The 144,179-nt window shown below is 42.8% G+C and overlaps 4 protein-coding genes, 1 long non-coding RNA gene and 2 pseudogenes across 21 annotated transcripts in view; 5 read left to right on the forward strand and 2 right to left on the reverse strand.

Annotated features, from left to right (window-relative positions):
* Nucleotides 1–17,883: 17,883 nt before the first annotated feature.
* LOC145429631 (uncharacterized) lies at nt 17,884–24,063 on the reverse strand (annotated as a pseudogene).
* A 6,295-nt stretch (nt 24,064–30,358) lies between these two features.
* LOC113027177 (cytochrome P450 2D3-like) lies at nt 30,359–40,934 on the forward strand. Of its 10 annotated transcripts, none has more exons than XM_026176769.2 (11): nt 30,359–30,555; nt 31,295–31,457; nt 34,091–34,243; nt 34,313–34,473; nt 34,662–34,730; nt 34,807–34,911; nt 37,324–37,462; nt 37,953–38,038; nt 40,093–40,194; nt 40,288–40,429; nt 40,516–40,934. In XM_026176769.2, exons 1-11 carry the CDS (start codon nt 30,388–30,390, stop codon nt 40,701–40,703), a joined length of 1,476 nt encoding a protein of 491 aa, XP_026032554.2. In that variant the 5' UTR covers nt 30,359–30,387; the 3' UTR covers nt 40,704–40,934. The 10 variants fall into 10 exon arrangements, with proteins under 10 accessions (XP_026032554.2, XP_080160109.1, XP_080160110.1 ...); XM_080303983.1 differs by having other exon boundaries at nt 30,360–30,555; nt 40,498–40,934; XM_080303985.1 differs by having other exon boundaries at nt 30,415–30,555; nt 31,184–31,457; nt 40,498–40,934.
* Nucleotides 40,935–41,633: 699 nt separating this feature from the next.
* Nucleotides 41,634–42,815, reverse strand: LOC145429840 (uncharacterized). The gene is made up of 3 exons (XR_013910169.1): nt 42,745–42,815; nt 42,581–42,649; nt 41,634–41,775 (listed from the first exon to the last, which is right to left on the reverse strand). It is a non-coding gene; the product is annotated as an uncharacterized LOC145429840 (long non-coding RNA).
* An 11,800-nt stretch (nt 42,816–54,615) lies between these two features.
* On the forward strand, nt 54,616–67,420 carry LOC113027181 (cytochrome P450 2F2-like). The gene is made up of 15 exons (XM_026176777.2): nt 54,616–54,921; nt 55,031–55,191; nt 55,508–55,576; nt 55,685–55,787; nt 59,550–59,659; nt 60,400–60,562; nt 61,312–61,464; nt 61,562–61,722; nt 61,958–62,026; nt 62,104–62,208; nt 62,423–62,561; nt 63,098–63,183; nt 65,187–65,288; nt 65,384–65,525; nt 65,890–67,420. The coding sequence occupies exons 1-15, from the start codon at nt 54,777–54,779 to the stop codon at nt 66,075–66,077; spliced, it is 1,896 nt and encodes a 631-aa protein (XP_026032562.2). The 5' UTR covers nt 54,616–54,776; the 3' UTR covers nt 66,078–67,420.
* Nucleotides 67,421–68,761: 1,341 nt separating this feature from the next.
* LOC113027183 (cytochrome P450 2D26-like) lies at nt 68,762–80,190 on the forward strand (annotated as a pseudogene). Its single transcript, XR_013909891.1, has 8 exons — nt 68,762–72,646; nt 75,461–75,616; nt 75,967–76,119; nt 76,229–76,359; nt 76,473–76,625; nt 78,491–78,592; nt 78,680–78,821; nt 78,930–80,190. The product of XR_013909891.1 is annotated as a cytochrome P450 2D26-like (transcript).
* Nucleotides 80,191–83,054: 2,864 nt separating this feature from the next.
* Nucleotides 83,055–109,745, forward strand: hsf4 (heat shock transcription factor 4). Of its 6 annotated transcripts, none has more exons than XM_080303993.1 (20): nt 83,055–83,263; nt 83,936–84,091; nt 85,555–85,727; nt 86,101–86,261; nt 86,359–86,504; nt 86,645–87,363; nt 87,532–89,368; nt 91,063–91,492; nt 93,623–93,731; nt 93,818–93,945; nt 94,687–94,811; nt 96,818–96,893; nt 97,995–98,062; nt 99,156–99,255; nt 101,342–101,460; nt 101,539–101,769; nt 101,872–101,989; nt 103,130–103,195; nt 105,827–105,921; nt 107,385–109,745. In XM_080303993.1, the coding sequence occupies exons 8-19, from the start codon at nt 91,367–91,369 to the stop codon at nt 105,884–105,886; spliced, it is 1,326 nt and encodes a 441-aa protein (XP_080160119.1). In that variant the 5' UTR covers nt 83,055–83,263; nt 83,936–84,091; nt 85,555–85,727; nt 86,101–86,261; nt 86,359–86,504; nt 86,645–87,363; nt 87,532–89,368; nt 91,063–91,366; the 3' UTR covers nt 105,887–105,921; nt 107,385–109,745. The 6 variants fall into 6 exon arrangements, with proteins under 6 accessions (XP_080160119.1, XP_080160120.1, XP_080160118.1 ...); XM_080303994.1 differs by having other exon boundaries at nt 86,645–87,156; nt 87,253–89,368; XM_080303992.1 differs by having other exon boundaries at nt 86,645–89,368.
* A 33,092-nt stretch (nt 109,746–142,837) lies between these two features.
* Nucleotides 142,838–144,179, forward strand: part of LOC113027186 (guanine nucleotide-binding protein G(o) subunit alpha) — a 105,929-nt gene continuing 104,587 nt past the window's right edge. For both annotated transcript variants that reach the window (XM_026176786.2, XM_026176787.2), the window contains exon 1: nt 142,838–143,527. In XM_026176786.2, coding sequence (XP_026032571.1) covers nt 143,410–143,527 — 118 coding nt within the window. In that variant the 5' untranslated portion in view covers nt 142,838–143,409. The remainder of the gene's footprint in view (nt 143,528–144,179) is intronic.

Genomic DNA, 144,179 nt, shown 5'->3' on the forward strand with positions numbered 1-144,179 from the left:
AATCAGTCAAGACCGGCGGCGGAAAGAGAAGGAACCCCCAGCGGAGCTCGGACATATTTTAGAAGAAAAAAAAAAAAGTCTCTCTTACACAAGAAATCTACCGAATGCACCCTGGCCGAACTGGATCTATTTTCGGCTCCCATGACCCAGCTATCTATAGAGGATAAAAAATATCAAGAATGTCAGCCCCTCTCTGCGTTGAACGACAACTCACCCATTGAATTTTTCATCCCCGGAGACGGGGAAAAGTATCTCGATCTGAACGATCAATTACCCCCTCAATACAATTTTCAGTCAGTGCGACGTTATTCTGGGGGATCATTTGATTTCGCAGTCCAGCGCCACCCATCCTTACAGGGCCATGATCGAGACGCTGCTCAACTTTTCAGAAGACACTCTAAAGAGTCAATTCAGCGCCAGTCTGTTTTACAAAGACACGGCCGGAGACATGGATTCTATAGTTATAAGCAACGGGCCGAACAAAGGGTTAAAACAGAGAGCCGTTTTCACGGCCGAGTCGCGAGAAGTGGACCTGCTGGGTCCCCTCCACGCAGATATTTTCTTTTGCGAGAGGCTCCTGCTGAACTCTGTGGATTTGAGAATTAAATTGATACGCAACAGCGACGCCTTCAGTCTGATGGGAACTCGGGATTCGCAGTTTGCCCTGAAAATAACTTCGGCCTCTCTGTTCGTTAAAAAGGTCACGGTCTCGCCGGCCGTCAGGCTGGGGCACGCCGCGGCCCTGATGAAAGGAAACGCCCTCTATCCTCTTTCGCGCGTTTCTGTGAAAACCTACTCCATCCCTGAAAATTCCAGGATCTGCAACCAAGAGAATCTCTTTCTGGGAGCCATGCCCAAATACGTGGTCCTGGGCATGGTTCATCACGACGCCTTCACCGGGAGGAGGGACATGTCGCCACTTTAGACACAACGACGTGGAGTATCTGGCGTTGTGTCAGGACGGCAGGCAGGTGCCCGCCAAAGCTTTCCAGCCACAGTTTGACCGCGGAAATTCGGTCAGGGAGTTTTACCACGTTTTCCGCCACGGGGAGACACCTCAAAGATTTGCCTCTGAGCATCGACCGCCGGGAATTTAACGAGGGGTACGCCCTGTTTGCCTTTAATCTGGAGCCCTGCGAGGATGCGGACGCCCTGTCTCCTGTCTCCAACGGGAATTTGAGGCTGGAGATGAGATTCAGAGTTCCTTTGCCTCAGACCACCACTCTCATAGTATACGCCTGCTACGACTCCATTTTGGAGATTGACTCTAAAAGGGAGGTGCTGGTGGATTATTACTAAAAAAAAAAAATACATGGATAACCTTCAGCTGGAGCACATTCTACATCGCGCCTTGGGAGACGTTTTCTGCGGGGTTTGGGCCTCGGACCAGCTGGCCTTTTTGAGGCGCGACTTTAAACCCCCCGCCTACTTTATAGTAAACACTCACCCCTCGCACTTGAGGGGAGAACACTGGCTGGCTCTGACTCTGGAAAGGGACGGTTCCTCCACTTTTTTTGACTCTTACGGATTCCCTCCCGACTTTGCTCACTATCCCTCGGTCATCTCAGAGTTTCTGGAAGGCCGCTCTGACAAAATACTCTATCATGATCGTCAGCTTCAGCACCCTATGTCTGTCGTTTGCGGGCAACATTGCATTTTTTATCTATGTCACAAGGCTCAGGGGTTATACGTCGGCAAAATACTTTCTCTGTACTATAACGATGTGTTTAAAAATGATGACATGGTGTCTGACTTTCTGAAAGGACGCTGCCCCGCTCGCTCTCGCAGAGGTCATCACGGGGCGTGCTCCTTACAAAAGTTTAAAGATGCGTGTATCGAATAAAGAAACGTAAACAAAAAAAAAGTTTGTTGCAGCGTTTTTTATTTCATTTGTAAAAAAAAACAAAACGTTTGTTTTACATAGAGGTCCAGGTCGGGGAAAGCATCTTTTTGACCCGAGAGGGTTTTCTCCCCCTTCGCGCAGGTGTCTGTACTCCCTCCTCCTCCTCCTCCACAGATTTAAGACGCGCATACTGATCGCGAGCTCTACGGTTATGTATGGAGGATGAGGGGATGTTTGATTCGACCAAAGTAGTTAAAAACGCGTTCCATCCTTTCGGTCGCGTTTGGTTTTTACTTTTAAAAGAGAGGGAGAGGTTTTTAAATAGATCGATCATGTGCGAACCCCGCACCGCATCCCCCTTGTAAACAAATTCTCCCCTCTTTGTCCATCCTCCTCCCCCCTCCGCTAATTTCTGCATAATGTAGCGGGCATTTTTGCGGTCTCGAGGGGGTAAGGATTTTAATACTTCTTCCACCATTTCATCCTCCTCCTCCTCCCTGGGCTGCTGCACCTGCTCCTGCACTTGTTGCTGCTGCTGCTGCTGCGCCTCCTCGGGCGGGAGGTGGAAAGTCACCTGACTCTCCTCGTCCCGACCCTGTTTAGAGAGTGTGAGATATCTCCGCAGCAGAGACTCGTATCTTTTGACTTTTTCGTACGAATTTAGCCGCGGATCCTCCAGTATGGCTTTCATCTTTTCGTCCAAATCATCTTTGGCAGTTTCTCTGACGGTAGGCTCGGTGGGTCGGGTCAGTTTTTTCAACTCGTGAGAGGGAACGAGAATCATTTTTTTAAACATCTCAACGTTTCTGAAATATTCCTCCCAGCAGGTTCCCCAGAATGGGTACGGCTGCAGACAGCAGAGGGAAAAGAAACCCACCCGTTTGTTTCTTTAAAACTTGACGCTTACGGTTTAAGCTCGTTTTCTTGTCGGCCAGCAGCCTGATGATCTTTTGCTGGCGTTTCAGTTTTTGGTATTGAGAAGCGGAAAGAGGTATGTTCCCCTTTAAAAGATTTAAAGCTATCTCGCACAGCGCCTGGAGGAAATCCGGGGAGCTGTGAGCGAGAATGTCTTTGCGTTTCTGCGGCGACGCGTGGTACAGAGCTTGCAGTAAGACTGCGTTTCTTTTTATACGCTGAGACATGGCTACTTGGGTTTGGGCAGGTAAATGACGGGGTACTGCCCCGGAAGCAGACCGGCGCGCACTCTGTAGCGTTCTGGGCACGAGGGAGTGAGATCGAGGATTAAATACCCGTGGGGCTCCTCGGTGGCGTCTTTGAAACTGTCTGAGAAAAATGTTTTTTGCGAAGGGAAAATCTGACGGGCCAAAATCTCATTCTGCAGCTTGTCTCTGGGGTTTTTAAACAACACCATATAATTGGAGTTTAAGCTGATGGTGCGGCTGTATTTACCCTGATGGAAAACGTTCTGGGTCAGCATCATGACCGAGACGTTTTTATGGTGGCGGTATTGAGTGAAAATTTTAACCACTTCCTGGTGATCCGAGGCCTGAAAGATGACGTCATCCCGCACCACCAGAACGTCTCGGAAATCTTTGAAAGAATCAGGCAGCCCCTCGACAAATTTAATGTTTTTATTGGTCTTTGAAAGCTCCTCGTACATGGGTTGAAAAGAAGTATAAATCCACACAATATTCGCGGGCACAGTATCCATGACGCGTTCGCAGTTTTCCAAAACACACTTTACAAAATGAGTTTTCCCACACCCGCTAGGCCCCACAACGAGACAGGAAAAAGGCACTTTCAGTCTGTGATCAAAATCAGTTTCCTCCATTTTTTAGAAAAAAACAAAAAACAAAAACAAAACAAAACAAAAAACAAAAATAAAAAAAACACCCTAGTACCCGAAAGGCAGAGTTGTGCCGTCTGGAAAGAGACGTCTCTTGTCGTAAACCACGCGAAACTTTTTCTGAAATGATCTGTTTTTGAGCACAAAGCCTCTCTTATCCCTCTGAATCCCGTGCTGAGGGGTCTCGAGCTCCGCCTCCTTCATACCAGAAAGGTAACTTTCCACCAACCCGCTCATACTGTCAAAATTGACCCGGTCGCAACATTCTCTCATCTGCGTTATACCTTTCATCTTTACCACCAGTTTCTTTTTGTTTCTGGTCCAGTAGGCGTAACTCTTTGGACCCGCAGAGACAAATTCCTGGATGGTGTCCCCGTCTAATTCGTCCGTGAGATCCCCTAGATAGTTGCCCAGCTCTAAAGGTTCCTCCCCCTCTTTCACTACGTAGATCAGAGAGTCGGTGTCGGTGTACAGAACGCTGCGCTGCAATTTTTCTAAATACTTGTAGAGTTTTAGACGGGCGTAGGCTGTGGTGAAAGCGGCGATGAAAACGTTATTGGGTCTGTATGCTGAAAAAAGCAGCAGGAGAAGCAACAACACCAACAACAATATCAGAGCAACAGATGCAAACATGGTGATGCTGTGATTCAATGTATTCTGTTTCATCGGGCCTTTGTACACCCTAACCTTAACCCTTTACTGTACAAACACAGACAACCTTTGCACAGTCGTGGGGCCTGCAGAGGCACTGAATCGGGTTAGTCATTTGTTCGACACCGACTTGATCTACGCATGTCTGTGCCATCATAGGCAAGCAAATGTCTGCTATCACTGTTGCCACAGAACATAATGGTACCTATGATGCCTACTTCACTTTTAATTTAATATATAGAAATGCAAATATTTAAAATTGTACTTTTTGTTTTAATGTTTAACTGACAAAAGTTTAAAAAAAGAAAAACAATGGATGCCTGTATTAGGACTGTTTTTACAACTTCAGATATTTATTCTTGGATTTGCATGATTCACAATATTGGAAAAATACTGCATTTCAAACCATCTTTTTAAAAATGTTGTACTGGTACTTGGAGCAGCTCCACCCACTTTCCTTTGATTGGCTGCTCCTCGGAAATCAAAGGTTTGAATATTATGTGGGTGGGCGTGATGTACTCCTGAGACGGTCGCATCAATGGGATCCATTTTTTCCCCAAGCTATTTGTAATCAGTTAGACCTGGTAAAACTGTAAATGTCTCATTATACAGGCAGAGGATGTCTGGGCTTCTTTGTGCCGCTCTCCACAGACTCCGCCCCCACAACCTGAACCTGGATGAGCTGTAGAAAACGGATGGATGGATACCATCACATAAAAATATATAAGCTTTCTGTAATTAATATTTAGAATATTTCTGTATTTTTAAGAGACAGTAAATTAAAATACATGTTGTAGATTTAACATAATTTTCATTTTTAAGGACAAACATGTTGAATAAATAGTATTTAAACATGAAAAGATAATGAAATACATATGTACTACAATAAAAATCTTTAATCCATGTTTAAGGTAAGAAGATGAAATATGAGCCCATAAAACTGTCAAAATACAAAACAAGAAACTACAAATCAAATCAAATCAAATCACTTTTTATTGTCACATCACATGTGCAGGCACACTGGCACAGCACATGCGAGTGAAATTCTTGTGTGCGAGCCCCACAAGCAACAGAGATGTGCAAACACAACAACACAAACGAGCGAAATACAAGAATGGCCAACCTGAAACTAATAAATATATGTACAATATATAATAGTGTATGCATTTCTGGATGTGTATACTAAGTATTTTCCTACGTGTGTGTGTGTGTGTGTGTGTGTGTATACACATTTTTACAAATTAAATAGTAAAAAAATAAAATAAAATAATAATAATAATAATAAAATATATAAAATATACAGAGTTGAATATGTGCAAAACAAGTGGCATTTATATACAGTGTGGAGTGCATAATGTTGAAGTTCCAGTAGTGAAGCTGAGGTGTCTATGACGTGTTCAGCAGTCTGATGGCCTGATGGAAGAAGCTGTCTCTCAGTCTGCTGGTACGGGACCGGATGCTGCAGAACCTCCTTCCTGATGGAAGCAGTCTGAACAGTTTATGGCTGGGGTGACTGGAGTCCTTGATGATCCTCCCCGCTTTCCTCAGGCACCGCTTCCTGTAGATGTCTTGGAGGGAGGGAAGCTCACCTCCAATTATCCGTTCAGAGCACCGCACTACTCGCTGGAGAGCTTTGCGGTTGTAGGCGGTGCTGTTGCCATACCAGGTGGTGATGCATCCAGTGAGGATGCTCTCAATGGCACAGTGATAGAAGGTCCTGAGGATGCGGGGGCTCATGCCGAATCTTTTCAGTCTCCTGAGAAAGAAGAGGCGCTGCTGGGCCTTCTTCACTGTTTTGTTTGTGTGTACTGACCACGTAAGATCCTCAGCCAGATGTACACCAAGGAACCGGAAGCTGCTCACTCTCTCCACAGCAGCGCCGTTGATGGTGATGGGGGTGTGTACTTCTCTGCACCTCCGGAAGTCCACTATCAACTCCTTTGTCTTTGCGACGTTGAGGGTGAGATGGTTGTCTTGACACCAGTGGGTCAGGGCGCTGACCTCCTCCCTGTAAGCCGTCTCATCACCGTTGGTGATAAGACCCACCACTGTAGTGTCGTCCGCAAACTTCACAATGATGTTGGAGCTGTTAGTGGCTGTGTATCACGCACCGCTCGTTATAGCTCCACTGAATTAACGCCACTTCCTGTTTTTTGGTCTTTAAAAAAGAGACGTGTTTAAAGTCGTACTGGCCTGAAAAGACGTAGTTAAAAAACTGACTGGGCTTTCTGACCAGAGTGGTCTGAGTCAGGTTGGTTCTCTGAGCAAACTTTCCCCAGAAACTGTTGAGACACAATTTCGATACCTGCCTTTTGGCCGGATTCACCTCTATTTTTGACGGGTCTAAACGTATGCCCTGATGCCTGTGGTACTCTTCCACGTATTTGCTCCTCTCATCCTCGTCGCGAGCTTCCGGAGGATAGCCGGAGGCTTCCTGTTTGCCTTTGAGAAAAGTGTTAATATAACCGGCAAAAATGTCGCTGCTGCGGCTATCAAAGTGCCAGACCTCTGTGATTTTTGCCACTCTGTAACCCAATTCTAAGGCTTTGTTAAACTCGACGGTGACCCAGACCCCTGTGAGAGCTCTGGTCTCGTCGTCGTGAAGGCACGGGCCGCTTTGATGATTAGTCTCGGCGCAGGTGCGACAGAGGGAGAATATTAATTTACCTCCGGGGGTTTTGTACGGTAGAACGGGGAAATAGAGCCCGCGCGGCGGGTAAACGGTGGCTCTGATCAGCCCGAAATAACTGCGAGGGTCTGCAAAATTCTCTCTGATGATTTGGGGGTGATGCAGAGGGTAAGCGCGCTTGGCGTTGACGTAAGGGTACAGGGATGTGACGTCTACGTAATACACATTTTCTCCTGGCGAGGCGCTGTAACGCAGCCTCAAGGCCGAAGTGCGGCCTCCGTAAAGTCCCGAGTGAGGAGACAGAGGTTCCGGGGCTTCGTAGCTCCGCATAAAATTTTTAACCTCCTCGTTCGATTTTTTCATCTCGTTCCATTCGTGCTCCCACAGCGTGACCGTGCGGACTCTGTAAACGTTTCTCAGCTCCCGGAGCCTCGCCTCGGCGGAGGCGTGCAGGTCCCCGTAAGGAGCGCGGGTCAAAGGGCAGATTTCCTCGGGCCTGTAGCATTTTGGACAGCCGTGATAAAAGCATCCCAGAAATTCCCACACCCACTTTTCCCCGTTAATCAGCGCGTATCCGTCGACAAAGTACGGGCCTATTTTTTTCTCCCCTCCGGTTGTGAGAGCGTGTTGAATGGGAATTTTCTGAGAGCGAGCTACCCACTCCAGCCACTGAATGGACGCGTGCGAATAGGCTTTGAACCTGCGGCCATAGTTGTCGGGTGAGGGGATGGCCAGAGTGTTTTCGGGTAGGAAATTGGTGAGAAACACTTTCATGCAGGCTGAAGCTATAGTGACGCAGCTGAAAGGGTCGACTTTAGTTTCGCCTATAAACCCGTCTCTGAACTCCCTGAACTCAGGATATTAACGTCGTTTCGGCAGTAATACAGGGATTCTTTTTCAAAGTTAAACACCCCACGGGAGGCCTCGCCGTGCCAACGCAAAAACTCCTCCCGTTCGGAGAGGGACATGCGTTCTACCCCGTAATCCGAAGGAGGCGGGTACGGACCCACGTATTTTAAACGGTCCCGCGAGCTGAATTTGTGAGGAAAAAATCCCTTGGATTTGTCCTCGAAGCCTAAAGCTTTGGGCATAGCGCTGAGACGCATGGTGAGAAAAGAAAGCGAGTCTATGAATTTGAGAAGGAAATCGGATTCTGTGAAACATATAATTTTACTGCCTTGCATGATGAGAGAGGGAGTCATCCCCTCTCCCACCAGGTGACTTAGAATTAAATAGCTGTCAAACCCTTTCGCGTTGTGCGCAACGAACGTGGTCTCTCTATATCTTTTCCTTCTGTATCTTTGGAGAAACTTTTCAACGCAGTCTACACCGTAAGCGTGCCACTCTTCTCCTTCTAGAGATTTTGTGCACACTAGGTAAGGGACGTGCGCCCCCTCCCTGTCTGGGAAGGTTTCAAAGTCATAAAAGATTATGGAAGCGGTGTCGAAGCTTTCGTGTTTCAGAGGTTGAATGTAACACAGGTGCTGATTTTTGTCGGGAGGAAGCTCCACGCGGCAGATTTTACATCTGGCGGCTGTGCACCTGTGCTTTTCGCGACGGGAGAGGAGTTTGCAGTCTGGACATTTATACAATTGTTGACAAACGCTGAGGCCGGAACTGGAGTGAATTCTGGGTTGTTTGTGTTTCAAATAACACATGCGTGTGCGACATGATCTGTTACAATCCGTACAGATTACAGAGTCCAGAAAGTGAGTGGGGCACGCGGGGTCAAAACAGAGGTTGCAGCGGTTTTGACAAAAGTGTTCCTCTCTTTTATAATATATGACACTCCTCGCAAATGTACTGGATTCCTAAAAATGTTTTTAGATTTTTTATCCCGTAATAGTGATGTCGGAATAAGAATAAGTACAGCGGGTGAGACGTGTTTGGGTAGTCTGTTTCGATTAGCGAAAGAGTTCTGTCCTCGGGCGGGCGGTAAAACACGACGATTTTGCGATTTAGTATTTGCTCGAATTTACCTATGTCGGTGAGGGTTACCTGGGTGCGATCGCTCAGCCCCGCTAAACGTTGCAGCTCTCTGCCGCGTTCCAGGGCCTGTTTATCTGTGAAATGAGGTTGAGTGAGGTGAATCAGGTTAATGGCGAAACACAGATTATCGTTTTTGTTTTTTACCACGTACAGACAGCGACGCTTTTTGACTAGAATTTCATCATCTAACGTTTTGCGAATCTTTTTACGCGGGTCATTGCCGCCTCTAGGATTTCTAATTACTTGCACAACAATTTCTAGGGGAGAGCCCGCCACGATCGCGCCGTTTGATTGTATCAGCCTGGCCAACAGGTCCTCAAAAACCGGTACAATGTTTTCAACGCTTTCGTCGACGTTAAAAACAGCGTGATTTCGCGCGTGCTCGCTGATGATCTCCAGTTGAACCCGGTCGTTACGACTAACTTCCGGTCTCACCCTATCCGCTAGATCTACAAAATTATCCCTGACGTCGAGGTAAAATTGAGCGAGGTCGGTCGCTTCATCCGGAGAGGGAATGTTAAATACTCGCCTTATTTCAAAATTATTAAATTGTTCGCGGCAAGTCACCGCATCGTTCTGTACCCGAGATCCTCCTTGTTGATGCTCCGCGGGCCGCTCCTCCTCCGCGGGCTCCTGCTCCTGCACTTGTTGCTGCACCTGCTCCTCCTGCTGCTGCTGCTGCTGCGCCTCCCTCTGCCGGTCGTAGAGCTGAAGAGCATTTTCTAACGGTTGCAGAGGATCAAAGTTCAGTAGACCGGCACGCCGTTCGTTTTCAATGTTTTGAAGGAGGGCTTGCAAAGCGTTTTCTAAAGGCTGTAGGGGGTCGATCGGTGGTGGGGCTATATTGTTTTCTATCGGTGGGGCTATATGATCAACGTCTCTGTTCATTTCTGCCACGGCTTCCAACAAAGCGTCAGGAATGCTGCGTTCTTCTGACATGATTTTCTTTATTTCTTAATTCACAGACTTTTACATGTGTATGCTTTTACTTTGCATCCCTTTACAGGTCCTTGTGTCGATATATTGATGCATATGCGCGGACTGTTATGTGTGAATGAAAGCGAGGTCTCCGAGGATTCTCTTCTTATGAAGTAGCCGTCGACCTGTAAGAAAAGACGGACAGAATGTAATTTTTAAAACTTACATTTTTTATAGAGCGGAGAAGTTTATTAGGATCGATTCATCCCTCGTCAATTACCTCTCAGTCTCCTGAGAGGAGGAGGAGGAGGAGGAGGAGGAGCTCTGGACGGTTCCTCCTCCGCCTGATTTTCTGTATCGGTCTCTGTTGAGAAATAAAAACAGAAGAGAGAAAAGTTTTAAGAAAACAATCTCCTCCTTCCTATTTTTGAGAATGAAAAAAACTTTTATTTACCTCGCTCCTCCGTCCGATTGTCTGTAGCGGGGGTTTGAATAGGTATATCCACAATCTCGGCTGTCGAGAAATAAAACAAACTTTTAAAAATCCGCTCCGGGTCGGGAGGGGCGGTATAGCACACTCGGATTACTCCGTCACATCCTGTTATTCAACAAAATGGCGGATAATGCAACATATTGTTTACCTTCGGATTTAAAACTTTTTTCTCCGCAGTTCTCCTGGTTTGCGGAGACGAAAATATCGTCGTTTTCTCGCCGCGGTCTTTCGCCGATCGGCAGCGGAGGTTCTGCGGGGAGGATGGCATCTAAATCGCCTCGGAAAACGGCCGGATTTATGCTGGTATTCACCGCACTATCAATAGCGTCTGTAAGTAAGTAACAGAGTTTCATTGAAAAAAGTCTATCTAAACTTATTTAAAAAATGATATATACTTATTTAATCGCACCGTAGTCCACTTGCGTGAAATCATTGATGTAGAAATCTAAAAGAAAGTAATCAAATTATTAACATCTCTGTTGATATATAATTTAAAGTCGTAAAGAAAAAAAGGCTTACCGGGGTGAGGTACGAACAGTTCTGGCGAGATGGCCCTGGCGCTCTGATCGGCGGCGTTGTTTGAACGGAATGCTGACATAATATTCACGGATTCTTCCTCGCGATTGGTAGAACTTTCACAGTAGGGGCTGAGCAGATATCGGCTCTTTTGACTCCCCTCCCGTTTCTTCTCTCATTTTATCCTCGTCTAGCGAGGCATCTGTTTTTTCGCATCTTTCTCCTGACAATATTGTCAGTTAGAGAGGGTTTTTTTTTTCTCATCCTTCGGGTGTGTGTGTGTGTGTGTGTGTGTGTGTGTGTGTGTGTGTGTGTGTGTGTGTGTGTGTGCAGTCGGGAGAGTCGGGGTATCCAATTTCCTTTTTTTGAATGCCTTCTTGTGAACGCTGTCTGTTTTCCACATTCTGCAACGGTAAAATACGACTAAGAGGCGGATATTTGTTTTACCTTATGGGCAACAGTTGTTCTTGCTCGCCTCCTGTTGACAAAACTCGCCTCATGGTTGACTCTGAGAAAAAACCTCTTTCCCACAGAGAGGAATAAACTTATTCGAATATGAGCTTTTTTCCACTAAGGCTTATTTTATGGGGAGATGTACGAAATTATTTACCGGGTTACAAGCAATGATAATATCGGCTGTTGACTCCTCATTTTCATTTTCTGTCTATTGAGAAAACCCATTGTAAAAGTATTGAAAAAAAAAAAAACTCTACCAAGGAGCAGGCTGCGCAAAAGCTACCTCATATAGATGTTTTAATAATAATAATAATTTTTTGGAGGACGCGTTATAGGTTATAAGCATTGAGAAAAAACTGATATCTGCTGTCTCATTCCTCCTTGACCCGCGGTGTGTGTGTGTGTGTGTGTGTGTGTGTGTGTGTGTGTGTGTGTGTGTGTGTGTGTGTGTGTGTGTGTGTGTGTGTGTGTGTGAAACAAGAGCTCCTGTCACGGCTATTATGGTTTGTTTTTCAGTCTCTTGTAAAAAGGACTCTCAAAGGGAAAAGTAGTATTCACTAAGGGATATTTATTCATTTTTACACATACGGGGTATGCAGCCTGTAGGTTACAAGCGGATAGAAAGTTCTTCTTTTCATCACAAGCTATGGTGTATCTTAAAGGTTTTTTTACTGCGTCTGTATTATAGGAAAATAAAATACTATTGAAAGAAACGGTTCTCTACAGGAAGTCACTCTTTTTTCCCATTACAAATGCCGGTGCAGCTTAAGAAAGTAAAATTACATCCGCTATTGTAAAAAAAAAGAAATACAGAGAAAATTGTCATAATATCGAAACAGAATTCAAACTATGAGTTTGCGGAAAACTAACTGCCGCTCTGTCTCTCTATACATCACAGAATCATCTGCTGCATCACCGCTGTGCTTCAGGAACCCTCTCTGATCTCCCCCCAGCAACCATACCCCTCCCCTCATGCTTAGGGAACATGACGCATCAGGTCTGAAAATGACTAGACACTTCCGGAGTATTTCCGGTAGGGTCATAAGGTCCGGATCGAGGCCTTCCATAGTAAATATGCTGTATTTGAATATGTCATATTCAAAGCCTTCTTCGGGAGAGCAGATTTCTTCGCCGTCCAAGTACACAGGAGCGCTGCTGGGCTGCAGAAGGAAATCCATCTTGCGTCTGTGCCTTAGAAATTGTGACGGACTCCTCCTCTCTGCTTTTATTCTCCTCCCATACCGCAGACCCTCCCTCCCTCTAAAAACTTTTTTCTTTTTTTCCCAACAACAGGTGCCGCGCTTCCGGAGGTTTCCCCCCTCCCCTCTCCGGATGCACCGGGGGGTTCCCCCTCCCTTCTCAGGATGCAATTCGTCACGCTTAGGGGATCAAATTACACACTTTCGGGGGGGAGGGGGGAGGTCAAAAGGTCATGATTAGGGCCATCAATCAAATCGGATCAAATTTTGTCATAAACCGTATGGGAGTATCTCTCTACCATGTTTTCCGACTCCTGTCCACAGGGAAGAGTGAGTTGAGTACCTTTTGTCCGGTTGTCCAGAGTTGAATTCTTCAGGTACGTCGGTTCCCCAGATTGAGTCATGTGGTCTGACTGTTGAAGTTGAGCGTTTCTTCCTGGATGAGGATGTTGATGTTGATGTGCACTTTACAAAAGTCATTCTGAAGGTGTGGTCGGAGATCAGAATTAGTGCACTTGTTCCAGGGTGTTTCCCATAAATGGTTGTGTTAATATGCTCGACATGTGCGAGCAGACGTAGCAGTCTTTCTCTGTGGTCCTCTTAAGCACGTATCTGTATCAGGCATTTTTCATCCAAGGATAGATGTGGTCTTGTGTCATGTCCATTAGGTGGAAGTTGTCATGCGTTCATCTTTTCAGTCTGCCTCGTGGCTCAGCTGCTGTTGGCATCAGCTGGGGTCCTGTAAGGGTGAGCTTTGCAGTTAAGGTAACTGTGAGGGTTCCCCTTCCCATGGTTGCACATAGGTCCATCACACCCACACCTGGCTGCCCTAAAGTTGATCGGATGGAAGGTGGAAGTGCGGGCTTACCCTACGGGGGCCCAATCTTCACTCATCCCCGAAGCAACCAAAACGTGGGTGAGACTTCCCTAATGTGCTTCCTCCTTGGTGTCGGGTCTTCCCGGGACCTCAACCTTTTTGCAGTGGCTCTGATGTATCCAGGAGGGTCTCTCTGCAATTTTACAGGCTGTGGGTGTGGTCAATAACACTTGATAGGGACCCTCCCAGCGAGGCAAGCGCCAATTTCTCCTCTGGAGCACTCGTATTAGGACCCAATCGCCTGGTTTCAACCTGCAAGAGACTAGAGAAGCGTCGCACGGCAGTTTATTGTTCAAAACAATATCCTTATTTTCTAGTAGTTTTGCCATCCATTCTGCCAGAGTTGTTTCTCTGACAGATTTGTCTAGAGGTTCACTTGTCACTGGTAGTGGAAAAGGTCTGCCATGACTATGACTCTGTTGTGGCTTCTGCTATCTTTTATGGCGTGGTCTGCTGGGGCGGCAGCATCTCTGCTGGGGACAGGAAGAGACTGAACAGGGTGATCCGAAGGGCCAGCTCTGTTCTAGGATGCCCTCTGGACCCAGTGGAGGTGGTGAGTGACAGGAGAACGGCGGCTAAGCTGTCATCCCTGTTGGACAACATCTCCCACCCCATGCAGCAGACTGTGACAGCACTGAGCAGCTCCTTCAGTGGGAGACTGCGGCACCCACGGTGTGGGACGGAGAGATTTCGCAGGTCTTTCCTCCCCACTGCTGTCAGACTCCATAATAAAGACTTTAACTGATCAAGCACACACATCCATACATATGCAATAATACTAAGTGCAATAATCCTTTCTGTCATCGTTGTATTTTTACTCAGTTGTATATAGTATTTGTATTTGTATTCTATTTTTATCTTATTGTATATTTATTTTATTTTATTCTACTGTATATAGTATTTTATTTTATTCTATTCTGTACAGTTGTGTACTGTATTTATTCTTATTGTATTCTAATTTTTGCCTCATAACTTTTGCACTGTCCACTTCCTGCTGTGACAAAACAAATTTCCCACGTGTGGGACTAATAAAGGTTATCTTATCTTATCTTATCTTATCTTATGAACAACCTCAAATGGTGTAAGTTTTTGAGAGCCTTGTGTTAATCTCATCCACATCTTTACTAGACCTATGCATTCAGGCCATGGTCTTCCTATTTCTTCCATGCATTTTCTGAGTCTCTGTTTTATGGTGCAGTTAGTTCTCTCCACTAAGCCTGCACTTTGTGGGTGATAAGCACAATGGTTTCTCATGCTGAATCCTAGTGCTTCAGAGACTTTGCTGATCACATCATTGACAAAATGTGTCCCATTATCTGATCTTATCAGAGTAGGGATGCCATATGTTGGGATGAAATGATTACATAGACATTTTGCCACTGAGATTACATCTGCTTTTTTCACTGGATAAATCTCTGGCCATTTTGAGAATACGTCTATAATCACTAGAGCGTATTTTGAGCCTTGACCTTCACTTAATTCAATGAAGTCCATATGAATGGTGTGAAATGGATGAGGTGGTGTGGGGAAATGTCCTCTTTTTGGCCTTAGATTTCCCTGTGAGTTGTGTTTCTGGCAAATCATGCATGTTCTCACAAATTCTTTTACTGAAGTTTCAAAATTCAGAGTGTAAAAGTGTGTATTAATGATCTGAATCATCCCCACCGATGACACATGAGTAACTCCATGTGTCACTAATGCTGCTGTTTTGTGTAGGGATTTGGGAAGTATTGGTTGTCCTTCACAAGTCATCAGATCATCTTTTAGTTGTGCTCCACACTTTAACCATTTCTTCTGTTCTGTGGTTGGTGCTGCTTTTTGTTCATCCTTAAGTACGTCAAGTGGTATTTGCATGGTGAATGCAGACATTAATGTGTCTACAGTTTTTTGTGCGGCTAACTTAGCTGCTTGACCTGCAAAGTTATTGCCTTTAGTTATTTCTGATTTATCTTTCTAATGTGCAGCACATTTGCATAATGCTAACTGTTTTGGCAATATTATTACATCTAATAGTGTTTTCAGAAGACTTCCATGTTGTACCGGGTTTCCAGTAGATGTAATCATTCCTCTGTTCTGCCAGATTTTTGCAAAGTGGTGCACTGCTGAAAAAACATACTGGCTGTCAGTGTATATATTTATATCTTGGCCTGCGTGCAATTCACATGCACGTATGACTGCTTTGAGTTCTGCACTCTGAGCGGAGTGTGAGGATGTTAGCAGTTTTGCTTCTATCACTCTGTCTGCTGTCGTTACTGCATAGCCTACACAGTTTTGTCCTAGGCTATTCTTAGACACTGAGCCATCTACAAAAATGTCACTGAAACCGGGTTGTGGTGTGCTGTGAATGTCAGCACGTGGCTTTGTCTCCTCATCTAATTTTTGCATACAGCAGTGTGGATGACCTTCTTCGGGTGAGGCCAAAAGTGCTCGGGTTCAGCTAACAACATTTCTTGATTCTAATGTGTGATTGCGACAATAAGATTCCAACATATGAGAGCTGTCTCGCATGTGTGAGGTAGATCAAATTGGCTTGGAGTAGAATTGAAGTCACTGCGTGGGGTACTCTGATTATGTGCTCTAATAGGGTGATATGGTACTACAAGGTCATTCAGATAAGATGGGGCCTGATTATTTAAGACCTTGTATGTGAGGAGCAGGATTTTGAATTCTGGATTTAACAGGAAGCCAAAACAGGAGAAATCTGCTCTCTCTTTCTAGTCCCTGTCAGGACTCTTGCTGCAGCATTTTGGATTAGCTGAAGGCTTTTCAGGGAGTTTTTAGGACATCCTGATAATAATGAATTACAGTCGTCCAGCCTGGAAGTAATGAACTAGTTTTTCAGCGTCACTCTGAGACAGGATATTTCTAACTTTAGAGATGTTGCACAAATGGAAGAACGCAGTCTTACATATTTGTTTAATATGTGTGTTGAAGGACATGTCCTGGTCAAAAATGACTCCAAGGTTCCTCACAGTGTTACTGGAGGCCAAGGTAATGCCATCCAGAGTAAGAATCTGCTTAGATACCATATTTCTAAGATTTTCAGGGCCGAGTACAATAACCTCAGTTTGATCTGAATGAAGAAGCAGAAAGTTAGCGGCCATCCAGGTCTTTATGTCTTTAAGACATTCCTGCAGTTTAACTCATTGGTGTGTGTTATCTGGCTTCATGGACAGATAGAGCTGGGTGTCATCTGCATAGCAATGTAAATGTATGCTATGTCTTCTAATGATGCTGCCTAAGGGAAGCATGTATAATGTAAACAGAATTGGTCCTAGCACTGAACCCTGTGGAACTCCATAATTAACCTCAGTGTGTGAAGAGGACTCTCCATTTACATGCACAAACTGGAGTCTATTAGATAGATATGATACAAACCACTGCAGTGCAGTACCTGTAATACCTACAGCATGTTCTAATCGCTCTAATAGGATATTATGGTCGACAGTATCGAACGCTGCACTGAGGTCTAGCAGGACAAGCACAGAGATGAGTCCACTGTCAGAGGCCATAAGAAGATCATTTGTAACCTTCACTAAAGCTGTTTCTGTGCTGTGATGAGCTCTGAAACCTGACTGAAACTCTTCAAATAAACCATTCCTCTGCAGATGATCTGTTAGCTGTTTGACAACTACTCTTTCAAGGATGTTTGATATGAAACGAAGGTTGGAGATTGGCCTATAATTAGCTACACGCCATTTCCTCTCCAGCTTACGAGTCATCTGCTTTAAGCTACGTGTTTGAGAATTATACCACGGAGTCAGGTACTTCTGATTTGAGGCCTTAGTTTTCACAGGAGCTACAGTATCCAGAGTTGTAAGTAGTGAGGAGGTAAAATTATTAACAAGATAATCGACCTCTGTTGGAGCCGCGTTCAGATAGCTGCTCTGCTCTATGTTAGTACAGGGCATTGAAGATGATAACAGTGGGTGGATTATATTCTTAAACTTAGTTACAGCGCTTTCAGAAAGACATCTACTGTGATAAAGTCTACTCTCCACTGCTGTGTAATCAATTATTGTAAATGTAAATGTTATCAGGAAATGATCAGACAGGAGAGGGTTTTCAGGAAACACTGTTAAATGTTCAGTTTCTATGCATATGTTAAAACAAGATCTAGAGTGTGATTAAAGTGGTGGGTGGGTTCTTTTACATTGTGAGAGAAGCCAATTGAGTCTAATAACAGATTAAATGCCATGTTGAGGCTGTCATTTTTAGCGTCTACATGGATGTTAAAATCACCCACAATAATTATTTTATCTGAGCTCAGAACTAAATTAGATATAAAGTCTGAGAAATCAGACAGAAACTCTGTGTAAGGCCCAGGTGGACGATAGATGATAACAAGTAAGACTGGTTTCTGAGTTTCACAGCTGGGGTGGACTCGGCTAAGCATCAGGCTTCCAAATGAATTAAAAGTCTGTCTGGGTCTTTGGTTGATTAATAGGCTGGTGTGAAAAATTGCTGCCACACCTCCCCCTCGGCCTGTGCTTCGAGGTTTCTGGTAGTTAGAATGACTCGGGGGGTGTTGATTCATTTAAACTAACATAATCATCCTGCTGCAACCAGGTTTCTGTAAGGCAGAGTAAATCAATTTGTTGATCAATTATTAAGTCATGTACTAACAGAGACTTGGAGGAGAGAGACCTAATATTTAATAATCCACATTTCACTGTTTTACTCTTTGGTTCAGATGTGGATACTGTATTGTTCTTTCTTTGTAATTGTTTATGTTTAAGTTGTTTGTTGCTGGTTTTTAGTTTGTTTTTTGTCTGTTTGGGAGCTGACACAGTCTCTATGGAGATGGGTTTTTGGGGGGGTAGCAGGAGGAGAGAAGCTGCAGAGAGGCGTGTAAGACTGCAAGTCTGCTTCCTGGTCCCAACTCTGGTTAGTCATATTTTGGGGGGTTTAATAAATTTGTCCATATTTCTAGAAATGAGAGCTGCTCCATCCAAAGTGGGATGGATGCCGTCTCTCCTAACAAGACCAGGTTTCCTCCAGAAGGTTTGCCAATTATCTATGAAGCCCACATCGTTTCTGGGACACCACTCAGACAGCCAGCAATTTAAGGAGAACATGCGTCTAAACATGTCACTCCTGGTCTGATTGGGGAGGGGACCAGAGAAAACTACAGAGTCCGACATTGTTTTGGCAAATTTACACACCGATTCAATATTGATTTTAGTGACCTCCGATTGTTGTAACCGGGTGTCATTACTGCCGACGTGAATTATGATTTTACTGTATTTACGATTACCCTTAGCCAGCAGTTTTCAATTTCCTTCAATGTCGCCTGCTCTGGCCCCTGGAAGACAATTGACTATGGTTGCCGGTGTCTCTAGCTTCACATGTCTGAGAACAGAATTACCAATTACCAGAGTTTGACCCCCGGCGGGTGTGTCACCGAGTGGGGAAGAACGGTTAGACACAAAAAGCGGTTCACAGGGGAAAGCCAGTTCAAGATAACCTTGGAAAGCAGATCTTTAGTTAACAATGGAGGATAATAAGCTGTCACGATCATTTGAAAAGAAGCTTTTTCTTTGCATATGAATTCGTCAAGGATCGATCTGACAGTTGGGTGGGCCCTCTCCCATTTCAGTCACCGAAACAGCGTCAGCTATTACAACAGGAAGTAAGACCTCAAACGTCTCATGTCTCTGTGGTGTAGGAAGGAAGCCAGAGATGAAAGGCCACTATGTACAGTTCATGGAAAAGATGTCCTGCAACCCATATGGAAAAGATATATATAAAACTTATAAGGTTTGTATCTGTCTTGTGTGAAACTTGTATGAAAAGCATACAAGAGTAAAAACAGATATAAGATCCCTTGAAGAATTATATAATGAAACTTGTATGTTTTGGATACTTACTAAAACAATATATGAAAGTAATGTGAAAGTGGCCACTTTCATGAGTAAATCAGGTAAGCCTTATATGATTTACTCATGAAAGTGGCCACTTTCATGAGTTAAGTCATATAAGTTTTTACTATTTCTTTTCCATATGGGAATGGTCAACCAGATTCTTCTTACATGGTAAAGAATGCTGGTACTTATCAAGGTTTGGTGTCTGTCATCCGCAGTAGTCATGGCAAATCAAGGGAGTGTTTGACTTCAGCGCTCAGTACAATAATATGTCCCTTTTTCATGTGCTACGCCAGGCTCAGGTCTAAATAACAGCCTGTTCGCTTTGCTTATCTGTTTCAAGTGCGAACCTTTTGCAGTTTAACTGACATTCAGCAAATGTTCCACAGCTTCTTGAATCCCAAAGAAAAACTTTGGTATTATTTCTGTCTTGTGGTTTTGTGACCTCAACCTTGAGTTTCAGATTGTTACGTCTGGTTCGGTTTGGGTAAGACGGAAAAACAGCCGAGTCCGTGTAGGTGACAAACATAGTGATTTTATTGCACACTTCTAAGACAGAAGCATGGGAAGACAAGCGTACAGCCACAGATCTCCAAAGAGTGGACCGCTCCCCCTCCTTATATAAGCTATGATGACGTCACACAGTCAGACCTTACTGGAAATGATAACAGTTTGGGCCTGTTCAGAGAGTTTACCTAATATGGACATCAACTGCTAGTTGTTAGAGAAAAACAAGTGTGTATTACATTGTGCATTTTGTGAAAGTGTATCTATCAGAAAACTGTCCTCAGATGACCCTCCTATTATTACTAAGTGTGTGTGTACACATTCATGTGTTGTATAAGAGCGTGCATGTACTTTCCAGGCCTGTGTACGTGCAGAACGGAACATAGAACCAAGGCAGGGTCCAGCAGGCCCCACAGGCTTCTGAGTGATTACAGAACTGTGAAACAGCTTTAAGCAAATAACATGAATAGTACAGAACAACAATAGACTGATTAGAGTACTGATAATCTGTGTAGATTAATGTTAACCTAGATATGGTTCAAAGATTATTCTGTCAACTGGTTCAACAATGGTAACTGATTAATGATTGATACTTCTGATTATAACTGTGATCATAAGAATACAAAATAAAATATCTCCTGGTCACATTCCTCCTCTTTGGGCTGGCTTGCCAGCCCAACTCACACCAGGATTTATTTCCAAACCAAACAAACACGTTATGACACTTATCAATCCCAACGCCTCCGTTGTTTTCCAATTTTCCCACAACCCAGCTGTTCTTTAAGCTTCGGACTCGAGTTTCAGGCTGACACGCTTCAGGCCCCTTTACCACCTCCTCTTGGAGTGACGAAACGCCCTCGGATTCTTCTTTCTTCGACTTCCGGGGTTAGACCACCCCTCAGTCGCTACACAGATCTGTGTGTTTGGTGTCCGTTGTGACCGCCGTGTCCCCCTTTTTGCCAAAAGCCTCTCGAACCTCGTTGGTCTCTGGTATTCCTAGATTTCGCCAACCCCTTCCTGGTTATCGCTGTGATTATGGGATCCATCTTCTCAAGGAGCCCCAAGGCCATGACACTTGACCCCAGTTGCTGTGAAGGGTCCCCATATCTCCGTGTCCCCGTCTGGTGTCTGCTCCCTTGTCTGCAAGAGACAGAAAACCAACACCTCTCCTGCGCTGGCTCACCTAACCTAATGTTGTTGACTTTGTTTATTCCAATCCTATGCCATGCTTATGTGTGTAAGCGTGCATGCTTTCAACCCTCTGCACGTGAAGTCAATAGCACCAATATATCAATCCGATCCGTTGTCGGATGAAGCTTTTGACCTTCACAGACTAAGTGCCAGCTCCTTATAAGCACATTTGCAAGGTGTGTATAAAAATGAACAACAGACCTCAAACAAATTGGGCATTCTTAATTCTAACTTGAGTGTAATACTCAGTTTCTGATCATCTAATTATGCTTCTCACTCGTTCCCTAAATTGTCTAGAAACCTTTAATTTTGCCATACCTAAATTATTAAAACACAGACCAAATGATATACCCCCTATATAGCTTTTACCTTTATGAGCACACTTCAATAATGAGCAACAACTTGCAATCTGTACCAAAAAATCTTCATGGTCCCACCTGCAATTAAAGATCAGATGCATTTTATACCTGTTTTAATTCCTCCTTATATAGAACCTCCTCAGTTTCAGGTTAGTAGCGATTAGTCTCAATCAATCGTTCTAGTTGTATTTTGCAATTCAGCTAAAAAGCAAACCTGTTAAAGTAAACAGCTTATTTACAACCACCTGCAAATCATAAGAGTAATAAACGGTTCAGCACAACAGACAAGTATCATGTTCAGGTTTCTCCAATCATTAAATCACTATTATTGCCGGAATTTGCTTTATTCACCCTTTGGGCAATGTTATTCCAAGAGAGAGAGCCCCTAATGGCCAGCTAGTGGGCTCTAGGTCAAACTGTCCCCAAATTTGTTATTTGTTATTATTACTTGTTTTCATGTCACTTGTCTGTTTTCTACTGCACCCTTCTCACCAAAGCAAAGCAAACATTAGCAGCACATTGACCGTAGTCAGGCATCCTCATTCCATAGGTGCTATAAAACATTTCCTGTAAAAGAATCACAGTTTTCAAGACAGGGTGTGTCTCCCCCAACACTCTCACCAGAATACAGTGTAATAGCATCCCCCACTCCTAACCCATAAACACCGTTTCTTCACACATCCGCCCAGAAATCCTGTAATAGAAAAACATTAAAACTGTAACCCTGTAGGGAAGAAAATGTAAATGGTTACGCTGCGCAGTTACCTCTGTAAACAACACAAGACACAAAAATGGCATTTACAGGTTCACTCATCCTCGAATATTTTGTCATCCTTCTACTCCTGTAAAAAGAAACACACATAAATTCATCCACCCTTTTATCCTATCTAGGTGGAGGTGGTTAACCTTGAGTCATGGTCAAGTCTGGTCATCTTTTACCAGTCAGTCCGTTTGTTTTTATTTCCAGTCTTTCATCCATTCATCCATTCTTTCTTTCTTTCTTTGCTGATAGTGAAACCTGTCGTCGCATTTAGTTTCCACACTCAGCAAAATGACGTCATCTCAAAAAGAAAACAAGAACTTGAATTTGGATTACCTCGCTGAATCCTTTTTTCAAACAGGGACTCTCGTTTCTAATTGTCCCCACAAGTGTTTCCTCCAGAACCCATTTCAATGCGGAGAAACTCACTTACAACAATTTTCTCGCCGACGTGTAATGCTTGTAATTTCCGTTGTGCAGATCTGCTTAAAGAAAAGATTCACAAACAAAAATCAGTGCACTGTTCAAAATATAAAACAAAATAAAATGAAAAATAACAAAAACAAAATGCAGACGCCCGGGTCTTAGGACTTGTCACTGAATATTCCTCCCATCAATAAAAATACCAAACCTAAACCTACACAGAGTCAAATCAACACCACTGCAACCTTTTCATATTCATAAACCTATATGTTTTGCGTTCGTGAAACAAAATTGAACCATTAAGTAATTTGAGCTCTTGAAATGTTTTAATTCTCTTAATTCTGCCAGTTTATTTCAACACTTATTCAATGACTTTTATTCAACTACTACTTGGTCACTCGAATTTTACCTGTTCAAATTGCCTAGGGTTCAACAAAGTCTAGATCCCCGTTATCATGAACCTGGAACGGGTGTACGATGATTTCCTTACAGTAATTTAGAATCATCACTCAACCTAGCTCTACTACTGGCACTGCGTGACTTTTCTCCCACTGGAAACCCGAATTTAGTACAGAACTTTAATGCCTCAGGCAATCGTGCTCAAAGGCTGTCCCCCCTTCTCTTCTTCTTTGTCCGTGTGTTCCTCCTTTATTAAATCTCCATCACAATGACGTGGCGCTCTGAAATAAAACTCACACTGTTAATTCCTCGTTTTCACTCTGCACCACTGCTCAGAGGGTTTTCTTTTCTTTTTAGTGTACAGTAAACAATTAAGTCGAGGCCTTAAGCCCCAGATATCTCGCACGGGCATCGTTTTCATAACCAAACCGCTCCGGACTCTGCTCCCCAGACCACACAAATGCCCTCTGGGCTTATTATTATAGCAAATTCTGTATTTTACGTTGTCGTGTGCAGCATTGAGCCTTTGTCAGTAAAGCATTCTTCATTGCAGCAGCTGGAGCATTGTGTGTCACTTCTTAGTAAATTAAATCAACATTTTGATTTTAGTGCATGGGTATGTATCAGTTTTTACTCCCTCAACAAGTGCATAAGTGTTCATGTGTGTGTTTCCCTTCATTCTAAGTAGGCGCATGCAGAAGTGTGTATTCGTGTGTTGGTGTATGTTTGTGTTCATCACCTTCCTGTTCTGTAGTTTAGGTAAACCAGCGGCCTGACGCATGGCCTAGGGTCCTCCCCTCCTCTTTGGGTCTGTTTTCATCCGCTGTTGCAGCTGCCTGCATCTTCTCCTTGTAACTTGACCCTTTTGCTTCTGTATGGTCTTTCATGGTTTACTCCTGCTGTTGGAGCTTTGCGTCAAGTCTGACGACCTCCTGCTCCAGCAAGCTTCCGCCTGATTACAAGTCCTGTACGTGAAACTCCAAGTCTGACTGATGAGTTCAACTAGCAGCCAGCTCCTCCGGAGCCATGCTCAATTTCTGTTCTGATGCCTTGAGCTCTTACTGAGGGCAAACACCTCAGAGTCTTTCCTTCCACGTCAGATTGGAGTCTGTTTATGTTGTCCTTACTCTGCTCCACGGCCTTCTGCAGCTCTTCCGTTCGGCTCTTCTCAGAGGTCAGCATTCTTTTGCTCACCCTCCCTTTTCCTCCGGGCTTAATGCGCGTCTCGTCACAGCTCTGTCAGCTGACGCAGCCTGGGAATTTCCCCCGTGTAGTGAAACGGGCTTTAGGTTTAGTGTTCTCCGTCTCTGCTGCATGAGATCGCTCTTTTGCAGCACTGTTGACATCCTCAAATTGTTGTTGTGAGTCCAGCTGCTGTGGCCTTCAGGGGTCAAAGGGTCAAAGATGGTCGATGGTAGAGGGGAGGGTAGGAGTCCAGGTCAGCTTCGGCTTTCAGAAAAAACAAAAACAAAACAAAACCGGCGAACAGGAAAATGATGTTGTGTTGTTTGCTGTGATGCTGTGCTGTGTTGGCTGAGATCTCGTCTCCCCCCTTTTTTTTTTTTTTTTTCACCATCTAATCAACTCATAACCCCTCAAGTTGACAGGACAACACAGGTACGTGTTAAAATTCTTAAGATCCTGTTTAGAAACCTAAAAAAGGGATTTCCTATCATTCAGTAGTCATTTGTCTTAAACAATCAACAAAAACATGTCCCAATTCGACCCTTTTAACCACTAAATTTGTCGTGTCCTCACTTAATCATCAGACCAGTGTCTTTGTCTTTTGACGTTACGTTGTTGTCCTGCAACCCAAAGGGTTTATTTGTCAGTAGTGGATAAACTATATCATTTAAAAACAGGTGTATGTTAAGTGTCGCGACTTTAACCTTGCATGTACGTGCACATGTATGTAAGCTGTTTCTTCATTGCATGTATGGGTGCGTCTGTATATGGGTTAATTTAACTTTTTCTCAAACGAGGCATTTCTCTAACACGCACATGTGTCTGTTCCACACACTTCTCATACCTTTCTCTTGTTGTGTGTGGTTTTATTTGTTTCAGTGATTTACCAGGAACATCTTTTCCTTTTCTCCATGTCTTCCGCCAGAGGTTAACACTGGTGAGATTCAGGGAGACAGCACCCAGAGCAGTTCAGCGAGAAAAACCTGCCTCAAACTACATTCTCTCTTTTTTGTTTTTCCGGGAGGGGTGAGGACAACTCTGGTGTCCAGCCGTGAATTTTAGCCAAAGCTTGGCCTGTCTTCTGCTGCCGTACTCAGGTTTCCAGGTTAAGAAAAACACCTGTATGAAGACACTAAACATACATTTAGTATTTGTATAAACATAACTGCCTAAATCATTGAACTCTTGAGGAGGGTGGATGTCAGAATCAGAATCAAAATCAAAAACTTTATTGTCATTGTCTTGAGACCAACGAAATTAAGAATGGTCCCCGATCATTGCATCCTCCCTAGCAATATCAAAAAATAAACAAAACAATAAAATTCAATAAATAAAATAGATAGAATACTTAACATACTAAGTATTCCCACAGTCATGCTCCAGACCGTGCATAGATTAACACCAGAGTGGCATGGTGGACATTTTTGTAGTATTCAGATGTGTTATTGCAGTTGGGTAACAGCTGTGTTTGAGTCTATTAGTCCTTGCTCTGATTGCCCGGTACCGTCTGTCTTAGGGCAACAGTTCGAACAGGGAGTGGCCAGGATGTGAGGTGTCTTTCATGATGTTTTGGGCCTTTCTAAAACAGTGGGCGTTGTTTGACCCTATACTAACATTAAACCCCACCATAACAATTTCTCACTCACAAACTTCTGTGCATCCATTTAATCATGCGAAGCCAGCACAAAATCACACACATACCCCTACAGCAAAGCTTTAACATAACCACAATGCAACTCCTCCCTTAAACGGGAGAAATCACCCTGAATCAACCAACTCTATATAAAACGTCAAACAAAGATAAACCACAAACATTTCTACACTTCTGTGTCTTCCACGCAGCACAATAGGCAGAAAAACACCGATTACTCACAGTCTACAACAAAAGAAAAACCTGCTCTTTTCACAACTCTCACAGCTAAAGTCAAAACTCTTACCCAGTGCCTCTGAAATAATAAAAAATCACCAAATACTCGGTTACTCTTTTCACTCGCACCCTCTCACTCCCTTCTTCCTCATACAGCATACACGCTCGCTCCCGCGGACCCGCTCGGCCCCGCGGGCTCACTCGGCCCCCACCTTTTTTCTCTCACAGAGACAGAGAGAGAGACCCTTTTCCTTTTTTTTTATTTCTCCAGCACACATACACACACAGAATCTCAACCGAGAGAAAGAGGGAGAGAAGAGAAAAGAGTTGTAGAGAGGAAGTTTTTTAGCAGGAGTTTCAGATCTAACAGATTTATACAACTTATTTACACACACCGGTAATTTATAATCTATATACACACGGGCCCGCATAGACGTCACACCAGAAGAGGTTACTCCTATCTTTTTTGACTAATTTAAAAGCACCTATAGCCCAGGCCTAGCCTTGCTGGTCAATACACACCTCGGGAACGCCCTCCCGATAGCGCTCAAATTCCTAAAAAACACCATATGCCAGAATAACTTTACCTCAGTTCTCTATTTCTCTGCTGGTGTTGCTAAATTTTTGACTAATTTAAAAGCATCTTTCAGCCCAGAGCCCGGCTCTTGCTGATCAATTACCGTTTCAAGTACGCCGCCTTGAAAACGGCCTCATTACTAAGTTCTAGTACTTTAAAACTGCTTCCCCGCCCGGACACCTGGACCTCCACCAGCTGCGTGAAAGGCAATGAAATCCTGGCTCACGCTTTTGGCTATACTTAAAGTTCACAAGCTCCTGACGTTTAAATAGGAGGCAGCCAGGTCTAACCTTCCTAATCAATCAATGCAGTAAAAGGCAATCACTCATAGATTACCTGGCCATTAAGGGCGTCCCAAAATTCCCTCGGTAGGCCAACCGAGCTTAAACATACAACGCGTCCGTTGCATGTGGCGTCTGCCAAAACGCTGAACAACTGCATTCCTAGAGAGCCTAGCTTCTCAGTCCTAAACGAATTTACCTGTTTAAAAGCCTCACGGTGAGCTCTGAGCCCCCCCGTTTAATTATCTGAAGCCCGAGACCGTCTCTGCTACCCTATTTAAAACCAAATTAACCCTACACTACCGATTGACTGGCTGGCATTCCCAGTCAACCCACATTTAACCTCTTAAACCGTATTTATTTATTTCCACACACCTTAAACCGTATTAACTTAAACACATAACTTCTTAACTCAAAATTCACCCCCAAAATGAACAACAATGAATTTAGTCAGACTACTATGCCCTATTTTACAACTAATTAGTCAAGATCACTATGGACCAACGCCAGAAGCCCAGACTGAGTGAATATTATTTAATTAAATTTAGTTTTAACTTCCAATATAGCGCCTTTGGATAAAAATCAACAGGTGGCACTCACCTTTTCTTATGACGCCTGGCGTCACTCAGACAGGCTGCTGGCCTCCGCCCCTGTTTGTCACCCACACGATAGCTGCAAGCTCCCCTCTCCCCCAACCGGAGTTTCGGCACCAAGTTGTTACGTCTGGTTCGGTTTGGGTAAGACGGAAAAACAGCCGAGTCCGTGTAGGTGACAAACATAGTGATTTTATTGCACACTTCTAAGACAGAAGCATGGGAAGACAAGCGTACAGCCACAGATCTCCAAAGAGTGGACCGCTCCCCCTCCTTATATAAGCTATGATGACGTCACACAGTCAGACCTTACTGGAAATGATAACAGTTTGGGCCTGTTCAGAGAGTTTACCTAATATGGACATCAACTGCTAGTTGTTAGAGAAAAACAAGTGTGTATTACATTGTGCATTTTGTGAAAGTGTATCTATCAGAAAACTGTCCTCAGATGACCCTCCTATTATTACTAAGTGTGTGTGTACACATTCATGTGTTGTATAAGAGCGTGCATGTACTTTCCAGGCCTGTGTACGTGCAGAACGGAACATAGAACCAAGGCAGGGTCCAGCAGGCCCCACAGGCTTCTGAGTGATTACAGAACTGTGAAACAGCTTTAAGCAAATAACATGAATAGTACAGAACAACAATAGACTGATTAGAGTACTGATAATCTGTGTAGATTAATGTTAACCTAGATATGGTTCAAAGATTATTCTGTCAACTGGTTCAACAATGGTAACTGATTAATGATTGATACTTCTGATTATAACTGTGATCATAAGAATACAAAATAAAATATCTCCTGGTCACAAGATGAAGGTCCATGTGTTTGGTAATGGCCGATCTCCAGTGGCGGCCATCTATGGTTTGAAAAGAACAGATCAAACAGTTCACAAGAGTAAGACAATGGAAGTATGTGTATACCGACAACAATCCAGCTGACCAGCTAGTCTTTTCCTCATGGCTAATCAAGCCAACTCAGCAAAGCACAACCTTTCCTCGAAACATCTCAGAGTTGTCGGGTGGTTAACAAGAGCCCAGCTAACATCAGATGAATCACGCCTGATACTCATTCCTGGTAAACATCATGTTATTAAAGATTATCAGAAATGGTGACTGTTCCCGAGACCTGTGTCAGAGGTCATTCTTCTTGTTTGTGTTTGCTTGTTGTGTTTGTTAGTGTATATATGTTGTTTCTGGATTTGGCATCTTATAGATGCCAGGCCGGGAGTGTACGGATCCCAGTAAAGTAATTTAAACTTCTGCATATAAAACAGATCCACCGTTTTATTCTGGGGCACAGCAGTGTAAAGAGGCATTATTTGATGTTGAGTTTGTACAATCTGTAAGTATGTTTCAGTTGATTTCATGATTCACAGATTGTTATTTTCTTGTAATTTAATTGTCTCATGATTATAGTTAGTGAGGCAGATGGTACTATCCAGTCAGAACTAAGTATGTCACTGTTAAATGGCTTCCAAACCGTGCAGAGTTACTTTACTTGACCATATATTGAATTGGGTGTGCGACTGATGTGAACTTACACTGAAATTGTCTTTTATCTTTATCAATGTTTGCTTACAGTTTAACAAGTATGGTCCAGTAAACTACCTCAAACTTTGCTCTGGTCTCAAGTGTTTTATTGGACACTTGTTGAGCTCACTGTCCGTGTAAACTGTACATCGCATGGTGAGGGCAGCAGCAACGTCTTGACTTTAAACATCTTACAGAATTCTTCAAGATTTTTTTCAAATATTTCAGCATATTTTCTCAAAGGTTTTTCACAGTTTTCTTTCATAAACTACCTCTGAGATATTAGGCCATTCACTTTCTTTACCCCTGTAATACTCCATCATCTGTATCAATCAAACCCAGCACAGTGCTCTTAGACTACCAAAGGTTTCCATTCCAGTACAAAGAAAAAGAACAAATAAGCGGAGAACAAGGCATTGAATAGACACCACTAGCCTCTGAATGCTAAAAGTGGTTGAGCAATGTGTGCTGTTCTTTCAAAGTTGTGACTAACCTTTCACATAGAGCAAAGGGTAAACAGCTGGCTGAGTTACGCATTTATAATCAGGTCAGCCAACTCATATGACCATGTTTCTTTGAGTTGTGCTGCTATGGATCACAACTGGGTTTTTTCCTCTGTATGTATTATTGTTGGGTCTACCTTACAATGTAAAGCACCTTGAGGCGACTGTTGTTGTGATTTGGTGCTGTATAAATAAAATTGAATTGAATTGAATTCTTTTCCAACTAATGTCTTTACTTTTACATCTTCCACAATGTTTCAACATTTTTTCAACATTTCAGGAAATTTTAAAATATTTCCCACACTTTCACCACATCTGAGAAATTAGGCATTCACTTTGTTTACTCCTGCAATACTCCATCATGTCTACCCATCACACGTAATCACAGCACACAGTGCAGTGCTCTTAGGCTCCCAATGTTCGCCAATCCTTGAAAAAGAAATATGGCAAATTATTGGAGAGGTGGAGAAACCAACGAATGAATAGAAACCAAAAACTTCCTTTGGCTCTATCATATTTATGTGACGTCTTCACTCGCGTTTAATATAAAGAATCAATGTTCATAGGACAAAAGACAGAGGCAGAACAGTTGAGCTATTAGATTGTAGCATGTCAACCAGCTAGCCTCTACAGTGAACTAAGGGCTGTGGTATATTTAAGATGCTTCACACATAAATGACCACCTTAAGACTGAGACATGTTTCGTTAACTGTGGAGTGAAGGATCATAAAGAGAGATCCCCTTATCTTTGTCCTTTCATAACCTCAGCTTCTTGTTGCATATTGTTAGAGAAGACAGGTACTGATGTACAGTAGCCTATATGCACGCTAAAAGTGGTTGAGCAATGTGTGCTGTTCTTTCAAAGTTGTGACTAACCTTTCACATAGAGCAAAGGGTTAACAGCTGGCTGAGTTACGTGTATATAATCAGGTCAGCCAGCTACTGCTCTCAGTGCAGTCCAACTCATATGATCATGTTTCTTTCAGTTGTGCTGCTATGGATCTGCGTTTTCTTTATCATCCTTCAGGTCAAATCCAAGAGGCCAAAGAACTTCCCACCAGGACCCCCAGTCTTTCCCATACTGGGAACCATTTTGCAGCTGAGTTTAGAGAACCCCTTGAAGGACTTTGAGAGGGTAAGAAAAACCTTGCAATGAAATGAGTTTAAATGTCATATTCTTATCCCACTAGTGGATTTATTAATTAATATAAATTAACATCTGTGACTGGTAAATGAAATCATTTGAAATCCAAAAATCTTACACTGAAAGTGAAAATGCCACCATGAAACTAAACTACACTGGAAAAATTAAAGAAATTTTTAAAAAAAACTAATTAGGAAATGGAGACTATAATAACACCTGCATCTCTAATCGGTCACACACTCATTAACATCTTTTAGAATATGAGTAAAACCCTAAATAATTGTGAAAGTTCATGCTAAACATGCACCTTTATGCAATAAACAACTTACTGGTTACCAGTACAGTTTCTTTTATGTCATGACTGTTAACTTTTGCATACATAAACTTTATATGGTACTTCCCCCGAAACACTTAGCTTAACTAATTTGGTAAATATGTTTAAGTCCTTTAGAAAGAAATGTTGATCTGAATATGTGTAAATGATTTCAGTCACTGTCATGTTACTTGTGGCACAGATCCACAAATGTAAGCATGTCCCACTGTAAATATGTGGGCTTCCTCTGTATCCCTCCATGAAATGTTCAGGATTAGTTCATTTGATGCTTTTTTCTCTCCACAGAATAACTGAAATTACTGGACAGAAATGTTTAACCGTGTTGGAGGGAAATGTCCACCTGAGTATCTGGTACATAAATTTCAAAAACTGCCATGTCATTTTGTTCCCTCCCAGCTGAGGAAGTCTTATGGAGATGTCTACAGTATTTACATTGGCCAGAAACCAGCTGTAGTCATCAATGGGCTGAAGGCCGTAAAGGAGGCGATGGTGACTAAGGCTGCTGATTTTGCTGGACGACCCCAAGACTTGTTTATTAATGATGTCACCAAAAGGAAAGGTAGAACAGATGTTATCTATCATATGAATTTTATACACCTAATATTTTACAACAAAAAAATTAAAATATAGACACCATCTCATTTAATGTTTTTTCTTTACTGTCACGACTACTTGAAACTATGAATAAACACGTATGGATTTATTTACTAAATAAAGAAAGTGTGAAATTTGCTCACTCTTGGCCTTCTCTCCGTGAGCTTCATCAGGTCGTCACCTGAAATGGTTTCCAACAGTCTTGAAGGAGTTCACAGAGATGCTGAGCACTTGTTGGCCCTTTGCCTTCACTCTGCGCTCCATCTCATCCCAAACCATCTCCACTGGGTTCAGGTGACTGTGGAGGCCAGGCCATCTGACACATCACTGCATCTCTCTCCTTCTTAGTCAAATAGCCCAGACACAGCCTGCAGGTGTGTTTGGGGTCATTGCTCTGTTAAACATAAATGATGGGATGGCATGTTGCTGCAGGATGCTGTGGTAGCCGTGCTGGCTCAGCGTGCCTTCAGTTTTGAATAAATCCCCAAGAGTGTCACCAGCAAAGCCCCCCCCACACCATCACACCTCCTCCTTCATGCTCCACCTTTGCACCAAATGACTCACGGACCGATACCGGTCCGTGACCCGGGGGTTGGGTACCGCTGGTCTAATGTCCAGTCCTTGTGTTTGTCAGACCAAACAAATCTCTTCCGCTTGTTGCTTTTCCTCAGTCGTGGTTTCTCAGCAGCTATTTGACCATAAAGGCCTGATTCCCACAGTCTGCTCTGAACATGTAGAGATGTGTCTGCTACTGGAGCTCTGTGCGGCTCTAATCTGAGCTGCTGTTAATGATTTCTGAGGCTGGTGACTCGGATGAACGTATCCTCAGCAGCAGATGTGACTCTTGGTCTTCCTTTCCTGGGCGTCCTCATGTCAGACAGTTTGATCGTAGTCTTGATGGTTTTGGGGGACACATTCAGAGTTTTAGTGTTTCCTGGACTGACTGACCTTCAGTTCTTAAAGTAATGATGGGCTGTTGTTTCTCTTTACTTAGCTGATTGGGTCTTGTCATAATATGAATCCTAACAGTTGTCAAATAGGGCTGTCAGCTGTGCACAACACACCTGATGGTCCCAACCCCATTAACAAGGCAACAAATTCCACAAATGATCGCTGACAGGCACACCTGTGGAGTGAAACCATCTCAGGTGACGACATCATGAAGCTCGTTGAGAGAAGGCCGAGTGTTTGCAGCGCTGTCAACAAAGCAAAGGGCGGCTGCTTACAGGAATCTAAAATATAAGACACATTTAGAGTTATTTATCAGCTTTTCCTTTGCTACATAATTCCATAAGTCTTGCTTCATATATTTGATGTCTTCAGTATTTATATAAAATGTAGGAAGTAGTAAATATAAACAAAAATTATTAAATGAGAAGGCGTGTCCAAACTTGGTAGTGTACCAGACCAGACTGGTAGTATATTTGATACTGATCTTGGAGGTTTTAGTGTGTTATTATTTAGTGCATACATAGGGGAAAACACGAATCGTTTTGGAAATAATCATGGTAAGAAAACAGACATGGGTTAAACTGCTCTTTAATATGTCTTTGTCCTATACTTCATCTTATCACAGAAAACAACACAAATACATGAATGCAAATTAAAAACACAACAAGCTACGTTATTATTGATAACCTTCATCTATCATGTAAAAAGCAATAAGTTATAAATTGAATCTAAATTCTAAGATGAGTCTAAGCTGAGCTAAGTTTTCAAACCACATTGGTTCATCTTGTTTGTTATTTCTAATTAATGAGATGTTTTTTGTTGTACCGTATTTTTTGGACTAAAAGGCGCACTCAAAATCCTTTTCTCAAAAGTGTGCCTTATATATGAATTCTGGTTGTGCTTACTGACCTCGAACTGATTTTATGTGGTACACTCAAAAATCTGTCAACAAATGTTTTAGTACGACTTTGGTAAGCTATGAAGCCGCACCGCTTGATGGACTGTGGGAGCATTACGGCTACCGTAGTGATCGCAAGGCTCCTGCAAACACAATCGCATGGCAGGATGCTGTAAACGGACCAAACTTCAGTCAGGAGAACAACTGAGATAATCCATCCACAATATGAGGTTAGTCATTAATATACTGCAACAACATGGGAATAGAGCAGCGGCCAGAGAATTCATCATTGATGAATCAATGGTACAGAAGTGGAGGAAACAAGAAGAATGAGTTGAGTAAAGTTTGACTTATCTGTTTTGTTACGCTTAATGCGCCTTATGGTCCAAAAAATATGGTACTAGCCTGTAGGTTCAGCAAGAGTCTAGCATTCCCAGAGCAGCTTCTATCAATGGACCTGTTATTCTCATTTCAAGATCCTTGTAGTTATCCTGGAACTGGACTCGACTAGCTTTGCATCATTCACAGTTTAAATAATAATTGAATTTTAGCATGCATGCTAGAGATGTTAACAGTCCTTTCTGACTGCAGTGAAACTCCAGTGAGATGCTGGTGTATCGAGCTGTATTGAACTGGACATAAATAAAAGATGAAATGAGCCAGAAAGTCGAGGTTCTCTGAGAAAGAACAAAATGCCACCATTGATTATCCAAACGTTCTTCCCTTCTTTGTCGCTATTACTGTCGTAGGTGTCGTTTTGGTAGATTATGGCTCTAGTTGGAGGGAACATCGTCGCTTTGCTCTGATGACTTTGAGGAACTTTGGTCTGGGGAAGCACTCAATGGAGGACCGGGTTCATGAAGAGATAAAGTACCTCGTTAGTACGCTGAAAGAGAGCGTTGGTAAGTGTCCACATAACTGAATTTTGTGCTGTGCCATTATTTCTGTAATGTTTTGTGTTACATTACCAGGTAAAACCATGAGTCCTGGAGTTATGTTTCACAATGCTGCCTCCAACATCATCTGCCAGGTTCTGTTTGCGAGACGCTTTGAGTATGATGATGCGCTAATCAAACAGATTGTTCAGTGCTTCACTGAGAACTCCAAGCTAGCCGTTGGACCGTGGGCTATGGTGAGGACGTTTTTATGAAGTAATAAAGCTCAATTAAGTATATAATTTATATTGAGCTCTTAAACCCACAATTCTACCAGTAACAAAACTAATATACAGATGTTTTACATATACAGCTGTATATTTACCAATCTGGACTGGCCTCTTCTGCTCCCAATTAAACAAAACTCACTTATCGTTCTTTCCAGCTCTATGATTCGTTCCCTATAATTCGTAACCTGCCACTGCCGTTTCAAAAGGCCTTTGAGAATTTTGAGGTAATATTAACAAAAACTTTATCAGTAGGAAGAATATGTTTTTGTTTCTTTGTGAATGACAGCTTTTGCTTTTTAGACTTATGGGACTATTGCAATTGGTTTTATCAATGAGCACAAGAAGACCAGAGTCCCTGGAGAGCCACGAGACTTTATTGACTGCTATCTGGATGAACTTGAGAAGGTGTGTGAGTGTGAAAAGAATCAAATCTAACCAGTGTAATCTTTTGAATTCGTGGAATCCTGGCTTTTCCACTGTGGAATTTTGACCCAATACAGGAACGTCTATAATTGGTTCTGTTTAAAAAAGTCTAAGTCTATGAATATTACCTTGTAGGAAAACAGCTTAGATAATGGAATTGTGAAGAAGACTCGCCCAGCTCTGACTGCTTTTCAGTCATCCATATGTTGAGCTTGCTCATTCTGGCCTAAGGTGTGCATGCAAGGATGGCCCTCCATTTGAGCCCAAATCCCCTCAGTCACAGCCATGATCAGCAGCTCTCCTCTAAATCTGTGCACTTGGTTACATACCAAAGTTAGAATTAGTGATAATTACTGTAATCATAATCCTGTTTTTGCCTATTACAGTATACTCAGAATAGCTTTTTTCAAATTATACATGTTAACATCAGAGTGTCTCTTTAGTGTCTCGCTTATTCCCCACTCCCATCCACACAGCCTCCAAGGTCATCTTTAACATGAACAAGCCACTCCACACAGAATCTCAGTGAGAGGACTGTTATTATTTCCTTACTCAGATCATATTTTATGATTCGTCGTATTGGTTAAACTCATACTTGATTGTATTCGGGCTAGTATTAAACATAATTACCTGTCAGCAAAATTAGATACACATTATGAAGGCTGGAGACACATTTCTTATCTTACACACACACACAACACACACACACACACACACTAATCTGACAGGGTCGATGCAGAATCATGCCAGCACACAAAAAATCCAGACACGATAATCATTTTCATTTCCCGACGGCATTCCTAATTCAACATATTAATTAGACTTATACTTTGATTATATATTTGATTAAGAATTACAATTACAATTAGCAAACTCACGTACAGAAACATGACGTTTGAGCCCTCTGTGTCACTTTTACAGTTTTTTCTGAATGCTTAAACCCTAACTGTGATTCCTGTAGCACAATCTCTAAAACTATTCAGACTTATAGCAAAACCACTCACTGAGTTTGCAAAACTAAAAGCACAAAAACTGCTTTGCACTCAGTTTGCAATTTTGTAACACACGCTTTGCAAAACTGTAGGCACAATTCACTGCACAACACTCAATTACCAAATTTCCAACACACTCCTAGCAAAAGTATACACATGTATGGCTATCATTAACACTAATTTGCCAACTGTCTGGCACACTTTCACATGTGAAAACTTTTCTAGATAATTAGTTCACTTTGCAATCAGCCTAAGCACTATAATACAGGTAAGCTGTGTGTGCGGAGTACAATGGAGGGAGCAGGAAGAGTGAGAAGTAGAGGAGGCCGAGGAAGAGGACGTGGAGGGGAAGAAGTAGGATGAAGAGGACGACAAGGACAAGGAGGAGCAAGAGGAAGACGAGGAGGGGGGAGAGGAAGATGAGGAGGGAGGAGAGGAAGATGAGGAGGGGGGAGAGGAAGGGTAGGAAGAGTAAGAAATAGAATTGCTGATGACATCAGAGCTACAATAGTGGACCATGTAATCAACCGTGGAATGACCCTGAGGGAAGCTGGCCAACGGGTCCAGCCTAACTCGAGCCGCTACACTGTAGCAAGCACCATAAGGACATCTTGAAATGAGAATCGGTTAGTACAGTCACTTCGCACAAAGATTTGTAGCACTGCCATATGCCAATGAGAAACACACCAATACCATTGATGTAAAAATACTGAAATTGTTACTTTACAGAGTTGCTAGATGACCAGATGCTGGGGCAGAGGAAGCATGTTCACTGCAGACCAAGTAACCCATATAGTCATTATGGCGATTGCAAATAATCCTATACTTGGAAATAAACACTTGTGGTTGTTTTGATGTGTTTGAATAAACACCAGTACTTGAAGTTTGGATCCCTCTATGCTTATGGATCTATGACAGAAGTATGAGCTCACACTGACATAGCCTACCTTGTGCACAGAGAAAGCAAAAGCCAGATGTGTTTTTATTCATACCATCAGTGTGCAGTTGGCGCATTGTGTGCTTAGTAGATGATGGCTTGTGTGTACTGTTTGATACGGAAACACCATTTTTACGAAGGTGTGGAGAGTTAATCTAGCTGTGTTTGCTTTTGCAAGAGAACTACAATGTTTTGATGATTGGGTGACAGGTTTTCTTATTTGTGTGAAGAGTTTTGCAAAATTAGCCAATAGTTACAAAAAATGTGCTTAAGCAATCAGAAGAAACTGTAACATAAAAAGCTGGATTTAGTCTGTTTACTGTCTCTCAGATATACTGAAAGGTACGCTTCTCAACACCAAAGAGAGATATCCATAAAGTTTTAATTCACACATTTAAAAAATGCATTTCCTTATTACAACTGAAAAAGACATTTGTCTTACAATAATCATTCTCCTCTTTTTAGAGAGGCAATGACGGTTCTTCATTTTCAGAAGAACAGCTCATTATGTACTCTTTAGATCTTCATGGTGCTGGGACTGACACCACCTCCAACACACTCCTTACTGCTTTCCTTTACCTTATGACCTTCCCACACATACAAGGTAAATCTGCACATGTAAATAAGACATAATATGTTTTTTTGATATTTGTATCTGCTACAGGCTCTGTATCTTCAGTTTGTCACATTCACGTGCACTTTAGGCTTCACATAGTAGAATCTAATTTGAAGGGGTCAAAAAGTGCCCTGCGCATCACATATCATCACATCTTGTAAAGGTATGAGTCCTACTGAAGTCAGCTGAAATAATTTCCATTAGATCAACTGTGGATTTTGTATTTAATGACTGGTATTGTTTGACAAGATGAAGTGAATTAATACAGAAGGTTTCATATGTTTTCCCCACTGCACGCATATAAAATAACTTCACTCTCAACACGACATGCTCCTTTACTGACAACATCAAACCAGTTCCTTTTTCAAGAATGTAGTCGCAACAATGCGTTGGCTGGAAACAACTCTCCTAGTGTGATAGTCTCAACATGTTATATAAGCCGTCATGTGAATTGTGTTATTTTATTTTGTCTGCACAGACAGATGTCAGCAAGAGATAGACCAAGTACTGGAAGGGAAGTATCGGGCCAGTTTTGAAGACAGGAACGAGATGCCTTACACCCAGGTGCTGTACATCAGGCAGTTCTACTTATAAATGTCCCTCGGTTTACGTCTTGATGCGTGCTCAATCATCTAGCATTTTCAGTTGAACTACGTCCAGATGAACAGAATCAACCTTTGGAGGTCCCTCTGTTTAGCAGGTGTTGTTCAATGGTGTGTTTAATTCAAAAGCCGACACAACTGCTGGCAGCTGTAAAAATTCAAGGGACCTTATGGAAGAGTGAGGTATAATCCATTCAATTACAAAAAGGCTAAGAAATAAACAATATTAATATAAAAGGGACACAAAAAATGCTTAGGGTCCACAATAATAAGAACAGATGAAGAACAGGAGGTGGAAACTCCAATAGACAGAAGTCCTTTATTGGGGTGATATGGTACTATGAGGTCTTTAACATAAGACCTTTTATGTGAGTGGAAGGATTTTAAATACGAATTCTGGATTTAACAGGGAGCCAATGAAGAGAAGTCAATATGGGGTACATATGCTATGCTTTCTAGTCCCTGTCAGTACTCTAGCTGCAGTATTTTGGATTAACTGGTTATTAGGGAGTTTTCAGGACAGCCCGATGATAAAGAATTAAAATTATTAACCCAGAAGTAATAAATGCATGAACTAGTTTTTCAGTGTCATGCTTAAATGGGATGTTGCTAATTTTAGAGCAGTTTAGCTAATTGGTGTGTGCCATCTGGCTTCATGGACAGATAAGGTTGGGTATCATCTGCATAGCAATAACAATGTATGCTGTGCCTTTGACTGATACTGCCTAAGGGTAGCGTGTATAATATAAACAGATCTGGTCCCAGCACAAAATCCTTTGAAACTGCATAATTAACCTTTATTGCATATGATTCAATCCACTGCAGCACAGTAGCTTTAATACCTACAGCACGTTCAGCTCTCAGTAATAATACATTATGGTCAAACCTTTTGACCACTATACTGAGATCTAGCAGGACAACCACTGTCAGAGGCCATAAGAAGATCATTTGTAACCTTCACTAAAGCTGTTTCTATGCGCTTTACACAACTTGTGCATTCGCACAAGCACATTTTCTTAGTGCTTTCTAACTAACATTCACACACAAATTCATACTTCGATGGATGCATCGGAGAGCAATTTGGGGTTAGTATCTTGCCCAAGGATATTTGGCATGCAGACTAGGAGAAGTGAGGAATCGAACCACTAACCTTACGATCAGTAGATGACCTGCTCTACCGCCTGAGCTACAGCCAACTGAGGAAACAGCTGGCTGAGGAAAACACTTCTGTGTTTGAAGAGGCTCTGGGTTGTACCCAACAGCGCGTGTAATGTAATACTCCTGCCACTGCTCAGGGAACATGAACTAACAGGAGTAAGTGTGTACTGCCCCAAAACATTTATTACTACTAATAAGTAGTTGCACCACAACTGTGGCTCAGGTGGTAGAGCAGATCAGCTACTGATCGGAAGGTTGGTGGTTCAATCCCAGGCTGCTCCTGTCTGCGTGCCAAATATCCTTGGGCAAGATACTAACCCCGAGTTGCCCTCCGATGCGTTCATCTGTGTATGAATGTAGTTTAGGTTGCACTTGAGTTTAGAAGTGCTTTTATGAGTGGGTGAATGAGGCATGTTGTATAGAGCGCTTTGAGTACTCCAGGAGAGTAGAAAAGCGCTATATAAGAATCAGTCCATTTACCACAAGGCATGTGATAATACAGGGGAGACTGCCTGACTGTTCACTGAGGCTACATTACTTATCTCACCACTACAGCATTCTGCCAGTTGCTTGGGAGACGAGCCCTCCACTCCAATAATGTCTAAAACTGGCTAAAAGCTTTTTAAAGTTTTTTTTGTATAAAAGTGAAAAAGGAGCAGAAAGTCTTGCTCACAGAAGTTTGAAACTCTACGTTTTGCCATTCCATCACTTCCTGATGATGCTGATGATAATCAAAAACCTGACAGTGTGTAATCATCTCAGATGACCGACCTGATCTATTCGTATGTATTTTTTGTCTGAGCACCTGAAGTCTTCCCAGAGTCGATTAAGCACAGACAATCTCTTCTGTTGGTCCAGGCTGTGATTCATGAAGTGCAGAGAGTTGCCAACACTGTTCCTCTCAGTGTCTTCCACCGCACAACTACAGACACAGAGCTCATGGGATATTCCATTCCCAAGGTAAGGTACAGCTCTTTAAATATGTTTGAACAACTGAGGCAATAAAGAGCATCCGTGGTGGACATTTTTTCTTTGTATTCATTTTCCCCTCAGGGAACAATGATCATTGAGAATCTGACCTCAGTGCTCAACGAGGAGGGACAGTGGAAATTCCCTCATGAATTCAACCCTGAAAACTTCCTTGATGACAAAGGGGAGTTTGTTAAACCAGAGGCCTTCATGCCTTTCTCTGCAGGTACATGAGCACACTGACGGGGACAGACAGGGCCAGTTAAAACAGTTTTTGTTTTGATAATTTTGCAGTCTTTTTCAATGCCTCAGGTCCTCGGATGTGTCTCGGAGAGGGTCTGGCTCGCATGGAGCTCTTTCTCATTATGGTGACTCTGCTGAGGAAGTTTAAATTCATCTGGCCCGAGGATGCAGGAGAACCAGACTTCACTCCAGTCTTTGGGATCACAATGACTCCCAAACCTTACCGCATGAAGGTCCAACTAAGAAGGCCACAGTGAGGCAGTGTGAATACAAAGAAGCAGATGGAAATAGAATGCCAGTTAGTTTAGAAAGGTCATTTTAAAATAGGAAATACACTGACTCATCCTGCTGGGAATGAGATGGGATGAGACAGCATTTATGTAATGGTTCTCAAATGGTAGGAAACAGCAAAGGGAAAAAATTAGAAAAGCAAAGCTGAATGAGTCTGATTTATGTAGGAAAAAGACAATAAACAAGATGCTCACACACTCATGTTGATTGTGATTTTATTAAAATCCATCTTTTATTAATTATGTGATTTTTTTATATGAGGTTGTGGAGGTAAGCATCAACGACACAGAGCTCTCAGTTCTCACTCCTTCTTTATTCGTCTCCAACATCAACTGCGCATATCGCGCCACAAAACACAGGAACACACTTCCTATACACTGGGTGTGAGTGGAGCCCTCTAGTGATCCACCACACATGCCCCCCCCGAACACCCAGCAGAACTAGTCCAGGACCCGGGTGTAGCACTTACGTGGAGTTAAATAAAGTACCAATGGATAATTACCAAGGTAATAAGTAATTTGGGCTAGTATCAGAAGACTGAGAACGACTCTTAGAGCTCTGGTACACGAATGGCAGAGAAACCAGACAAACACAGTTGTGTGGCTTTTAAAAATACTTTAGTGATGTTAAGCCTTGTAAAATAAATTTGTAAACAACACAGTATTACAACAGGTTTTAACAGAATGTCAAGTATAAAAATTTCCCCCAAAGTAGCAAAAAAATAGAATTAAATAAAATTGTGCACAAGTAAAAGAATTAGTCTTTTTTTTAAGTCCAAATGGTACCGGTGGGGCCCATGAAAAACAGGTGTATTCCAATAGAATTCGTCCGACAAAGAGTGTGTGTGTGATTGTCTGTCCTACCGTACTACTTGTACAGTAGAGGATTGTAGTCCATCAATGTGCAAATGAGTGTGCGTGTATATGTATATCGCCTCTTAGGATCTTGGGTTGGCTCGCCATCCAGTGAACACTGGAACACTCTGGGTTCTGGAATCGCTGACCTGGTCTTTGGATTCGTCCCATATAAAAACCTGACCTATAAACAATGGCCAAATATATGTCACGTTTCCTTTAAGGATAACTCTCACAAATTAAACTAAAGTAGTGTCACAGTGCAGTAACTACTATTCAGATCAGCTATCATCAATTCAATCATCATCAGTTCAGTCATGTTGTACAACATTAAAATATCAAGTTTCAAAGGTCAAAGTATCAATATCCAAAATTTCACAGTATCAAGGTTCAATTATTTGTAACCTGCAGTAACATTAAAGATTATCTACAAGGTTTTAAACATTCAGGAATTATAGTCACCATATAATTCACTTTCATTGTAAACATTAATTACATCGATCAAAATAAACTCACTGTACATATATATCTAATCACAAATAAATAAGTATATTACCCCTTTTAAGAAATGGAATAATATGCAAATGCTTATCAGAAATTGAACAAAGTGCAAATAATCAATTTCAATAACACGTAAACACAAGGACTCAGTCCACAAATAGGAGTATTAAAATAGACGTGCTTAATCCCGCTTGTACCATAGGCCTACTAGTACAAGTGGAAATACACTAAAAATTACCTCCAAGTGTTCAATACTGAGTATTGTAAAACAACTGATTGACATCAAAATTTAAACAGGAAGCAGGATAAAGTCTGATTACAATTATCTCTCATAAAGTTATTTTTAGCTGCTTTAACCATTTACAGCTTTTCACATGTTAATGACTTAGTTAACGATCTAACTAGCATAACAACAGCGTTTCAGAGACATGCAACAACTGTACCCACACTCCGCACATCACGTGTCTGATTAGCCACATTTAGCTTACCGCCGTCGAGTGGATGCTCAGCATTTACATGGAGCCACAGCTCAGTAAACCCTCCGGTTTCGCTCTGCCCTTGACAACAACAAGTGCAAATACATAATTTGTGAAAAATATCAGTTTAGATGGTATTTCTTTTAACTCGTTAGAGGTTAATTTCTCCAGCTTACCGATAACAAAAGTTTTAGTCCATCTGCTCTGTTCGGCTGTAGAAGCAAGAGACTGAAAACTTGGGAGCTGGTACTAAGGAGGGACAAGAGCTGCCTAGAGCTTCACCGATTGGCTGACATGTGAGGAGTGGAGTAAAACAATAGGCTCTCATCAGAGCTCATCAACCCTCTGAGAAACTTAACCCTTGTTTGACCAGAGCATATCATATATAATCTGCATCCCTTCTATGTTTAAATAATTATTTTGATCTCATTTCACTTTCATTAACCGGGACAGTAAGAACAGAACAATGAACATTAAATGTTTTAATTTTTCTTCTCTTTCTGTTTGAGATGATTTTAGGAACTGGGTTACACGGGGCTTAAGCAAACGGCCGGAACGACTGAACTGGGGGGGGTGGGGAACTGACAGAGGGCAACCCAGCCCGGGAGCGAGGCTGGCACTGGCAGTCAGAAAAAGCTGCAGACGACTCGGACTCCGTTGATTTTGGGTCGCTCCTGGGGGAAAAAACAGAATCCATCAGCCCGGTGGCAGGTGGGCGGCCGCAGCGAGGGGCCTGGGCCGGGACCACCTGATCCTCTTGCATAACATGTGCAGGCTTAAGTCTGTCAACAGAGACAACTTCCTGCCGACCGCCAAAGTCCAAAATGAAATGTTTGTTGCCTGGTTTAAGAACCCTGTATGGCCCGTCATATGGTGGACGCAGCAGAGTCCTATGGGCATCGTGCCTGACGAAAACGAAACGAGCAGAGTCTAATGAACAAAAGTGTCAGGCAGGCAGTGGTGCACAGGACCAGGAACAGGAAATGAGTCTCTTGGGGGGCGAAAAGGCAACAAAGACGTATCGAAACATGGGGGAGGGCTCTCAGGTAAGAATTCCCCGGGGACCCGGAGAGGCTGGCCGAGGACCAGTTCAGCCGGGGAAACCCCGAGGTCTTCTTTAACCGCGCTACGCAATCCCAGCAAAACCCACGGAAGACGGTCGACCCAGTCGCCACTTGTTAAGGAAGCACGGAGCGCGGCCTTAAGTGACCGGTGAAACCGTTCGCACATCCCATTAGCTTGCGGGTGGTATGCTGTGGTGCGGTGGACCTTGACTCCCAGGCCGTCAGCCATAGCAGACCAAAGCTCGGAAACAAACTGGGGGCCCCTGTCCGAGGTAATGTCAGCAGGGGGGCCGAAACGTGAAACCCACGTTGACAAAAATGCCCTGGCCACCGTCGCCGCTGTCGTGGACGCCAGGGGTACCGCCTCCGGCCACCTGGTTGTGCGGTCCACCACAGTCAAAAGGTGCGTGAAACCCTGTGACTGCGGCAAGGGACCAACCAGGTCCACATGAACGTGATCGAAACGCCTACCCGGGACACGGAAAGGTTCGAGGGGTGCCTGTGTGTGCCGGTGGATTTTCGAGCGTTGGCATGGGATACAAACCGCCGCCCATCCTTTCACCGTCTTGCGAAGGCCCGGCCAAACAAACCTGGCGCTGACCAGCTTGACCGAGGCCCGGACGCCGGGATGAGAGAGGGCATGCACCAAGTCAAAAACACGACCACGCCACGAAAGGGGAACCACCGGGCGGGGGCTGCCGGTGGAAACGCCCCCGCCTCCAGTGTCCTCCAGCACGAGGCCCGTTTTTGTTGACTGAAGGGCAAGGACGTCCGGGTCAGCACGTTGCTCGGCGGCCATGGCAGTGTAGTCGATACCGACATACACCGGAGAAACCAACACACGTGAGAGACAGTCAGCGACGTGATTGGACTTACCAGCCACATGCTGAATGTCTGTGGTAAACTCAGAAATGGCCGCCAACTGGCGCTGCTGGCGTGCGCTCCATGGGTCAGAGACCTTGGACATCGCAAACGTCAAAGGTTTGTGGTCAACGTACGCAGTAAAGTTGCGACCCTCGAGGAAAAAACGAAAATGTCGTGTCGCAAGGTGCAGGGCCAGCAACTCCCTGTCAAAAACACTGTACTTGCGTTCAGCATCCCGGAGCATACGACTGAAAAAGGCGAGCGGTTGCCAGAGACCTGAAACCCGCTGTTCCAACACCCCACCCACTGCCACGTCAGAGGCGTCGGTGGTCAACGCGATCTCCGCCGACGGAAGCGGGTGGGCCAGCAGGGCGGCGTCAGCCAGCGCAGACTTGGCTGCGGAAAACGCACGGACGCGTTCCGGCAGCCAGTCAACCGGATCTTTGGCTGTTTTACCCTTTAAGGCAGCATAGAGTGGCTGTAGCAGGTGGGCAGCTCTGGGGAGAAAGAGGTTGTAAAAATTTATCATCCCCAAGAACTCCTGCAACGCTTTAACCGACGTGGGACACGGGAAAGCCGAAACGGCCTGGACTCTGTCGGGCAACGGAACCACACCTTCAGCGGAAATGCGGTGCCCGAGGAAATCCAGAACAGGCAACCCAAACTGGCACTTGGAAGGGTTGATGATCAGGCCGTGCGCTGCCAAACGCTGGAAAACCTGGCGCAGATGGGACTCGTGCTGGCTCGCTGAGCAGCTGGCCACCAATATATCGTCCAGATAAACAAAAATGAACGGCAGCCCACGCAAAACGGAGTCCATCAGCCGCTGAAAGGTCTGGGCGGCACCTTTCAGGCCAAACGGCATGCACAAAAACTCGAACAAGCTGAAGGGGGTAATGACAGCGGTTTTAGGAACGTCTTCGGCGCGCACGGGAACCTGGTGATACCCCCGCACCAAGTCAATTTTAGAAAAAAATCGACGTTCCGGCGAGATTGGCAGAAAAATCATGAATGTGGGGGATGGGGTAACGGTCATTCTCCGTGGCATTATTTAAACGGCGGAAATCTCCGCATGGCCGCCACCGACCGTCCGATTTGGGCACCATGTGAAGCGGAGAGGCCCATGCACTGTTCGAACGCTGTACAATGCCAAGGCGCTCCATGGCTGCAAACTCTTCCCGAGCGACGGACAGTTTCGCGGGGTCGAGGCGGCGCGCGTGCGCGAACACCGGGGGCTCGACCGTGGGAATATAATGCTCAACCCCATGCTTCGTTACCGTGCTAGAGAAATTAGGGACAGACAGCGATGGAAACTCTAAAAGCAAACGCTGAAAAGCATCCCCGGAGGTCACTACATTAGCCCGAATCAGGGGCTCGGCGGCCCGAGTAAAACAGGGTAGCGAAGAAAACGAGAGAGCATCTATTAAACGTCTGTTAGCAACATCGACAAGTAGTCCATGAGCACATGTCACGGGGTGGAGAGAGACAAGTTACCTAGGTTTTTTGTTGTGCATGTTTTTGTTGTGTTTTATCTTTTTAATGTTTTAATATTGTACATTGGGTTATTTTTATGAGTTTTACTGCATGTTTTAATGGTATTTATTTGGTGACTTGTCCTGGAAAGACTCCGCCCCTACCTGATAGTAAACTGATCACACCTGCGAGAGATTCCTGAGAGGCCAATAAGAGGGCCTGGCAGACCACAGGAAGGAGTTCGACCGAAAGGCAAGAGAGGACCGAAGCATGAAGGCACCCATAAGTGTCACGGGAACCCACAAGAGCCTGGAGTGACACGGAGGCTTAAGAGATGAGGTCTGAGAGGCCTGACGTGAGGCTTCAGAGTGAAGTCACAGAGGCGTGACACATGGGGCTCGAGAGACGGGCCGGAGTGTGTGTGTCAGTCCTGTAGTCTTGCACTCGAGGAGTCTGGCAGTCTTGGAGCCTTGACTGTTGGAGCTTGGTGTTCCAGGGGAGGACGGACAGCACCAGCGACTAGGGACGCGGAGCGAACAGTCGGACGGCAGTAGCAACAAGAGCCCAGCTTGTGCACTGCGGGAGAGCAGAGGCGGCGAGACAGCTGGTGGCGAGACAGCTCCGGCGGGCGGAGTTGAGAGCTCTGCCCACCCGGGGTAAGTCTTCGACTTATTCCCTTTTTACGAATGAAAACTGCCTGAAAAGAATAGTGACTGCCGCTCCCTCCCTTTCTTCAGCGTACCGGGACGCGGAATGCAGGGAGGAAGGCGAGGACTCCGCTGGGTTTCCCTTTTACACCATTTCGCTGGATTTCTTAGTTCTTTGTGACTTTTATACCGTGGTGGATGCCACTGGACTTTTAATGTTGTGTTTTATTGATTTTTATTGTGTTACCCCTTGGCCAGGGTTGTTTTAATTCATTTTACATTTTTAACTATTTAAATATAATAAATTATATTTTAATTATACAGTTTTTTCAATCGTGTGCTTTCCCTTGGCGGCTCCACTGCTCTGTCCGTTTGGAGGAAGGTTTCCTTCCTTTAGAAAAAACACTGTGGAAATAGAATCACCTTCCCTCCGTTACACACACAGGAAATCAGCACCCAAAATAGGTACAGAGCTAGCGGCAACAACAAAGTTCCACTGGAAATCCCGGCCATGAAAACAAACAGTCACCAACCTTTCCCCAAACGTTTTGATGGGAGAGCCATTAGCTGCAATGAGCTGCGGCCCACAGTTCGCTGCCAGTCCGTTGGCAGCGGTAGGGGGGAGGAGGCTCTTCTGGGAGCCGGAGTCCACGAGAAAACGTCTCCCGGAGCGCGAGTCCTCTATGAAGAGCAGCCTTTCTGTATTGCCAGTGGTCGCGGCTGCTACGGCGCGCTGGCGGGTCCGTTTCCCTGGGCCGTGAAAGTGCAAGGCGGCAGGCAGCGACGCGCTCTGTCGCCAAAACGCTGACGGTAGAAACAGATGCTCTTTCCGTGGTGCCGGCGTGTAGCAATCCCTGCCGTCAGCAAGGGGGCGGATGCTCCGGGGGAGGCAGGTGGAGGCGTGGAAGGTGGCGCTGGCGTGTCCGTAGCCAGGGCGTGAACGTTGAAAGTGCGGCTAGCCAGGAGAATGCGATCCACTTCTTCAGCCAGGGAGCGATAATCCTTCGCAGGCAGAAGCGGAGAGTTTGCGAGGACAGCTCTTACGGCGGCCGGTAGTTGGCGGAGGAAGAGGTGCACGAAGAGGAAACCACCGTCATCCGAGCAACGATAGCATGTTCTCCATGAGCTCGAGCGCGGTACCGCCACCCAAGCCTGACAGGTTGAGGAGCTTTTCGGCTCGTTCGGCGTCGGAGAGGGCATAGCGCCGAAGAAGCAGCTCTTTGAGGGCGGCGTATTTCCCTTGGGCGGGTGGGTCCCGGAGGAGCGCCATCGCGCGACGGGTGGCCAGCGGGTCGAGCGAGGCCACCACATGGTGATACTTCGTGTAGTCAGCCGAGATGCCGCGAAGGGCGAACTGAGCCTCCACGTGTACAAACCATGACGGGGGGTCATGGAGCCAAAAGTCCGGCAGTTTCAGCGCCACAGCGAACGTACCTGCAACAGGAGGCGGAGGTCCAGCGGCCGCTGATGCATCCATAGCGGAGTCTGCCTTATCTACGGCCCGTTGCATGCTCGAGTCAGCGGTCACCAATGTGGAGGTAAGCATCAATGACACAGAGCTCTCAGTTCTCACTCCTTCTTTATTCGTCTCCAACATCAACTGCACATATCGCGCTGCAAAACACAGGAACACACTTCCTATACAAAGGGTGTGAGTGGAGCCCTCTAGTGGTCCACCACAAGGTTATGGACTGAGAACTTTTGGGGGGCTTCTTAAAAACATAAGAACAACCGTAATCATCCAAGAAGAAGACACTCTCCAAGAAATTGTCATATTTGTTTATATACAGTGGGGCAAAAAAGTATTTAGTCAGCCACCGATTGTGCAAGTTCCCCCACCTAAAATGATGACAGAGGTCAGTAATTTGCACCAGAGGTACACTTCAACTGTGAGAGACAGAATGTGAAAAAAAAAATCCATGAATCCACATGGTAGGATTTGTAAAGAATTAATTCGTAAATCAGGGTGGAAAATAAGTATTTGATCACCTCAAACAAGGAAAATCTCTGGCTCTCACAGACCTGTAACGTCGTCTGTAAGAAGCTTTTCTGTCCCCCACTCATTACCTGTATGAATGGCACCTGTTTGAACTCATCATCTGTATAAAAGACACCTGTCCACAGCCTCAAACAGTCAGACTCCAAACTGGAGGAAGAAGAATACTGAGTTGCATCCCAAGAACACCATACCTACTGTGAAGCATGGGGGTGGAAACATCATGCTATGGGGCTGTTTTTCTGCCAAGGGGACAGGACGACTGATCCGTGTTAAGGACAGAATGAATGGGGCCATGTATCGTGAGATTTTGAGCCAAAACCTCCTTCCATCAGTGAGAACTTTGAAGATGAAACGAGGCTGGGTCTTCCAACATGACAATGATCCAAAACACACCGCCCGGGCAACAAAGGAGTGGCTCCGTAAGAAGCATTTGAAAGTCCTGGAGTGGCCTAGCCAGTCTCCAGACCTCAACCCCATAGAAAATCTGTGGCGGGAGTTGAAAGTCCGTGTTGCTCGGCGACAGCCCCAAAACATCACTGCTCTCGAGAAGATCTGCATGGAGGAATGGGCCAAAATACCAGCTACTGTGTGTGCAAACCTGGTAAAGACCTATAGTAAACGTTTGACCTCTGTTATTGCCAACAAAGGTTATGTTACAAAGTATTGAGTTGTATTTTTGTTATTGACCAAATACTTATTTGCCACCCTGATTTACGAATAAATTCTTTACAAATCCTACCATGTGGATTCATGGATTTTTTTTTCACATTCTGTCTCTCACAGTTGAAGTGTACCTCTGGTACAAATTACTGACCTCTGTCATCATTTTAGGTGGGGGAACTTGCACAATCGGTGGCTGACTAAATACTTTTTTGCCCCACTGTATGCATATATGTATACACATGAGCTTGAGTGGCTCTTTTTGTTGATGTGGCCTGGTGCTGTTGCACACCGGACACACAGTTGTTTCTTGCTCTATATCTTCAGTCATTGTGTGCCAAAACACGATACCACGGGCCCTGCGTTTAGTAGCTTCTGTGCCTGGTTGCCCTCTGTGGAGGATGGCGAGATAATCGTTTTGCAAAGACTTTGGGATCACTGTCTTCGGGCCTTTTATGACAATGCCATCTTCAAGGGTGAGTTAATCTCGATATGGGTAGTATTGACGAATTTCTGTGGGCAGCTGAGTTTGTCTGCAAGGCCAGCCTCTCATTATGACAGTGCTCAGTTTCTGTAGCTCTGGATCAGAGGCAGTGTGTTCCCTCAGTTCAGTCAGCCTAGAAGAAGAGATTTGTTGGATCGACATGATCTCGTTGGATCTGTGCTGATCTGTCGAGGTTGTGGGAGCACGGGACAAAGTGTCGGCAAGATACATCTGCGAGCCTTTTTTGTACACCATCTGAAAGTTGTACTTCTGCAGTCTGGCTGGAGCTGAGTGTATGGGCTTGTTTAGGATAGTGACCAACGGCTGATGATCTGATTTGGATTTGCTTTCCGTAGATGTAATCATTGAACTTGGAACATGCGAATACAACTGCAAGAAGTTCCTTCTCGATCTGCGCACAGCGCATCTCAGTCTGCGTCAGAGTACGAGAGGAGTAGGCGATCGGGGCGCCTTCCTGGAGGCATGCAGCCCCGAGTCCATACTGCGAGGCATTGCACGTAAGCGTGACGGGTTTCTGGACATCATAGTAGCTGAGAGTGGGTGGACTGGTTAGGTTCTATTTTAAAGCATCAAATGCATCTTGATGCTGCTTCAGCTAGCACCGCTGAATGTCTTTGCACGTTAGCTCCTGAAGTGGGGCTGAGAGCTCGCTGAAATTAGGAAGGAACTTTCCTAGGTAATTAATCATCCCTAAGAAGAGGAGCTGTGACCGAGAGCTGGAGAGCTGTGACGTTTTCAGGTGTGGGCATCTCCTTGATTGCTTTGGTCTTTGCTGGATCAGGCTTTAAGCCCTTGCTTGTGAAGACATGTCCAACATAACAGACTTCTTTGAGTCGAAATTTGCACTTCAGGGGGTTGAGTCTCAGCTTGACTTCCCTTGCACGGTCGAGTACCTTTCTGAGATTCTGTTCATGCTCGTTCATATCTCTTCCACCAATGATTATGTTGTAGACAATGATAGCACAGGGGTATCCAGCAAAGATCTGCTCCATTGCACGCTGGAACACCTCGCTGGCTGAGTTTCTTTCATACGGCATTCTGAGAAAGCAGAATCTGCCAAATGGAGAGCTGAAAGTCGTGAGCATGGATGATTTGTGGTCAAGAGTTTTCTGCTAAAAGGAGCATTTCGCATCCAGGACAGAAAAGACTGTGGAGTTAGGCATTTGCGCGGCTACCTCCTCTATGGTACGCATAGGGTGATGCGGGCGTTTCAGCACTTTATTTAGATCTCTCGGCCATCCCACTGGTGCTGAAAGGCTCTGCTTTCAGAATCAACTTTTCTCTCCACCATTGTGAGCGGCTAGCTTCGCAATAACAGAAGTTTGACTTGATTGAAGCGGGAATGTTCCCAGCTAGCCTAGCGTTCGGCAAGGAGGCTGCAGCGCTGCATTATGGGATCTGTAGTTTGTATATTATTAGCGGCTCATATCGCCGGGCCATGCATAACAATAATACAGGGAGTGCAGAATTATTAGGCAAGTTGTATTTTTGAGGAATAATTTTATTATTGAACAACAACCATGTTCTCAATGAACCCAAAAAACTCATTAATATCAAAGCTGAATGTTTTTGGAAGTAGTTTTTAGTTTGTTTTTAGTTTTAGCTATTTTAGGGGGATATCTGTGTGTGCAGGTGACTATTACTGTGCATAATTATTAGGCAACTTAACAAAAAACAAATATATACCCATTTCAATTATTTATTTTTACCAGTGAAACCAATATAACATCTCCACATTCACAAATATACATTTCTGACATTCAAAAACAAAACAAATCAGCGACCAATATAGCCACCTTTCTTTGCAAGGACACTCAAAAGCCTGCCATCCATGGATTCTGTCAGTGTTTTGATCTGTTCACCATCAACATTGCGTGCAGCAGCAACCACAGCCTCCCAGACACTGTTCAGAGAGGTGTACTGTTTTCCCTCCTTGTAAATCTCACATTTGATGATGGACCACAGGTTCTCAATGGGGTTCAGATCAGGTGAACAAGGAGGCCATGTCATTAGTTTTTCTTCTTTTATACCCTTTCTTGCCAGCCACGCTGTGGAGTACTTGGACGCGTGTGATGGAGCATTGTCCTGCATGAAAATCATGTTTTTCTTGAAGGATGCAGACTTCTTCCTGTACCACTGCTTGAAGAAGGTGTCTTCCAAACTGGCAGTAGGACTGGGAGTTGAGCTTGACTCCATCCTCAACCCGAAAAGGCCCCACAAGCTCATCTTTGATGATACCAGCCCAAACCAGTACTCCACCTCCACCTTGCTGGCGTCTGAGTGGGACTGGAGCTCTCTGCCCTTTACCAATCCAGCCACGGGCCCATCCATCTGGCCCATCAAGACTCACTCTCATTTCATCAGTCCATAAAACCTTAGAAAAACCAGTCTTGAGATATTTCTTGGCCCAGTCTTGACGTTTCAGCTTGTGTGTCTTGTTCAGTGGTGGTCGTCTTTCAGCCTTTCTTACCTTGGCCATGTCTCTGAGTATTGCACACCTGTGCTTTTGGGCACTCCAGTGATGTTGCAGCTCTGAAATATGGCCAAACTGGTGGCAAGTGGCATCTTGGCAGCTGCACGCTTGACTTTTCTCAGTTCATGGGCAGTTATTATGCGCCTTGGTTTTTCCACACGCTTCTTGCGACCCTGTTGACTATTTTGAATGAAACGCTTGATTGTTCGATGATCACGCTTCAGAAGCGTTTGCAATTTTGAGACTGCTGCATCCCTCTGCAAGATATCTCACTGTTTTTGACTTTTCTGAGCCTGTCAAGTCCTTCTTTTGACCCATTTTGCCAAAGGAAAGGACGTTGCCTAATAATTATGCACACCTGATATAGGGTGTTGATGTCATTAGACCACACCCCTTCTCATTACAGAGATGCACATCACCTAATATGCTTAATTGGTAGTAGGCTTTCGAGCCTATACAGCTTGGAGTAAGACAACATGCATGAAGAGGATGATGTGGACAAAATACATTTGCCTAATAATTCTACACTCCCTGTACATCTTATGCCATCAGCTTGTCCTAATTTCCCTAATAAGATGGAGCGGCCGAACTTTTGACATAACTTTTTGCAAAAACTGCATAAAAAGCACTTGCAGCAACAAAAACATAATATTCCAGAAACACGCTTTGCCATCCAATCAGCTGTTCATAACACTTCCTACATTGGAATAGACGTCAGCGTGAACTTTTGCATGTCCGCCATTACCTCTTCGAAACCGGAAGTGACGTCATTTTCGCAGAAATGTAGTTTGCTTTTTTTTTTTTTTACCATCAGGGCCTCATGAGCCTATACTGGTGTTTTTAAAAGTTATGTTTGACTTTATGACTTTCTGTGTCGTTTCTGGGATGCTGAGGACTCATATTGCACTGCTGGAAATAGTTTATTTTGATGCATGTGCGGCTTTTTTGCAAATTTGTTGTATAATATTTATTTTCGTTTTTCCTGCAGTGTATAAAAATTGGTGTATTTCAAAAATAAAACTATGAAGACACTCAAAATAAATTTCCTGTGGTGGGAAACTATCTTGTGCAACTTGTTTGGGATAAGCCTCTTAAATTTCTCTAACTAGAAATATATGTTAAAAAGCAAAAACGATTTTCAATTTTTTTTGTAGTTTATTGCACTTTTTTGCAATTTATGTAATTACTATGCACTTAATGCAGACATATTATTAAAATCTGGGCTATAATGGTTGTATTGATGTATAGCAACTTGAAATGCTCCCAAAAATGGCTCCACAGCATGTAAAAATATAATATAAGCTCTGGCGGACTTGGTTCTATGGTAGGTCTTAAAGGGTTAACAGTACTGATCTTACCTTTTTACTGTGATTGCCTAATATGTTGTTGGTATAAAACTGACTCTCTGCACAGTTGGCATTTACCCAGCCAATACAGATTGGACCTTACCTTCTTGATAAGTCAGTATTTGCCAACAGAGTTTTTCTGTATGTGTGAAGGGGGTTATAATTATAATAATAATAATAATGGATTGGATTTATATAGCGCTTTTCAAGGCACCCAAATCGCTTTACAATGCCACTATTCATTCACTCTCGCATTCACACACTGGTGCAGGCAAGCTACAGTTGTAGCCACAGCTGCCCTGGGGCAGACTGACAGAAGCGAGGCTGCCATATCGCACCATCAGCCCCTCTGGCCAACACCAGTAGGGTAAAGTGTCTTGCCCAAGGACACAACGACCAGGACAGAGAGCCCGCGGATCGAACCGGCGACCTTCAGGTTACAGAGACGCTTCCCAACCCCCTGAGCCACGGTCGCCCCATCTTTATGTTTCTTTATATAAAATAATAAAAGAGCAGTATATGCTTCAAAAAAACAATTATTTTATTGAGTATAATTTGTCAATATAGCTTTACTAATATGCCACAAGCTGTGTCTAGCAGGATGCGTACACAGGGTCCTATTTTCAGGTCATAGTAGAAAAATATTAAGGACATAAATTACATTTAATTCAATTTTTTTCATAGCTGCTTTAGACCATATAAAATGTTAATTCCTCTGGTCTGTAAATATGTTTAAAGCCCCTTCAAAATGTAATATTCATCTGAGGGTGTGACGCATGGATTTCAAACATGTCATTTTGTTTCCTCCCAGCTGAGGAAGTCTTATGGAGATGTCTACAGTATTTTCATCGGTTGTAAACCAGCTGTAGTCATCAATGGTGTAAAGGCCATGAAGGAGGCTATGGTGACCAAGGCTGCTGATTTTGCTGGACGACCTCAAGGCTTGTTCATTAATGAGTGACTTTCGCGTGCATCAAAACAAGCGAAACAGACTCACAGTGGTTTATGTTTCCTACCTGGGAAAGTTGATGTTGCTGATGTTTTACTGACTTTAAACTACACTGTGAGGATCAATTGTTCACTTACGTTTTAGGCCAAGAGGTTGGAGAGCTTTGGAACAGGGAACATTTTTGAGTTCTTTCTTCTTTATGTTGCTCAACCTGTTGTAGGAGTCATTATGGCAGATTATGGCTCTAAGTGGAGGGAACAGCGTCGCTTTGCTTTGATGACTTTGAGGAACTTTGGTCTGGGAAAGAATTCAATGGGGGAGAGAATTCATGACGAGATCAAACACATCATCAGTACCCTGGAAAAGAACATTGGTATGTTCATCGATGGGTTCACACAACAGTTTTGCACAGTGCTGTTGGTTTCAGAATATTGATTTGTACTCTCGTACAGTGCTGTCTTGTTTCATTATGTCTCCTACAGGTAAAACAATGAGCCCTAAGGTTATGTTTCATAATGGAGCCTCCAACATCATCTGCCAGGTTCTGTTTGCTAGACGCTACAAGTACGATGATGAGTTAATCAAACTGTTTGTTGAAGTCTTTACCGAGGTTTCAAAGATAGTCAATGGACCGTGGGCCACGGTGAGTAAAACTGACAGCAATGCTATCGAGGCAAAGTGTTTACAGTTTCCTAACAGGTCTGTGAGACTGCCTGGAGCATGCCAACATGGCTACAGTCTTCAGCTCAGTCTAGAGCTGAAGGTGAAACGTCTTCAAGATCAAAATCCACTGTGAAATCACTGCTATGCTCTTATTGTTTAGAAGTCAGAATGGACTTTGTATCGACTTGTTGACTGTCCATCCAACATAGTTTTGCCAGTCAAATAAAAATCTTAAAAGTTATCTTCAGCAATACGTCTTCTTCCACCAATTATGTTGTTTGGTTGTTTTTCTGCAGCTGTATGACTCTTTTCCTATAATACGTAACCTGCCACTGCCCTTCCAAAAGGCCTTTAAGAAAATGGAGGTAATGTTGAAGATCATTCTTAACACACGTTTGTACAATAAAGATAGAAACATACGCATGCACACTGTCAGTGAAAAACGAAAAGTAATGAAGAATTGCATGTTTTAGATTTATAAGAATCTTTCACGTCGCATGGTGAGCGAGCACAGAGAGACCCGAGTTCCCGGAGAGCCACGAGACTTTATTGACTGCTACCTGGATGAACTGGAGAAGATGTGTGAGCGTGAAAAGGAAAGCAATAAATAAATGGAAATTCTCAGTATTTACTCAGTATCTTGTTACACAAGTATAACACTCATACTCTTATATGTATGATAAGATACATTTTTGTCTTGCTTGAATGTTTCGTACAATTATCACTCTCTGCATTTTTAGAGAGTTGATGAAGAGTCTGCATTTTCAGAAGAAGAGCTCATTATGTACTCGCTGAATCTTCACTTCGCTGGGACTGGCACCACCTCTAACACGCTTCTTACTGGTTTTCTTTACCTGATGAACTATCCACACATACAAGGTAATACAACTCCCCCCGTACTCATTTATAATCAAGAAAAATTCAACTTGTTGGCACATTTATAGTAAAACATTACACTACACTGCCGTGTTTTATTTGCGTTATCTGTGCACTAGATATTACTTTGTGCACACCAGATGTTTTTGTACGCTAGACTAAAACAAATTATTTTGATCCAAGATTTTGCTTTTTACTGTGAACAAAAAGAGTCCCTGCTAGAGCTGTGCTTTCACAATCTTTTAGTAATATGCAACAATTCCCATGTTAGAACCTAATAAGGTATACTTAGATAGAACTTTATTAATCCCTCGGGTGGGTTCCTCTGGGAAATTCCCATCCCAAAACAGTCAAATGTCACATGTCTGAACGATTTCAGACCTGTGGCACTCACCCCCATTCCCGCCAAATGCCTGGAGAGACTGGTCATTAAACACATCAGAGCTGCTTTTCCACCATCCCTGGACTCGCACCAGTTTGCATACAGGGAGAACCGGTCAACCGAGGATGCGATCGCCACAGTGCTGCACACATTACTGAAGCACTTGGAACACAGGAACACCTATGCACGGCTCCTCTTTGTAGACTACAGCTCGGCTTTTAATACCATCCGGCCATACAAACTCCGTCCCAAACTCCACCAACTGGGACTTAACTCTTCTCTGTGCAACTGGATTGTGGACTTCCTCACTAACCGTAGACAGAGTGTCAGAGTGGGTAAGAACACCTCTTCCACCCTTGTGGTCAACACCGGTGCCCCTCAGGGGTGTGTTCTGAGCCCTCTGCTATACACTCTCTTCACCCATGACTGTCCAATCTCATTGTTAAGTTTGCCGATGACACTACAGTGCTCGGACTTATATCCAACAATGATGAGACAAACTATAGGACAGAGGTGCAACAACTAGAGTCATGGTGCCACGACAATAACTTGGTCTTAAACACCAAAAAGACCAAGGAGATCATTGTAGATTTCCGGAAGAGGGGCCATAACAACCATCTGCCTCTCTTCATTGGCAGTGAGGCGGTGGAGAGGGTGAGCAGTTTTAAATTCTTGGGGGTAACTGTGACCGAGGACCTGTCCTGGGGCAACCATATCACCTCAGTTGTACGGAAGGCCCAACAGCGCCTCTACTACCTGAGGAGACTGCGGAGCGCACACATTCCCAGATCTCTGATGTTGAACTTCTACAACTGTGCCATCAGCAGCGTTCTGACGTATGGATTTCTAGTGTGGTTCCCCAGCTGCACCAAGGCCGATCAGCAAGCACTCCAGCGGGTGGTGAAAGAAGTTGGCAGAATTATTGGAACAAGTCTGCCAGAGATCAGTAATATCTTCCCCACTCGCTGTCTGAGGAGGGTGCACAGTATCCTGCGGGACCAACATCACCCTGTGCGCCACCTTTTCCATCTGCTGCCCTCAGGGAGAAGGTACAGGTCTATACAGGCCAGAACATCCAGACTGGCCAACAGCCTGTATCCACAGGCTGTGAGGCTCCTGAACTCTCTGCCCCCCTCTCACGGACAATAACCATATCCAACTTCTTAATAGCAATGAACTGGTCTGCATTGGTGCATCATATCTTTATTCTCTTCCCCCTCCTGCCCCCCCCCCCTCTTTCTTAAATAGATAACTATCATATCTGATATCATATCTCACAGTACAATAATATTGAATGGGTTGCATTGTTGTATTTTGTCATGTTTCTCAGGTCTTTGTCTGAATTTCTACGAACATTATTGCTAAGGATTGTCTCATTGCATTGGAGTCACACTGGGTTAAATATGTACACTTGGGTTTTAAGGGGTATTTATTATTTTCTTCTTTTTTTTGGGTTGTATGGAAGCCCCAAACACAATTTCATTGTTCTTGACAATGACAATAAATAAATAAATACAAAATACAAATACAAATTCGATTTCCAAAAAAGCACAGCACCGACAGAAGTTACAGAGTTACAGAATATTATATATGTATATATATATATATATATATATATATATATATATATATATATATATATACACACACACACACACACACACACACACACACACACACACACACACACATATATATAAATACAGAGACAATATAAATAAAATATACGAAGGGGATAAATAGAATAAATAGGAATAAAAAATAAAAATACAAGTGAATTGCACATTTCAAGTATTGAGGTCAATTTCACTGTTGACTATTTACAAAAGGTATTGCACAGTGAGGTGAAGAGGCACTACAGCTTAGTTGTTCCCTCCTTTGTCCTCCTGTTTCCCCTCCCTCTCCCCTCCAGAGAGGAGTTAAACAGTCTGATGGCGTGTGGGACAAAGGAGTTTTTAAGTCTGTTAGTTCTTGTCTTGGGGAGAAGCAACCTGTCACTGAACAGACTCTTCTGGTTGTTTATGGCCGTGTGCAGAGGATGCCCAGCATTGTTCATAATGTCCATCAGTTTCTTTAATGTCCTTTTCTCTGCCACTGTCACCAGAGTGTCCAGCTTCATGCCGACCACAGAGCCAGCCCTCCTGATCAGTTTCTCCAGCCTGCATGAGTCCTTCTTTGAAGTAGCTACTTAGAAGTAGCTGGAAATGGTCTATAAGCCTGTGAAATTACATATGAATTTGTCTTGAATTTTTTTGGGTTTTTTTTCATGTTAGGGTGTCGAAAAACAATGCAGAATTACAGCAAATGAAAAGCACCCATTATTAAAAACTTGACTAATCCTATGTTTAGTTCATCATTCACTCGTGGCATTTACCACATTGCTAATTCACTTTGTTTACTCCTGCAATACTCCATCATGTCTACCCATCACACGTAATCACAGCACACAGTGCAGTGCTCTTAGGCTCCCAATGTTCGCCAATCCTTGAAAAAAGAATATGGCAAATTATTGGAGAGGTGGAGAAACCAACGAATGAATAGAAACCAAAAACTTCCTTTGGCTCTATCATATTTATGTGACGTCTTCACTCGCGTTTAATATAAAGAATCAATGTTCATAGGACAAAAGACAGAGGCAGAACAGTTGAGCTATTAGATTGTAGCATGTCAACCAGCTAGCCTCTACAGTGAACTAAGGGCTGTGGTATATTTAAGATGCTTCACACATAAATGACCACCTTAAGACTGAGACATGTTTCGTTAACTGTGGAGTGAAGGATCATAAAGAGAGATCCCCTTATCTTTGTTCTTTCATAACCTCAGCTTCTTGTTGCATATTGTTAGAGAAGACAGGTACTGATGTACAGTAGCCTATATGCACGCTAAAAGTGGTTGAGCAATGTGTGCTGTTCTTTCAAAGTTGTGACTAACCTTTCACATAGAGCAAAGGGTAAACAGCTGGCTGAGTTACGCATTTATAATCAGGTCAGCCAGCTACTGCTCTCAGTGCAGTCCAACTCATATGATCATGTTTCTTTCAGTTGTGCTGCTATGGATCTGCGTTTTCTTTATCATCCTTCAGGTCAAATCCAAGAGGCCAAAGAACTTCCCACCAGGACCCCCAGTCTTTCCCATACTGGGAACCATTTTGCAGCTGAGTTTAGAGAACCCCTTGAAGGACTTTGAGAGGGTAAGAAAAACCTTGCAATGAAATGTGTTTAAATGTCATATTCTTATCCCACTAGTGGATTTATTAATTAATATAAATTAACATCTGTGACTGGTAAATGAAATCATTTGAAATCCAAAAATCTTACACTGAAAGTGAAAATGCCACCATGAAACTAAACTACACTGGAAAAACTAAAGAAATTTTTAAAAAAAACTAATTAGGAAATGGAGACTATAATAACACCTGCGTCTCTAATCGGTCACACACTCATTAACATCTTTTAGAATATGAGTAAAACCCTAAATAATTGTGAAAGTTCATGCTAAACATGCACCTTTATGCAATAAACAACTTACTGGTTACCAGTACAGTTTCTTTTATGTCATGACTGTTAACTTTTGCATACATAAACTTTATATGGTACTTCCCCCGAAACACTTAGCTTAACTAATTTGGTAAATATGTTTAAGTCCTTTAGAAAGAAATGTTGATCTGAATATGTGTAAATGATTTCAGTCACTGTCATGTTACTTGTGGCACAGATCCACAAATGTAAGCATGTCCCACTGTAAATATGTGGGCTTCCTCTGTATCCCTCCATGAAATGTTCAGGATTAGTTCATTTGATGCTTTTTTTCTCTCCACAGAATAACTGAAATTACTGGACAGAAATGTTTAACCGTGTTGGAGGGAAATGTCCACCTGAGTATCTGGTACATAAATTTCAAAAACTGCCATGTCATTTTGTTCCCTCCCAGCTGAGGAAGTCTTATGGAGATGTCTACAGTATTTACATTGGCCAGAAACCAGCTGTAGTCATCAATGGGCTGAAGGCCGTAAAGGAGGCGATGGTGACTAAGGCTGCTGATTTTGCTGGACGACCCCAAGACTTCTTTATTAATGATGTCACCAAAAGGAAAGGTAGAACAGATGTTATCTATCAAAAAACATAACATCTGTTACAAAAAAAGCCAAACAAAGTCTTTCTATTTCTTTCTGGATTCTAATGTTGGAGGTTGTAGTGTGCTGTTATTTGGTGCGTTCATAAGAGAAAAGACTCATTACTTTGGAAATAATCATGGTGGCAAAACAGACACAAAACATTGCAAATAAATTGATGTAAAATAAAAAAATACATCATGCTACATTATTACTAATAACTTCCATCCATCATACAAAAAACTACAAACACATTTTTTTTAAACAGCAAATATGAATCTAAATTATAGGAAGACTCTAAGATGATCTAAGTTTTCAAACCACTTTGGTTCATGTTCTTTGAAACAAGCTGGTTAAAAAATGACTTGCTTCACATGTTCAGGCAATGAAATGTTTTTATTGCACGTGTTTGCATGTTTAACCAGAGTCTAACATTCCCAGAGCAGCTTCTATCAGTTGACCTGTTGCTTATTTTAAGATCCTCGTAGTTATCCTGGAATTGCACTACTGTTCACGCTTAAATCAATAATTGAATTTTAGCATGCATGCTAGAGATGCTAAGTCTTTTCTGACTGCAGTGAAACTCCAGTGAGATGCTGGTGTATCGAGCTGTACTGAATAAAATAAAAATAAAAGATGAAATAAGCCAGAAAGTAGAGCAATGATGACAAATTGTCAGCATTGATGATCTTTACGTCTTTCCCTTCTTTGTGTTTCTAATTTTGTCGTAGGGGTCGTTATGATAGATTACGGCTCTAGTTGGAGGGAACATCGTCGCTTTGCTCTGATGACTTTGAGGAACTTTGGTCTGGGGAAGAACTCGATGGAGGACCGGATTCATGAAGAGATAAAACATCTTGTTAGCACGCTGGAGGAGAGCGTTGGTAAGCGTTGGTCCACATAACTGAATTTTGTGGTGAGCCGTTGTTTCCATAATGTTCTTTTGTGTTGTTTTACAATGCTGTGCTGTTACATTACCAGGTAAAACCATGAGTCCTCGAGTTATGTTTCACAATGCGGCCTCCAACATCATCTGCCAGGTTCTGTTTGCTAGACGCTACGAGTATGACAACGCATTAATCAAACAGATTGTTCAGTGCTTCACTGAGAATACCAAGATGGTCAATGGACCGTGGGCTATGGTGAGTAAAAGCATGTTTCTGAGGTAACAAAGTTTCCTCAGGAATTTCGTTAAGGCGGAGATTTTACTGCAACAATTCCACCTGTAACAAAACTAACATGCAGATGTTTTTGTCACATCTAGCTTTAGCATGCTAGCGTGGTCATTTGATAAGTAGAACCAGCAAAAAAGGAAAACCAGGACTGGTCGCCTCTGATGATATTTAAGCAAATTACCCAGCTTGTCTTTCCTTTCAGCTCTATGACTCTTTCCCTATAATTCGTAACCTGCCACTGCCCTTCCAAAAGGCCTTTCAGAATGTGGAGGTAATTTTAATTTTCACTTTACCAGAAGGAAGAAGTAAAATTCTTTCAAACTGTGAATAATGTCGTTTGCTCTTTAGACTTGTAGGAATATTATAATTGATTTAATCAATGAGCACAAGAAGACCAGAGTTCCTGGAGAGCCACGAGATTTTATTGACTGCTATCTGGAGGAACTGGAGAAGGTGTGAGTGTGAAAAGAAACAGATCTGTTTTTCATATTCTGTTTTACATATGTATTAGGCATATTTAAAATCAAATTAATTTAATCCTACTTTCTAAAAGGAAATGCCTAAATACTTCACAGAAACGTTTTTGTTTTTATTTTACAGTTTTTAATTAATTTCCAGGAACAGATTAAGACATTTGTCTTACAATAATTGTTCCCCTTTTTTGTAGCGAGGCAATGACAGGTCTTCATTTTCAGAGGACCAGCTCATTATGTACTCTATAGATCTTTATATTGCTGGGACTGACACCACCTCCAACACCCTACTGACTGGTTTTCTTTACCTTATGAACTACCCGCACATCCAAGGTAAACCTGCACATGTAAATAATGCATATTATGGTTATTTGTCATTGAATTCTATGACTTGTCTGTAGCCTTCACATAACAGTCTAAATTGAAACACAGCTTATAAAAAATGTAGGCGGGGCCAAAAGGAGACCTGCTTAATCATTATGCATTTTCATCTTTCTTTTGAACCCCAAATTATTACTTACAAAATACAGTGTTATCATGTTGTGTAAGCTGTCGAGGATACTTGAGGGCACACGGGAGTTTGCCCAACTGGTCTATATGTGTTTTGTGGACTTGGAGAAGGCATTCGACCGTGTCCCTCAGGTGTCCTGTGGGGTGTCTGACCCATTGCTACGGGCCATTCGATCCTTATACAACCGTTGTAAGAGCCTGGTCCTCATAGCCGGCAATAAGTTGGGCTTCTCTGCTTGGGCTGCTGCCCCCGCGACCCGGCCCCGGATAAGTGGAAGAAGATGGATGTATGGATGGATGGATGGAAGCAGTATTGTGAAATGTGGATGTTAATGTGTGATGTTATCTCTCTTACACAGAAAAATGTCAGCAAGAGATAGATCAAGTATTGGAAGGGAAAGATCAAGCCACTTTTGAGGACAGACACAAGATGCCTTACATTCAGGTACTGTATATATGCTGCCCTCACGACACGTGACTATGTGAAGCTAGACAGCTAGCGAACAAAATAGAGGAGATCTTCCACACAAGGCTTGCTTTTCTTGCTTTTAATGAAGATCCTTTAAAGCCTTATCCTCTCTCAAGGCTTCTCCTTGCTATTTCTTATTTGTAACTGAAACATACAGAAAATGAAAATAAATTGCTAGCTAATACACATCTTAATGACAAATTTACTGATTAGCCTAGCTTAACACATGCGTTACATTAGCATCGCAGTTCACTCCAGTTAAACACATATAAAAGTTATTTCTGAACATATAAATACTCACAAAGACAAACGTTTCCCAAGGTACAAGCGTGTAGGGCACTCTTAGCGTGTACATGAACTCGTTCACTCTTTTAATACTGCCGAAGCACTTTTCACGGCATTAACGGAAAAAATACATCAAAGATAGGCAAATGATCAGAGCGCTCCCTCACTCCCATTTCCGCACATACAATACAAAGATCGCTTGTGATAACGATGTCTCACTCTGAGCAAATTTCGAACCCAGACATTTTAACTGTTTTTAGCATGAATTACTTAGAATATTTCTTAACTTTGAACTTATTTATCACTTTGCTTATGTAACTTAATCAGACTATGCACTAACTACTGACCTTTGACCAAAAGGCATAACAGTATATGTTAGAGATCTTGCTACTTACAGTTGTCCTCTATTTAGACGAGTTGCACTGGGTCTTCATAGATTGAGGGAAATCATATGATAGGATGCCAAGAGAGAAACTATGGTACTGGATGAGGAAGTCAGGAGTGGATACAAAATATATTAGAAAAGTGTAGGACATGTACGAGGACAGCAAGACAGTGATCAGTAATGTAGCAGGATTTGAAAATTGGTTCAAGTTGGGGCTGGAATCACTTCAGTATTGGACCTTTTGTTTACAATGACAGATGAGATCAGGCAGGAGTCTCTGTGAACTATAATGTTTGTAGATAACATTGTGATCTATAGTGAGAGTAGGGAACATGTGGAAAGAGCCTGCAGAGCAGACGTATGCTCTGGAGTGACTATGATGGTAAACATTACAAGTCAGTATATCAGAAGGACAGCTCACGTTGATCATTTTGGAGATGCAATGCTGAGATGGTTTGCTGTACACATGTACATCCCTCCTCTGTGAATAATTTGGACAAAGTATAGTAAAGACTGAGCTGGCAGGTAGGAAAAGAGGAAGACCATAGAGAAGGTTCATGGATATATTGAAGAAGGACATGCAGAGTGTTGGCATGACAAAAAGAGGATGCCAGAGATAGGATGAGATGGAGACAGTAAGCACAAATTCCAGCATTTCAGCTGAATTAAATTGTTGTCAAATTGGTGTCATCCTGAATCTTTTGCTTCTTCAAAACCTTTCATGGTCTGGTTGTCTTGGCAACAGATCCAAAATCTTAAAACTACAAAATGAATTAGAAGATGCACATAAACAGCATTATTCAGGAAATCCATCCAACCATGGCAGCTCTGCTTTTACTGAAGGAATTGGTCTGACTTGATGTAGACTTGATCTACTGACCAGAAAAGAAGCATTTCATGGTAAAGGAGTATCATCATAACCTTTTCCATGCTTTGAATAGTTATTCGTAAGGAGTAGAAGGAACATTATTTATGCAAACAACATGTTTTAACGTAACGCATAAAATCTAGTAATGCTGCTGTGTGATAAAAAACACATGGAGTACTTGGACAAACTCCACTGGGTGTTGTTCTTGCAGAACACTGGTGTGTGCAGACAAAGTAGTTTTCACGTGATTGCAGGTTAATTAATAACAACAGGTAACTATTTGTTTTAATGAGGAAAATTAGACTGATATGGCTTTTTATCAGGATTTCTTACTGTGTTCAGATCAGTTCCATATTAAGTAACAGTGAAGAGAGCCCTCCCTCTGAATAGAAAAGGTCTCTGCTCAGACAAAGATAAAGCACAGATAATCTCTTCATCCAGGCTGTGATTCATGAAATACAGAGAGTTGCCAACACTGTTCCTCTCAGTGTCTTCCACTGCACCACTAAAGACACAGAGCTGATGGGATATTCAATTCCCAAGGTAAGGGACGACTGATTAAATCATTTTTAACATTAGATACAATAAAGTCAAGAGTGTCCTTAATGGACTTGTCTTTGCATTTGTTTTCTTCTCAGGATACAGTGATCATTGAGAATCTGACCTCAGTGCTCAGCGAGGAGGGACAGTGGAAATTCCCTCATGAATTCAACCCTGAAAACTTCCTCGATGACAAAGGAGAGTTTGTTAAACCAGAGGCCTTCATGCCTTTCTCTGCAGGTACATGAGCACAAACACGCTGGCTGACACAGACAGGGCCGATTAACCTGTAAACCCTGCTTGAAATATGCAAGCCCAAAATTAATTGATTATTTTTCTATGATTACAAACTCGGTGTAAAATATCTTGGTATCATAATAAAGTTAATAGGTAGAAGCATCAGAGCAGATGTCACTGTGTCAAACATGAAGGCTTTTTTTCCTTTTTGTCTTTTATAGCATGTAAAATATGCCGTAGTTAGTAGACCAAAAACCTAAGAAAACTGTGAATCCACATATGGACATGCCCCTGTTCCCACAGTACCAGGGATGTTGGGTAAATCTGTTTGTTTTTGATAACTTTGAAGTGTCTTGTAATGCCTCAGGTCCTCGGATGTGTCTCGGAGAGGGTCTGGCTCGCATGGAGCTCTTCCTCATCATGGTGACTCTTCTGCACAAGTTTAAATTCATCTGGCCCGAGGACGCAGGAGAACCAGACTTCACTCCAGTCTACGGCATCACATTGACTCCCAAACCTTATGACATGAAGGTTCAACTCAGAATGCCACAGTGAGCCAATGTGCTTCATAGAAGGAGAAAGAAACAATTTAGTCTTAGTCTTTAGTCAATTTAGTCTAATTTTATTTTCATTAAAATTATTGTCCTTTATTCATTCATTGTTGGTTGGTTGATGTCCTATGATTACTGAAAAAACAGTGAGACTTTGTAGAACATGTCCTATTTTATAAAATTTTCTTTCACGTTTAAGAAAAGACTTTTTAAGATTAGAAACATGTTCTGCTGGGCAGGTTTCACTGAGATGTGCATCAGCACAGCAGTTCTCAAGCTGTGGGACATGGAGCCACTGTGGGACATGAGCGTTGATGACAAGGGGAATAATGAGAAAAACTAAGTTGAATGAGAATAATTTATGCAGGATATGTATATCTGTACGTAGGGCTGCTCAATTAATCGAATTTTAATCTTGATTACGATCTGGGCTTTCAACGATCATTAAAAATGACTGAGCCGATTATTAGCCCCTCCCTCATTTATCCGCGACACCTTAAAGGCCGGTCCATGAAAATATTGTCGGGCATAAACCGCTCCGTGGCACAAAAAAGGTTGGAGACCGCTGATTAAGAGGACCCGAGGGAAGCTCGGAAAGCTAAGCAGAAGTTATTTGGAGAGGAGAGTGACTGCCGTTGGTTGAAAAGAGGTAAAAAAAAACTTCAGTGGTGTTGCACACTATTTTATATTATTTTTTAAAGTCATTATTCAATACATTGTTATTGTTAACCCTTTAAAGCCGGTCAGAGCAGCACGCTCCGTTTTGCGTAACTATTTTTAAATCCCTGTAGAACCTGAACCGTGTAAGCTAGCGCAATAATTTGTTTTGCATATGAAACCGGAGGAGTTGTACTTACATCTGATGCCATCAGCTTGTCCTCGGTCACGGTTTCCTTCCACATAAAGCTTTGCAAAAACTGCATAAAAAGCGCTTGCAGGAACAAAAACATAATATTCCAGAAACACGCTTTGCCGATCCGATCAGCTGTTCAGAACATTCTCCACAGTGAAACAGACGTCAGCGCGAACTGTCACATGTCCGCCATTTCCTGGCCGAAACCGGAAGTGACGTCATTTTCGCGGAAATTGTAGTTTTATACTTGTAGGCCTTAAAAGCCTCTACTGGTGTTTTTATAAGTCATGTTTGACTTTTCTGAATAGTTTCTGGGATGCTTGGAACTCAAATTGCACTGCTGGAAATAGTTTATTTTGATGCACATGCTGTTTTCTTTGCAAATTTGCATCATAGGATTGTTTTTTGTTTTTCCTGCAGTATATAAAAATTGTTGTATCTCCAAAATAAAACTATGAAGACACTCAAAATAAATTTCCTGTTGTTGTAAACTAGTTTGTGCAACTTTATTGTATTTAAAGTTTTGAGGGATAAGCCTCTTAAATTTCTCCAAGTAGAAATGTATGTAAACAAAACAAAAGCAATTTTCAATTTTTTTTGTAGTTTATTGCACTTTTTTGCAATTAATGCAGTTACTATGGACTTAATGCATACATATTATTAAAATATGGGCTATAACAGTTGTATTGATGTATAGCAACTTGAAATGTTCCCACAAATGGCACTACAGCATGTAAAAAAAATAATATAAGCTCTGGCGGACTTGGTTCTATAGTAGGTCTTAAAGGGTTAAATAAATATCGTCGAATAATCGAGATCTCAATTTCAGTGAAAATAATCGTGATTATCATTTTTGCCATAATCGAGCAGCCCTATCTGTACGATTTGTGTAGGAAAAAATAAATGAAAGATCCCCGTACGCTCTTGCTGAGTGTCATTTTTATTTGATTTTGTTTATTTTTTGCCCCAAAACATTTGTGGAGCTTTGGGGGGGCATGGCTGTGAAACGTTTAATGACTACTGCTATTATCCATGAAGCAGAGTCTCCAAAACTCATTTTTGTCTTGCTTCTGTCTGAATCACTTTCTTCCACATAAAGGACGTGTCCAGCAACATCAGGGCTACAAACAACCAGTTAAATAATGAATGCTCTTTAAAAAAACCAAACCAATGGTTACCACATCCACTGAGAAACCATCAACTTAAACTTTACAACTTTGTAGTTCACATCAACGATAGTTAGTCTGATAACAGTCAGCATGGAAGTGTCATGGTTCTCGGTCCTTTTGACCCAGCATTTTGAGTTTTTGTGTTTCTACGTCATTTTTCTTTAAATCATGGTTTATAAACTCAGGATTTTGTAATCCTGAGTTTATTCCATGTTAGTTTCTTTTACATCCAGGTCCTCCTTGTGTCTCGGTCCTCTGTGTCCCTCTCTCTGTGTTCAGTGTCCTTGTCTTGTTTCCCTTTTCTGTTCCCGTGTTCCTCTCCTTGTGTTCCACGTCCTGTCATCACTTCTCACTGTTTCCTGTTTTATTTTGACAGCCTCGTTGATAGGTTTGTAGCATAAACCTATTCGCTGGAACGTTAAGGACAATTTAATTACACAGCAAAGCAAGACACGAGTGGGCAAAGTTCTTCATGTTTCTCGTGCACGGGAGAGAACCGGACAAACGCCGTTCCTTCGCTTGACCCCAGTTGCTCTTGTCTGCTCCCTCGTAACACTGCTCTTTTATTGAGGTAACATGAATATCGTTAGCTTCATAGCATAAGTGCCTAAGTCATTTGACTAAGTCAATGACTTAGGCACTTATGCTATGAAGCTAACGATATGCATAGGTGCATTAACATACGACGTATACATACAAACAAAGAGTACCTTGCCTGTGCGTTGTGTAAGTGTGTGCGTGTGTGCGTGTGTGTGTGTGTGGGGGGGTCAGAGTGTGACCCCATAAACGACTTCCCTAACCCTGCTGGTTTGGAAGTCCAACAGTTCATCTAAACAAAAGGCACTTAGACTAAAACAGACATAGCTACGTTTATCCTACCATAAAACGATAAGAGAAGGTACGACCTCTCCCACGCTCCCAGAGTGTGGGTGTGAATGCCAGAGCCCTCTGGAATGCACACAACGTCTCTGCAGACTACTAAGGATCAAACCTCTATCAATCTACAACTAATTATAAAACTCTAAGCATATATAAGTAGATATTTCTAAGCATAAATGATAATCAACAATACAAATCCAACACTGGTGTTTGGTGTGTTTGTTCATTTGTGTCAGCTGTGTTCCCCGTGCATCTCCACTTCCCTCGTTACCCTCCTGTCTGTATTTATGTCTGTCCTGCATCGCTGTCTCTCTCGTGGGTGTGTTTTTCCCTGCATGTTTCTCTGTATGTTGTGTTTATGTTCCTGTATTCCAGTTTAGATTAGCTTAGTATTGTATCTCCAGCACTCTGTCAATAAAGCTGTTTGAGTTTCTAGGTCCTGTGATTCTGCACTTGGGTCCTAACCTGCCTGCGTCACACAGCTGTTTCATGACAGGAAGTCACTTTAAAACTCAGATTAAATAATCTATGAACCAGGGTTAAAGGGCTGTGTCTTTTGGTTAGTTATTTTGTTCTAATTCTGATCTGATTTGACTTGTAAGTACTTTTTGTATTTTGTATTTTCGCTATTTGGTGATTTTGTGTAGTATTGTGCATGTTTGCATACATAGTCTGTGGAAATTCTGAATTTGTGAATACAGAACAAACAAATTCAGAGAAGAAAATACTAACAAGTCATAATTTTGTGCATGAAATATTGGTAAGTATGGTTAATGCAGGCATTTCTGGGTTCTGTTGTGTTCAGTTTTTCTAGAAGGAAGTACAGAAGAAATATGTGTCTTTTAAAAACATTTAAGTTGCTTCGGCAGTTAAAATTACAAGTGCTGGACTTCTCTGTGAAATCAGTCGTCTGTCTTCACACGAAAACATGACTCTGAATCGGGCTGTACAGTTTTATACCTCAAGAATAACACATTTTATTATGACTATCTTCTTCCGGAAGCAACATGGTGTCGCATTCGAATTTTGAGGAAGAGACATACGACTGAAAGTCCATAGTCGGTCAACACAAATTATTTTATTAAAACACATATATGTGGTGAAGATCGGCTCTGCAAAACATCAAGCTCCATCTCCCCCTACAATAGGTGGGTGTAATATTTATACTTATGATGACCAGTACCTCGCGTCACTAAAACAGAACAGTTCCTCTTTCAGTTCCTCCAGATGCATCCTGTTATTCTGCTTGTCCAGACTTAAACAACACTTGCAGTCAGTTTACCCAGACAGGCTATGTGTCTGTGTCGTTACTCTAAGTGCACGACCCCCCCCCTCTACATCATCTGTGACCAGGCAAACTCCAGTGCAGCCTGCTGAATTCACACAGGCAATATGTAGTAAATTATACTGTAAACATGTAGGCAACCTTTCAATAGCTGAACTTTGCTCCATTGATCGGCCAGACGTAGCTGGCCCGTAGCTTCAAACCATTAATTAACTTAACCGAGCTTCAACCCTTTAAGTATGCAATATGTGTATAACATGATTACAGTTGCACCTGCAATGAAAGATTATTATGTGCTTATGCTAACACCTGAAATACAGACTTTAATATAACCTCACCAGTTTCAATAAATGTGTCAATAAAATGATAACAATGATAAATCATAAATGATGCAACAGTAATAATAAGGATTATGAATAGTGACAGTAAAATAATATTTCATCTCGACAATGGCCTGCTGTCTCCCTATTGTCTTCTCTCCATCCCTAACTCTAACCCGCGGATCTCCTCCTTTTCCTGGAATGACAGAGCCAGAAAAGAAAACACCTCCCTGCCTAGCCTTGATGAATTAATATCATCCTACTGATTCTATTTATTATCTAAGATCTGGACATTCTGTTCGGACTTCCTTTTCCCAGAAAATATCATCGTGACTGTCAACCAGTGTGATGTGTAAGCATGCTGCAAGAAGACGCTCTGTGCTCTACGTCAGTCTCAATATTTCAATTCAGTCGAAGCGCTGAATGAGGATCCCGACCCTCAAAAACACGGCAGCAAGCTAATGGGGGCGACCGTGGCTCAGGGGGTTGGGAAGCGCCGGTTCGATCCCTGGGCTCTCTGTCCTGGTCGTTGTGTCCTTGGGCAAGACACTTTACCCTACTTGCCTGCTGGTGTTGGCCAGAGGGGCCGATGGCGCGATATGGCAGCCTCGCTTCTGTCAGTCTGCCCCAGGGCAGCTGTGGCTACACCTGTAGCTGCCTCCACCAGTGTGTGAATGTGAGAGTGAATGAATAGTGACATTGTAAAGCGCTATATAAATGCAATCCATTATAATGAGCTGAAATGTGTATATAAAAATAATTTAAAAAAACAGCTTTACTTAATCATTCTAACAGTTCACATAGTTTGTGAATGAATTCCAATGGGTCTTCAAAAATGAGTTTGAGGATCTGCTACTTACTAGACACCCATATGGAAAAGACTTGCATAAGATGTGGCCTACTTCATATAGTGAATCATATAAGGCTCATATGATTTACTCATGAAAGTGGCCACTTTCGTATATTGTTTTAATAAGTATCCAAAACATACAAGTTGTCACGGCTCGCAGTGGCAGACCGTGTGGAGAGTGTGAGGAGGACTCAGGTGCAGACACAAGTGAGGATACGGGAGTGAACTTAAACAAAAGCGAGCCTTTAATTGTGGCTGATGAACACAAAAGAAACAAGAATGAGGGCAGCACAAGAGCAGTAACTAAACAGAAACCTAAACTGGGAACAAACTATGGTAAGGCTATGGGGTGGGAACACAGACGACGCGACACAGACTGCATGAAACACCGAGACTAAATACACATGAGGGATGATCAGGGGAAGTGGCCACACATGGGAGCACAGCTGACACACATGAACCTAACGACAGGACAGGAGAGGTGAAACTAAATACACTGACATTGAATACAGACTTTCAAAGTAAAACAGGAAACATGGAGATTAGACATGACATGAACTAAACATAACCATGCAGACATGACTCATGACAGGTAGACGCACGAACCAGGGAGACGGAGTACAGGGGAAGATGACAGAAGCGACAGCATGAACTTGACAACACAAGACACACAGACATAAACACATGAAGGGCAAGGGAGGCTTAATACAAGGGTGATATAATTACAAATGAGCTGGAATAACGTAATGAACCTAAACAAACAATAAACATCAAAATAGACTAAACACAAAACACTGGGTCGCACGACCCAGGACCATGATACAAGTTTCATTTATATAATTTTTCTAGGGATCTTATATCTGTTTTCACTCTTGTATGCTTTTCATACAAGTTTCACACAAGACAGAAAATTTATAAGATATGGAAACCGTGCACATCATTTTATTTGAAAGTACACAAACAGAAAAGGGAGGGCCAACGACTGAACTACCCCTTTAAAAGAGGCTAACCATGTACACTACTCTTTTTTTCAGTGCATTCCTATCTGTCTCAACATGTTTGCTTCACTTGTGCTGCTATGGCTCTTCATTTGGATCGCCATCCTTCATCTCAAATCCTGGAGGCCCAAGAACTTTCCACCAGGACCTCTTAACGTGCCCCTACTGGGCAGCATTTTTCACCTGAGCCTAGAGAACCCCTTGAAAGATTTTGAGAAGGTAATAAAAATGCTGTTTGTTGAATTGTGTTGTTTTATCATTTTAAGTAACGATAAAACAACACGCATCAACATTGCGTGCAGCAGCAACCACAGCCTCCCAGACACTGTTCAGAGAGGTGTACTGTTTTCCCTCCTTGTAAATCTCACATTTGATGATGGACCACAGGTTCTCAATGGGGTTCAGATCAGGTGAACAAGGAGGCCATGTCATTAGTTTTTCTTCTTTTATACCCTTTCTTGCAGCCACGCTGTGGAGTACTTGGACGCGTGTGATGGAGCATTGTCCTGCATGAAAATCATGTTTTTCTTGAAGGATGCAGACTTCTTCCTGTACCACTGCTTGAAGAAGGTGTCTTCCAGAAACTGGCAGTAGGACTGGGAGTTGAGCTTGACTCCATCCTCAACCCGAAAAGGCCCCACAAGCTCATCTTTGATGATACCAGCCCAAACCAGTACTCCACCTCCACCTTGCTGGCATCTGAGTGGGACTGGAGCTCTCTGCCCTTTACCAATCCAGCCACGGGCCCATCCATCTGGCCCATCAAGACTCACTCTCATTTCATCAGTCCATAAAACCTTAGAAAAACCAGTCTTGAGATATTTCTTGGCCCAGTCTTGACGTTTCAGCTTGTGTGTCTTGTTCAGTGGTGGTCATCTTTCAGCCTTTCTTACCTTGGCCATGTCTCTGAGTATTGCACACCTTGTGCTTTTGGGCACTCCAGTGATGTTGCAGCTCTGAAATATGGCCAAACTGGTGGCAAGTGGCATCTTGGCAGCTGCACGCTTGACTTTTCTCAGTTCATGGGCAGTTATTTTGCTCCTTGGTTTTTCCACACGCTTCTTGCGACCCTGTTGACTATTTTGAATGAAACGCTTGATTGTTCGATGATCACGCTTCAGAAGCTTTGCAATTTTGAGACTGCTGCATCCCTCTGCAAGATATCTCACTATTTTTGACTTTTCTGAGCCTGTCAAGTCCTTCTTTTGACCCATTTTGCCAAAGGAAAGGACGTTACCTAATAATTATGCACACCTGATATAGGGTGTTGATGTCATTAGACCACACCCCTTCTCATTACAGGGATGCACATCACCTAATATGCTTAATTGGTAGTAGGCTTTCGAGCCTATACAGCTTGGAGTAAGACAACATGCATGAAGAGGATGATGTGGACAACATACTCATTTGCCTAATAATTCTGCACTCCCTGTATATCTTATGCCATCAGCTTGTCCTAAGTCACAGTTTCCTTCCACATAAAGCTTTGCAAAAACTGCATAAAAAGCACTTGCAGCAACAAAAACATAATATTCCAGAAACACGCTTTGCCATCCAATCAGCTGTTCATAACACTTCCTACATTGGAATAGACGTCAGCGTGAACTTTTGCATGTCTGCCATTACCTGCTCGAAACCGGAAGTGACGTCATTTTCGCGGAAATGTAGTTTGTTTTTTTTTACCATCAGGGCCTCATGAGCCTATACTGGTGTTTTTAAAAGTTATGTTTGACTTTATGACTTTCTGTGTCGTTTCTGGGATGCTGAGGACTCATATTGCACTGCTGGAAATAGTTTATTTTGATGCATGTGCGGCTTTTTTGCAAATTTGTTGTATAATATTTATTTTCGTTTTTCCTGCAGTGTATAAAAATTGGTGTATTTCAAAAATAAAACTATGAAGACAATCAAAATAAATTTCCTGTGGTGGGAAACTATCTTGTGCAACTTGTTTGGGATAAGCCTCTTAAATTTCTCTAACTAGAAATATATGTTAAAAAGCAAAAACGATTTTCAATTTTTTTTGTAGTTTATTGCACTTTTTTGCAATTTATGTAATTACTATGCACTTAATGCAGACATATTATTAAAATCTGGGCTATAATGGTTGTATTGATGTATAGCAACTTGAAATGCTCCCAAAAATGGCTCCACAGCATGTAAAAAATATAATATAAGCTCTGGCGGACTTGGTTCTATGGTAGGTCTTAAAGGGTTAACAGTACTGATCTTACCTTTTTACTGTGATTGCCTAATATGTTGTTGGTATAAAACTGACTCTCTGCACAGTTGGCATTTACCCAGCCAATACAGATTGGACCTTACCTTCTTGATAAGTCAGTATTTGCCAACAGAGTTTTTCTGTATGTGTGAAGGGGGTTATAATTATAATAATAATAATAATGGATTGGATTTATATAGCGCTTTTCAAGGCACCCAAATCACTTTACAATGCCACTATTCATTCACTCTCGCATTCACACACTGGTGCAGGCAAGCTACAGTTGTAGCCACAGCTGCCCTGGGGCAGACTGACAGAAGCGAGGCTGCCATATCGCACCATCAGCCCCTCTGGCCAACACCAGTAGGGTAAAGTGTCTTGCCCAAGGACACAACGACCAGGACAGAGAGCCCGCGGATCGAACCGGCGACCTTCAGGTTACAGAGACGCTTCCCAACCCCCTGAGCCACGGTCGCCCCATCTTTATGTTTCTTTATATAAAATAATAAAAGAGCAGTATATGCTTCAAAAAAACAATTATTTTATTGAGTATAATTTGTCAATATAGCTTTACTAATATGCCACAAGCTGTGTCTAGCAGGATGCGTACACAGGGTCCTATTTTCAGGTCATAGTAGAAAAATATTAAGGACATAAATTACATTTAATTCAATTTTTTTCATAGCTGCTTTAGACCATATAAAATGTTAATTCCTCTGGTCTGTAAATATGTTTAAAGCCCCTTCAAAATGTAATATTCATCTGAGGGTGTGACGCATGGATTTCAAACATGTCATTTTGTTTCCTCCCAGCTGAGGAAGTCTTATGGAGATGTCTACAGTATTTTCATCGGTTGTAAACCAGCTGTAGTCATCAATGGTGTAAAGGCCATGAAGGAGGCTATGGTGACCAAGGCTGCTGATTTTGCTGGACGACCTCATTCATTAATGAGCTCAGTGATGGGAAAGGTAGAATTTACATCATATGTTATATGAGGTATAATGGAATAATAGTAAAATCTTCTTTATCAGAAATTCTAAGTGCGACTCAGAGTCAAATGTACGTTTTGGTGGGTGTTTTGTTGCTGCTTCTCCAGTGCCCCTGTCGTGACTTTCGCGTGCATCAAAACAAGCGAAACAGACTCACAGTGGTTTATGTTTCCTACCTGGGAAAGTTGATGTTGCTGATGTTTTACTGACTTTAAACTACACTGTGAGGATCAATTGTTCACTTACGTTTTAGGCCAAGAGGTTGGAGAGCTTTGGAACAGGGAACATTTTTGAGTTCTTTCTTCTTTATGTTGCTCAACCTGTTGTAGGAGTCATTATGGCAGATTATGGCTCTAAGTGGAGGGAACAGCGTCGCTTTGCTTTGATGACTTTGAGGAACTTTGGTCTGGGAAAGAATTCAATGGAGGAGAGAATTCATGACGAGATCAAACACATCATCAGTACCCTGGAAAAGAACGTTGGTATGTTCATCGATGGGTTCACGCAACAGTTTTGCACAGTGCTGTTGGTTTCAGAATATTGATTTGTACTCTCGTACAGTGCTGTCTTGTTTCATTATGTCTCCTACAGGTAAAACAATGAGCCCTAAGGTTATGTTTCATAATGCAGCCTCCAACATCATCTGCCAGGTTCTGTTTGCTAGACGCTACAAGTACGATGATGAGTTAGGGTGTCGAAAAACAATGCAGAATTACAGCAAATGAAAAGCACCCATTATTAAAAACTTGACTAATCCTATGTTTAGTTCATCATTCACTCGTGGCATTTACCACATTGCTAATTTTCATTTTCTCTTTAAATATCATTAACTGTTGTTTGTTATGTAACATTTGTTTTTGACTTTCTTTACAACACATTGTATGATGCAACATCTCCCACAGAACGATGTCAGCACGAGATAGACCGAGTGTTAGACGGGAAGGACCGCGCCAGTTTTGAAGATAGACACAATATGCCCTACGTGCAGGTACAAATCATACAACATATGTCTGGTCATATGTTTACTCATATTTTACAATGAAGACAAGAAGACCCAAATGCAGGGTATTGCAGACTGAACATTTCGACTGGTTATGTCGCTGTAGTATTGTCATGATCGAGCCAGCGTTTTGAGTTTTCATTTATGTTGATGGTTTGCGTTTAAGTTCATTTAGTTATAAGCTTCTAGGTTTCCCAGTTACGGTTCATTGTTTATTAGATTATGTGGGCTCAAATTTTGGTCATAAATATTTTTTAACCTTGTAAACCCAAATATCTGAAAGTTTTATGTTTCCGCATCTATAGAGGAGAATTTGTGAGTGTGTAAAAAGGATTTGTGTTTGTAAAAGATATTTACACAAGTTACAAATTTTTTTGCTATGGTCTGCTTACAGATACAAAACAAAACAAAAACAGAAGCATTTATGTGTCGACTAGGCGTGCGACAATACACAAAATTGATGGTTCGGTTCGACACTTTGGTGTCATGGTTTGATATTTTTTCGATACAAAAAAATGTTCATGCCTTTTTTCATTTGCAATTTATTAGAATTATAAATATTTCTTTTACCTCAAAAGTACAGTTTTTCAATTAAATGCTGCTGAAACACCTGCAGCTATACTTGCTCCAACGTTTGAGAATGATGGGCAGGTCATGGAGGATCTGATGGTTGGCATCCTTGATGTGTTTGACCTGGCCGATGTCCTGCGTTGCTCGATGGCGGTTTCTGGCGAGGCGGTAGATTTTGTTCGCTCCCCCAGGCATGTCCAGTTCTTTGTAGAGTTTGTTATAATGTGACGCCTTTGCCGCTACTATTGCCTTCTTCGTGGCCGATTGAAGGGCCCTGTAGTGTTGATAGTCGCCATCGTTGCGAGACTGAAGCCACATCTTGAATGCTGTCTGATTGTTTGCTGCACGCTGTCATTGACAGCAATAAAAGTTGCAATTGCCCTGTCTATTTCTTTTGCCCTCTTATAACCATGTGCTAACGGCTGTCTAAATGACTCGGGTAGAGTTTGTAGCATGTGTGCTTGTTGTTGTTTTTGTCTGCTTCCACTTGTCTTTGCACTAGGGTGATGTCGACATAAATGTGCAGTCATATTCGTTGTGTTCCCACCGATGGAATTGAGCATTGCGTGACACAATCCAACATACTGTTGTACTTTTGTCCATGACGTGTTTACCATCAGGGTCATGCTTCACATGAAAACCAAAATAGTTCCAAACGCCAGATCTGAACGATGGTGCGGGAGGTTCAATTTCGGGTAGCGTTGAGGCAGTTGCCATGTTGCAACGAGCTTAACTTCTGTCTCGCTAGCTTGAGTGAATGCATATGGGCGGTGCTTAGTGGATCTGTGCTCGACAATGCAGCCTAGGCGGAGTAGTCAAACGCAGATCCACTGAACTCTCAACACAGACAGCATCATCAGAAGAAAAGTTGATAAAATAAATGAAAAATTTTGTATTGTTCGATACATATGCGTACCGAACCGAAAGCACTGTATCCAACAGTTCAATACAAACACATGTATTGTTGCACCCCTAGTGTTGACAATGCACAACTTTCAAGGATAGAAGACATACTAAAGACAGAGACAAGAAGACTCACATTAAACATGAAGACGGAGACAAATGCTTTGCAATGGACCTTATGCTTCTCACCTTATAACATCTGGGAGAGGCTTCGGACAAAGTTTGCTTTGTCATTGATTGAAGCCATTGATTTGGATAGCTGTTGTAATCATTCATTCATTACAATCTCTTTATAGAGAGAAACTAGATAACTGCTAGTACTAGTGAGCCTGCACTGTTTGTCTTTTGCTCTATGCTACATAAAACATGTCTTAATCCAGGCAGTGATTCATGAAGTACAGAGGGTTGCCAACACTGTTCCTCTCAGCGTCTTCCACTGCACCACCAGGGACACAGAGCTCATGGGATATTCCATTCCCAGGGTAAGAGGCAACCGGCTATACAGGTTTTAGGAATAGAGGCAATGAAGAGTTTTCTTAATGTCTTTTATTGTTTTGGTGTTTTTTCAGGGTACAGTAATTATCCAGAATCTGACCTCAGTACTCAATGAGGACGGACAGTGGAAATTTCCTCATGAATTCAACCGTGAAAACTTCCTAAATGACCAAGGAGAGTTTGTTAAACCAGAGGCTTTCATGCCTTTCTCTGCAGGTACAAGAGCATAGACAAATCTTACTTGGAGCAGCAGCAGAGACAGGGTTGTAATATGTTGTCAAATATGTGAACTACATGGTACTGAGACCTTTTTTAATGTCTCAGGTCCTCGGATTTGTCTCGGAAAGGGTCTGGCTCGTATGGAGCTCTTCCTCATCATGGTGACTCTGCTGATGAGATATCAGTTCATCTGGCCCGAGGACGCAGGAGAACCAGACTTCACTCCGGTCTACGGGATCACCTTAACTCCCAAACCTTTTAGCATGAAGATCCAACTCAGGACACCACAGTGAGATGGTGTGCCGACGCTGTAGCTCAGTGACTCAGATAAAAATAGAGGCATACTTAGAATTGAATAAAAATAAATTTCTGCTGCCTTAAAGTCAACAGTCACAAAAGTAAAATATACATAAATTGGGCGAGTGCACCTATCCCAACATAGGGTTTGATCCTTAATTAGTCTCTAAACTATGTATTAGATTTTCCCAAATACTGCAGGGTCTACCCTGAGGCAACGCTTTGTGTGATTTGGAGCTATATAAAAAAAACCTGACCAACATTCGTCCAACATCTAATTTGGAAAAAAAAAAAGATGTGTGGATGTGAATCAAATCAAATTCAAATTCAAATTCAAATTTTATTTGTCACGTACACAGTCATACACAGTACGATATGGGTAAATTTAACTAGGAAGGAATAAAATATAAATTAAGGTTAAAAATGAAATAACTGTACAACACAAATTAGAATGAAGGGTAAATTTAACTGGGAAGAATAAGATAAAATATATAAATTAAAGTTGAAAATAAAATAACTGTACAACAAAATACACAATATAGAACTAAATAAGAATGTATGAAGAAATCTAAATAAATATATACACAATAACAGCAGCTGTACAAGTATTAACTGGAAATGAAGAATATAGTGACCAGTGTTGTGCGATCCACATTATGTCTTGTGCAGTGCAAACATGCTTAAAGTGATTTAAGTGATGAAGTGAAAACAATGTCCAGAAAGTCCAGTGTGTGTGTAAGAACTGTATATGTGGGTCAGTACTGTGTGGTGGTGTGATTGAGAGACCGTATCGCCTGCGGGAAGAAGCTCCTCCTCAGTCTCTCTGTGTTGGTCTTCAGGGAGCGGAATCGCTTTCCTGACCTCAGCAGAGAGAACAGTCTGTTGTTGGGATGGCTGAGGTCCTTCACCATCTTCCTGGCCTTGGTCCAGCACCGCCTGCTGTAGATTGAGTGCAGGTCAGGGAGCTCGGAGCGGATGGTGCGCTCAGCTGACCGCACCACACCCATCATTGTGTTAATAAAGAGTGTTTTCTCTCATAGAAGTGAAACAATAAATCCATTACAACCCAGATTTGTGTGTGTTGTTTTACACTCTCATGGTTATGCAGACTCTTTTTTGAGGTCATCTTTTGTGACAATTAATTTTAGTTATTGGTTGTTCAGCAGATCTTCCTGGTTTTCAGACATTAACAGAAACTCATTTACAACTGTCCCAGATTTAAAAACTCACAAAACACATGTATAGTCTTTACATCAGCCCAAATTACAGGTCTTTATAGATTTTGATGGTAAGAAACACTTTAACTTAAAATGGGTTAACAGACAATTTTTAATTTCATCATTTCACAGAAGTTATTATAAATACAAATAAAAATAACATCATTAGTTTTTTCACTTGATATAATAATAATAATAACTTTCGGTTGTTAAACAAGACACTACAGTGGTGGGTCTTATCACCAACGGTGATGAGACGGCTTACAGGGAGGAGGTCAGCGCCCTGACCCACTGGTGTCAAGACAACCATCTCACCCTCAACGTCGCAAAGACAAAGGAGTTGATAGTGGACTTCCGGAGGTGCAGAGAAGTACACACCCCCATCACCATCAACGGCGCTGCTGTGGAGAGAGTGAGCAGCTTCCGGTTCCTTGGAGTACATCTGGCTGAGGATCTTACGTGGTCAGTACACACAAACAAAACAGTGAAGAAGGCGCAGCAGCGCCTCTTCTTTCTCAGGAGACTGAAAAGATTCGGCATGAGCCCCCGCATCCTCAGGACCTTCTATCACTGTGCCATTGAGAGCATCCTCACTGGATGCATCACCACCTGGTACGGCAACAGCACCGCCTACAACTGCAAAGTTCTCCAGCGAGTAGTGCGGTGCTCTGAACGGATAATTGGAGGTGAGCTTCCCTCCCTCCAAGACATCTACAGGAAGCGCTGCCTGAGGAAAGCGGGGAGGATCATCAAGGACTCCAGTCACCCCAGCCATAAACTGTTCAGACTGCTTCCATCAGGAAGGAGGTTCTGCAGCATCCGGTCCCGTACCAGCAGACTGAGAGACAGCTTCTTCCACCAGGCCATCAGACTGCTGAACACGTCATAGACACCTCAGCTTCACTACTGGAACTTCAACATTATGCACTCCACACTGTATATAAATGCCACTTGTTTTGCACATATTCAACTCTGTATATTTTATATATTTTATTATTATTATTATTATTATTATTATTTTTTTTTTTTTACTATTTAATTTGTAAAAATGCATATACACACACACACATACACACACACACATACACACACACACACACACACACACACACACGTAGGAAAATATTTAGTATACACATCCAGAAATGCATACACTATTATATATTGTACATATATTTATTAGTTTCAGGTTGGCCATTCTTGTATTTTGCTCGTTTGTGTTGTTGTGTTTGCACATCTCTGTTGCTTGTGGGGCTCGCACACAAGAATTTCACTCGCATGTGCTGTGCCAGTGTGCCTGCACATGTGATGTGACAATAAAAAGTGATTTGATTTGATTTGATTTGTAGTTTCTTGTTTTGTATTTTGACAGTTTTATGGGCTCATATTTCATCTTCTTACCTTAAACATGGATTAAAGATTTTTATTGTAGTACATATGTATTTCATTATCTTTTCATGTTTAAATACTATTTATTCAACATGTTTGTCCTTAAAAATGAAAATTATGTTAAATCTACAACATGTATTTTAATTTACTGTCTCTTAAAAATACAGAAATATTCTAAATATTAATTACAGAAAGCTTATATATTTTTATGTGATGGTATCCATCCATCCGTTTTCTACAGCTCATCCAGGTTCAGGTTGTGGGGGCGGAGTCTGTGGAGAGCGGCACAAAGAAGCCCAGACATCCTCTGCCTGTATAATGAGACATTTACAGTTTTACCAGGTCTAACTGATTACAAATAGCTTGGGGAAAAAATGGATCCCATTGATGCGACCGTCTCAGGAGTACATCACGCCCACCCACATAATATTCAAACCTTTGATTTCCGAGGAGCAGCCAATCAAAGGAAAGTGGGTGGAGCTGCTCCAAGTACCAGTACAACATTTTTAAAAAGATGGTTTGAAATGCAGTATTTTTCCAATATTGTGAATCATGCAAATCCAAGAATAAATATCTGAAGTTGTAAAAACAGTCCTAATACAGGCATCCATTGTTTTTCTTTTTTTAAACTTTTGTCAGTTAAACATTAAAACAAAAAGTACAATTTTAAATATTTGCATTTCTATATATTAAATTAAAAGTGAAGTAGGCATCATAGGTACCATTATGTTCTGTGGCAACAGTGATAGCAGACATTTGCTTGCCTATGATGGCACAGACATGCGTAGATCAAGTCGGTGTCGAACAAATGACTAACCCGATTCAGTGCCTCTGCAGGCCCCACGACTGTGCAAAGGTTGTCTGTGTTTGTACAGTAAAGGGTTAAGGTTAGGGTGTACAAAGGCCCGATGAAACAGAATACATTGAATCACAGCATCACCATGTTTGCATCTGTTGCTCTGATATTGTTGTTGGTGTTGTTGCTTCTCCTGCTGCTTTTTTCAGCATACAGACCCAATAATTTCCCTACAGGCCTGCGACCAATCCCCGTCTTTGGAAACCTGTTGGATCTCAATTCAATTCAATTTTATTTATATAGTGGCAAATCACAACAAAAGTCGCCTCAAGGCGCTTTATAGATACAGGGAAAAACCCAACAATCATATGAGCCCCTATGAGCAAGCACTTTGGCGACAGTGGGAAGGAAAAACTCCCTTTTAACAGGAAGAAACCTCCGGCAGAACCAGGCTCAGGGAGGGGCGGGGCCATCTGCTGTGATTGGTTGGAGTGAGAGAAGGAAGACAGGATAAAGACATGCTGTGGAAGAGAGACAGAGGTTAATAACAGATATGATTCAATGCAGAGAGGTCTGTTAATACATAGTGAGTGAGAAAGGTGACTGGAAAGGAAAAACTCAATGCATCATGGGAATCCCCGGCAGCCTACGTCTATTGCAGCATAACTAAGGGAGGATTCAGGGTCACCTGAGGGAAGCCAATGCAGGATCTGGAGAAGCCTATTGCTGGTCTAGAGGGGGTAAAGTTTAATATCTTTTCTAATATTTTAAATATATAAAACAATTCTAAAAATTTTTTAATATATGCATTCATTGATGTACACACTGATAGGTTTGTCTGAGATTCCTGCATCTTTAATTGTTTCCTGGTGTTAGTTTTTGTTTTCCGTTCTATCTAAAAATAAAATATTAGATGGGATTAGATAAAACTTTATTAATCCCTCCGGTGGGTTCCTCCGGGAAATTCGGTAAGCTGCATACAGGTTAATAAGGGAAATGACTGTTTTTAGTCTAGATATAATGATACTCACTTGTTGAATAAATATCTTAAAAGATGAATGAAAATAAAGTTGAATATGCCAAAGGTTTTTTTTTCGTGGTAGTTATTTCACTCGGCTGTTTGTCTGCCCGAGCTGATGAGCTGAGCTCCTCACAGAACAGAGGGGGCTTGGCTCTGTGACCTGATGGTCAGTTATTTATCAAAAAAATCTAACTTAAAAGAATAAAAATGCTCTGCAGAGCTGCTGTGAGGTGATTTTAGTCCAAACAAGGTCACTCGTTTGGACTAAATCTTTACGACGACGATAACTTTTTAAAATCAACTGTAAATCAATGTTACAGTGTCTCATAATTGCACTGAATCTGAATTTCATACCCTATTTTTATAAAACATGCCACTTTATCTCCCCCAGCTGGCTGAACACTATGGTAACATCTACAGCCTTTTTATTGGTCCCAGGCCTGCGGTTGTTATCATTGGGCCTTAAAGGAGGCCCTGATCCACAAAGCTGCTGACTTCTCTGGCAGACCACAACACCTAATGTACAATCATGCTGCACAAGTGAAAGGTACGATAGCTTTCTGTGACTTTCTGTCTCTTTATGCAGCCCCCGCAGACATGTTTCATCTCGTCTCAATTTTTACACCAGATCCTCTTCCTGATACAGCTCCCAAGGGATTTGTGTCTCTTCCAATCAATCAATCAATCAATCAATCAATCAATCAATCAATCAATCAATCAATCAATCAATCAATCAATCAAAGCTTTATTCGCCACATGCAGGTTGCCCTGCAGTGAAATGGGACCCCACCCTCCCGACCTTACACACACAATACAGACATCACATGGGGATACAGGTCGGAGATCGGTAGCGTTACAGAAAAAACACTGAAATGTACACTACAATGGGAAAGTACAAGAGGAAAAAAAGAGAGCTCTACTCATGCTGTGCTTCCATGGTAGGACAGCATGAGAACAGGAAACAAAAAAACTCCTCTGCACAAAAAAGCACATAAATGTCCACAGCACAACTTTGTGAAAGACATGACAAGTCACAGGATTGGGTGGGGGGTGAGGAGTAATCCGAAGCGAACACAGCAGCCGCCCTGCACAGCGCTACCATTCCAGCGCGGCGCACAGACCCGCCGTGTTCCCCCGCAGGAAACAAGCATCGAAGGCGTTTGGAAAGGGATGGGGATGAGTGTGTGCTTATCAGTGTAAGTGTATGTGTGTGTGTGTGTGTGTCCAGAGTTCAGCTGAGACAGTGTCCTTCGCCCTGCCAGGCTAAGTAAACAGTCTGCCAGCCAACCCAGGTGGTCTTGCATGGAATGGGGGGAGCAGTCTAAACACAGTCGTTATCAGGGTGTTGTTGTTCAGCTCCAGCCTTGAGGCCGCAGCTGGCGCCGAAGGGGTCTCCGCATGAAGTGATGATGGTTTTTACTTTAGTGCGAACAACTCATATGAATTTCAAAGCTGTTCTACAGTCCGACACTGGTCTCTCAATCTCCCGTTGGAGAGCCGCGAGCTTCCTATGATGTTATCAAACTTACGTTCCGTGATGTTGTCGTTCTTTTTGCTCAAAGAGCCGATTCTGAGAACTCACGACCGCAGTGCACTTCCCCAAGATGTGATCGAATTTGCGCTCAAAGGTGTTATTCGAGCGAGCCCCTCCAGATGTAATCCAGTTTTTCACTCAGAGATCTTATTCTGAGTATTCACAGCAGCCGTAGCCTCTCCAAGATCTTCTCCGTGCTGCACTCAATGAGCCCATTTTGAGAAACTCACGCCTTGTCCCATCGTTCCAATCCCAGCGGGCAGCCTTGTGGGGGTTTGAACAGCCGGTTCCGCTTCCTTAATTCTTCGATAAGTCAGGGCCAAGCCAGCTCCGATCAGCCAGAACCCTGTTACCATGGTTCCGAATAGGTAGATATCTTCAGCAGTCAGGCTCACCCGAGCCCAGACTTCTCGTTAAGAAAGGGGTGTCAATTGCATTCAGAGACCAGTTGATCAAATCCACAATTCCTCTTTTAGGTTTTAGAGAACAGACTGTGAGAGAGTGTCCAGGGAAAAGTACACGAGACACGACAAGGACACAAGAGGCTAAGCAGCGAAGATAAGGGGAAGAGGAGAGGAGAAAAGTGCGACCGCCTTCGCCGTGAGCCAAACGAAGTTTGGAACTGAACTGCATAACTTTTGCTTGTGAGGTGAATGTGTAAACCACTAAACTATGAAAATGTAACTGCTGTGGTCCTCCGTTTGTTATTTTAATGGTAAAGGAGTAAGAGCACAATGACAGCCTCGGGTCTCAGAGTTGCATCGGATAACAGTGGCCACTGGAAATGTAATGCAGACGTATTAGTCTGCATGTGGTTGGAGTGCAAGATTAAAATAAATTAAGTGGGAATACTTTCTGTGGTGACATGAATGTGATGTAAATACTGTGAAACAAAGTAAATGCTGAATGTCAAAACTCCTTACACTGGCACCATCTGGTGGTAGCAGTGAGAACAACAGGTGATGTGCTTGTAATTACTGAAACATAATTAAAGGGATAAAAGTTTCCGTTTTTGCATGTAGCTCACCCTCCAGGAGTGGTTTTAGCAGATTACAGTCCCGGTTAGAGCACAGACGCTTCTGCCTGATGACCCTGAGAAACTTTGGTCTGGGGAAACAGTCCATGGAGCAGAGGATTCTCGGAGAAATGCAGCACGCTGTGAAGCTTCTGCAGGAAAGCGTTGGTATGCTTTTCTCCAGCAGTGAGTAACTAATTGTTTTTGTTGCTCTGTTTTTAATGACGTGTGTGACTAAAAACGTCTGTTCACATTGTTTCTCCAGGTAGGACCACAGACCTTCAGCTGCTGTTCCACACTGGAGCCTCAAACATCATCTGCCAAGTTCTGTTTGCTGAGCAACGAGGATGAATTCATCAAGTTTTCTGTTCGTCTTTTTCATGAGACATCCAAATTAATCGCTGGGGCACGGTGAGCTGCTTTCATAGTGACGCCTCTGAATATCATGCTGTCACTAATATTATGCAGAATAAATACAATCTGCAAACAAGGTCACACCATAACAAGACCTTCAGTAAAATTACATTTCATCACTTTTTTCATCTGTACAGACTTCCTGTGGTGCGCACCTTCCCGCTGCCTTTCCCGAAAGCCTTCAAGTATTTCAGGCTGTTTTGGAAAGTTTTGATTTGCAAAACTTTTGTAAATAATCCTTATTTTATGTTTTAATGCAGAGACAATAGCAAAGCTGTCATATGTTTGATGATATACTCCTGTAGAAGTGAAGGAGCTGACAGGTGAAACCTCTTCCTTAGATGAACATGATCAATAATCATGTATAACCACTATATTAAAAATCAAATATTCTCATTCAAACCAGGAAAATGTTCGTATTAAAAATTAAAATTATGTCACTTGAAATTGAAATGTTGAGGTGACCACATGTGACCACATTGAGGCACATTTGAATCAGGCACAAATGACACAAGCACTGAGTGCTAGCTCTCCATATATTTTCAAACATTTCCCCCAAAAGCAAGAAAAAGCCCCAAAATTCTGTTATTTTACTGGACGTAGTATGATGCAACACAGGATCAACAATACAGCACCTGCAGTATTAAGTGTGAGTCAGTTTTATCCATGTGTTTAAAAACATCCATGTCAGCATGACACACGGTGCAGTCATCGAAACAGCTCATCAAAGCTTTTTTCCTGTTAGATCGCCCATGAAAGAGATTTGGAGAAGTTGACAGAGAACAAAAAGAGCAAAGTTCCCGGTAAACCACGTCGTTTATAGATTGCTACCTGGAACCTGGATGAACTGGACAAGGTGTGTGTGTGTGTGTGTGTGTGTGTGTGTGTGTGTGTGTGTGTGTGTGTGTGTGTGTGTGTGTGTGTGTGTGTGTGTGTGTGTGCTGTCTCCTGCTCAAACATTTCAGTGTAAACAACTGATTAAAAAAACACTGACGCACTCGTTTCCTCTCGTCTGTTCATCAAGAGAGGAAACGACGGCTCGTTGTTTTCTGAAGACCAGCTTTCACTGCGCACCGTCACTATGCTGGAACTGACCCACCTGCAAACACCATGCTTGTTGCAATCCTCTACCTGATGAATTAGCGCGAGGTGCAGGGTATGCTTTTTATACAGTGTCTCGTTTAGCCAAGGATTAGCTGCATGTTTGATGCTTTGTGACCTGCAAAACTAATGACATCTTAATAATAATAAATAATAATAATAATACATTTTATTTAAAAGCGTCTTTCAAAACACCCAAGGACACTGTACAGAACAAACAATACAGCCATAAAAACAGGAAATAAACACAATAATAAAAAAAATGTTTACGGGCATGGAGAAGTTATATAGAGAAGGCTATCTTGAACAGGTGGGCTTTGAAGGTGGACTTAAAAAGAGGGAATGAACTGATGTTTCTGAGGTCGGGGCATAGGGAATTCCAAAGTCGAGGGGCAGAGCGACTAAAAGCCCTGCCTCCCATGGTGAAAGGAAGACGAAAGGAAGGAACAGAAAGAAAAAGAGAAAAGGAGGATCTGAGGCACCGGGATGGGATGGAGATCTGTACCAAATCAGAGAGGTATGGTATGAATAGCCTTATAATAGACTATAAAGGAGTATTTTAAAATTAATGCAAAGTTTAACCGCTAGCCAGTGAAGCTGCTTCAGGATAGGGGTGATGTGGTGGGTAGGGGGAGTCCTAGTGATAATACGGGCAGCAGAGCTCTAATCCTGCAGGGATGATGGAATGTGTGTGAGTTTGGGGTATCACGCTTGGTAAACATGTGTTACCATCCTGCAAGGATTCGCTGTGTACCGGCTGATATGAAAACCAGATTTACAAAATATGTAGACGATAAGGAGAATCAGCACCTCCAAATCCGAGGCCATGGTCCTCAGCTGGAAAGGAGTGGAGTGCCCACTCTGGGTTAGGAATGGGTTCCTACCCGGAGTGGAGGAGTTTAAGTATCTCAGGGTTTTGTTGAGTGCGGGAGAAGGGAGCGGGACGCTGACAGACTGATTGGTGACGTGGACACTGTGCTGGTCCACTGTGGTGAAGAGAGAGCTCAGTGTAAAAGCAAAGTTCTCAATTTACCAGTTAATCTGCGTCCCCACCCTCACCTACAGTTTGAGCTGTGGATGGTGACTGAAAGAACGAGATTGCGGATACAAGCGGTAGAAATGAGCTTCCTCTGAAGGGTTTCTGGCCTCTGCCTTAGAGATGGGGACTCAGGATAGAGCTGCTCCTCCACATCGAAAGGAGCCAGCTGAGGTGGTTCGGGCATCTGACAAGGATGCCCCCTGGGCGCCTCCTGGGTGAGGTGTTCCAGGCATGTCCCACCGGGAGGAGGCCCCGGGGCAGACCCAGGACACGCTGGAGAGATTATATCTCTCGGCTGGCCTGGGAACGCCTTGGTGTTCCCCCGGATAAGCTGGAGAGGGGTGGCTGAGGAAAGGGAGGTCTGGGCTTCTCTGTTTATGCTGCTGCCCCGACGACCCAACCCGGATAAGTGGAAGAAGATCGATGGATGGATGGATGGATGGATGGACGGACACCACCAACATAGCATTTGAATGCAAAGCAAGGAGATCTGCTCATTAACTAACCTCCTTTAATTGGCCTGTAATTAGTATTTTGAGGCCATAACAGACGTCGGTCAGCCAGGACAAACTGACACCAGGTGCAGCTACTAACGTCTTTGGAATTGTGGTTGTATACACAGCTTAAAGATAACTGTGTTTCTCCGAGCATTGTCAGCAGGAAATAGACATAGCTGTGGATGGGAAGGATCAAGCCAGTTTTGAAGATGCTCTGTGTGCAGGTAGATTCAATTTTGTTTATTTATTTATTTAGACAGACTATTAACCCGTCATTGCTTTAAAGTCACCAATAAGACAAACAGGTACAATAAATGTAGCCTGAATATTTACATAGTCTGAAATAATGTATTATAGAAGGATGCTGCTGTTTCTTTGATGTGGTAACAACATAGTGTCATATTTGTCATGCAGGCTGTTATTCACGAGGTCCGGAGGATGGCTAATATTGCTCCCCTCAGCATTTTTCACCGCACTACTAAAGACACTGAGTTAATGGCGTACTCGATAGCCAAGCTAAATATGAAAGAAACAAATAATTTTCTTGAATAAAACATTTGAGAAAATGTTACTGCTGTGCTAAACAGCTGAGAGAAAAGTGAGGGCAGCAGTTATCGTTTTTACAATAACGTATATTTACAGCATTGGAAAATGTATGAAAGCATATGTGAGGTGATGAGGGTCATCTTTGTATTCTTTAGGGAACCATCGTCATCCCCAACCTGTCATCGGTGCTTTTTGAGGAGGGGCAGAAACTTCCTCAGTGTCAGTGGAGGGTTTGTTAGACCAGAAGCCTTCGTGCTTTCTGTGCTGCTGCACAAAAGATGTCAAATGGTCTCTCTGGTTCTTACTAACCACCAGAAGATTACAGGCTACCCTTCATTATCCTTCAGTTTCACAAAATGCTACGTGTGGGTTTTTTGTGAGGTTGTTGGTGTGAAGTTGAAATAAACAATAGCTAATAGTCTTTGAGCATTAACAAATTTATCCTTTACATCCTCAACATGAAAGACAGACATGGTCACTAAGATGTCTTCTATTAGTTTGCACTTTTTGTTTTTTGGAGGTTTTGGAGATAACAGTTACCAAATATAGTCAAGACCTTTGACCTGTGACTGATCAGTTAATGAGTCTGTTCTTTATTCTACAAACTCAGATACAAAACGAAGATAAAACTACCATTTATATGTGGACAGGAGGATGGAGTGCTAAGCTATCCACTGAGGCTAGCAGTCTGGGTAGAAAGCTGCATCCATAAACTGTATGTGTGCAACCCACACACACATAACAACTTCTAAGTTTAGCAGAAAGCTGTTGACTACACTTGTGTCAGCAGTTTCTGACACTTTTGTGTAGGCATCATATTTCTGCCCTGGACATTACTGCTTGGTCAACATTATAGTTTAGAGGTGAATGATTGGCTCCTCCGGGGAGCCGGAGCGTGCTTCCTCATTAGTCAAACGGGAATCTGCTGGTGAACTGCTAATAATTTTTTGTGTACTTTTAAAAATGTGGCCTGATTTTGGAACTTAACGACAGAAGGACTTAATCTCTTGAGATGAAACCCGCAGTGATAGATATCTGACACGAGTCATCATTCGTTTGTGATTCACTCAGATGATTAAAAAGTTGGTCTGTTGCTGTGGTTTTACTGTACAAGAGTTACATGTGTACTTAATAATGACACAAAGATATTTAAGATATGCTCACAAATGAATCAATTCTGTCTTTTCTGGCTGACATAAAGGCACACTGCACGCTGTTCACTTTTACCAGTAGCCTTTTGATGGTAGGACAGCACTGTGTTATTGAAGCTTTTGTGTGGATGCTGTATTGTTTGACTGGGCGGGAGGCCGGGGTGGGGGGCGGGATTGTGCATGTGTGTGTGCTGACATGGACCTTCTGTGATGGCTTTCAGCTGGATGGATGATGTGGTACTGAGGACAGTGAGAGGAGAGTGGAGAGAAAAACAGGCTGAAGGAAGATTTTAAAAACACTCATTAAACAAACGAAGCACGCGGCGAGACGCACGGCTGACTGAGATGGACTCGAAGACACTGAGACAAACTTGGGATTATCAGTAAGGGATCATCAGAAGAGGAGTTTCTCAAACATGGACTAGTCTGGGAGCGTGCACATATATAGACAAACACACACTCACCCTCATACATTCGCACACTCTGTTCCCTCGTGAGAGGCCTTGGAAGCGGACAGGTGCCATTATGCAGGAGTCTCCAGGTGCGGTTGGTGTGGATGGCAGCTACACTAGTAATGTTCCAGCCTTTCTAACTAAGCTGTGGACCCTGGTTGAGGACCCAGACACCAACCACCTTATCTGCTGGAGTGCCGTGAGTCACATCCACATTAATATTAATGGTTACTACTTAATATTAATTTTTAGTACAGTATATATAAGAAGTGAATATGGCATAGGTTGTCTATGAGAGACTGACCAGCTTGTTAAAGCTCTGGGGAAACTGTTGAAGCTGATGTTGCAGCTTTAACAGTACAAAAAATCCTACATGTCTTTATTGTACGGTTGCAAGATCTTTATTTGGTGGTGACTTAGTGGTTTCAGTATCAAGGCTTTGTTATTGGGTTGTTTAGCTTGTTAAGTAGTTGCATTTCTGATATTGATCCTATGTAACAAGTAACTCCATCAGTGGACTAAAGCTTTGAACAGTATCGTAAAGTAAATATTTCTGTTAATCTGAAATAGTAACAAAAATCTATTTGTGTAGTGTGAAGGCATCGAGTATGATCACAAATCCAGCACAGAGGCTCTGCCATGTGTCCTCGAGAACACCGCTGTGCATGTAAAGCTCACTGCTCATCCATGTTTGAGTTATTTTAACAAATGCAAACAAAAGCCGCTAACAAAAGCGTTACCCCCTTCAAAGCGTGTAACGTTTAGTTACAGCAGACCTTCCCAAAGTGTGGGGCGCTGAGCCATTGCAAGGGGGGGGGGGGCGCGGTATGAAAGGGGGGGACGCTTGGACACTGCTAGCACGGGGCGCCCACACAAACGCAAAGCAGGAGATGAAGCATCGCTGAATATGTTTCCAAACCAACTTCATTCTAAGCCAAAGACTAGAAAATATGATGAAGCAAATCTGCCCTTTGGCTTCACCTGCACAGGTGCTGAGGTAGGTCTCCCTGCAGGGTTGGTTTTCCCTGTGTCGGGAGCAGCGCTGGGCTGTTCAGATCACGGACAAACAGGATCCCACATCCTTGATCTTTAGTTCACAAACACTTGTTGTAATGACTAACTGCTCCTGACATGTTGGAGATGTTTGCTCTGTATACAGTAAAGTTACAGCGGGATACAAATAACATCAGGCTGATCCTGCCACAGTTTGTTCCCTCGGTTCAAATCACGGACAAACAGGATCCCACAGCTGTTTATGTTTTTACACCCATTTTGCACAGAGAGGATTTTTGAAAAATGTATTGACAGCAATGTTGAACATTATTACACAGGAAAAAAACAAGTACACGTAAAATAATCACACGGTGACGCCTCTGCCTTTGTAAATGGAGGGACAGTAACTGCGTGTAAACCTGCAGACAGTCAGATTAACAGTATTTTGTCTCTATCTGCCATTCTGCGATTCATCTCCTGTAAACAATAACGTGGCCACAGTGTGACGTGAAAAAGGCGCATACCTTTGACGCTGCGTGACCAACTCCGTATTCCTCGTCCACACGGAAACGCAAAAATTTCGGAATTTCGGTAAAATGTACAAATTTATACCTGCTGGTAAGAAAAAAAAGGACAAAAATGGGCAAAAACTGGGTAAAAGTTCTGTTGTTATTCATTTAATGTTCCCCAATACATGCAGCATCCATATAACGTTGATTTCACCTGGTTTCAAACAGTGATGTTGCATTTTATCACTGACAGACTCTCTGCTTGACCAAAACACCAAATTCCCAAATAGACAAACATTTACTTTCATGTTTACACCGAGTTTGTGCTGCGCTGCGTTACTGGCGTTACTCACTGCTAGTTCTGATTAAAATGTGTTATTATTGGGATCAGTCATCTGTAGACGAACCCCGGCATCGGCCAGTTTTCCAGATGACTCCCTATTGTTAGTATTATTTAATAACTCATAACGTATTATTATTTAAAGTTAACTCAGCTACTTGTAAGAGCTTACCTGGATGTCTGTGAAATCCAGAGATGGAATCAAACGCAGCACGATGGTAACCGCACTCAATGTGTAAACACATTTAAAAAGGCTAAAAGTTAACCTGATCTTCAGTTTCTTCATGTTTTTGGTTGATCTGAGGAAAAGTACATCACAGCGGTGTTTCCTGTCACACTGAGCTGCCGTACGCTAATGTTTGCAACACAAAAACGATTCAGTACAGATTAGTACGCACATGAATGATGTATTTCTCTCAGTGCTGGATTAGCTACGCACAGAGATCCTGAAAAATGATTCTGCATTTCTGTGTTTTCTCTGTTTCAGACTGGGACTAGTTTCCATGTGTTTGACCAGGGTCGCTTTGCTAAGGAGGTTTTGCCCAAATATTTTAAACACAACAACATGGCAAGCTTCGTCCGGCAACTCAACATGTGTGAGTTTCTCCTCTCCTCTCCTCTCCTCTCCTCTCCTCTCCTCTTCATTCTCCATTTATTTATCAGTCCTACTTTTTGCTTATAGATGGTTTTCGTAAGGTGGTAAACATCGAGCAGAGTGGTTTGGTGAAACCTGAGAGAGACGATACAGAGTTCCAACATCTGTACTTCCTCCAGGGACATGAGCACATGCTGGAACACATCAAAAGAAAGGTATGGATGCAGATAGGAGCAATGTCTCTGAAGGAGTTCTTCATTATGCTAAATTGTTTGTTTTCCTTCATAAAAATTATTAAGATCCAGTCCAGATGCTTTTCTTTTCAAGCTCCTTAGACGACGCTTCTATCAAAGCCAATAACAGTGTGGTGCTTTGACCAAAGTCCAAGACCTTGCTATTGGTCCAGTTAGGTGAAGCTGCACGTTTAGAGAGGGGTTTTGCACAAAAAATTTTATTTCTCTCTTACAAAAAGACATCTGAGAAACAGAAATCATTGTTTTCTTTTTATATCAGTCTGTAACAAACCATCTCCCTCAGCTCTGGACATCCAGTGACAACATCATACTTCAAGAGTTCAGGCGCAGCTTTTTTCACTGAACACTGTTCAAATTTTCACATAAAGGAGATTTTAAAACGTGACATGAAAACACAGCATTGGTGTAGTTTGTGGACATGAACTACCATTCGTGTAAAACGCCCGTAGAACTGTAGTATTTCTGTTGTCATAAATTAATTCTATGCCAAAGTTCTTATGATTTATCTTAACATATAATTCAAATCATTCAAAAATGAGAAATGTGATTTTTCCTTTGCATTTGTGGGAAAGTGAGAAAAATGGACCCGATATTGATGCTTGATAATTGCTGGAGTTATTCATCATTTGAGGTGTTTTTACCTGAACACACAACATAATGTTAGTTTGGAAATGAGTTACCCAGAATGCATCATGTTTTCAGGTGTCCATAGTGAAGAGTGAAGAGACTAAAGTTCGTCAGGAGGACCTCAGTAAGCTGCTGTACGAAGTCCAGCTTCTCAGGACACAACAGGACAACATGGAGTGTCAGATGCAGGACATGAAGCAGTGAGTACAGGACGTGTGTGTCTGTGTGTGTCTGTGTGTGTCTGTGTGGGTCTGTGTGTGTCTGTGTGTGTCTGTGTGGGTCTGTGTGTGTCTGTGTGTGTCTGTGTGTGTCTGTGTGGGTCTGTGTGGGTCTGTGTGTGTCTGTGTGGGTCTGTGTGGGTCTGTGTGTCTGTGTGTCTGTGTGTGTCTGTGTGGGTCTGTGTGTGTCTGTGTGTGTCTGTGTGGGTCTGTGTGTCTGTGTGTGTCTGTGTGTGTCTGTGTGTGTCTGTGTGGGTCTGTGTGTGTCTGTGTGGGTCTGTGTGAACTGATATCACAAGTCCCGCCCCTTCTTGATTTTGATTTGTCATTGTCACAGAGGCGACACTGTTTCAAAAGTTCAACAGATTTTTAGGTAAAAGGGATTTTAGTGCAGCAGAAAATAAAAACACTCAACTTCAGACGATTCGCACAAACGTGCTGAAAAAAGTTCCCTTTGACTCAAAGCCTGAAGTTTCAGACACGTTTCAGTCCAGTGTGAACTGGAGCATCAGACGTTCTGCAAAATCACTTTGTTTATTTTACTGTAGGTGCAAAAACTACATTTGTAGATTATTACAGTCATAAACACGTGTAAGCACAGAAACGTTTAATAGTTTATATTTGACTGAAATTTGAATGTGAATTACTGTGATTGTGGAAGAGTGTTGTGCTGTTCTCTGGAAGAATATAAGCACAGTCTTTCATATTAACTAACAATTATTAAAGCGTAGACACCTAAATAAAAACAGTTAGCCCTTTTGGATCGTTGTGATCCTGTTTTTATTTATTTTAACATTTTAACCTCTGAGGGAGCTGAAAAGTATGATGTGTGTGTGGAGCCCAGAAACATGACTGACGCTTGTTGGGCTGCATAAAGTGTCCTTGTTCAGTTTTACACTGGCAGAGAAACGATGCCCTTCCTGACTCTTCTGTCTCCTTGAAAAAATATTTCACATTTTTCTAGTTAAAAACATTTTTTTTATTTGTCCTCTGAACTTGTTTTTGGTAAAATAAATACAGCCATGCTACAGCGATGTCCGCTCGTGGTCATCTGACCCACACACTCACACATTGCTGGCCCATGTTGAAGACAGGGATTGTGTCAGAGCAGCAGCTAACCTGTGTTTTGTTTCTCTTGCTAAGTAGATGACCTCACTTTTTTTCTACACACTATTGTTACTGAACAGAGCTGCTGTGCCTGTTGTGTGGCTGCTTTGTGCTCCGTATTGTTTGTTAATGAGAGAAGAGAATGTTCACCTGCTCACCTGACTAACACACACACACACACACATCGGTAACCACTGGTAATCTTCTCAGAAAGGTGAGCACACGTGAACACAGGTGCGTGCATATGTATGTGAGCAATGGTGTGGACATCCATCACAGAAAGTCAGTGTGTCAGCAGGTGGATGATGAACATCATCGCTGTGTGTTTATGTCGACGTGACGCCATTGCTTCCTTTAGCTACCCTGCACACATTTCCACATTGAGGGAAATTTGGGATTTAACCAACACAACTATTTAAACTTTTCTTCTTTTGCACATCAACAAAACAAAGACAGAATCTTCATTTCCTCAGGGTGGATTGTTTTTAGGCAAATGGAGGAAAAGACAGCTAATAGAGTCATAAATACATTATAGAGATTGCACATGATTAAACTTGTTGAGCATGTTTGGCTGAAAGATTTCTGCTGTGCACTGATGCCTGACAGGTTAAATGAAACACTGCTTGTGCCTGAAGCACGCATGCTCGTGAGATTAACCTGAATGAACCTAAAGTAGTGAAAAAAACCTACATGGAAGAATCGACTGTGCTCTTTTCTTTGCATCACATCGAAACCCAGTTTTTAACTCTGCTTATTAAAAACGTAATTAGTCTATAAACAGGTGGCTATAACAAAACGTTCAGGTCGTACTTGTAATGTTTCGCATTCGTTCTGCTCGTTCCGCCTTTCTGATCTCTGCAGTGTTTCCCCTCCGTTTGCAGGCAGAATGAGGTGCTGTGGCGGGAGGTGGTGTCACTGAGACAGAACCACACGCAGCAACAGAAAGTCATGAACAAGGTCAGTCTATGGGTACTCATGATGCATTTATATGTTTATGTAAAACACAGATACAAAAGTAAGTAATGAAAGTTTTTGCCTTCACGTTTGACTCACGGGGCGGTCGTGGCTCAAGAGTTGGGCGTTCGCCTTGTAATCGGAAGGTTGCTGGTTCGAGCCCCGGCTTGGACAGTCTCGGTCGTTGTGTCTTTGGGCAAGACACTTCACCCGTTGCCTACTGGTGGTGGTCAGAGGGCCCGGTGGCGCCAGTGTCCGGCAGCCTCGCCTCTGTCAGTGCACCCCAGGGTGGCTGTGGCTACAATGTAGCTGCCATCACCAGTGTGTGACTGGATATGTAAAGCGCTTTGGGGTCCTTAGGGACGAGTAAAGTGCTATATAAATACAGGCCATTTACCATTCACGCTTCTGTATTTCACATGTATCTTCCACTCTAAAGGAATAAACACTGAACAAATACTTCAAAGCTATATTTGGGTGATGTTACCGTTTCTTTCTGTTATCGCTGAGCTTCCAACATCTTTGTAACTGATGAAACCTGCCAGAGGTCGGCAGCAGGAGTATAATTTTCCTTCCAGACGTTATTCAAACTACACAGTGGATGTTTGTTCTCTGTGGGTTCGTCGCTGTGGTGGAAAGTAAATGAAGTTCTTTTCACAGCTAAGGTGATTTATGTATAAATTTGTGAGACGTTTGAATGCAGGACCGACGGCACTTGTATCACAGTGTTTTACAGTATTTCTTTTGAACTTTTTGTTTTAGAGTTGAAGGTAAATGTTCTGGCGTCATAAAGCATTGTTTCCTTTGCTTTGATAGAGTGCTGTTTTAACACCGTCAGCTAGCTTACTGGATTGTTACTTGAAGCATCAGCACTTTTGCTGCATGTCTGATTCACAAAAAGATGAATCAGTTTATAAAGTGAAAATGTTCAGACCATCAGACCTGAGAAACACAAAGGTTCATCGTCTGAACATGTGAGCGGGGAGGTTAGGGCTCGTGTCTCTCAGTTTCCTGTTCTGTTTATATCTGAAGGTAAAAATGAGAGTTGGTGATGTTTTCCTGTGTGAGCTGCTGATTCACACATGCTCGTTCTGTCTTTGCCAGCTGATTCAGTTTCTGTTCAGCCAGATGCAGTCCAACACACCCAGCACTGTGGGCCTAAAGAGAAAGCTGTGAGTAGACACACACCTACACACACAGAGCCGTGCACAAACACACACGGGCGCACAGTAGAGCAATCAACAAAAGTGAGACAAACAGGGCCACAGTGGGGCAGAGGGAAGGGCTGGCTCAGCTGACAAACTGAATAATCGAACTCAACAAGCGATGTGAATGGAGACAAGTGCTGAATCAGTCAGTCAGACACAAACACACACACACAGTGAAGGCAGAGCAGGGTGCGCGACCCTGCACGACAGGCTGTGTGTGTAAAATGCTGGTTCAGCTTTGTTACTGAGAGTGAACGAGGCCGACGTGAGAAAGCAACGGCACGCCGCAACACAAAAGTGCCAAAGAAATGTGTATTTCTGGGTCGGGAAGAGTTCAGATGTATGCTTTGCAGAAATGTGTGTCTTTTTTTTCATACACTTCCACAATCTGGGTTTTGTGTCCTAGTTCATCTACTCTCACTGCAAGTTTCCTTGCTCCAAAATTAACCTTTTAAAAAAGCTTCGAGCTCATTTCTGCATGGGTCTTAACATGTGCACAAGTCTAGCATGTTTGCCATCATAGTTACAGTGTTAGCATGTAAACTGAAGCACAGATTCCTTGGATGGTCTGTATCACCACAGACAAGCATACAGTTTGTTGGTTAATCCATTAAAAACATTCCACATACACATCACAGAGGTCCAGTTTAATGATTTAAAACAGTGGAGGTGGGGTCTAGCACACCACTGGCTGCTGCCAGCTGACTTTGCCCTTCAGTGTTGAGATTATTATCCGTGGATATAAAGCACACACACACAACCATGTGTTTGCTGCATGGACTTGTTGGTTAATAAATACAAAACCGAAGGAGCACATGAGCTCTTGAAAGACTGAATCTTGTGACACAGCATTGTTAATTACATGAAGCCGTGTAACAAAGACGGATCGAAAAGAACTGTAGCATTCAGCAGGTTTCAGTGTAAACACCACAGACAAACAGACGTCTGCTCCAGTCACACCAATTAACCATTTGTTAATTAGTACATTGATGATCATTGTGCGTAGCTGATATTACTACTGTTTTATAACTTAGTGAAACAATAACGCTTCCTCCAGGCCTCTGATGTTGGACGATGGCTCTCCCAGCCCTCCTGCCTCCAAGTTCAGCCATAGTCACCAGATGGAAGCCATCCACGAGCCCTTCTACATCCAGTCGGTGAGAACGACACACCTCAAGTCTGGTTTTCAGTTTGTTGAAAGTACCGTGTGGACACATTTTACTGGGAACTATAATTAATAATCTGCTGTGCTGCTGCTGACCTTCCACATTCAGCACAAACAGCGCTGGTAGCAACATGCAGTCAAATCAGCTGTGAGGTAAACAGCTGGCCTTCCTAAGTGCTCGGCTATGTGCGATTCTAAAATGACCTTTAAAACCAACTGATCGAGTACATACACACTTCCCAATACTGATGAATCTAAATGTAGAACCATGACAGCTACTGTGTTAAATCATAATTTATTATACAGATGAGGACAGAATCATTAGCACCTCTGATACTAATAATGAATCATATCATTTTTGCTGGATAATAGATTCTATTCTTTTGTTGTAGGTTTTGGCAACTCGCACCTACATCGCCTGAAATATCACAGCCCATTCTTCTTTGGCTAAGCTCTCAGGCTTCTCCATGTTTGATGGTCTCTTCTTGCATTTACCTCAGTCTGAAGAACTTCAGTGGGATTTAAATCAGTGCATTGTGCAAGCCATTCAATAACATTCACTTTGGCCTTCTGCTGGTAGTTCTTCACTGTGGAGTGCTTGAGGTTTTCTTTCAAAATGTTCTGTTATCTTTCCCGACTCCCCACAGTTGTGTCTCACTGTGGGAATGGTGTCCTTGGGGTTGTCTAAGGAGCTTGGGAAGAAAAGCATCTGGAGATGCTTGAAGATGTTTCACCTCTCATGGTGAAGAGTCCCAGATTTAAGCCCTGTGGGAGTGTTCCCCCAAGAGGGTCATGGACTCCCTATTGATCCTCTACCTAATCCCACGAGCCAAGGTGTGAAAACAGGTGTGGGTCACAATCAGCCAGAGTTTCGGGTGTGTTCATTGTGAAACCTGGCCCCACCTTATCATGTGATTTCCTGAGGTCAGATGGCCCAGGATGTGAGTGGGTGTTAAGGCGTCTGGGAAGGATCTCAAAACTGGATTATAGATGGCAGAGAGTTGGTGTCGTAAACCCCGCCTCTGTTCAAAGATGGTCGCTCACAGTGGACATAGATGCTTCTTTCACTCCTCTTTCAAACCATCTGTCCTCTCTGTCTAAGATGTGAACACTGGCGTCCTCAAAAGAGTGACCTTTGACCTTTAGATGCAGATGGACCACTGAGTCTTGTCCTGTGGAGGTGGCTCTTCAAACAGGAGAGGCCTCTTCAGATATAAGTAGTGTTTCTAGCCAAAGAGCTCCAGTTTTGTCTTATCTGACCAAAGTCTTCTGGCTTGAAGACGTCTCTTCTGAAGAAGTGGAGTTTTGTTCCTGTGCAGGCTTCTCGTGATTATCTTCTTTGAGACTTCAGTTCCCAACTCGGCCAAGTCATTCACCAGTGTCTCGGTCGTTCTTCTGCTGTAAACACATCTCTCACTAGTTTCCTTCTTTGAAATCTTTTGCTTCCTACCTCTGACAGACTGGCTCTTTACTGTCCAGCTTTCTTTGATGAAACTTCTCACTCCAGTTCATGATACTTGGAATGATAACTTTGGATCCATCTCCTATTTTATGAACATCAACAATTATTTTTTTCCATTTTAGACAAGCGTGTTTATAACTGATGCACTTTTTAACCTTTAATAGGAGGGGTTAATCATTTTGTCCTCATCTGTTTGAATACATATCCTAACACTCCAGCGCCATCAATCCAGCTGTTACTGTACGTCACCACTAGGGGGAAGCAATGTGCAGTGACAGATTTAGGGGGCCACCGATGTGCTTCACTGCAGTCCGAGGTCAAACACATGAGTCTGTAAAGGACTGTTACATACAGGCTCTGCTGCAAAGGCAACAATCACAGAAGTGTTGAAGTTGAAAAAAGGTCTAAACGAGTCCAACGAAATTCTGACTTCAACTGTTTTCAGGAACCAAAAGCATTTATGTGGGCTCACAACCAGATATGTTTGAACAGATTCTAGGTTGTGTGTTGTTTTGTTTTTTTAACTAAATACAAGCATCCTGAAAATCTTCAACTTCATTGGTGCTAAATTTATTAGAGCAAACATGCATCACAGTCCTCTCCTCTTTGCCCTCAGCCATCCAGTGATACTGCTTCCTGCTCTGCTAGCGGACTTGCAGGAGGACCGATTATATCCGATGTTACTGATATGTCTCAGGCGAGCATGGCTCTGCAGATGCAGCCTGATGAGACTAGGTAGGAGATCCATGTGTGACTTTCTTGGCTCACTATTAAAAGCTACTTTTAACACACAACGTGTGACTCTGCTTGTAGGGAGAAGTGCATGATGCTGATCAAAGAGGAGCCTGTGAGTCCAGGGGTACGAGGGGGAGGAAAAGGAAGCAGTGTACCGGGAGGAGAGGCTGTAGCGTTGACCTCCCCGTGTGAGGTGTGCTCCTCTGAACCACCTGTCCTTCCTGTTGCAATGGTCCAATCTGTTCTGGAGGGGAGGGGCTCTGTAGGCTCCATGCTGGAGAGGAGGAGCAAGAGACCTGCTCTGGAGAGGTAGGTGCTCACAGGTGGACGAAGTCATGAAAAATGTAATGCAACAGAAAAGTACTGTGAGGTGTATGAATTGTATAACACATCCTCCATGTGTGTGTGCAGAGCTGAGGTTGCAGACACAGTGGAGAATGTGGACATGAGTCTGGAGGAGCTGCAGCATTTGCTTCTTAGGAGCCATCAGCAAAACGCTGTGGAAGCTGGGACCAGTGCTGTCATGGATGTCAGTAGATATTTGCGACATCAGGCTGACCGATGTCAGTTTGATGATTATTAGGGATGGGTATCGTTTAGGTTTTATCTGATACCAGTACCAAACCGGTACTTTTGAAACGGTGCCGGTGCTTAAACGGTGCTCGAACCGGTGCTTAAAGAATCAAGAACACCAACTTTGTCCAAAAACCTCTCATGTTCAGCTGTTTTTTGTAAAAAGATAACAATGTTAGCCTTTTCTGCAGCTATGGGGGATTTATGGCATCACTCTTGGCTGGAAGCAGTGCTTAAACAATGGAAAAAACAAACTTTGTCCAAAGTTTAGCTGTTTTCCACTTTTTCTTTGGTCATTTTAGCCTTTTTGGCCAGGGTGAAGGGAGCATCTGCCATCAAACAAGAAGACAGCCGCATGTAGCTATGATGATGTTTGCTAGTTCACCTTACATGCATTAATGTAATAACGTGGTTAGCCTACTCAACGTAAATTACACACGAACAACATTAAGCTACTCACGCAGAGAAGAACGGCTGCTGCTGCATCATCATCCTCATCATTTCTGCTACACTGGCAGGGCTAGGGGCCAGGACTCTCCTCTTCGGGTTTTTGGGGGATGTTGCTAACTCCGGGTCCGATAACAGGCACCACACCCGCAGTAGATGTGCTCGGTGTGAGGTCTCGCAGCAAGCTATCAAATACGGCGCATTTCTCGGCTTTAAAAAAACGCTATGCGTCGCCAGGTGTTTCATCAGATTTGAGGTGTTACCTCCTTTGACAGTATCACAGTATCAGCTTAAAGCACTTGTTGCTGCTGAGTTTGCATCTTTTGCTGTGAAGTACAGCCAGACTTTGACCGCTTCGCCTTGGACATTTTTAATCTGTAGCTCTAACAGAACGTACGTACCTGGCCCCGCCTACTATCCTCGGAAACGTAAAATGATTGGCTAGAATCCAAAGTGTGTGACATCTCAGTAAAAAAAAAAGAAGAAATAAAGCACCGAAATGTGCTCTGCTTTTCGGTCTGGTTACTACCGTTTATGTCAGAACCGGTGCCATGATACCGGTACCCATCCCTAATGATTATAGACAGCAGCCAGCGGAGTGTATTATTGTATTCATATCATTATGCTGCTTCCCCCCTGTTTCTTCTAGCCTTTCAGTCTAAGTCTGCCTCTGACTGAGTGGAACTTCACAGAGATGGAGCCCAACCTCAAACCAGTAAGTTTAGTCATGTGACTCTCAAAGCTTTAGTCACTGGGAGGTAAACCAGCTCAATAATATTGAAAAGACCCAACAATCCCCTACGAGCAAGCACGTGGCGATGATGGAGAGACTTTCATCTTCTATTTTATTTCCAGTTTCAGTAACATTAAATTCAATGTTCATCTGATTCTTAGACATTTTTCCGCACAGCAACACAAGTGCTTCAGTTTCACTACGATGATGTGCATCAGTGTGAAAACACTGATCAGCTACAAAGTGAATGCTGTAACAGGATCAGTCACATCAGTGCAGTGTGAAAAAGCCCCAGCAGGTGGAGCTTTACTACAGCAGCTCCATACTGCTCTGTGACAGAGACACTTAAGGAAGCAGAATGTGACTCTGATACAAACTCCAGATGTTTTTATACCGTTCACCTTGTGGGAAGCTCTCACTACCAGCAGCTGCAGGAGGACAAAATATTCTTCTTACAGCCTCATATTCACTGGAGTTTAGTGATGTTTTGTATGAGACCTCTCCACCTTTGAGGATCTTTGAGAGTCTTCTGCAGATCTCCTCCTGATTGGTTGATCCCATGGGCTGGCCTATTGATGTGTGTAACCTGCTGATTGGTTCCTGTGAACATTTTAAAAACACTGGTTCCTGCTCAGCCTCCAGTCTGTGATGATGAACTGACTCTGACACCGGAGCTCCCCAGTCTCTTATTTTGTAAAGCATCTCAGCCTTTCCTGTGGTGCCAGCACTCTTGTGTGGGGGTAAAAATGAGTATGTTCAGACCCTGTAGCACAAAGTTTCTCTCCTCTCAAGCCTTGGGGTTCTCATCAATCAGTCACCATGATACTTTGGAATGATCTACAGCAGCAGGGGAAACCTGCTCGTGTGTCTGCTGGAGTTGAAGTAAATAAACATAATTTGTCCATGCACTGCAGACCAACCCAACTCTGGCTAAATGTCTGCTGCCAGCTCAAGCAGTGAAGGTTTTGGGAACACTTTGGAAGGCTGTGCCTTTTCTGGCTTTCTCCTCGGTCACTATTGTTGGAGTTTCTTCAGTCAGATTTTCCCCCACTTTCGTGCCTCAGAGGTGCAGCCCTCTTTCTCGATACATCGTCACCAACATCTGGCTTTTTAAAAACCCACTTTGAGAGATCTGCATTTTTAAAAATTGCCTTGAAGAATGGTCACATGGTAACCTAGTGCCATGAAATGTTGATCTGAAGTCAAAGGAGCTTGCAAAGAAAAGCGTCTGGACTTCTTTAAGTTGCTTGAAGACGTTTCACCTCTCATCCAAGAAGCTTCTTCAGTTCTAAGGTCAAATGGTGGAGAGTCCCAGATATAAACCTAGTGGGAGTTTCCCCCCACAGAGGGACAAAAGGACCCCCTGATGATCCTCTAATCGCCTGAGCCAAGGTGTGAAACTGGGTGTGGGTCCCAATCAGCCAGAGTTTCAGGTGTGTTCATTGTGAAACCTGGCCCCACCTTATCATGTGAATTCCTGAGGTCAGATGGCCCAGGATGTGAGTGGGCGTTAAGGCGTCTGGGAAGGGATCTCAAAACTGGATTATAGATGGCAGAGAGTTGGTGTCGTAAACCCCGCCTCTGTTCAAAGATGGTCGCTCACAGTGGACATAGATGCTTCTTTCACTCCTCTTTCAAACCATCTCTGTCCAAAATGTGAACATTGGCCAGAAGAAGCTTCTCGAATGAGAGGTGAAACGTCTTCAAGCAACTTAAAGAAGTCCAGACGCTTTTGTTTGCAAGCTCCTTGACTACGATGACCTGGATGACTGAGAACCTTCACAGACATGTTGATCTGAAGTGTTTTTTCAGATCAACCACTGCTAACTGCCTTTTCCTAATTGTTGACCCTGAATGTTCCTGCTATCCTACAAAAACACAAAACCCCAGCACTGCACTCTGTTAAACTGTCTTATAATTACAGTGTTTTCTGATCCTGTGTCACCACATTGTTATATCTGCCATCCTATATTTCACATGTGCAACACGGGTGGCTTCAGATACCCCCCCCCCACAGCCCACTCATGTTGACTGAAGACACAAAGACCAGCTGTGGAGCCCTGCTAGTTCTGTTTAATACAACTGTTACTTTAACTTGTGGTCTGAGTCTTAATTCATTCTTCATCCTGCTTCTGTTCCTCTTCAATTTAGATGAGAACACTTGATTGTTGACATTTTCTCTGTGTGATTGTAGAGTCTTTACCTTACAGTATAAAGTGCATCGAGTTGGTTGTTGTAAATAAAATTGAGCTGAGATTATTCAGTAATTATAAATACATAAAATTCAGAGTTTTGTATGAAGAACACATAAAGTGTGATTTGGTGTATTTTGGATGTTTTAAAGCCACTAAAATTACAACCTTTTATTAAATGTTCAAAGCTCCCTTTAGTGCCACGTTTGTTCATAATCTTTTCTGTTCCCAGCATTTACAGCCTTGGTGTTTATTAGCATGGATATTTCATAACAACATGAATGAGTGAATGATTTATTAGCTCATACTGAGTTTTGTACAGTGCAGTCCTCACATATTTGTTGTGTAAACAAATTGTTTGATATAATATGAAACGTTTCTGTTGGGATTTATTTTAACGTGTGCATGTTTATTTTCACAGTACATGTTCCAGAACCAGGAAGTCGAGGCTTTTCCAGCCGCTGGCTGTGAAGAACAGTGAATTTGTGCCGTGAACAGTCCTTTCTGAGGTGAAAGGTAAAAGTCTCTTGTTTAAGACTAATGTCAATGCAGCTTCATATTGTCAGAGGATCATCAGACTAATCGAACTGTCAAACAAATCCATTTCTTTGTGCACGAATGCAGGACTGTTTTTTACAGTGTTGTCACGTCACGAAGAAATGATTTAATCAGCGTATTTCTCACATCAGCCACAAACCACACGCATGCTGCATCTGACTGAATCGTATTCGTTTAGCTGCTGGAAAGTGTTTTGGTAACTTTTTGTGATTTAAATAGACTTTTTGCCCGTACACAATGAGACACAGCTTCTCATTGTTCGTTCATAGATCCCCCTGGTATTACACTGAAAATAAACATTGTAATGTATTAACAGATATAAAAATCGTGACACAGCTCCTCGCTGCTCGCACACAGCAGACCTGCTCTCTGATTCCTGTTCAGGTTTGCCACCGTGTGGTCAGAATCAGACTTCAGAGGTTCAGAAGTCTTTGGATGACGAGAACATTTTAGCTTCTGTGTATCGACCTCGTAGATCATTAGTTAAGCAACCTGGGACTGAGGGGGCGGCTGAATCCTTGGTTTGGGCTCAGGAGGAGACTCACGTTGCTTTGGGATGTGTCAGGGAGGAAGTTTAAGAATCTGCTGCATCAGATCTGTGGAGGTACCTGCTATGGTGACCTCTTGAAAGTATAAATAGTTGTTGTCACTTTTAAATAAACTGAGTGGCTTTAATGCTTGCATGAATGAAGCCATTATTATAAAGACATCACTTGACCCACATGTCCAAACTCCTGAAAGAGTAGCTGATCGCAGCACAGAAACAGCTTTAGTGAAGGTTACAGCTGATACTCTTAGAGCCTGCTAGACCTCAGGTTGACACCTCAAACCTTTATATTTTATTACAGAGATTAGCATGCTGTAGGCTTTAAATGTACTGCGTGCAGCGGATGAACCAAATCTCTTTAATATGCTCCAATTTTTAATATAAATGGGGAGTCTTCTTCACAAATTAAGGTTAATTATGGGGTTCCAGTGGGCTCTGCGCCGCGGCCGGCCCTGTTTACATTATACATGCTTCCCTCAGGCAGTATCATCAGCATACATTTTCATTGCTGCTCAGATGATACCCAGCCAGAAACAGAGAGCATATTTCTCCCATATTGACTTCCTGTTAAATCTGGAACTGAATTTAAAATCCTTGAATAATCAGATTGGCCCTTATGTCAAAGACTTCGCAGCACCACATCAGCACAGAGCTCCTCGCTCGCAGACCGCTTCTGGTTCGTTTAAAGGAGAACGGGAGGCAGAGCTTTCAGCGTTCAGGCTGCTTTTCTATAAAACTAGACGTTTTTTGTAATGTAAAGGTTTGTAACCTCATCTGCATTATTTTTAATAAGAAAATGAACGTGATGCCACACCGATGACTGAAAACTGTGTGCTCAGTTTCTGATGCTCCTTTCTCCTGTTTGTGTCTGCAGGTCACAGACGCTGCCGTTACGCTTTGTACTCCAGTGGGCACCAGTTTGAGCCCCAGGCCCTGCCAGGCTATTTCCTACAAGTGACTTTGATTTTATTCTTTATACATCCACATGCCTACAACAGAAAAAGGTCTCTGCAGTCGTTTTGATCAAAGCTTTTACTTCCTGGTTTTTTGACTTCATTGGATCTATCAGCTGTCTGATCTGTGGGCGTGAACGATACCCACATGGCGAAAAAAGATGTTAGTGACTATGATTTTCACAGTTAACCAATCACAGAAGAGCATTACGACAGCCTTACATCTAGACTCTGATATTAAGCCGGATGGATGCAGACGGTGCATTCTTGGCTCCTGCACTTTAGTCTTTGTGTGAGAGGGAGTTCCTGCTTGGAGAGGTGACTTTTTCTTCCTATAAAGATTTCACGACAGATGAATATTTTTTATTAGTTTATCCTTATTAAGAATATGATGTATTTGTATCAAAGAACAAACTTTGGCAGATTTTATGTGATTTTCTCAGTCTGTGTAGGAGTGTAGATTTTGAGGTATACTTTAGGCATTTGAAAAAAATCATATCCTTCAGAGAGATAAGCGTGTTCGCGTTTCTATCAGGCTGTGTTAAAATCCATAAAGAAGGCTCTCTGAAATCTATCGCAGTAGAAGGTAACACCCATCTTTGCACAGTCCCAACGTGAAGCCTGGGATTAGGTTATTTCTCTTCTGTCTGATTTAAGTGTTAAGTTTTAATAGACAGATTCTCATTTGACAAAATCTACACTGGACACTACGGCATATTTGCACAATCGGTATATCTAGTCATTTATCTCTAGTTACAACAGTGGGTCATTGATTTCCTGTTTGTAAATAGCCAGCACTGGGTTGCTCAGTAAATGAATGACAGCATTTTTAAACCGTAATCTTTCATCTTGGAGACGAGTGGTCACACAGTGTTGCTGCACTTGTATCTGTGCTCAGTGCTACACATGCATAAAAACCAAAGTCAGGACAGGGGGCTACGCCAAAACCACAAGGAGACGAAGAATTCGTCAGCTGTCCAGGAGCCGGTGTTTACTTTGACTTTGTTTCACTGAATGTACGGTGGGGTGATTACTTGATAATTGAATCTTTTACCTGCTTGAAGGAATGCGTCTTATTTACTCTGGATAACGACAGTTTATTAATGATTATGACGTTGGACATCGAATATTAGTCCTCACCACTGTTTGGAGGCAGTAGATGAACTTGAATTGTGCAATACTGTACAGAACTGTGAGAAACTGCAATGACCATAGGAATGTAGAGAGCAGCAGCTGTAAGTGGTGGACTGGAAAGCACCATAGAAAGATGCACTGCAGAAGGATAATGTTAGCTTGTGAGCCTAAAAGCCCCGCTATTCATACAGAGTCTGACAAAAGCTTCAAATTTTAGTAGTATTAGTGAGGAGGTCAGCTGCAGCGCTGCCTGCAGCAAGGCCACGACCAACATCGTGCTGCATCGTGTAGCCGCGCCTCAGTACCTCGGCGCTCAACCAAAATCACGACTTGTGCAGAAAATCTGCAGCTTTTGCCCACGATGTGAAGCTGACCATCATGGTTTTTCCCCCATATGTATATATATATATATACATATATATGTATGTATATATGTTTTTTTACATACACACACACACTTATACACTTGCAGGCTAACATTTGATAATTTCATTCTCCATGCAGCTTTTGGAAAAGGGACGGAAAGCAAGTTGTGGTGTAAACAAATGAAATTGCACTAAAAATGACAGTTGTATGATATTTGAGAGTACACAGTACATTTTAGACATAGCATTTATTTGTGTTCCTCATAATAAATATGAGTGTAATTACTTTTTTCCAAGGAGTGATGAATACATGCATTCAGCTGCTGTTGTGTTCTTAATTTATTCCGTTTTCCACTTTTAATCATTTGCACTGGAAATGATCAAACTGTGTGTTCAGATGACATTATGCCTGTCGGGATTGCAGACAGATAAATAAGTATTGATGTTCAACGAGTGAAAAGATCTCTGCTGTAACAAAGCCTGGCATCCAAAAGCACCTCTGCACGCTAAATGGACTCTAAGAAATGTGCATAGAAACACACATCACGTATATTAAAGCAGAAAATCCTGTCGACACCGGCTGTCAGTGAAGACAAAGACATGATCTCAGTGCTTAGATGCTTTTGAAAGTGGGCCGCTGAAAATGTGAATTGTTTTAAATGGATTTTTATTTTTAAAGAATAAAGTGTATCGTTACAGGGAGTCAAAGAAACTGAACATGTATTCCACCTGTGTGTGAAATATTTAAATGGAAACTCCAAATAAAAATTCATAACAAACAAATTATTTATTTGAAGGATTCATCAGAATGTGTTAAACTGTATTTATTCTGTTTTATGTAAACAGCTAACAGGAGCATGCTAAGTTAGCTTGTTAGCTAGCTTAGTAATAGTTTATCTAAAGCAGGGTGACCAACCGTCCTCTTTTTCCCGGACATGTCCTCTTTTCACGTTCTGTCCGTGGGGGATTTTCGAGATTGATAAAAATGTCCAGGTTTTCCTATATTCTGACAGAGGACCCATGTGTGTGACGTCATCCCCAATCTGCTGCTTTGTGAGCACGTTCTGCGCTCACAGACTAGTGATGGGATTTCCGGCTCTTTTTAGAGAGCCGGCTCTTTCGGCTCTGAACCGGCTCTTCAGGTTGTTTTGTTGCTTTAATTAATTTATTAACAATAATATAAAATTATGCACAAAAGGAACTACTAATGTAAAAAAAAAAGTGGTTTTATTTCTATATGTTTATATATAAATATTTACGGTGGCCCCTAGAGACAAAACACGTACAAACTCCAAAACACTTTTCTAGCATTAACTGAACTTCCAAAACAGAGCTACTAGATCACTTAAATTACACAATTGAAAGCATGTGTGTATTGTTTGTGTATTCATACACAAGCACTCATATATATTCAAATAATTTTTAAAAAAAAAGTTCATTTACCTGTTACTACCAGTCAGAGGTGGGTCGAGTATCCAGAAATTGTACTCAAGAGTAGCATTACCTTAAACTATTATTACTCAAGTAAAAGTGAAAAGTAGTCGTCAAAAAGTTACTCAAGTAAGAGTAAAATAGTACTTGGCAAAAAGACTACTTCTAATGTGTTAAACGAATTACTTTTTCAAAAAGTAACGAGTCGAATTTTGCAAATGTAGCGGAGTAAAAGTACCGTTTCTTCTTCACAAATGTATTTAAGTAAAAGTAAAAAGTATTGTGCAAAAAAGGTACTTTAAAAGTACATTTTTTTCAAAAACTTACTCAAGTAAATGTAACGGAGTAAATGTAACTCGTTACTACCCACCTCTGCCTGCAGTCTATCTGGATCAGATATAAACCAAGTTTAGGTGGAGTTTATTTTCGTTGTGCTGACTTTTTACAGTCAGTTACAATAACTCGTACTGCGTGCTAGCTAGCATGACGGAGTTTCTATACAGCTGGGTGGTGCTATGATGTTACTGATAGTGAACTTTATTTTATTCATAAGGTTATTAGAGTTGCCAACCTTCCGGTAAAAAGAAAAAAAAAGCTGAAAAGGAACAGTTTGTCCCGGACTTCAGCTAGAATTAAAAAAAGACACGAAGCTGGAGTTTTTCTGTCGTTATGCTGTCAGCTGTTTCTTCTCCTCTCATCCTCTCACCCTCCCTCTCCTGTTGCTCCTTCAATCATGAAACTGATCAATGATCAGCTGATTGGCTTTTCTCTCTTCTTTGTTTATCGCTCACTTTGCACCAGAAAGAGGAAACCAGCAGATGTCGCGCTAAACAGCAGCAGCAGTTTAAGCTTGATCAGCTTTTGTTAGAATTTATTTAATATTAATTTCTAGTATCAGCTGATGTTTGCTGGAGCCACAGCTGTAAAGCTGCTGGTCATGATGTCGGTTTGGATATGTGGTGAGAGGGAAACATGAAGATGAAACCAGGAGATGTCCTTACTGAACCATCAGAGCTGTGATGGAGAAACAGGTTTACCTTTAGGTGACATGGATGAGTTGAAGTTATGAACTGTTTCTGAGAGACAAATAACACCAGGATCCTTTTCTAAGTAGCTGACAGCTGGTGACTGTGCAGGGGCGGGTCTAGCAAAGTTATGGCAGGGGGGCAGGTAGGGCATTAGCAGGGAGAGGGGGGCACAAAGAAATACTTTTCTTTCTTATTCTCATTTAAAATGTCTCACTTTTATTAAATAATTATCTGAATCTTACAACCAAAATTTTCATCTGACGTAAAATGTATAGAAATCATACATATACCAACAAGACTGTACATCACTGTCACAACAGGGTTTGTTTTCATTCAAAGGCTTTATGGCTTTAATACCTGGGGGGCTGGTCTCTAGTCAAAATTTTTTGTTTCTTTAAGCAAGTTCTTCATGACTGAGCCAAGTGTCGTCTCTTTTGGAAATCAAAATATGGTCACCCTAATCTAAAGTAATCAGATTCCCAGATTTGTTTATTTACTTTTTTTATTATTAGTTTTAATTTGATAACCTTTTCAGATTCTGGTGCAGCAAAACTCAAAGACAAACGGGGCCGTCATTTTGGGCTCCACACTTTAATTCTCCATGCTAGCCCTAACACTGCGCACACATGCATCAATATTGTGTTTAGATAATACAGTGTAAGTGTTTTTAATGATAATGTCATTAGATCTTTTTTTTGGCACCTTACACCTGTCAAAGTGACCGTGTGGAGTGGAAAAGTAGTGAAGGAAACGTGCCTTTTATTGATGCCAGAAAACAGAAAATGAACCGAACACGAAAAACCAGATAAATGAGAAACTAATTTTAAAAAACCTAAACTGGGAAAACTAAATACATGAAAACCAGGAACACCTGAGACACGGAAGCAACAAACAGAGGAAGTCACAGGGCTGTAATAAGACCCAGGAGGAGAGCACAGCCGAGAGCAATCACAAGCAAGGAAACCCGGGGGAAGCACTTAAAACACTGAACACGAGACTATCAAAGTAAAACAGGAACATGAGACGAGCACAGAGGCAGAATTCAGGAGACAAGAAAGTAAATAACAGTGAAATTAAAGACTATTAATAATTCAAAATACGAAGCACAGGGTCACCCACACAGGACATACCTCTATAAATCTATAACATGGTTTAAACAGATTTTTTACTGCTTAAACACATTTATTTAAAACATTAATTATATCCATTTTAAACAAAGACACTAAAGCGTCTGTGTGCTGAGACCTTGTGGAGCACAAACAGCTTTTATGATTAAGCTGATTTACGTACTGAAAGCTCTCTGCACCTGCAGCAGTCATAGTGCAGAGAAACTACTCTGTTTGTGTGGGTTACAATGGTAATGTATTATTATTATTACAAAAGGAAAATACATTTCCCATGAGGCCTTTTGCATTCACACATTTATATACATGTGGGGCTGGCTCAGTGTCAGCAACGAGGTTTGATCCGTTTGGCCTGGCAGCAGGTTTTAGGGTAGGATGCACAAAGGGTCTCTCTGCACTAAATACAGGTTGGTTACGTAATTTCCTTAGGGATTAATAAAGTATTCTGATTCTGAAGAAATAACACAAAGACATTATTTTCTGTTAGAAATAAAGCTAACTAACATTAGGAAACTCAAGCAGTTTGTTATGAGCTGCCTCTTTTTTCTTTTTTGAAACAAACTTCACACTTCAGAGCTGTCCTACAGTCTTACCGCTCAGCATCCGTTACAGGAAACTGAGCTGTACAAGGCTGATATTATGCCCCTTGAGGTTGGGTTGACCATTAAAAAATCATCTACTGGATTGTGTGGAGGCATTTGGGGGAATTCTGCTGTCACACTCTGCACGTAGTGTCCGGCCTGTAAGAACCGAAAAAACTGAGCTGCAGCTACACCAAATTTGGTGGATATTTGAGAGAAACTTACAAATTGTCCATCTTCATTTAAGTCTGCAAAGGATTTTAGGCCCTTTCTATGCCAGATATGAAAAGCATTATCTGCCACTGAGGGAACAAATAGGTGGTTTGCTGCAACTGGGCTTTGAAATGAGAAAGCCCGGAGACCCAGACTCTTCCTAAACTGAGACCAGTTTCTAAGAGATTGCTGGACAACTCCATTGTTACTGGGTAGAGGCAATGCCAAAGGGAGTGATGAACCTAAGGTCGCAGGTAGAGAAATTTTCCCACTTGAGTATGACTCCATGGCAACCCAAACTGGTTGTGATGGTTCGAGATGGTAGTGTCTCCAATACAACAAACACCTGATATTGGCGGCCCAATAATAGTACTGGAAATTAGGGAGGCCTAAACCTCCAACCGGCTTGGGCCTTTGAAGAATAGATTTCTTCAATTTGGGAGGTTTACCATTCCAAATAAATGAAGTGATTAGTGAGTCTAGAGATTTAAAAAATGATTTTGGAATCAGGATAGGGAGGCATTGAAAAACATATAAGAATATAAGTACAAAATATTTATGACCACGATTTGAGCCCATACACACCCTGCCACCCTCGGCTGCACCTCCAGATTCTGGCCAATAAAAAGTTATGAACTATAATCTGCACTTTAAAAACTGCAAACTTGAAAAGCTCTTAGCTCTTTTCTTTAGACAGACCTTGAAATGTGCAGTATTCGTTTTGCAGGCTGACAGACACCAGATCGATGCAGATACATATTCCTGAAGGACGTGCACAGAGTCATCAAGAGGAAAAGCATTTTTGATTCCCTCCCAAAGATAAAAACAAGTTTGTTTATATATATTGAAAATAATCTGTATTGATATCTCTGTAAATTAACAGTAATAATGAATACTGCAAAAAGTCAAGAATGACTTCATTACATTACACATGTGTGCGTGCATGTGTGTGCATGTGATGGTCTTGCTGCACGTCTCTTGTGCTTCCTTGCTGAACTGTGACAAAATGAGAACCTGAAAAATAACCTGCTTCACTTACGTAACAGCAAAACTCTCAAATTATTTTTAGCCTCGAGCTGAATTTTGGATTTTTTTAAAATATAAAACTGTTTTACACTGAAACGTAAAAAGGTCCTCGTTGGCTGTATGAACAGGAGGAACATATGGCGCTTTAAATGCTTGTATGAGTTTATATGTTTCCTTAAATGTAATAGCGAGTATTAAAACACTGCTTTAGTACTATAAATGGGAGTAATTACATCAATTTGGATTTCAAACTGAGTCATCAGCAGTCACTGAAAAGTTTTTCATTAAAATATGAATTGCCTTTATTTTATCTTCGCACTATAACTACGCTCCTCCTGCTGCAGCCACAGAAAGAGTCTGGAGCATTTTAAAAACAGACGGGGCGATATGAGCCGAGCTCGCCGCCATTACCAGGAACACACACTGACAGGACGTACAGAAGCTAGAAATACATAAATATTTCCTCTCTCCTCTCAACTTGTGCGTTTGACAGCTTCTCTTCATCTCATGGTTGAGCTGCACTCGTCTCCAGTTACGCCTCTGATGTAGCACATCTTCCATTTGTGAATCCTCCAAATTAGATTTCTCCCCTTTTAACCAGCCATCAACCTGAGAGTGTGAGCGGTAAAGTCACCGTCTAATATTTGGATGTGATGTCAGGGAAACGCTGCGTTCTTTCATCAGTGCACACGATTTATAATAGAGATCCCAGTTTTCCTCTTTTTACATGAACAAATCTTTAGACTGGGTTTGGTTGGCATTACTCGTTTTTAATTGTCTCATGTTTTTGTTCTTGCTGGTGAGGATAACAACATTAAATGCTCTCAATGCTGTTCTGACTTACACAGTTGTTCTTTGGTTTGTTGTAAACCAAAATTGTCAGTGACTACACTCTGTATGTCCCTGACCCTAACCCATGTCTTTATGGACCTTGCTTTGTGCGCTGGTGGAAGGGGGGCATCCCCAAACTGTTCCCTCAAAGTTGGGAGGGTGAAATTGTCCAAGATGTCTTGGTAAAACTGGGTAAAAAAAACCCCCAAAAAACCCACACCATAATCAAGCACCTGGTAACCACCAAACCCAGACTCGTCTATCGATTGCCAAACAGAGAAGGCTGATTGGCCGCTCCGGAGAGCTCGTCTCCACTCCTCTAGAGTTTTCACAGCACTGCATCTTTGCATTGCACTTGGTGATGTGAGGCTTGACTGCAGCTGCTCAGCCATGGAAGCCATGAACGTCTCTACATGCAGTTCTTTAGCTCAAAGTGTTCCCAGTTGCTCCCACGTCACTGAGCTCCTGACGGCTCACAGGTCATTCTTTCACAAGGGTTTTTAAAAGCAGTCTGCAGGCCTAGGTGCTTGATTTTATAGACCTGTGGTCGTGGACGTGATTGGAACACCTGCATTCAGTGATTTGAAAGGCATAGAGTGTATTTCTGTCTAAGGTCTGCTACAACTCCAGAATTTGGGTTTGGTTGGTCATATCTCATATGAATATGAACACAGCTACAGTCGACCGATAGAGATCATCTCCAGCACCAGAAGCTGCACACACTGTAGTGACTGCCAAAACTCATATTTCATTGATTTTGCAATAAAATAATAGAAGTCTACTTTGTTACATGCCTGTTGCTCTGACTGCTCCCTCTTCAATGGTCCTTCCTTCTTCTCCTTGCATTAGTGGTGGGCGGGACTAAGACACAAGGAAAGGAATGGAGGATGTGCAGGCAGCAATAAAAGGAGAGCGAAGGTGTCATCTGACCAAACAGGCGCGGTGGAGAGCATGCTGTCAGCGTGAGGGAAGACATGTGGCAGTCGTTCAGTTTCTCCAAAGGCCTGCCACTTGGTTTTTTTTAGGGATCAAGTATGTCAAGAATTCAAATTGAAGAACCTGCTTTATTTATTTTTATTTAAAGTCAGATGACCCCAAATCATTTCTTCCTCCCTTCATATCAAACGCCTCACGTGAATCATAATTTAGCCTGTAGGCAGTTGCCAGAAACTGATCCTGTTTCAAATGGAGCTTTCAACATTATGCATTCCATACTGTATATAAATGCCACTTGTTTTGCACATATTCAACTCTGTATATTTTATATATTTTATTATTATTATTATTATTATTATTTTTTTTTTTTTTTTTTTTTTTTTACTATTTAATTTGTAAAAATGTGTATACACACACACACACACACACACACACACACACACACACACACACACACGTAGGAAAATATTTAGTATACACATCCAGAAATGCATACACTATTATATATCGTACATATATTTATTAGTTTCAGGTTGGCCATTCTTGTATTTTGCTCGTTTGTGTTGTTGTGTTTGCACATCTCTGTTGCTTGTGGGGCTCGCACACAAGAATTTCACTCGCATGTGCTGTGCCAGTGTGCCCGCACATGTGATGTCACAATAAAAGTGATTTGATTTGATTTGATTTTGAGTTTTATGGCAGATTTAAAACACTGCAAACAACAGTAATCACTTTTAAAATGTACACAGTGTACATGCGTGCAAGGGCTCAAGCCGAACTGGCTACACAAAAAGAAACTTTTGTACGTTTCTCTGCCTTAACACACATTCACAATTTCAGTGTTTACGTTTCATTCATGTAATCGTCTTGCACAATGCAAAATATACAGGGGGCTGTTCGGTGAGCCACGGTGCCTATAATGAGATGCTGCTGGGATTCTTTATCTCAGCAGCTGAAACGCAGGCCTGTGCAGTTATTTTTAGCCCTTTAGGAAAAGCTTTGTAGTGTTCAGAAAGTGTGTGCGTCTGTGTGTGTGCAAATGTGTGCGTACATGTGCGCGTGTGTGCGCACGTCTGTGTGTCTGTGAGTTGGGGGGGCTTTTGTGTAGTTATTTATTTAATGGTAATGCTAATAACCTTTGTTACTCTTCCTCCTCTCCTGCCATCCTCGTCCTCCACGCCGCTCTTCTGTATCTTTATGAATCAGCACGATTATGTTTTGTTTGTTTCTCCCTTCGGATTGTGCACATTATTTCGCCTCTTATCTCCACCACCTCTGCCTGTGCTCGCTCGGCCTGTAACTCTCTCTGTTGGCACTCACTACACAATCGCTCACACCCTGCCCGGTAATTCTTCCCTCCCCCTCGCCCCCTTCTCCATACTGCTGCATTATTCAGACTGAGTGCTATTTGGAATGGCTTGTGTTGTCCCTGCGTACCTCTCCTTTCATCGTGCTCTGTGGAGCATCGCTCGAGAGGTTACCCCTCCTTGCAAAACCACAGATTGCACCAGAAACACATGCACACAAATGCACAATTTACCAGGCCATAGATTCGCTAGACGTGACAGACGCATCTTTATAAACCTGGTGTAATCCTCATATAAGGTAGTGCTCCCTATTGTCATGACAAACATACTCCTTTATTTCTTCCCTGAATGCCGGCCAGGGCTCCACAGAGATCACTTAAGAAGCAGCTGCAGGCAGATGCACGGCCAAACTACAACAGAACTCGATGTCTTTTATTTATAACCAGCAGCAGCAGAGCTGAAGCACTTCAACTGCAGGCGCCACAGACTCACAACACAGAGCAGGGACGAGGCTTTGCACTGGTAGAAAAAAGGGAAAAGAGGACAAACAGCCCTGCATATTTAATCATCTAAAAGAGCCAGGATGACTGAACGGAAAGCAAAGAGCTACTGAAAGTCTCTTCATCAGAAAGCTCTGCATCTTTAGCAATGTGTAAAAGCAAATGTGGCGTATGAAAGGATATACGCAGCAAGGAGTAGCGAAAAATGTGCCTGTTGGGCCAGTTTTGTACTGTTTAAGATGTCACACATCACAAGCAGGAGCAAAAACACTGAGAAATAGATGGCGATGAAGTGTATATCTAATAGGTATGAAATCGTATCTGTTTATGGCGCTTCTTCTAAAATACCAGCAGCTGAAAGTGGCTCTTGAAGGGTTCTGGCAGCTGTTTCTGTTGTTCAGTTTTCACTTGTTTTAGGGAAGTGGCCTCTGTGGCACCTCCACCATCATTTGTTCTGCTTTCCCCTTTTTCATTTTATGCCCGATAGCTATGCAGATGGACTTCAGGGAGCACAGCCGAAAGATGAAAGCTATGAATGTTCGTGAGAGTAAAAAAAACACAAGGGAGGGTTAGCGGTAGCGGCGGCAGTGATGATGATGACGATGACTGGGGCATCAGGGTTGAAGCTCTGCTGCATTTTTCATGTAAAATGTCTTCTTATAGCTGCGCTTTGAGGATGCATACAGGCTTTTGGTGAAATGGAGTTATTGATGTCAAACAAGATGAGGACACTGAACCAGTGATGGTTCGTATTAACTTCGAAAATATCACGAGATATACAGTCATTCTAGTTTTACACTTAATGTTTTAGTAGCCAAGGCGCAAACAGTCAGTTTTCCTTTTTACAAGATGTTAGGTTTTGTATTGTTGATTGTCATTTATGCTTGAAATATAATATGAAATATTTAACCATAGATGCTTAGAGGTGTATAATCAATTGTGTAGTGATAGGACTGTGATCTTTAGCAGGCTACAGAGGCTTGGTGTGTATTCCACACTGGAATGCACACCTACATCCTAGGAGCATGGAGAGGTCGTACCTTGTTTTATTGTTTTATGGTAGGATTAACGTAGCTACGTCTGTTCTAGTCTAAGTGCTTTTTGTTTAGATGAACTGTTGGATTTTCCAGACCAGCAGGTTAAGGAAGTCGTTTATGGGGCCCCACTCTGACCCCACACACACACACACACACACACACACACACACACACACACACACACACACACACACACACACACACACACACACACAATTCTTTGTTTACATGTATACCTATGTAAGATGCTATATGTTAATGACCCTATGCATATTCATGTAACCACAATAAAAGGAGTGCTGTGGGGAACCTGGCTGAGGTTACTCATGCATGAGTAACATGGAGAACTTTGCCTACTTGTGTCTTGCTTTGCTGTGTAATTATATTGTCTTCAACGTTCCAGCGGATGGGTTCAAGCTACAAACCTATCATAAGAGTTTTCAGTGCGTCTCACTGACAGCTATAACATTTCAGCAGCTTGTCCAAGCGGGTTCGCAGATGGAGTAGCATCATCCCAATCTATGGTGAGTCTATCACTACTGAACAATAACAACTTCTTTTGATAAAACATTTTACCAGTTTATTACACTCCTATATTTATTTCTCTTTTCTGAAGGATGACTCCTGCCACGATGTTCTTACCAGACAAGCAACAGCTCTTGTATTGACGTTTCACCTCTCATCCGAGAAGCTTCTTCAGTTCTAAGGTCAAATGGTGGAGAGTCCCAGATATAAACCTAGTGGGAGTTTCCCCCCACAGAGGGACAAAAGGACCCCTGATGATCCTCTAATCGCCTGAGCCAAGGTGTGAAACTGGGAAGCTTCTCGGATGAGAGGTGAAACGTTTTCAAGTAACTTAAAGAAGTCCAGACGCTTTTCTTTGCAAGCTCCTCTGACTACGATGACCTGGATGACTGAGAACCTTCACAGACATAGGTCCATTAATACTGTTTGTAATATGAACGCTTGGAAAGCATGATTGTTCGGTCATGAGCCGAGACGGAGTAAACTTTGAGAAAATCCAACCAATCCTGTTTTCCAAATCCAGAGGAGAAAGGCGTCCAGGAGGGCAGGCAGGTAGGTGATGGCTCCAACATTTGGAGGCCACATTATGATTTGTGAATGGCAGACAATCTGGCTGCTCATTATGTAACTGTGCTTGATTGCAGCTTGATGACGTGCAGGTCTTTCTGGACCAGAGCAGGGACCGGCTCTGCCCTGGAGGGAGGAGACAACAAAACCTGTCATCAGAGGTTAAAGGAACAGATTCCAAAATGCCCAAACCTTTTCTTAAAAGTACTTCAAATGAATGCAGCGTGTTTCTTATAGTAATGAACTGCCAGAAGTTACTTGCCTGAGAAAGGAATTGGTTACAATACTTGTTACATTATTTTTATGTTATTCAATATAATGACGTGAAACAGTAGCATATAAATCTGAAGCTACAGTTGCACACACTAACACATCCTTATCCTAATGAGAACACACATATGCTCTGTTTTTTAGTTGTTATGTGTAAACACAAAGCAAAAACTACAACATAACTATAACAGTCAACTCTGTGATTCTACTGTAGAAACCTGTACCAGCAGAAATTGAGGCTTCAACACGAACCTGACTGCTCATCACTGCTTTTGTTACCAGTTCAAGATCAAGGTCTGGTTATGCTGGGCAGACACTGTGCGATTTTTTCAGTCACGTTATTCAGCTCCTGCTCAAACTGCACGATTGACTCGCAGGGGTTAGAAGTTCATAGGTCACGATGCAGGTCTCACACTATACGGCCCGATGCTCTGATGCGACCTGAGTCACACTGTGCGTCCATAACATGAAGGTTATAACAGAAAATCTCTCTCTCTGTCTTTCACTCACACAGACACACCACCACCATCAACTTTTGCTAAATTGCTAATGAAAAACATGATCAGGCAGCTGTGATTGAGCAGCAGTGTAGTTCCAACTATTTTGTTGTTGTGGTCGTGATAATTTTGTGAGGCCACATCGAAAAGGCTCGGATGAGCTTTCCAAAGCTGTGCCTCCATCGCTTGTGTCCAGATCACACGCTGCACTGCCGTGCTGCTCCGTCTTTTTCACAGACGTTTATGTGTTTATGTGTTGGCTAGCTTTGTATTGCCGTGCTGGCTGTTCAGATGCAGAACGAGAGCCAAAGCTGTGTTAGCAGTATAATGCAGTTGTTTCTGTCCTGGATGCAGTTTGCATGTCTGAGTTGCATCGTTTTCCTTTTTTGCAATCAAAATAAAAGGAATGCCTATGTCTCCATTCCTCAAAAGCTTCAGATCGCTGTAACATTTCCTCTTCCCAGCACACATACAGGATGCAGCAGATTGTAACACAAGCTGCAGGACGAAGAAAGCGTCATTTGGATTTTTTTTCTTTCTATCCACTGAGTGCAGATAACTGAAGAGGCTTAGCATTAGCAGTGCTATAACTGTAACTGTGATGCAATTACAGCATTTAGCACGTGCGACATTATTGTGTAACTGAAAAATGCAATGTCATTACATTAATGCATGTGACCACTAACTACATAATGGTGTAGGATTAGGTGACCCAGTCACACAGTCAGTAACCCAAGCAGCTAGCAGAAAGATGCTTGAACGTAAGTGACAAATTTGTCTAGAAGTGGCCAGCCACTCTTGGAGCTGCAGCGAACTGCCACAAACCAGAACTGCCTTCAAAGTAAAGGCTGCACATTTTGAGACATGTTGGCTAAGGCACAGAAGCACAACCTTTCTTTTGAGGGTGAAGCTTCTCTATTTCCTGGTTCCATCACACTTTTAAAGTTGAACTTGCAGACAAAGATGAAAACGACCACTAGAAGGCTTTTGTGCAGTACCTTCTTTGCAGCCAGTTTCATGCAGCCACAACAAACAACTTCAAGGAACCTCAGTTAGGTAACTGATGGTTGATCTGTCTTTACACGTATTTTAAAATATATCTTTCCCAAGTGAATCAGAATCAGAGAGACTTTATTTATCCCCAAAGGGCAATTAAGATACAACAGAGCAGCATGACGTTAGAAATAAGGACAGGGCATAAACAGGCAATAAGAATGAGATAGAAATACTTAAAATATACAGTATATACACAGTTTTAAGTGACTGAATAAGTGAATAAATAACTGTAAGTGACTAAAAGTGAATAAAGTGTCGGAAGTATTAAAAAAAAGATACATTTTCCTGTTTTGCATCTTTGTGACACTTTCCCTGCAGCCGAGAGCAGATCTCAGTGATGTCATTTTAATCATGTAAATGTGGAATTAAAATGTACAAACACTGTGTAAAACCCCCAAAGTACAATGATAATCCTTACATTAGTTATCACATGAGCTACGAAGATTATTTTTAAGAGCATTTATTTTTGTAGGAACATTATAAAACACACACAGGCACATTCATTAGATATATTGCAGTGGATTAGCTTTATGCTGATTGTGTCTTTAATTTTACCTCAGTTAAACCATATCACAGGGCCTCCGACGATCAGGAGCCTTTTTGTGTAATGATTTTTTCCAGGTTCAAGTACAAACGTTTAGTAAGACTTCCACTGAGTCTCCCCTGATTACTACAGTAGTAACAAAGAGATATTTTGGGGGTGTAAACATTTGAGCTTGAATATATATTTTTGACCTTGGAGAAAATTTCAGATCATTTCAGATTTTTGCACCCATTTCCTGTTTGAAGCATCTAAAGAAGGAAAATGAGATAAGTCACATTTTGCATTTCATATTTAATCAGAATCAGAATACTTTATTGATCCCTGGGGGAAATTATTTTTTGTTACAGTGCTCCATTTTAAACCAACATTAAGACAAGACAGACAATACGCTAACTAAGAATAGTACAATATATACATATATATACATACATACATACATAAGTCACTCATAAATAAATAGTTGGAAAAGAAACATGTGTAGCTGTAGCAGCAAACAGTGTGTTAAGTGGATGCGTTGTACAGGGAGATGGCCACAGGCAGGAATGATTTCCTGTGTCGTTCAGTGGTGCTTTTCGGTAATCTCAGTCTCTCACTGAACGAGCTCCTGTGACTGACCAACATGTCATGGAGTGGGTGGGAGGTGTTATCCAACATTGTCTTTATCTTGGACAGCATCCGCCTCTCCGACACCACCTTGAGGGAGTCCAGCTCCATCCCCACAACATTGCTGGCCTTACGGATCAGTTTATTAAGTCTGTTGGCATCTGCGACCCTCAGCCTGCTCCCCCAGCATGCAACAGCATAGAGGATCGCACTGGCCACCACAGACTCATAGAAAATCCTCAGCATTTTCTGGCAGATGTTGAAGGACCTCAGTCGCCTCAAAAAATAGAGACGACTCTGGCCCTTCCTGTAAAGTGCTGTGGTGTTTTTAGCCCAGTCCAGTTTATTGTCAATGTGTACTCCAAGGTATTTATAGTCCTCCACAATGTCAACACTGACCCCCTGGATTGAAACAGGGGTCAAGTGTTTCCTGGTCTTCCTGAAGTCCACGATCAGTTCCTTGGTCTTTGCCACGTTGAGCTGCAGATGATTCTGCTCACACCACGTGACAAAGGAGTCGACCACAGCCCGGTACTCTGTCTCATCATCCCTGCTGATGCATCCAACCACCGCAGAGTCATCAGAAAACTTCTGAAGATGGAGGTCTCTGTGCAGTGGCTGAAGTCTGTGGTGTAGAGGGTGAAGAGGAAGGGGGAGAGGACAGTCCCCTGTGGTGCCCCTGTGTTGCTAATCACCTTGTCAGACACACACTGTGGGAGACGTACATATTGTGGTCTTCCTGTCAGGTAATCAACAATCCAGGACACCAGAGAAGCATCCACCTGCATCGCTGCTAACTTATCACCCAGGAGGGTCGGCCTGATGGTGTTGAAAGCACTGGAAAAGTCAAAAAACATGACCCTCACAGTGCTCGCCGGCTGGTCCAGATGGGTGTAGACACGATTGAGCAGGTAGATGATGGCGTCCTCTGTTCCGAGACGAGGCTGATAAGCGAACTGAAGGGGATCCAGATGTGGTCTTACTATGGGTCGCAGCTGGTCCAGGATGAGCCTTTCCAGGGTCTTCATGATGTGGGAGGTCAGTGCCACGGGCCTGTAATCCTGGGGGCCACTGGGACGTGGCGTCTTTGGTACAGGGACGAGGCATGATGTCTTCCACATCACCGGGACCCTCTGCAGACTCAGACTCAGCATAAACAGTTTATGAAAGACTCCACACAGCTGGGGGGCACAGGTCTTGAGGACAAGGGGACTCACTCCGTCTGGTCCAGCAGACTTGCCTGAGCGAAGTCTCCTCATTTGCATCTCAACCTGGTATTGAGTGAAGGTGATGGGTGGGGGAGGGGTGTCAGGAATCTCACAGGAGGCAACATGTGAAGAGAGAGGCTGGCACAGTGGTGTGGCTCTGGATTCCAGGCTGACTGCAGGTGAGGTTGTGGGGGTGGGAGCAGACACTGTGGTGTCGAATCTATTGAAAAACAGATTCAACTCGTCGGCTCTATTCTCACCTCCCTCAGCTCCCCTGCTGTTGGTTGGCCTGAATCCAGTGATGGTCTTCATGCCCCTCCACACCTCTCTCATGCTGTTCTGCTGGAGTTTCCACTCCAGCTTCCTCCTGTAATTGTCCTTAGCCTCTCTGATCTTGTCCTTTAGTAACACCTGGATCTTCCTCACCTCCTCTTTGTTGCCCCCTCTGAAAGCCCTCTTCTTGTTGTTGAGGAGGGCTTTGATGTCCTCAGTCACCCACGGCTTGTTATTTGGGTAACAATGAACAGTCTGAGCTGGAACAATGGAGTCGGTGCAGAAAGTTATGTAGCCTGTGATACACTCAGTAAGCCCATTGATGTCCTCGGCGTGAGGCTCACAGAGTGTTTCCCAGTCGGTCACCTTGAAACAGCCCTGTAGTTCCGCTATTGCCTCCTCTGACCATCTCCTAACAGTCCTGGTGGTCACAGGTTCCCTCCTCACAATTGGCACATAGCGGGGGGTGAGGTGAATCAAGTTATGATCTGACCTACCAAGTGGGGGGAGGGAGGAGGAGCTGTATGCATCCTTGACGTTAGCATACAGTAAGTCTAAAGTTTTCTCTCCCCTGGTGGGACAGTCCACATATTGTTTGAATGTTGGTAGTGTATTGTCCAGTTTATTTGTGATTGTTGTTGCTGTTGTGACTTATATCCTTTCACTGACCTTTCAGTGAGGTCAGAGATCCAAGCTAGCGACTGAAAAACGTCGCTGATGTCTACGGTTACTTCAGCAGGTTTTTAAACTAGGGGCTGACCTTCTCCTGATTCGCTCTCCGTTTTGATTGATGAAGACTAACGCTTCCCTCATCTCACCTCAGTTTTGTGCTCATCACATATGATGTAGTCATGGTAGTATTAGGACCTGCACTGCACCCCAGTATTCCTCTTTTTTATCGATCCATTTATCTTTTCTCTCTCTTTCCATCTTTAACTGTGTTGTTTTTAACGTTGCAGACTGAGCACTGCAGATGATGTCCTGACACCTCCGGTTAGCCCTCTGCCCACACTCTGCTTCTCACAGGCTGCATCGGGCCCCAGCCTCTGTGCTCTTTCTTAGAAAAGATTATGTAGGAGTTGTATAAACATTTATGCTCTTTTTAATAGAAATAACTGGGAGCTCTTTGCTTATTTTGGTGGGGACACAGTCTATCATTTCTGATAATTACAATAAACCTACGAGGCGATCCATCTTTGTGTTGCTGTGTTGCACAGCGGTAACATTTACTCCGCAAATCATTGTGATTTTAAACCAGCATGAATTCTTGTTTTGAAACAGTCAGAAGCAACTTTTCCTTTCTAGGTTGGTTAAAAAGACTGAATTATGTCGCCAGCTTCATTCTGATAGACTTGATGAAGGTAAAGCTAAAAGGTTTTTACAGTTTTAAAAATCCTCCTCCTCAGCAGCAGCTGATACATGTTGAACATCCATCCATCCATCCATCCATCTTCATCCACTTTATCCGAGGCCGGGTCGCGGGGGCAGCAGCCTAAGCAAAGAGGCCCAGACCTCCCTCTCCCCAGCCACCTCCTCCAGCTTATCGGGAGGAACACCAAGGCGTTCCCAGGCCAGCCGAGAGATATAATCTCTCCAGCGTGTCCTGGGTCTGCCCCGGGGCCTCCTCCCGGTGGGACATGCCTGGAACACCTCACCCAGGAGGCGCCCAGGGGGCATCCTTGTCAGATGCCCGAACCACCTCAGCTGGCTCCTTTCGATGTGGAGCAGCAGCTGCTCTACTCTGAGCCCCTCCCGGATGGCTGAACTTCTCACCCTATCTCTAAGGGAGAGGCCAGCCACCCTTCGGAGGAAGCTCATTTCTGCCGCTTGTATCCGCGATCTCGTTCTTTCGGTCACTACCCACAGCTCGTGGCCATAGGTGAGGGTAGGGACGTAGATCGACCGGTAAATTGAGAGCTTCGCTTTTACACTCAGCTCCCTCTTCACCACGACGGACCACCGCATCACTGCAGCCGCAGCCCCAATCCGTCTGTCGATCTCCGGCTCCCTTCTTCCATCACTGAACATGACACCGAGATACTTGAACTCCTCCACTTGGGGCGGGAACTCGTCCCCGACCCGGAGTGAGCACTCCACCCTTTTCCGGCTGAGAACCATGGCCTCAGATTTGGAGGTGCTGATCCTCATTCCCGCTGCTTCACACTCGGCTGCGAACCGTTCCAGTGCGAGCTGGAGGCCCTCACCCGATGAAGCCAACAGAAAGACATCATCCGCGAAAAGCAAAGATGAGATTCTGAGGCCACCGAAGTGAAAGCCCTCCACCACTTGGCTGCGCCTAGAAATCCTGCCCATAAAAATTATGAACAGAATCGGTGACAAAGGGCAGCCCTGGCGGAGCCCATCACGAGTCCGTGGGATGCATGATGAACGAGTCCGACTTATTGCCGGAAATGCGAACCAAGCTCTTGCAACGGTTGTACAGGGATCGAATGGCCCGTAGCAATGGGCCAGACACCCCATACTCCCGCAACACCTCTTGTTGGGTTTAGATTTTATTATTGTCATTTGTATTAGGAAATATTTAACCATATATTCTTAGAGGTGTATAATCAATTGTGTAGTGATAGGTTGTGTGATCTTTAACAGGCTGCAAAGGCTTGGTGTGTATTCCACACTAGAATGTCTTCATTGTTTTATGGTAGGATTAACGTAGCTATGTCTGTTCTAGTCTAAGTGCTTTTTGTTTAGATGAACTGTTGGATTTTCCAGACCAGCAGGTTAAGGAAGTCATTTATGGGGTCACACTCTGACCCCACACACACACACACACACACACACACACACACACACACACACAGTATTCTTTGTTTACATGTATAACTATGTAAGATGCTATATGTTAATGACCCTATGCATATTCATGTAACCACAATAAAAGGAGTGCTGTGGGGAACCTGGCTGAGAGTCTGACAGAGGTCAAGTGGTGGAACGACGCTTGGCTCCAGCCAGGTCTCCCTCATGCATGAGTAAACCAGAGAACTTTGGTGCCTTGTGTCTTGCTTTTTGCTGCGTAGCAGATTGTCCTTAACGTTCCAGCGAATAGGTTTATGCTACAAACCTATCATTAATTGGTCCTTCGAGCCGGATCCCTGGAGTCGACATTCACCGAGGGGAAAAGAGACACGCCGACAGACTGACGTCAGCCAGGACTTATAGAGGTCCTGCAGCAAAGTCCCGAGGCGTGAGAATTCGTCATCGGGCCGGTGGATTAGCCGTCTGTTTTTTCTCCTCGATGGATGACGATTGACGGGATTCGGGACTGATGCTACACGCAATGAGCAACACCAAGTAAGTTTAAAGAGCCCGACTCTATAACCGTGTGGTTGTGCAGTCTCCGCCACTTTGTGAGGCGTTGAGAAGTTCGCTACTTTGTGGATAACTGGGTTCCTCGCTGCTTTGTGGAGCGAGAGGTTCCTCGCTGCTTTGTGGAGCGAGAGGTGAGTTCTCCGCCACTTTGTGAGGCGTTGAGAAGTTCCGTGGAGTCCAGACTGTGCTGGACGATAGGCCTATTTTGTGTTGTTGTCGTTGTTGTCGTTGTCATTGTTGTCATCGTTGTTGTTGTTGTTGTTGTGTGAGTGTGTGCGGAGCAGAACGCGTGGTGTGTTGTTATTATGGGTTCCCAAGCAACCAAGAGTGTGTCAGAGGGTGATGAGAAGTTTATGATGAAATTCGCTCCCGGTAGCGCAAAGTATTTAGGACGTTGGCGCAAGAAATATGATTTTGAAGGTAAATTGGTTGTAGGACAATGTCAAGTGTTAGTAGACCAGTTGATAGTAAAGGCAGCTTGTGCGAAAGGAAAATTGAAACAGGAGAAAGAGTTACAACTGGCGTCCGCTAAATTGTGGTTAGAGCAGGCGCAGAAAAGACAGGAGGCAGTGAATGCGAAGAGAGCAGCTTTGCAGGCATTAGCTGTGAAACCACTACTTCAGTGGTGCTGACGTTAAAGGACCAACAGCGTAGAGCAGCATTAGAGAGAGAGAGAGAGGTCAGAGAGGAGGAAGAAAAGCGGGAGCAGGAGAAGAGAGAGAGAGAGGAGGAGGACAGAGTACGGCTGGAGTTTGGGGATGCCGCAGCAGAATATTTAAGCCCTTATAACACTAGATCCAAAGCTACAGGGGATAAGGCGAGTGCATTTGCTATGCCTGCCTCCCCTTTCCATGATACCTTTCCCATGGTGGAGGTTGCGAATCCCCATTTTGGTGTTGAAGATGACCGAAGCCGTGTTATTTGTGTTTACAGGCCATGGACTGAATCTGAATGTGCAGAGGCATGTAAAGATTTAGGAAACCTGTTGACTAATGTTGATGAATTTATCGCCCGACACAAGCAACTCACTCCCATGCACCCTCAAGTATCCTCAAGAGGATAAAGAGCTGGTCCAGTGTTCCGCGACCAGGACGAAACCACATTGTTCCTCCTGTATCCGAGGTTCGACTAGCGGACGAACTCTCCTTTCCAGCACCCTGGCATAGACTTTCCCAGGGAGGCTGAGGAGTGTGATCCCCCTGTAGTTGGAACACACCCTCCGGTCCCCTTTCTTAAAGATGGGGACCACCACCCCGGTCTGCCAGTCCACAGGTACTGCCCCTGATCTCCACGCAACATTGTAGAGGCGTGTCAACCAGGACAGCCCTACAACGTCCAGAGCCTTCAGGAACTCGGGGCGGACCTCATCAACACCAGGGGCTCTGCCACCAAGGAGTTGTTTAACTGCCTCAGTGACCTCGCCTCCGGAAATAAGCGGGTCATCCGCAGACTCTGCTTCCTCCTCGGAAGACGTGCCAGTGGGATTAAGGAGGTCCTCGAAGTATTCCTTCGACCGCCTGACAATTTTCTCAGTCGAAGTCAGTAGCGCTCCGCCAGCACTATACACAGTGCAGGTAGAGCACCGCTTTCCCCTCCTGAGACGTCTGACGGTTTGCCAGAATCTCTTCGAGGCAGTCCGAAAGTCTTTTTCCATGGCCTCTCCGAACTCCTCCCACACCTGAGTTTTTGCTTCAGCCACTGCCCGAGCCGCACTCCACTTGGCCTGTCGGTACTTGTCAGCTGCCTCCGAAGTCCCACAGGCTAACCAAGCCCGATAGGACTCCTTCTTCAGGCTGGTGGCTGCCCTCACCTCTGGTGTCCACCATATGGTTCGGGGATTATCACCACGGCAGGCACCAACCACCTTGCGGCCGCAGCTCAATGCAGCAGCTTCAGCAATGGAGACGCTGAACATGGTCCATTCGGACTCAATGTCCCCAGTCTCCCTCAGAATGCTGTTGAAGCTCTGCCGGAGGTGTGTGTTGAAGATCTTGCGGACTGGGGCCTCTGCTAGACGTTCCCAGCACACCCTCACTACGCGTTTAGGTGCACCGGGTCTGTCCAGCGTCCTCCCCCCGCCACCTGATCCAACTCACCACCAGGTGGTGATCAGTTGACAGCTCAGCCCCTCTCTTTACCCGAGTGTCCAGAACATATGGTCGCAGGTCTGCTGATACGATTACAAAATCGTATCACCTGACCTGCGACCTAGAGCATCCTGGTGGACACTCTTATGTTTGAACAAGGTGTTCGTTATGGCCAAACTGTGATTTGTACATGTTGAACATATTCTTGATAATTGTATATAAGTGTAGGAACTCATATTCAGCATCTCTGGATAAATGGTGGCTGAACAGAGCATGAAACTGGAAAAAGTGATTGCTGTCAGCAAAAAAGTCTTATTTAGTGAGTTGCAAAATACATTTTTAGTTTCGTTTTTGTGTCCTCAGTAAGTGGATCCCACCCCACATCTGATGCAACAGTTCTTACAAAGACTTGCATCACATCACTATTTACAGTGTGTGCCTGTGTGAGGGTACCTCATGTACTCATGACTCACGTTGACCACATGTGACAAGGAAAAGAGAAAAAGAAGGAGTATTATAGATGCAACAATACTTTTCTAACATCACAAATTATCGAATGCTGTTTAGGAATTTGTCATCAATAGTGCAATAAAAGTCTGAATATATTGAATGAACATTAATGTCATGTTTCCATTTCCATCTGAGTATCTGAGGTTGGGACGATGAGGGAAACCTGGAGCTTCAGTTGAAAACAAACTGGATATTTTTTTACTTTTTTACAGCGTGTGTGTCACGATGAGTTGTGTGGCTGTCAGTGGCTGGACCCACATGCAGGACTCGGAGACAAAACATTAACTTAAACGACGGCTTTATTTGCTGGAGAGTCACCTTTGGACGATACATAAACAACAACTTAAACTAACTAGACAGGAGATGCTGAAGGAAGACGACCATGGATACACACACAACAAACGTGGAGGACGCAACAACTGGCAGGGAAAAACACAGGGCTTAAATACATACTGAGGTGATTAGGGAATGTGAAACAGGAGGAGAGCACAGCTGGGACTCATCAGACATGACAAGACAAGGGGAGGCAAAACTCAACACATTGACATAGTACACAGACTTTCAAAGTAAAACAGGAAACTGAACAGACGTGGACTAAACTAGGGGATACAGTGACAGAAATCAAACCCAAGAGAATCAAAACACATCATGAAAACAAAGATAACTAATACAAACAGAAAAACACTGAGTCCACAGACTCGTGACAGTGTGTCTGCGCACAGCTCGGTGACTCATCTCCGTACACGGGATAATGAAAGACTTTGAGATTATTGAGGACCTGGCAACAATGCACCAAGTGAAAAAAAACTACTATAGGAAGTGATTTGTTCACAGACGTAAGTGCACGATCAGATAGGCTGTGCTGAAAAGTGTTAGAACCAGGGGCTGAACAGGTCTGAGGGGAAATGGTCAGACTTTGCAAGACAAACTGACTAAAATGAACTAGGAACTCAAATATTTTTCCATCGTACCAACCCAAGGCTTTGAGAGCTTGTAACTAAAATATTTAACTCCACCAGGACAAGAAAACTGAATGAGTTTGTTGTACCTTTGCAGGAATGTGAGGCTGAAGATGGGGACACAAGCTATCGCACAAATGTCAGGCTCAGCTCAGCCTGAGCAAAGTGGCAGCAGGAATCTGAGAGCAAAAATCTGAGAGGTTTGTGGGACAAAGGGACATCCCAGAGCTCTCAGATGCAGAATGGTAAGCACATCTTGAATTTGCTGTTGATGTGACTGTTATTTCCCTTTGAACCTCAGACATTAAGGTGGAAATACAAACATTACCTTCATGCACTTGTTCAAGTCCAAAACAGACTGACTGCAGATGAAGTAATTAAACTACAAGCAAAATGCAACAGTACTTTGTTTAAAATTAAAATGCTTTGGAATTTTGCAAAAACATGCACAATTTGATTAAATGGTGATTTAATGTTGATATTTTTTATGATGTCGGTTTTACGTTTTCATTGTGTAAGTATAACTTCTGCTCTTACCAGTAGGACCACGTCGCTCTCGCACTGCAGGCTTACTTGTTGTTGATGTGATGTGATTTGGTGCTATATAAATAAAATTGCATAAGGCCAAAAAATGATTATATAATAATTATATCAAATGACTGTGTGATGTTGGACCCGTTACACATGGACAGAACACAGACGTAATGACAACACTTCTTTATTTACAGATTTGGTTTCACTGTGGTTTTGTTTTACTGGGACACAGACACTCCCGCACCGCTGTCACGTTCGCTCCCCTCCCCTCCCCTCCGAATGTCACTGTGAACATATAAAGAGTCACAGTCACCTTCTCATCCCAGCACTGTCATGAATCGCTGTGCGGCAGGCAGGAGTTGGACCCAAAATGCAAGACTCACAGACTCAGGGGATGAACTCAAAAATCACAGCTTTATTTGCTGGTAGGACAAACATACAAACTAAACTGGGAAACAACAAACTAAGAACTCACAGAGAGACACAGGGAGATCCACACTGCATGAGGGACGACGCGACACTGACTCAGAGAAACACAGGGTTTAAATACACTGGGAAGTAACGAGGGGAATGAGACACAGAAGGAGGGCACAGCTGGGAGAAATCAGGACTGATGAGACAAGCAAAGCACGACACATTCACATAAGACACGGACCTTCAAAGTAAAACAGGAAGGATCACACAGAGATGCGAACTTGACACAGTGGAGACAGCAACTAAGAAACACAGAGACATAAACCATAAGGCAGAGGTCTAAGAACCGAGAGACACAGAGGGGAACTCAAACATGCAGACACAGACTTAGATTAGATTACATTAGATTAGATTAGATTAGATTAGATAGAACTTTATTAATCCCTCAGGTGGGTTCCTCTGGGAAATTCGATTTCCAAAAAAGCACAGCACCGACAGAAGTTACAGAGTTACAGAATATATATATATATATATATATATATATATATATATATATATATATATATATATATATATATATATATATATATATATATATATAATATTCACACACACACACACACACATATATATAAATAACTTACACAGAACAGAGGGGACACAGAGAGACATGAAGGGCAAGGGATCGAAACTAGAAACCATCGAATAACTCACAAGTACAATATTACAAACATCACAAAGAACTAAAAACGCTGGGTCAGGAGACCCAGGACCGTGACAAGCACACCTGTTGACCCCGCCCCTGCGCTGCCCTGGGAGCTCACTGCCTCACCCCTCCTCTGCAGCTGGCCAGAGACCACACCCACTCCACAGACTGTTATTATAGCCTCTATGTTATCATTATTGTAGTTGTTGCAGAATTGAGTGCTGCTTATCAGCTGGATATCCACAACAGTCCCAGTTTCTCAAGTGGCTCCTTGGGAAAATGAATGAGACCCCCCCCCTATAGACTTTAAACTCATACTGTATATACTTTATGTCATGCTAAATAAAAGTGTCATAGTGGAACACGGCATATATAACAAATGTGTTCATCTTCTCTTTGTTTATGTCAAATTACTCTGCAAGTCACTATTTTGTGAACAGGAAATAAATAATAAATAAATACATTTTTATTTCTATAGCACCTTTCAAGACAGAATCACAAAGTGCTGCACATAAGATTACAAGTCATAAAAAGATTTAAAAAGAGAAAATAAAACCGGCAAAAAATTAACCAAAAGCAGTTTTAAAAAGGTGAGTTTTGAGTTGTTTTTTAAAAACAGCTGCTGAGTCCACAGTTCTTAATGTTGGGGGGGAGAGTCCACAGTCTCGGGGCCACAAAACCTCTGTCACCCTCAGTCCTCCTCTTAGTATTTTTATAGCAAGTAAGCCCTGATCAGATGACCTCAAAGACCTGCTGGGGACATCGGGCTGTAGCAGATCAGAGATGTAGGCTGGTGCCAGTCCGTGCACAGCTCTGTAGGTCAAGACCAGGATCTTAAAATTGACTCTAAATTCAACAGGAAGCCAGTGTAGCTGAGATAACAACGGTGTCACATGTGAGTACTTGCAGGAATTAGTCAAAAGCCGCGCTGCAGCGTTTTGCACAACTTGCAGACGATCCAGAGAACCTTTGCTTAGACACATAAACAGCGAGTTACAATAATCCAAGCATGAAGAAATAAATGCACGTATAGCAATCTCCAGTTCAGAGTGAGATAACATCGGGCTCAGCTTAGCCACATTTCTGAAATGATAAAAACAAGACCGAACCAGAGATTTCACATTGAATGTGAGAGTCGGGTCAAAGGTGACACCTAAATTCCTGATAGAGGATTTAACACAAAGTGAGAGAGGACCGAGGGCTTTCACTATCTGTGATAAAAACCTATCAGGGGCGCATACGAGGACTTCGGTTTTCCCCTCGTTGTGTTGGAGGAAATTTGCAGCCATCCAACGTTTGATCGAATCAATCTAAGCAATCATTCAGACGCTGAAGCTTAGATAAATCCTCAGGCATAAAAGAAACGTACAACTGAATATCATCAGCATAACAGTGATAAGAAATGTCCTCAAAAGAGCCCATTATATGCTGGAGGGGGAGAAGACATATTAAAAACAATAAAGGCCCCAAAACTGACCCTTGAGGGACACCATGAGTAAGGGAGGTAGAGGATGACCTAAAATCGGAGACTGCCACAGAAAAGGATCGGTGATGGAGATAAGAGGACCACTCTAATGCAGTTCCAGATACACCAACACAATTTTTCAGCCTTTCAATGAGGACGTGATGGTCAGCTGTGTCGGAAGCTGATGTGAGGTCCAACATGAGTTGAACAGAGCATTTTCCTGCATCATTATCCATCAAGATATCACTTGAGACCCTAAGAAGAGCTGTCTCCGTGGAGTGAAACCGACGCAAACCGGACTGAAACTTATCGTAAATGCCGTGTTTATCAGGAGCTGCCATAAGCTGCTGAGCCACAACCTTTTCTAAAAGCTTAGCGATTAACGGTAACTTAGAGAGAGGTCTGTAGCTGCTCCTAAGAGAGGGGTCAAGCTGAGGTTGTTTTAAACGTGGGAGAATAGCAGCGTTTTTAAAGTAAACCGGAACTATACCAGACGCCAGTGAAGAGTTGATTAAAGTGAGCACACATGGGCCAATAGACTGGAAGACATTTTTCAATAATGATGCAGGTACAATGTCAAGTGAACAGGAGAATGCTTTCACTGAATTCACTAATTTTACCAGCTCAGGTAGTGAAACAGGAGAGAAAGTATCCAAGATAGCGGGTCAACATGGGGTAGAGATCGAGATAACAGGTGCTGAGTGTGTAAAACTCATTCTCACGTTATGAATCTTTGCAAGCAGAAAATTTTCACAGTCCTCGTTAGAAAAAATAAGGGCCGCAGGCAGAGCAGGAGTAACAATGTCACTAATGGTGTTGAATAGCACCTTAGGATTGCCTCTGCTCTTTGTAACCAAGTGTGAGAAGTGGGCAGCCCTCGCAACTCTGATCGAATTATTAAAAGAAGCTAAAAGGTCCTTAAGATAGAGGAGGTGAACATTTGGATGAGTTTTCCAGAGGTGTGGACTCGAGTCACATGACTTGGACTCGAGTCAGACTCGAGTCATTAATTTTATGACTTTAGACTTGACTTGAAAAAATGTTCTAAGACTTGTGACTTGACTTGGACTTTTACACCAATGACTTGGGACTTGAATTGGACTTGAACCGGTTTACTTGAAAAGACTTGATATTTTACCCCAAATATAAAATTTAACATGCATATTATATAGAGATTGAAAATGTGACGTCATTCACGGGTAGAACCGCAAAGGATTCTGGGAACTCGTGGCAAGCGGTACTAGCGCACGCAGGCTTTCAATTGAAATCAGTCACACAGCGATAAAAAGAAACACAAAAATGTCAAGAAGCCGTTGTATTATTAACTGCAATAGCCGGTCGCATGACAGCCACGGGAAGCCGACGGGTAAAGAGATCGGTTGTTATCGGATTACGTCGTTGAAGAGAAATTGTTCAAGCCATGTTTCCGAAGTAACAAAGACAAGACGGATGGTCTGGATTGCAGCCATTCAAAGATCAAATATAACGTCCCAGAACACTCCAGCTCACAGGTTAGTCTGCTCCAAGCATTTACACGAAGGTCAATGTCTTTTAGTACTTAATACGTCATTTTCATAACATAATTAGTGATATAGGTTACAAGCAAGTCTGGCGCTGAACAGAAATTGTCGCGCTATGCTCCTTTGTTTATTGTGCATAAATAGTGAATTGTCCTGACACAATATTGCGTTTCGCTTCTGTTATTATGGTACATTGACAAAAACATATACTTTTATTCACAGGATAAAACAGGTTTTTGTATCACTAATTGCCCAGTACGATTACAGCATACAATATTATTGTCACTGCTACATTTCTGTGATGCTACCAGAAATTATTTCCACTACTAATTAATTACCGTTGAGCTCAAAGGTCCTATTAATAAACGGTTAAGGAATGTGTATTTATGACGACGATTTGTGAGACTGGTAAACTTATGATACGTACGATGGTCTTTCGTTCTACACGGTGCATTTCAAGGTCCTGCACCCATCCGTCGGTAAACTGTACCTGGGCTTGTTGCAGTGACCGGAAGTTACTAAACTTCATGAGTGTGTGCACTCACTCCAAGAACCGTATGATTATAAATATGCATATAAATATGCTACGATGAGATAGCTGACTTCATCTAACTAGCAAATGTTGTCCAGGCTACGTTGGTGATGCAGTTTTTTTTAATGTGTATGATATTTTTGTCATGCGATTTTAAAGCCGGTCCTACAACCGCATCCAAGAATAACATGCAGCTTATCTCAGAACTGTCGGTGAAAATTATTCTTGGAGCTAGGTTTAATTGAGCTGCATTTTAAAGAGGTGCAATTTCACAATTTGTGTATATTTTCTAAGTTCACTATTTTGTCATGTGTTGAGAAAAACACAGATTAAAAAATTACATGGTCTAATATTTACATTTAGCATAACTGCAACATTATTTTTTCGTTTTTTTTTTAAAGACTCGAAAGGACTTGAAATTCAAAGTTTCAGACTTGTGACTTGACTCGGACTTTTACACCAGTGACTTGAGACTCGACTCTGACTTGCCTGACATTACTTGAGACTTGACTTGAGACTTGAGGATAAAGACTTGAGACTTACTTGAGACTTGCAAAACAATGACTTGGTCCCACCTCTGGAGTTTTCCTCCACCTGCGCTCCGCTTTACGACAATCACGTTTTAGACAACAAATACTGTCATTTAGCCAAGGAGGAGATTTGGAGGCAGAAACACTCCTCGTCTTAACCGGACAGATTTCATCTAAAATAGAAAGGCAATAATTATTAAAAAGACTGGTTGAGAAATCAACACCATTTTGAGGTGATAGCTCTAAGTTAAAAGCATCCACAAATTTCTCCGCTGTGGAGGAGTTTAAGATGCGAGAGCTAACCATCCGTCTGACGGGGGACAAAGGCTCATTAAAAGACAAGTTAAAAACTATAACATAGTGATCAGAAATAAAAATGTCCTCAGAGCGAATAAAATCAATATTTAAACCCAAAGTAAAAACAAGGTCCAGTGTGTGAGCTTTGCTGTGTGTAGGACCGGACACATGCTGAGCAAAATGAAAAGAATCCATAATGTTCATAAAGTCTCTGGCGAATAGGTCGGAGTCATCATCAACGTGAATGTTAAATTCCCCAACTATAAGCACTCTAGACAGCCTCATAGTAGCAGATAACAAGTCGCTGAGCTCCGATAAAAATAACCTGTTATATCCAGGTGGACGATACACCACAGCACAGCACAAAGGGTCCTTGTTCCCAATTTTAAGCAGCTGCAGCTCAAACGAACGAAAATGTCCAGTTTTCACGGAGCAGCAGGAGAAACGGTCCTGGAAAGCCACGGCGAGCCCACCACCCCGACCAGACAACCGAGGCCGGGTAATAAAAGTACAGCCATCCAGGCAGAGTTCAATAAGTGACGAGTAGTCTACATCCCGCTGCCAGGTCTCAGTCAGGAGTAAAAAATCCAGTTTTTTAGATAATATAAAATCATTCAACAAGAATGATTTATTAGAGAGAGATCGAGCGTTAAAATGCGCCATATTCAGTGAGCTAGAAGCCTCATTATTTGCAGAGGCTCGAGTTAAGGGACGTAAATACACAGGGTTCGAGCCGTCACGCTCATAGAGTCCACTCACCGAGGGAAGAAAAAGCCAGCCCGCAGAAGAGTCTGGATAAACCCTCCTGAGGTGGCACGGTCTCAGAGAGCCAGGCCCAGCTCATCCAAACAAGGCCGTGGAAAACAAGTCGCCCTCCATGGAGCTTTTCTGGACGCAGGAGACAACGCACGCTCAACGTCGCTTACCAGCCAAACCACGCCGCCAGTAAAGCCCGAGCTTTACCTGAATACCTCCTCTTCTCCCTCTCCTTCTCTGTGGTCTAGAGCAGGGGTGTCAAACTCAAATACACAGTGGGCCAAAATTCAAAACTGGAACAAAGTCGCAGGCTAACGTTAATATTTATTGAAAAAAAAATCTTCCTCCAGATCAAGGTCAAGGTCAAGATATAAGAATGAATCTTTTCTTATGGACTCAAACACGTTTTGCTGGAAAACTGAATATGGAACAAGCAAAGCTTAATACTACACAATATATATATTAGCTGTATAATACCAGTAGGCCAGCTCTAATAGTAATTTGGTATGGCTTTGTGGGCCAAATATAATTAGGCTGCGGGCCAAATTTGCCCCGCGGGCCAGAGTTTGAAACCTATGCTCTAGAGGGACCACTGAAATCGCCTGACGAGGATCCAGCTAATGGAGGAGGGTGGAAAATGCCAGAGGACGACGAGACATCGTGTGGCGTCATGGTAAATAGCCTGGCTTTGCCAGGCGATCATACACCAGAGCAGCAAATACATCATTAAAACTGAGTGAGAACAGTAGAGCAGAAAAAACAACACAACAGTAGTAGAGCGCGACAAACTGCACCCGGCAGCGGCAGAGCCAAACACCATCGCCAACATACCGGAAACTATGACTCTAAAGTCTAATGTCTGATAAATTATTAGCAAAGGATGATGTTGTCTGAAGTTTTAAAATAGATCCAAATGGAGGCACGAAAACACTTACGCTGAGGAAAGCTGGGCCAGAAGCTTCTTATTTTGCCACATATGTAACCTCAGAGCTGTAGCCAAGATCCAACCATTAGTCATGGCTGTAACCACTGAGGGCTTCTTTTTCTTTCTCAAAGCCAATGTCATTTTTCCCAATTGACTACAATATCAAGACTGAAATATTACACAAAGTCAATAAAAGCAAGGCATCTTAGATGATCTTGTGCAAACAGAGGGGTACAAGGTGTGCATGTAATGCGTGTTTTTCCATGTCATATTGTTGATGATGCTGATTATTACCAAACCAGCCACACAATCAGCTGGAAAATGGCTCCATTTCCACAAACAGTGTGATGGTTAGATGAACAGTGCTGCTGTATGAAGCCAGCAACTCAATAAAAACGATGTAATGGAACAGCTGCCTCCCTCAGTATTTTTTCCTTAACAATATTATGTCCATGAACACATTTGTGATATTAGAACTGCAACTGTATTGAATTATAGTCAAAATATATATAAACTAATACTGTAGCTTCGATATTTAATCTTGGATTAAATATTTGTTTGTAGGATGAAATTATGATCACTGCTAATGCACTGGCTACTTATCTTTTTTGTTTTATGACCTTTGGTCACTCGCAGCTGTTTACCAGATGCTGAACATACGTGTTTGTGTTCACCTTAGCTAATTTATGCTCCACGTAGCTAAATGTTGTTGTGCAAAAGTTGATTCTGTTCATCTGGACGTAGCGTTTTGTGGGAGAAACGTTTCGTCACTCCAAGTGACTTCTTCAGTCTCAGCTGACTGCAGGTTTCCCCAAATCTTATAAACAGGACATTTTATAAGACTGGGGAAACCTGCAGGACACCGGCCCTCGAGGCCTGGAGTTGGCCGCCCCTGCTTTAAATTGTCCAACAAACTTTTGCCCTCTGAATTACAAAAATGGGGTTTTAACCTGTTTGCCAAAAATGGGAATCCATCTATCCTGTACATTTCCTTCGGGCCATTTACATACCTAAAAGGGACAATTTTCTCAAAAACTTGTGGTGGTAAAAATGAATATGTAAGGAGGTTGGGGGTACCAAATCATGAGTTAGCCTGGGGTATCAGAAAGGTTAGATCCAGCCCTGCATGTAACCACCGCACTGCTGTCTTTGGGAAGAGTCTCAGAGATACTTTCAGATCAGTCCAAGTGTCTTATACAATGATGCCAGGACATTATTACTGAAGAGAACTTCAGAGAAAGCTACACGAGCAAACAAATCTCATGCATTTGCAGTTTTATGCGTCTGAAAATGAAATCTGTTGCTCTATCGAGTATGAGATATCCATTTAACCCTACTTTATGTGATTTTCTACGAGCCATCGGACCTATAGACAGATCAACCTCACGGTTAACTTAACCTGGAGTCGCTTTGGGTTTAACTGTTTCTGAAGCCTATAGGCTCAAAATGTGGTCATAAATATTTTGTACTTGTAAAAAAGATTTGTATGTGTAAAAAGAATTCGTGTGTGCGTAAAAAAGATTTTTATGCGTAAAAAAGATTTGTACTTGTAAAAAAGATTTGTGTGTGGACTTAGAAAAAACCCCCTGCAAGTTACAAGTACGGATTTTTGACCCTATTTTTCTTCCCGTCATCTGATTGGTCAATGTCATGTCAATCACAAATGTAACAATCCAATCAGAGAACAGATGGGTTTGGCTGTCGGAGGGGCGCTGTTTTGAACTGCAGGTCCTTGAAGGGTGATACCGTTTGAAGCTGGAGGATCGCTATATAAATATCCGATAGCAGCTAGGTCCCCTAACTTTCAGTAGCTGTTGAAAGGAAAAAGTTGTGGTATATCAGTGTAGGGCTGGGCGATATGACCCAAAATTCATATCTCGATATTTTTTAGCTGGACGGCGATATAAGATATATATCTCGATATATTTTTTTTAAAGCCATAAAGTAAGAACAAAAAGAGAGTTCTTAGTCAAAGCTGTGTCCCAGATGTCACACAGGCACTTTTATTAACATAGAGCAGATGTACATAAAATTTACTCAAAAATAAATTATGAGCATTTATTAAATAATAATGCTCCATAAATAAAAGAAAACAATGTTGTTTTTGTGCATAACAAAAAGCTCACAAATGTGCAGTCAAAATGTAAACTAAAAGACGATCACTATAACAAGGACAGATTTCACAGCTGCTCTGTTCCCAACTTGTACTGCGTGACTGACAACCTGGAGTTTGAAATCCGCTTCGCAACCACGTCTCTTAACAGGTGCCATTTATGGTCCTTATACACAGTAAGGTAATATTACGTTGAAGCACAGTACGTATCACTCCGCGAGGCTCAGCCGTAATGCTCCGACAATCCATCAAGCGGTGCAGCTCCGTAGCTTACCAAAGTCGTACTAAAACATTTTTTGACAGATTGCTGAGTGCCGTGTACCACATAAAATCGGTTCGCGGCCATCAACCACAACCAGAATTCATACATAAGGCGCGCTGTCAACTTTTGAGAAAATGAAAGGATTTTAGTCCGTGCAGCACCTCTGGGCTGCATGGCGTTAGCGTGGTTAGCTCGTTAGCGTGGTTAGCTAGCTAACACGTTGACGCCGTCCAGCCCCACGCACGGGGCGATGCGCAGTAACTCGTTAACGGATTTGCCGTGTCCATCTTGTCGCTTCCTGCAGGTGAAGCGATGGGGGAGGAGAGGGAGTTGTGTTCAGTGAAGGAGAGGCGAGGCCGAGTAACGTTGCGTAAAGACGAAAGTGGACGAAAGAGAGGCAAACTTGCGGCTCCGCAAGTATAATTATAACGTAACATAAACTATATCGATATAAAGGATATTGTCACATCTTATATCTCGTATAAAAATATATCGATATTTTTTAAAAACTCGATATATCGCCCAGCTCTATATCAGTGGTTAGAAATACATCATTACTTTAGGATTAGTTTAACACAAAGTCAGGGCTGACCCGGGACCATTGCTGTGAGTCACAGTGCGCAGCATAAAAGTCCTTTCACATCGGACGCAGGATGTGCTGCTAATGCTAACTGCTAACTAAAAGCAAAGGATCCAGAATTTGTTGCTGGCTGCTGGGCTCTGTGTGCAGCAGCTCTACCTGTACTAGATGCTCCTTGTCTTTTCTATCTCTGACTTTATGTCCTCTACAAGAGTTTGTTTTTTTTGCTGGTTCTTCAAATGTTCAATAAAAACATGTATGCTAATTCATAACGAAGAAAGCTTTGTAATGAAGACTGTCATTTCCAAAACACTGCCCGCCCCCACCCCGCGGTCCGCAGCGCTGTTGAAAAGGCTGTGGAAGTCCCTGTATTAAACACGTAGACCTGTGACACAAAAATCACCAAACTCGGACGACCACAGACTGTTTTCCTTCGTGGTGATGAAGGAAAACGCTGGGTTGGCATGTAAAAGGGCATTTATTCCCTTCAAGGACCTGCAGTTCAAAAAAAGCGCCCCTCGACAGCCAAACCCATCTGTTCTCTGATTGGATTGTTACATTTGTGATTGACATGACATTGACCAATCAGATGAAGGGAAGAAAAATAGGGTCAAAAATCCGTACTTGTAACTTGCAGGGTTTTTTTCTAAGTCCACACACAAATCTTTTTTACAAGTACAAAATATTTATGACCACATTTTGAGCCCATAGAAGCTCATGATGGTACTATATACCAGTGCGCCACAAGGCCGCGCCACTGGGAGCGTGGATGTGCTCTCCCACATTTGTTTTCACTGCTCTGACGTCAGAAACCTGCAACTGAACGAATGAACTAACGGAGCACTGAGCCCCTACCGGAGCTACCGGGAGGCAGTAGTGTTACAGAGCGAGTCCCCGCCGCCGCCCGCCCCGGAGGAGCCAAACGGAAGAACCGAGCAATGCGCACCGCCGCCCAGTAACGCAGAATAGACGAGTGGAGAAGAAGAAGAAGAAGAAGAAGAAGAAGGGAACCGTTATCGTGATTTACTAACGGAGGAAAAAAGAGAAAAGAAAGACACGGATAAAGGACGGACCAGCTCCGAGACCACGCGTGAGAAGCGACCAGCTGCGGAGGCTATATCGTCTCGGTGTTGCGCTGTGGATCAAACCGAGCGGATCCCTGATTTCAATGCTTTAACGGTGCTTCTACCCGGCTGCCCAGAAAGAAACAGGGATCGTAGAGGGATCGAAGCCTGAGCAGAGAAAAGGGGGGCAATAAACCAGCGAAGGAAAGAAAAAGGATTTGCAATTGAAGTTTCATTCATTCGTCTAATTATTGCGCTTTCTTCCGTGGATCCCGGTACCGATACTCTATCAAGCTGTGTTCTCTGACCATGGGATGTACTCTGAGCGCAGAGGAGAGGGCGGCTCTGGATCGGAGCAAAGCCATCGAGAAAAACCTGAAGGAGGACGGCCTCACCGCGGCCAAAGATGTTAAACTGCTGCTGCTCGGTAAGAGACTTGGCTTTAATGCCCTTCTCTTCGGCTGGTAGCGCCAGGGCTGAGAAATGAGACCCTGGGGCCGTGGGAAGGTGTGGTGTGTGTGCGTGCGCGCGCGCGTGTGGGTGGGTGTGGGTTGGTGTTGGAAATAAAGAAAGAAAAGACAGAAACTGTCGACGTCTGTCACAAACTATATTCAACAACAAGAACAAAGATGCGTTGTGATTTTTTTATTGTGCATTTGAAGGAACCCTTCCTTCCTATTGCGTCGTTTTGAAGCCACCTGCTTGAATAACGGCAGATGGTCCAAATGTTTTAACGCGCAATCAGTCGGTGGGTCGGTAAAAGATAACATCTACACCAGAGATGTTAGCTGCAGATGGAAGCCAAGGCGAAAAAATGGCAGCATGCAGCAGTGGAGGGCCCCGCACAGGCAGCACTGCTTCATTGGTTTGGGATTGATTCATTGATACTTTGCGCGAAATTAACCTCGAGTGTTTAATCTGTTTGACTCTGTTGCAAGATGGAGGATGGAAGAGGCTGAGGAAGAAAGGCTTCAGCCACTTTGTCCATCTCTTTCATCTCCACCCGCTGCTGCTGTGCTGTGCACATACCTCCCTGCCTCTCTCTCTCTTCCCTACCTACCCCTCCTCTCTGACACTCT

This window comes from Astatotilapia calliptera, chromosome 7 (assembly GCF_964374335.1).
Source record: "Astatotilapia calliptera chromosome 7, fAstCal68.1, whole genome shotgun sequence".
In the NCBI taxonomy this organism is placed as follows: domain Eukaryota; kingdom Metazoa; phylum Chordata; class Actinopteri; order Cichliformes; family Cichlidae; genus Astatotilapia; species Astatotilapia calliptera.

Bases quoted from the DNA above. Each gene is read 5' to 3' on its own strand.
- LOC113027177 (XM_080303983.1), top strand. From the start codon at position 30,388: ATGATCATGTTTCTTTCAGTTGTGCTGCTATGGATCTGCGTTTTCTTT. The intron at 34,912-37,323 runs GTGTGTGAGTGT...TCCTCTTTTTAG, and splicing joins ATCTGGATGAACTTGAGAAG to AGAGGCAATGACGGTTCTTC. The intron at 40,430-40,497 runs GTACATGAGCAC...ATAATTTTGCAG, and splicing joins CTTCATGCCTTTCTCTGCAG to TCTTTTTCAATGCCTCAGGT.
- hsf4 (XM_080303992.1), top strand. From the start codon at position 91,367: ATGCAGGAGTCTCCAGGTGCGGTTGGTGTGGATGGCAGCTACACTAGT. The intron at 96,894-97,994 runs GTCAGTCTATGG...TGTCTTTGCCAG, and splicing joins AACAGAAAGTCATGAACAAG to CTGATTCAGTTTCTGTTCAG. The intron at 101,990-103,129 runs GTCAGTAGATAT...TGTTTCTTCTAG, and splicing joins GGACCAGTGCTGTCATGGAT to CCTTTCAGTCTAAGTCTGCC.
- LOC113027181 (XM_026176777.2), top strand. From the start codon at position 54,777: ATGGCAGATTATGGCTCTAAGTGGAGGGAACAGCGTCGCTTTGCTTTG. The intron at 59,660-60,399 runs GTAAGAAAAACC...GTTCCCTCCCAG, and splicing joins CCTTGAAGGACTTTGAGAGG to CTGAGGAAGTCTTATGGAGA. The intron at 60,563-61,311 runs GTAGAACAGATG...ATTTTGTCGTAG, and splicing joins TGATGTCACCAAAAGGAAAG to GGGTCGTTATGATAGATTAC.